Genomic DNA, 116,335 nt, shown 5'->3' on the forward strand with positions numbered 1-116,335 from the left:
ACATAATATTCCTTTTTGTGAAATATATTTGTAAAAAAAATACACAAATTTTTAGAAAAGAGGAAGAAAAGACAGCATCACTATGATTAACATCTTGATCTTTGGTTTCAGACAGATCTGGCTTTAAGTCCTGGCTCTTCCATTTATGAATTGGGTAACCTGGGGCAAGTTACTCAACTTTCGCAAGCTTCTGTGTTCTCATCTGTAAAATGGCGATAATAAATAACACCGACTTTGCGTGACTATTGAGAGGATTAAAAGCAGTAAATTATGTAGAGAGCTTCGCATAGTTCCTGGCACAGAGTAGACATCTAACAAATGGGACCTATTATTTTTGTAATTAATAGGAAAAAATATGAAGAACCGCACTAAAATAATTTATGTGTTTTTCTTCTCTTGTTTCAATTTTGTTACTGTGTAAATAAAAATTACTTTTACTACTTTGAAATTTTTTTCCTAACATTTATAACACAAAACCCTACTTAGATCTTCATAGCCCTTTAAGGTAAGAAATATGTTGATAACTATGTTAATATATTAATAGTAAGAGAGTGCTTTACTTGGGTAAGGTAACAAGGGTGCGAATAGGAGGTCAAAGAAATGTATGAATTCATTAAATGTAGCTTAAGTATCCAGGGCAGATGGTAATTTATACTCCTGAAGGACTTTCACTCCAGCCACACTTAGTCCCTCTAATGACATAATATGTGGAGGCATGGGCTTCTGCAGCAGAAAATAACAGAGTGGCCAATTAGGACTTGGCCTCCTGATCCTTATGAATGGCTCTAAGATATAGGGACAGTGAGAAGGTTTGCAAAAGGACAAGTAATACTTTTGTGAAGTTGGTGGCTCGTTCCATTGCCCCCTGGGAGAACAAAACTTCTGCACAGCTCTGGTTGAATAATTATCGATTGAATGAATATACTGTAATGTGTTTAATCATTTCCCTTGTGGAATAGGTAATTTTCCCCCAACTTTTTTATATTATACATAATAATGCTACAAGCATCTTTGTGTATAGAACTTTTTTCTTCCATTGAAGCATCATGTTGCCCTGATGATGAGTCCAAACCCTGGAGCTTCAAATCTCAACTCTGCCATTAGCCAGCCATGTGATCCTAAGCAAATTTTTTTTAACCTGGGGCATCCTTCAGTTTCCTCATCTCTAAAATGACGAATAATCAAAGTATGTACTTTATATGGCTACTGTGAAGACTAAATGAGTTAATACATATGAAACACTTAGAAACGTCCCTGGCACAAAATAACATTCTAGGTGGTAATAACTACCAATGGTGACATTTTGTCTTGGGATGAATCTGAAGTTGTAAAGGCATTTATATTTTTATGCTCTTAATATTTCATGCTAAGTCACTTTTTAAGAATTCCTGTTATTCCATCGATTTAGGCTGACATAACTTCTTTTTATTTTTCTACAGCCTTTTCATAGTTTTATGATTTTCCTTATACTTTTAAGTTCATTAAATGTGAGATAGTACCTTATTGTTGTTGTTTTTTAATTTAAAAAAAAATTTCTTGGTGTTTATTTTTGAGAGACAGAGAGAGACAGAGCACAAGTAGAAAAGGAGCAGAGAGAGAGGGAGACAGAATCCGAAGCAGGCTCCGGGCTCTGAGCTGTCAGCACAGAGCCTGATGCAGGGCTCGAACTCACGAACCACGAGATCATGACCTAGCCGAAGTTGGTGCTTAACCGACTGAGCCACCCAGGTGCCCCATTACTGAAGGTATTTTTTAAGTTTTCCCTTGTTTGAATACTCCTAGTGTCCTTTTTGCTCTTAGGGATTTGGTGTTATACTTTAGCTTTGACTAAAGACTGACATATTTAAAATGTTATTAGCTTATCTGTCATATTTAGCACAACTCTCTTAGTTTGTTTTCCTCTTTAGCTTCCTTTATTAATTTTCATCTTATAGAGATTTGAAATGTTTCTATAGTCACATAGATCTATCTTCTATTTTTTTCATTTCTGTTTCCTCTCCTATTTTTCTTATTTTCTTACACTTTGACTTGTTAGTGTTTAACTTCCTGGAGTTTTCTCCTAAAAGGTAGAGACTCACTTAGTCATCATTGTATCTATATGCCTAGCCCAGTCCCAGCACAGGGTGAACAACTGAAAAATACTTGTGGAATGTATGAATAAGTGAAGGGGCAAGTTCACAGACCACACAAAACTAGGATTGCTTAATAAGATCACGTTTCCTTCCTCTTGGAGTCCAGAGGGTCCAACCATCTGATGACCAGGTTCTCCAGAATGCCATTGTCCCCAGCCAGTGTCTCTCCCAGGACCGGCACTGATTTCTCCTTCAATTCACCAAGGCACAGTTAAGACAAGAGTAAAACAGTTATCAAAAATGTATTGTAGATTCAGGGACGCAGTAACAGCAACAATACGGTATACGTTACAACCATTTCTAGGATGTATTACTTTCAGAACACCCAGTACGGCAGTGGCCAGCTTACCTCCACCCACAACAGAAAATCTCCAGGCATCTCCACGCACTGGAATACTGGCCCTAACAACCCGTATAGCGGCAATGGGAGTGTGACTGAGTACGTGTTCATCGTTGTATGCATGTGGGTGGGTGTGTACTTGCATATACAGGAAAAAGAGAGACAGAGCCAGAGATATTCACAGAGAGATGTCTCCTCTCAAAATCCATGCCCTGCTTCATATGATGCTTGTGAAGATTCAGTGAGTAAAATAAATTATACAATTGATAGTAGAAACACCCATTCATTCAGAGTATAATCTGGTTCCCATGGCTCACACAAGGCAGTGATAAAGGTCAGCAGTGTGTTTCCCAGATTGGAGTTTTTCCATCTTAAATAACACTATGTGAAAGGCACCAATGGTCCAACCCAAGTGTTACTGTACCAAGTTCAATCTTGCTGATTCCCTTTCACACTTTTTATCTCTAGTATAAAAAGATCAGGCCTACCCAAAGGTCCAGTATCACAGTCTCCTATAAGCAATCAGTTAGCCAAAACACACACACACACACACACACACACACACACACACACACACACGCATGCAAACTAGCTATCTAGCTATCTAGCTATCCAAAAAAAAAAAGTACTTGCAAGGACAGGTCAGCCTAAATCCACATTCTAAGGTGCTATTGTTTGAATATTTGCATTCCTCCCCACCAAAATTCATATTTGAACCTAACATATTTGAATCCTAACACCCAATGTGATGGTATGGAGCAGGTGGGACCTTTGGGAAAGTACATAAATTAAAAGGTGGAGCCCTCATTGAGGTGCCTGGGTGGCTTAGTCAGTTAAGCGTCCGACTTCAGCTCAGGTCATGATCTCACAGTCCATGGGTTCAAGCCCCACATCAGGCTCTGTGCTGACAGCTCAGAGCCTGGAGCCTGTTTCGGATTCCGTGTCTCCCTCTCTCTCTCTTTCCCTGCCACCACCCCCCCCCTCACGCCCATGCTCTGTCTCTGTCTCTCAGAAGTGAAGTAAAAAAAACATTAGATAAAAATTAAAAAAAAAAAAAAAGGTGGAGCCCTCATGAATGGGATTAGTACCTTATAAAAGAGGCTCCAGAGATACTCCTGGGCCTTTCCACCATGTGAATATACAATGGAAAGTCTGCCACCAGGAAGAGGGCCCTCATCAGACAGGCTGACACCCTGATCTTGGACTTCCAACTTCCAAAACTGTAAGAAATAAATTTGTCTTGTTTATAGCTACCTGGTCTGGTGTTTGGTTATAGCAACGTGAACAGCCTAAGACACAGGGACATATTTTTCCCCCTTGGTTTCAAAAGGACATACACCAGTCAATACAAACAATTTATGCTTCAAAATTAAACTTTTCAGCTTACTGGAGACTTCCGTCTCCTCCAAAAGCAACAATCATGTCCTTGTTCTACATTTATGTAATTAAAAGGGTTTATTCTGATGCTTTTCTCAAAACTAAGAAAGTCTTCCCCAAAAATGAATAGATGACTCCATCTCTACAAGAAAAAAACTGGAAACTTTTCAATAATGCCAGCTTTCAAAAATGGTAAAATCCTGCCTCTTGAGGAAGGGATAAAAATGCAGTTTGAGGTGAAGGCCTAAGTTGATTTTTCTTCGTATTAATATCTATTATTCTTATGAGTTCTTAAATCATCTCTTTTCTCCATCATTTGAGAAGACTGGGTTTATGTATTAAGCATATATATAAGCTAGGTTTTCTATTCCTTTTGGTTACCCTTCATTTCATTTATGAACTCATATCATATCATTTCCATTCATTTCCTTTAAAATTCTAATATCTACCAAATATTGTTCCTCCTCATTGTTCTTTTTTTTATAGAGAGAGAAGGTAATATAGTTGACCTTTGACCAATGTAGGGATTAGGGGCATTGAACCCCTGCACAGTTGAAAATCCACATGTCACTTTGGCTTCCCAGAAACTTAACTACTAGTAGTCTACTGTTGACTGGAAGCCTTACCCATAACATAAACACTCAATTAACATGTATTTTGTATGTTGTATGTATTATATACTGTATTCTCACAATAAAGTAAGCTAGAGAAAAGAAAATGTTAAGAAAATCATAAGGAAGAGAAAATACAGTTATAGCACTGTACTGCACTTAATTTTTTTAAGTTTTTACTTAAATTCCACTTAGTTAACATACAGTGTAATATTAGTTTTAGGGGTACAATATATGTACTGTATTGATTTTTAAAAATCCATGTGTAAGTGGACCCACCCAGTTTAAACCTGTGTTGTTCAAGGGTCAACTATATTTGATAATTCTGTTCATTTGTTTTGCCAAAGCAGTTCTGGAGTCATTTTATTGAACTCTCTAAAATATTCTTTAGTTTTTAATGGGAATATGTTAAATTTATATATTTATTTGGGAAGTGCCACCTCTACTATCCACAGTCATGGTATGTCTCTGTATTCATTTGGTTTTTTTAATTCTTTTATTAAAGTTTTTTTTATAATTTATTTTATGTGTCTTACATTTTCCACATTAATATCCATATATTTTATAATTTACTGACATTGTCAATAAGATCTTTTTAGTTACCTTTTCTGGTTGGTTTTTACTGATTTTTAGGAAAGATATGTGTGTTTATAGATTTATCTTGTGTTTTCCCATCTCATTAAATGCGTTAGACATTTCAAACAGTTCTGAGGAGGGTGAGAATGGCTTAATTTGGGTCTTTTATTTCTTCAAATAACATTTCTGTCTATTTCTCCTCCCCCACCCCACCTATATTTAGTTTTCATTTCTTTTGGAGATCCTTCCATAATAAAAATAATTTTGGGGTACCTGGGTAGTTAGTTGGTTAAGCATCTGACTTTGACTCTGCTCATGATCTCATGGTTCGTGAGTTCAAGCCCCACATCAGGCTCTGCACTGACAGTGCGGTGCCTGCCTGGGATTTTCTCTCTCTCTCCCTCTCTCTCTGCCACTCCCCCACTCACCCTCTCTCTGTCTCTCTCTCTCAAAACAAATAAATAAACTTAAAAAAAAAAAACTTTGAGGGGCTCCTGGCTGGCTCAGTTGGGAGAGCAGATGACTCTTGATCTTTGGGTCATGAGTTTGAGTCCCACATTTGGCACAGACATTATCATATATATATATATATCATATATATATGATATATATAGATATACATATATATAGATATCTATATATGATATATATAGATATATATATGATATATATAGATATAGATAGTAGATATAGATAGATATATCTATATAAGATATATAAGATATATATATATCTAATATATATCATATATATATCATATATATCATATATATATATATATCTTATATATATATATCATATATATATCATATATATCATATATATATATATATCTTATATATATATATCATATATATATCATATATATCATATATATATATATATCTTATATATATATATATCATATATATATCTTATATATATATGATATATATATATGATAAAATATATATCTTATATATATGATATATATATGATAAAATAAATTTTTTAACATTATATTGGCAAATACTGAAGATAATTTCTTAAAGGAAAATATTGCTAGATTTGCTCTACATTATAAAATTGACTCAATATTAAATTCTTTTTTTAATGTTTATTTATTTTGAGTGAGAGAGAGAGCATGAGCAGGAGAGGGACAGAGAGAGAGGGAGAGAGAGAGAATCCCAAGCAGGCTCCATGCTGTCAGTGAAAACCGGATGTGGTACTCAGTCTCACAAACCATGAGATCATGACCTGAGCCAAAATCAAGAGTCAGCTGCTTAACCGACTGAGCCACCCAAGGGCCCCAATATAAAATTCTTAATTTTTCCTTTTTTATGTCAAGAAAGAGCAAGCCTACATCTCACTTTTAAGGTGTTTAAGTCTGAATATTGAATTTTATCAAATATCATTTGGGGCTTTTATTGCTGTGACTGTATGGTTTTAATATTGAAATTATTGATATGTGGCTTTTATTTTGATAATTTCCCTTTGATTGAATCATTCATTAATTCAGAGAGAATATCTTTGATTCCCCAGTCTTCAGTAGCCTCCCACCTCTCTGTCACATTTCTCACTGTATTCTCTTCATGGCAGTTACTGCTATCTGGAATTATCTTGTTTATATGTTTATGCATTTATTGTCTGTCCCCTACATGTAGAGCCCTAATTGGCACTGCTGCTTTGAAATCCTGACTGGTCAGACCATCGTGGCCACATTACATTGTCACATACCATGATCTAGCATTACAGTGCCATCTTGGAGCTAATGAAATCCAAAACTGCTTCCTAAATCCTGGCTTTTCCTGCAGACCTATTTGCAAGGCATCTCTGTGCAGAAGTGGCCTTTGACTCAGGAGACAGCACTATGTAGAACTGACAGTTTTCAATTTCTGAGCTAAAGTTCTAAGCTGCTGTTAAGTCTTGCTGCCACTGGACACAGAAAGATCCAGAATTTATATATACACTTTTATTCAGAGATTGTACAAATAAGAAGACATCATCCTTAAATATTTTTAGCAAAATAAAAACCATTTCTAAGCAAATAATAAGATCAAGATATCCGCACTAGATAAGAAGTAACATTTGGATTCCAGCCCAGATATTTTCATTTATTTACCATGTGACCTTGGTCAAGTTATTTATCCTCTTAGATTTCTCCTCTGTAGAATGAGGGAACTGCATTAGATTTATCAATGCCTTCCAGCTGCAATTCGAAATGAATAATTCATTAGAGAAAATTTATAAAATTAATATTAATAAACTACTCTTTTTAAATCTAAGAAGTTAAAATAAACCTTGGTAAACCTTCAGGTACTGCCATCTTACCAGAATATGATGGTAGCTTTGTGGGATTTTTATGCCCAAACATCAAATCATCTCTTCAAATTAAATCACATGAATCAAACGATTTAGAGATATATTTCTGCAGTGGAGAACTCTGTGGTCATCGCCTGGGCCCTAATGCTTATTCTAGAAACTGCTCCTCCCTCTTTTGTCCCCCCTCGCACCGCAGTGCAGTCACAGCAGGGCAGTCCTATTGCAACATGACTCTTCCTTCTGGCCACAGTTAATCACCTGTGGTCCAAGTTGGACACCTCATTCCTAAAGGCCAGGAAGTCCCATTCGCAGGAATTTGGGTCTTAGGGAGGAAAGAAAATGGAGACTTGGTCCCTAATGCTTGAAACCATAAATGTACACCTTGGGGATACCAGGCAGGCATGTTCTCCATGGGAAAGACGGTTTACAGAAACAGGAGGCAAGCAGAGGATCTAATATTTCTGGTCCATAGACAAACTGTATTACTATCCCTAGAGTAGACTGTTTAACTCTTCTTTGAGAAATACCCCAGTGTACTTTCAGTAAGTTATTTTTGCCTTAGCTGGTGAAAATCTGCTTTGTTGCCCCCTACCCTCACCAAAAATCTAAAGTAATACAACTTCTATCCAAATAGATCAGAATCTCTTGTCTTCAGATAATCTCCCTGCCAGGGATGACTACTTCTCTCATAGCCTTGTTCATCTCTGTGACTTCTCTAATACTGCCTTGAGTTATCTGTTCATGCCACTTCTTTTAAATTAAAGGATTCCCATTAGCTTAACTAGCAAAAGATGTACTTTCTGAAGTACAACTAAAATTGACCTGTATGATTTCGAGATATCTTCACCTTGTTTCTTTCACTACTGAGTCCTTCTCCTTCAGATTATGTTGCATAGAGCACTATGGTTTCCTTAAAAGAAAATTCTATAGATGCAGATCAATAGATGGTATTTATATCTGCTATCTATATATTTCTGTTGCACTTGTGAGAAGGGCCTTAACTTCATTTACTTAGATCTTGAGGTGAAAGAAAAAAATAAAAGATGTGTAAGAAATCATTATTGAGGGATGCCTGGGTGGTTCAGTCAGTTAAGTGTCTGACTTTAGCTCAGGTCATGATCTCACCACTCATGGGTTCAAGCCCAGTGTCGGGTTCTGTGCTGACAGCTTAGAGCCTGGAGCCTGCTTCAGATTCTGTATCTCCCTCTCTTTCTCTGCCCCTCCCCCACCCATGCTTACGCACACTCTCTCAAAAATAAATAAACATTAAAAAATTAATAATTATTTGAAGCAAAACAATTCAAGATATACTAGAATCATGGTAAATCATCACAATAGCACTGTGGTGGCATCCTGCCTCCTCAGCAATCCAAATTCCAGTAATACATCCATTTTTAACAGTGTAATTATACACTCCATCTATTGGAACATTCTTCTGAGGAGGAAACACAATTATTTGAGCAGAAATATTACTAACAGGCAGAGAAAAAAGGTTAATGAGGAAATGGGAAAAGTGTTAAGGGATATAAATTAAGGGCTTATCCACAACTATTATTGAAATTTTCCTTTGTTTTGATTTTTTAGACGTATTATCAGCTTACATGGTCTTCATAATAATTCCCTAATGGTTTTCTTTCTAATTGATGTGAATATGCATCCCCTCAGAAAAATCCGATTCCAAGATTAGAAAGCTTTCCTTCTGTTTAGTCCTTAGAGACCATGAGATATGTTTTCCCCCATAGGCAACACACGTCCTGTGAAATGGAAGCAGAGCTTTTATGCCTTAAAATTCATTTATCTGAATGTACAATCATGACCAGCGTAGGCAAAGCAAATCCAAATTACCACTTCCACTTTAAGCCAACAAAACAAGAGATAGCCCTCATTTTAGAATTCTCTAAATGTTCCCCGTCAGGGGCACTAGGAAGAATAACACACGGAATCACAAATGGGTCTTCTGACAAGCTGCCAATCTAGTGACTCTTATAGGAAGAACAACAGTGAACGCCAAGGACGAGACAAAAGTAACAGCTGAGAGACACGGCTGAAAATTGAACTAAACAGCCAGAGAAAGGTCGAGGTGGGAAGAAGCCAGTCCAGCATAGATGTAAGTTTGGAGCACCAAGGGAAAATTTCATAAGGAAATCTTATATTGCTTTAAAATTTATGAATAAAAAGAGCAGAAAGTCTGTGTGGTTTGGTGGAATGCTTAGATATTATAACCCCTGAATTGCTGGTGCAGAAATTAAAAGTTAGAAAACGATTTTCCTATGTTCTGTCTCCACAGAAATGATTTATTCGAACAGATGTGCATATGTATTTAATTTGTAAGTTTTGCTATGACCGTCTATGTTTAAAAACATAAATCTGTCTGTGGCCCCCCCGGGTGGCTCAGTCAGTTAAGCACCCGACTCTTGATTTCAGTTCAGGTCACGATCTCATGGTTCATGGGACGGACTCCCAGGTCGGGCTCTGTGCTGACGGCACAGAGCCTCTTTGGGATTCGCTCCCTCTCTCTGACCCTCCACTGCTTGCTCACTCTCTCAAAATAAACAAATAAACATTTTTTAAAAAACATAAATTTGTCTGGATACAATGTCTTCCTTGTATGAAAGGTGAGGATTCACTTGTAAATTAATTTTGAGAAGAATTTTCATGACATACAAAACATGAAAAATTCATTTGGATTGATTTAATGTAATCCCCGATGGGCTATAATACAATCATAACACTGACTCCTAAGATATCAGTGGAATTAAGCCTAAATTTTATTTTCTTAATATTTAATTCTCAGTTGCTAACCTAGCCTGACTCAAATTACATACACTGAAATACTTCCTTACTCAAAATATTAAAAAAAAAAAAAAATTTTTTAAACATTTACTCATTTTTGAGAGTGAGAGAGACAGAGCATGAGCAAGGGAGGGGCAGAGAGAGAGGGAGACACAGAACTGGAAACAGGCTGCAGGCTCTGAGCTGTCTGCACAGAGCCAGACGCGGGGCTCGATCTCCCGGAGTGCGAGATCATGACCTGAGCCGAAGTCGGACGCTCAACCAACTGAGCCACCTAGGCGCCCCAACCTTACTCAAAATTTAAAATGAAACCATGTCCAGTATCTCATTTAACATTTACTTTTTAAAAGTAGGATCAGATGGGGCACCTGGGTGGCTCAGTTGATTGAGCATCCGACTTCAGCTCAGGTCATGATCTCACAGTATGAGTTCGAGCCCCCTGTCGTGTAGGGTTGTGTGCTGACAGCTCAGAGCCTGGAGCCTGCTTCAGAGTCTGTGTCTCCCTCTCTCTCTGCCCTTTCCCCACTTGCCCTCTGTCTCTCAAAAATAAAAAATAAAAAAAAATTTAAAAATAAAATAAAAGTAGGATCAAACATTCTGAATTAACCTGTTAGACATATTTTTCTCCCTCTTAGGAAATCCCCTAAAAATGGCAGCAAGGGAAACTTTCTAAAAGGTCTATTAAATCCACTGGCACAAAGAGAGCTGGAAAGCCACTACCGCAGGCAAAGAACGTTAACAAATGCGTGAAGATGGAAAGCAGATGAAGAAGTGGAAACCGGCTTAGAAGAACGGAGAAACCTCAAATCTAAGTGCCGAAATACCAAACTGAAGCATGCTGACTCTCCATAGAGCCAAGGAAGAGCTCAAGAATTGGAGGTAGTGAAACAGGCAGAGATGCAGAGTCTGAATGACAACAGGAAAGCCCATTGAAAAGAACGCTGGAATCCTCTCCTGTGAAGCCAGATGACAACTCCTGTCTTACCTTAGAAAAAGGGGGAGGTTTATTCTCTCTAGTAATTGAACTAGAGAGGTCCTAGATTGGGGGGATTCTTTTTATTTATTTGTTTGTTTGTTTATTTATTTAACTGTTTATTTTGAGAAACAGCGAGCACGAGTGGGGGAGGAGCAGAGGACACAGAATCCAAAACAGGCTCCAGGCTCTGAGCTGTCAGCACAGAGCCCAGTGCGGGGCTCTAAACCCACAAACTGCAAGATCATGATCTGAGCCAAAGTTGGAATGTTAACCGACTGAGCCACCCAGGCACCGGTAGACTTGAGGATTCTAGACACAGTAGAGGGCAGGGATGAGGCACCAAAATGAAAATAGATTTCTGAGTTAGGCTTAATGAACAATGCAAGCTCCCACGTCCATCCCTGCAACCCTTCCCAGGGCCTGGAACACCAGAAACCATGCTTATTCTTCCCAGTCAAGACATGAAAAACGTTGTCAACGTACAAGTTGTCTCAGAGCCCCACCACACAATGAAGATGCCCACTTGTCCACAATTTCTCCAGCACAACGAGCTTCCAATTTGCCTTTCAGTGCCTTAGTCTTAAACATGCCTGAATGGTGAGCAAAGTCTCACCAGACATTTGAGGAAAGCTCTGAAGTGAAAAGCTGAAAGGCAGAGAGAAAAATAAACAAAAGGAATCAGGGCGGGTGGGGGTGGGGGGGGGGGAATGCAGGCAGTAGAAGATGATTTCATTTTTAAATTTTGATTAATATCCCTCAAGAGATAAGAGAAGACTAACCCAGAATTTTTCCTACCATGCCCTCCATAAAAGAGCTGGGTTTGAGATCCCTTTAGGTACCACTCTCACTAATTCTGCCACTATTTGCCACTATTTCTGCCTTGTTGGGACTCGACGATCTGCCCAACTCATCTTTATCTTTACTAGAGTAGAACACAATTACTCAAAACATTTATCAAAACAGAGACATTTAAAAAAAAGTTTGCATCCCTCTATTATATGGTTAATAATATTAGTAGAATTAGCATTATTTTCAGTTCACTCGGCAAAGATCATTACCCATTCCAAGCAGTAATAATGATGATGATGGTGATGATGGTGATAGCTGACATGTAGTGAGTGCTTACTTGTGCCAGGCACTGTGACAGACTGTGTACAAGGACAGTCTCTTTTCATCTTCTCCACAGCCCTAGCAGGTGGGTACCTACTATTATTCTCATCATACAGATACAGAAACCAAGGCTTCCAAAGGTCACTCGACATCTTCAAGATGACAAAGGATTTGAAACCACCTATTCCGGGCACTAAGGCTTTGCCTTTAACCTCTATGTGCACTACTTTTTAAAGAAGAAAAAGAAAATCAAAGTTACATCGTGAGGGAAAAAAATAGGGGGGGGGGTTAAATGGTAAACTGGTGATATGTCTCATGTATTCCTCAAAATTTTTACAAGTTGAAGATAAACATAAACCTAGAAATGTTACAGAGGAAGCAGAGCTGTTCTCCTAGGCAAGGCCTGACACGGGCCTCTTCCTTGATATGGTGTTGATAGGTCCAATGTTGGCGGTCCTGACTGCTGTTCTAAGAAAAGGTGTCCAGCAAAATCAGGGGTCACCTGCCAAGACTCTAAACCCAAAGAGAGATCTGCCTCTTGGAAGCAAACTCCCATTAACCAAATGCAGGGAAACCTATGCATTATGAACCAGAATGTCAGTCAATGTCCAAACCTGCCTAGAATGTTTCTTTCTTCATTAGTCAAATTTGTGTGGAAAGCTAGGTTATAACTAGAACGTTGCTTAGTGAGCATGGAAAAAAAAAGCCAAAGAGTTAGATTCTCTTAATACCTAGTTTCACCAAGTGTTAGAAGGTGGAGACGGGGACAGTAAAGTGTCCTGCAGACTGAGAAGGCACTTTGAGCCCAAGAAATGAAGCAAGCCATTCCATACCATTTACAAGGAGTTTTACTCAAGGTAACTTACTGATGAAGTAGGGGAGGGGATTGGGTGGACAACAATCTAGCAGCTACACAGCTATTCTCTGGAAAATTTGGACCTTAATCCACATATTTATAGAGCAAAGGGATGTAGTTATCCAAGATGGCATCATCCACGTGCCAGAGGAGAAGGAGGGGAAGCTACCTCTATGAGCCATCTAAACTTTACACAAGATCAGAACAAACCTTCCTGTATTCTGGTCAAGGCATACATTAACCTCCAAGGAGCTTGGAACATTATAGCCCAGAGGGAGGTCATTGAAAGCACATGAACAAGATGGAGGGCCGAAGTTGGAGACAGCATTGTCAGCACTCCTACACCGACCTAGTCATCCACTCATCCATTAGTCCACTCAATTACGATTTACCGAGTACTTACTTTATGTGAGGACGTGATTGTTCTTAATGCTGAGGATGTGATTGTTGATAAGAGAGACAGAAGGTCCCATTCTAATGAAGTCCACAATTTACTGAAAGAGATGGACAGTCTCAAACAAGTAGAGAATGCAATTTTAGATAGTGATAAGTGCAATGCCTAGAATTTCATGGTAAGAAGATAGAGGTTTAATAGGTTGGTCAAGAAATATCTAACGGGATATTTGGCATCTGAAGAGGTAAGAGAGATTAATTGTCTTAAGTCCTGGGGGACAGCAATCCGGCAGAGAAATCTTCAAGTGTAGAGAGTCGAAGGTAGAGGTGAGCTCAGTATGTTTAAGGGACAGTATAACTGCAGGCAGGTGAGCAAGTAATGGACAGGTGGGAGCTGAGGTCAGAAAGTAGGCAAAGGCTAGCTCATGTAGGGTTTCATAATTATCCTAAGAATTTTATTCTGGGAGTTATTGGAGGCCATTGGGGAGGTTTTCAGAAAAATGACAGAATGCAATTTCTGAGAGATAAGCCTTGGACTGGAGTAAGAGATAAACTTGTACTTTCCTTTGGCAGTGGAGTTAGGCCTAGATGCCAAGCTAGGTATGTGACATGTGACAAGTGACAAAGTTTTAGCTGATAACAAAGGAAAGTGGTATGTGCAATTTTTTAAAGGGTGGGTCATTCACCTCTCCTTATTTTTTCTCCTTCCCAGTGGCTGGGATGTGGTTGTAAATCGCTAAGCTGAAACCTAGGAATTCACACTGAACCGTGAGGAGGGAGCTTATTACTAAGGATGGAAAAGCAGCAAGACGGAAGAGCCTACACCCCTGATCAGATTATTTTGAACCTTCTAGACCAGCTGTGAACTGCCTATATTTACAAGAGAGATAAATTACTATCTTGTTACGAGTTTTCTGTCACTTGCAGCAGAATCTAATCCTAACATGCTTTGTTCTTAGCTTGCTTGAGAGTGCATAATGACTAGAAACTTAGGGCCAAGACACTTACTGGAATCTTCCCAGCAACGCTGATGGAACATACTGAGCACTATTTCTAGTTTATAATAAAGAGGCCATAACTTGGCAGAGTGCTCATTGGGACACCCAAACTCCACTTAGTAAGTGGCCCCGATCTATTCTATTCTGGTGAACCACTTGAAAGACTGTTGTGTCTGTTTGACATAAGATTTGCAAATACAATCTCTCTCCAACCCTAGAAAGACTTTTGAATTTGATAGAATCTCGCTCTCTTTCTTAATGTAGGACTCCACAACTCTTAAAATATTAAAATATATCCAGTTTAAATTTGGAAACATTTTAGGGGCGCCTGGGTGGCTCAGTCGGTTGAGCGTCTGGTCATGATCTCACAGCTTGTTAGTTCAAGCCCCGCGTCAGGCTCTGTGCTGACAGCTTGGAGCCTGGAGCCTGCTTCAGATTCTGTGCCTTTCTCTCTCTCTCTGCCCCAACCCACTCGCATTCTGTCTCTGTCTGTCTCAAAAATAAATAAACATTAAAAAACGTTTTTTTTAATTTGGAAACATTTTGGATCCAATGAAGAAAGATAGGTTGAAGATAAAGGAGAGAGAAGCCTGGAAGGAGGTCAAGCAGAGGGGAGTGGTCTTTGCTAGAAGAAACATCAGGTTGTCTTTTCTCACAGTTCTGTGGAAATTCTTCCACGTTGTTGTGTGTATCAGTAGTTTGTTTCTTTTTATTGCTGAGTAGTATTCTATGGTAACCATTCATCCACTAAAGAACGTATGGGTTGTTTCTAATTTGGGGCTGTTACAAATAAAGCTGCTATCAACATACAGGTTTTGTGTGAAAATAAGTTTTCATTTCTCTGGGATAAATGCTCAAGAGTGCAATTGCTGGATTATATGGTAATTGCATGTTTAGTTTTTTTGTTTGTTTATTTTATTTTATTTTTATTTTATTTTTTATTTTTTAAAATTTAAATCCAAATTAGTTAGCATGTAGTGCAACAATGATTTCAGGAATAGATTCCTTAGTGCCCCTTACCCATTTAGCCAATCCCCCCTCCCACAACCTCTCCAGCAACTCTCAGTTTGTTCTCCATATTTATGAATCTCTTCTATTTTGTCCCCCTCCCTGTTTTTATATTATTTTTGCTTCTCTTCCCTTATGTTAATATGTTCTGTATTTTAAAGTCCTCATATGAGTGAAGTCATATATTTGTCTTTCTCTGACTAATTTCACTTAGCATAATACCCTCCAGTTCCACCCACATAGTTGCAAATGGCAAGATTGCATTCTTTTTGATTGCCGAGTAATACTCCATTGTATATATATACCACCTCTTCTTTATCCATTCATCCATCGATGGACATTTGGGCTCTTTCCTTACATTGGGTGCATATGCCCCTTCGAAAGAGCATACCTGTATCCCTTGGATAAATGCCTAGTAGTGCAATTGCTGGGTCGTAGGGTAGTTCTATTTTTAGTTTTTTGAGGAACCTCCATACTGTTTTCCAGAGTGGCTGCACCAGCTTGAATTCCCACCAAGAATGCAAAAGAGATCCTCTTTCTCCGCATCCTTGACATCTGTTGTTGCCTGAGTTGTTCATGTTAGCCATTCTGACAGGTGTAAGGTGGTATCTCATTGTGGTTTTGATTTGTATTTCCCTGATGATGAGTGATGTGGAGCATTTTTTCATGTGTCGGTTGGCCATCTGGATGTGTTCTCTGGAGAAGCGTCTATTCATGTCTTTTGCCCATTTCTTCACTGGATTATTTGTTTTTTGGGTGTTGAGTTTGATAAATTCTTTATAGATTTTGGATACTAAGCCTTTATCTGATATGTCACTTGCAAATATCTTCTCCTGTCAGTTGCCTTTTAATTTTGCTGATTGTTTCCTTCACTGTGCAGAAGCTTTTTATTTTGATGAGGTCCCAATAGTTCAGTTTTGCTTTTGTTTCCCTTGCCTCCAGAGACGTGTTGAGTAAGAAGTTGCTGCGGCCAAGATCAAAGAGGTTTTTGTCTGCTTTCTCCTCCAGGCTTTTGATGGCTTCCTGTCTTACATTTAGGTCTTTCATCCATTTTGAGTTTATTTTTGTGTATGGTGTAAGAAAGTGGTCCAGGTAAATTCTTCTGTATGTCGCTGTCCAGTTTTCCCAGCACTACTTTCTGAAGAGACTGTCTTTATTCCATTGGATATTCTTTCCTGCTTTGTCAAAGATTAGTTGGTCATACGCTTGTGGGTCCATTTCTGGGTTCTGTATTCTGTGCCATTGATCTGAGTGTCTGTTCTTGTGCCAGTATGCATGTTTAGTTTTTTAAGAAAGTGCCATACTGTTTTCCAGGGTGGCTGTAGTGTTTTATATTCCCAACAGCAATGTGTGAGTGTTTCAGTTTCTTTGAATCCTCACCAGATTTTAGCGTTGTTGCTTTTTTTTTTCTTTTTTCACCAGCCATTCAGATAGGTAGATAGTGATATCTCATCTCTTGTGGCTTAATTTGCATTTGTCTGATGGTTAATGATACTGACTAGTTTTTGAATATTGAATCAGCCTTGCATCCCTGGAATAAACCACACCTGGTCATGGTATACTATTCTTTTCATATGTTGCTTAATTTTATTTGCCAATACTTTGCTAAGAAATTTTGAGGCTATGTTGAGCCTACGTTTGCATCTGTAAGAGATACCGGTTTATAGTTTTCTTTCTTATGCTGTCTGTCTAGTTTTGGTATCAGGGTAACAGTTGCTACATAAAATGAATTGGCATGTGTTCCCATGTCTTTTTTCTTGAAGAGGTTGTGTATAATTTGTATTAATTCCTTAAATGGTTGGTAGAATTCTCCAGTGAAACCATCTGGGCCTGGAGATTTCTTTTTGCACTTTTTAAATTATAAATTCAATGTCCTTAATAGTTATAGGGCTACTCAAATTATCTATTTCATGTTGGGTGAGTTATGGTAATTTGTACTTTTTAAGGAATTTGTGTATTTCATATAAGTTCTCAAATTTATGTGCGCAAAGCTGTTCATAACATCCCCTTGTCATTCTTTTGATATCTGCAGGGTCTGTAGTGATATCCTCTGTTTCATTCCTGAGTTTGATAATTTGTGTCTTTTTTCTTTTTCAATCTTGCTAGAGGTTTATCAATTTTATTGATTTTTTCCCCCCAAGAAGCTTTTTGTTTCATTGATTTTTCTCTAATGTTTTTCTGTTTTCAATTTCAGTGATTTCTGCTCTTATTTTTGTTATTTCCATTTACTTTTAACTTGCTTTTATCATTATATTTGAAGTGAGTTTCTCATAGACAACATACACTTGAGTCGTGTCTTTTGATCCACTTTGCCAGTCAAAATACAATGCTTTAGACCATTTATATTTAATGTAATTATTGATATGTAAAGGCTTTAAGTCTGTCACTGTACTTTTTATTTTTTGTTGTGTTTTTTATTTTTGTTTTTCCTGACTTTCTATGGGTTACTTGCATATTGTTTTGAATTCCATATTGATTTATCTATATAATGTTTTTGAGTGTATCTCTACATAACTTTTTGACTTGTTGCTCTAGGTCTTTAGTTATAGTTATAGTTGTTATAGTTAGTTATATAAATGTAATATACATGTTGCATATATAATATACTTTATGAATGTATAACTTATCCCAGCATACTGGTAGTGTCATTTTACCAGTTCAAGTGAATTGTAGAACCCTTATCCCCCTTTATGTCTCTTTACCTTCTCCATTTAAATACTATAATTGTCTTAAATATTTTTTCTTCATACATTTAGAATCACATTGGACAATGTTGTAATTTTTGTTTCCACCATCAAACGTAATTTAGAAAACTCAAGAGGAGAAGTGAAGCCTATTATATTTACCCATATTTTTGCTTAGCTTATTCTTCCTTCCTTCCCAATGTTCCTATACACTTTCTTTTATAATTTCCTTTATGTTTAGCCATCCTTTTATGAAAAGTCTGCTAGTGACAAAAATCTTTTAGTTTTCCTTCATCTGAAAATGTTATGATTTCCCTTTCATTCCTAAGGATATTTTTTCCAGGTACAGGATTCTGGGTTGATAGTTCCTTCCTTTCAATACTTGTAAAACATAGTGTTATTTCCCTTTGGACTCCGTGATTTCTTATGTGAAATCATTGTCATTCAAATTGCTTTTCCCTTATAGGTAAAATGTCATTTTTTGCTCCCTGTTTTCAAGGTTTATTTCCTTTGTTTTTAGTTTTCAGGAATTGAACAGTGTGTCTTGGCATGGATTTCTTTGGGTTAATCTTTTTTTCAGTTTCATTTGTTTATTTTTTTAATTTTTTTTAATGTTTATTTATTTCTGAGACAGAGAGAGACAGAGCATGAGTGGGGGAGGGGCAGAGAGAGAGGGGGACACAGAATCCGAAGCAGGCTCCAGGTTCTGAGCTATCAGCACAGAGCCCGACGCGGAGCTCGAACTCACAGACTGCGAGATCATGACCTGAGCCGAAGCCGGACACTCAACCAACTGAGCCACCAAGGCGCCCCTGTTTATTTTTTAAAATAACAATTATATTGATTTATAATTCATGTAGTATACAATTTGCCCTTTTAAAATGTACCATAAAGTGGTTTCTAGTATATTCACAGGATTGTACAATCTCTACTATCTAATTTTAAGCCGCTTTTGTCACCCCCAAGAGAAACCCTATATCTACTGCTAGTCACTCTCTATTTTCTCTCCTCTAATCCTTGGAAACCATGAATCTACTTTCTGTCTCTGTCTTTGCCTATTCTGGAGATAGATGGAGATTTATGTACATCTGTATAGATATATCTATGGAGATATATATTTTACATATGAAAGTTATATACCCATATATTTTTGTATATCTCTCTCTCTATATTTTATATATATCTCTATAGAAATATAGACAGATATATAGTGGTGTCACATAAATACAGTCCTACGGTGTGTAGTCTTTTGTAACTGGATCTTTTCACTTGGAATGATGTTTTTGAGGTAGCATGTATTAGCACTTTATTCCTTTTTAATATCAATTAATATTCTGTTATATGGATATAGTATATTTTGTTTATTCATCCATCAGTTAATGGACATTTGAGTTATTTCCACTTTTTGGCTCCCACAAATAATGCTGCTGTGAACATTTGTGCACAAGTTTTGTGTGGACACATGCTTTCATTTCCATTAGGAGTGGAATTGCTGGGTCATATGGTAACACTATGTTTAACTGTTTGAAGAATTGCCAAACTCTTTTCCAAAGCAGCTGCAGCATTTACATCCCCACCAGCAATGCATGAGAGTTCCAATTGCTCCCCATTTTTGTCAATACTTGTTATTATCTGTCCTTCTTACTATAGCTATCTTAGTGGGTATAAAGTGGTATCTCGTTATTTTGATTTGCATTTCCCTAAAGGCTAATTATGTTGAACATCTTTTCTTATGCTTATCAGCCATTTGTACATCTTCTTTAGAGAAATACAGATCCCTTGCCCATTTTTTAATTTGGTTATTCATCTTTTTTATCATTGAGATGTAAGAATTCTTTATTCCAGACACAGGTCTCTTCTCTGATAAGTTCTTTGCAAATATTTTTTCTTAGTCCATGGATAGTCTTTTTACTTTCTTCCTTGATAGTATCCTTTGAAGCACAAACATTTTAAATTTTGATGAAGTCCAACTTATCTACTTTTTTCTTTTGTTGTGTGAGCTTTTGGTGTCATATCTAACAAGTCCTTTCCTACTGAAGGTCATAAAGATTTATTTCCATGTTTCCTTTTAAGAATTTTCTAATTTTAGCACTTATATTTTGAGTTAATTTTTGTATATGATATGAGGTAGAGGTCCAGATTTATTCTTCTGCATTTGGATACTCAGCTGTCCCAGCTCTATTTGTTGAAAACCGTCTTTCCCAGTTTAATTGTTTTGGCACCTTTGTTGAAACTTTGCTCAACTTCTTAGTCTGTGGGTTTATGCCTTTTGTCAAATTTCCGAAGTTTTCAGCTATTATTTCTTTGAGTATTTTTTAATGTCACTCTCTTTCTTTTCTCCTTCCAGGACTCTGAGGACATGAATTTTAAACCATTTGTTAATTCCATGAGACTCCATCCATTCATTTTTTCAATTTACTTTCTCTCTGTTGTTAAAATGGGTAATTTCTATTGCTCTGTCTACAATTTCACTGATTCTTTCCTCTGTCTCCTCTACTGAGAGAGTTGTTGAACTCATCCACTTAGTTTTTTATTTTGATTATTGTATGTTTTAGTTCCGAAATTTCTTTTGGTCCTTCTTTATGTCTTCTATTTCTTTGCTGAGACTTTCTATTTTTTCCCTGTGTTTCAAGTGTTTTTGTAGTTGCTCAAAAGTGTTTTATGTCTGCTTTAAAATCTTTGTCAGACAATTCTAACATCTCTGTCATCTTGGTTTTGAAATCTATTAGTTGTCTTTTGTTTTTTTAAGTTTATTTATTGAGAGAGAGAGAGAGAGAGAGAGAGAGAGAGAGAGGCAGAGAGAGATGGAGAGCGAGGATACCAAACAGGCTCTGGGCTGTCAGCGTGGAGCCAGACCCTGGGCTTGATCTCACGAACCATGAGATCATGATCTGAGCCAAAATCGAGAGTCAGGTACCTAACCGACTGAGCCACCCAGGCACCCCAATTAGTTGTCTTTTTTAATATAGTTTGAGATCTTTCTAGTTCTTGATATGATGAGCAATTTTCAACTGAGACCTAAACATTTGGGGTATCATGTTATAAGACTTTGGATCTTATTTAAATATTCTGTTTTAGCTGGCTTTTTCTGACAAAGCACTGGAAGAGGAAGTAGGGGTGGGCAGCAGCCTCCACCTCAATACTGCCAGGTTGGAGAGTAGTGTAAGTTCCTCCATTGGCCTCCACTGACACCCAAGAAGAAAGTCTCTGTCTCTGTCTCACATTACTGGCCAGCAGGGATGAAAGTCTGGGCTGCCTACTTAGCTTCTCTGACAGCAGAGGATGGGAGGTAGGGTTGGGGCACCTTGTTATATAGTCTGGTGAGGGTGGGAGTCTGGGCTTTCCACTAGGTCTTTGCTGACTTGAGTTGGGGAATGAGGGGAAGGGGGATCCATGATTTTTTTCTGTAGTTTCCACTTTTCCTTAGTTTTAGCAGTTACTGTCTAAATGTTTTTGTTTTTGTTTTTGTTTTATCTCTCATACTGCCTCTTTCCTGGTTCTTCAGCTAAAGAGAGCAGTATTTTGTGGGGGATTTTTTTGGTGTGTCTGAACCATTGGCATTTCCAGGTTACCAGCTCCTTCAGTTTCGAGTCTGGGATGTATGAGGCAAAAACAAAACCCTGGGGAACTAAGTAGCGTGTTGTTCCTTCAGTCCTGAGGGCACCGGCTGGCCTGCCTTCTCTCCATCTTTCAGAGTCTCCTTATGTTTGTTTTGTATGTAATGTTTAGAGTTTTTAGTTGTACCTACTGGGAGGAATAGGGCGAAAGTAGGTCTACTCCATCTTCCCAGAAGTAGAAGTCTAAGTAGACCTTTTCATAAATAGAATCATATTTTAATCACTAGGGGATATTAATAGTTAAAGGAACTTTGAAGTTAATCCTTTTAACTCCCTAATAACTCTCTAATTTATCTTTTTTGTACATTCAAACTATATAGGGGGTTTGCTTCAAAGGAAAATGCCTATAGATTATTTACACATTTCTAACTATTGACTATCACTGTCCTCTTTTGAAATTTGAATTACATTCTTCTAAATATCACTTAAAAAATTTTTTTTTCCCTTGATGTCAGTCTGAAGATGTTTCAATGGAAGGCAATTCCTTAAACTGTCTACTATTAAAGAATATAATGAGAATTCTCACATCTTTCAGAAGTGTAAGGTGGGAACATTACTCAGAAACATTCTGTTTTTTAAGATCACCTGTATCTAAAAGATTATTTTACTTCTTTTACTGTGTTTCTATATGCTCACCAACAATGGCCTATTAAAATATTTAACAATTTTTGGACTTTCAAACTTGTAATTTTTATTCAATCACCGGTCCTCCTTCTCAAACATCTGTTCTTTCATATGTATTAACATCTATTAATAGTATCTTTTATTGCCTTCTAACTATCTGCCAGGCACTCTGCTAATGAGCTCTTAATATACTTTATCTTATTTAATCCTGTTTAAGACAAGGAAGTGAAGCTCAGAAAGACTGAATTGGAAGCATTCAGAAGTGGTGAAGCCAGTATCCGCATACAAGCCCTGTGCCTCCCAGTTTCATGCTTGTTTGACAATGCTACATCCGACAGAGTGAGCATCTTTTCCTTCCGAGGGGAAAGCTTATAGGTAGGTTCCTCAATGTATTTTGTAATTTCTACCATTCTTTGATTTTTATCCTCACCAATTTGTTCACCTAAAAAAAGAATTAATGCAGAAAATTTAAATATAAGGTATCTGTAGTAGGGCTGGGGGTTAAAATCTAAGGCATTTACTGTGTTTAATTTAAGTGTACGTCCTTAAAAAATACGGACAAAGTTTTACTACATGAGCTTTGCTGCTTTGTATTCGGGTCTAAAGAGAAAACACTGCTGGGTAGCTGCTATTTCATGTGCACACTGTGCAAAGGATTAACAGGTAACAGGAAAAGTAAAATAAAATAAGCCATGTTAATAAGCCCTTCTTAATGGTAAGAAGATTTACTGTTTAAAACATGTATTTTTAATCTAACCTAGAACGTAGAGACAAAAAGGCTATACGTGCAAGCAGCTCTTCATTCAATACAGAGCTATTCATACTAAATTTTAATGCACTTTCATTTAAGTTTCATAAAAGTGTGGATATTTAATTTTCTTAGTCTCAATTTCACAACATTTGATGATCAGTATTTTTTTATTTCAAAAGATTTTGGTCAATAAATCCTCTTACATACACTAAATAATACTTCACCTTTTAAAATTAATTTCATTTACTTCCAAGGTATTATTCAGGTGAATTCCTGACTAATTGCTTTGTCAGTAGTTCTTTGCATCTGTCATTATTTGCTAAACTTTTACATTTAAAAAGTATTCCTGTTGTTTTTCCTTAGCAAAGTAAATTGCAGAAACCACACATCCCCTGATTTGCAAGGATCAAGGCTCCCTTGATGTCCCAAAAAAGTCCCATGATGGGACTTTTCAAATGCAGAAATAAGCTCTTTTTGTTATTTGGATAAATATATGTATTCTGGGTAAATTTTCCTGCAGATACACTAAACTACATTTCGGAAGGTTTACATTAAGTTGTTTTCTTAGTAATATACTCCTATCTGGAGGCCTCTTTTGGTGCGTGCTCCTGTATCCAACTGCTATCAAATTAACATTAGAAAATGTTGGAATCCTAATTATGAGTGTCTTAGTTATGTAAAATATTTTTGCTTCGTATGTTCCATTTCCTAATGATAAAAAATAGTCCTTCTAGATTCAAAATTTAAGTGAAATAAATTGTTTTGTAAAATGACTTGTTGCAAATGAAAACTATTAGCAAGTTTGTTACTTGCTTTATCAATGTAAATCAAATAAGCTTTATCAATGTAAATAAAAAAACTTTCTAGTATTGGTACTATAATTTTACCTCCAATAAGCCTGGAAGGCAACAACTGCTACACATTTTCAAAACATAATATATACAGCACTTACAAACAGGACAGTAAAAACTGCTGGCATTTTACACACGTTGATCTTATGAGGAAGGATATTATCAGCAGCATCATCACCATGGGTTATAATGATCATCTAGGTATGCAAATTTAAAATAATAATACATAGGAAATTTATATATAAGAATAATGTGGGGAAAGGAACTGTTATTTATCAGTTCATTACCATTATTATAATTGAATATAAAAACATCTATGTCTCCCATTTTGGATTACGCTCTGTTTAGAAAACAGAAGGCATTTTAATTTCTCATGATGGCTGCTTACAAAGAGGAGGGCTTCTTATTTCTAAAAGGAAGACACTGGTTTTAACATACATCTGGACATGTAAAACTTAATTTTATAAATCCTTTAATTTTGCATAGAAAGCAGTTGACATGCTAGATACAGCATACCTCAAAAGTCAATCATGCAACATTCGCAGGCAGCCCTCTGCCCATATCCATCTACTGAAGTCGTTCCTGTTTTTTACCAGCAACGTTGGAACTGTATTATTGGGGGATATGCGGCATGTTCCGTGTTAAATAGGCTCCCGGGGCAGGGCTGTCACTTTGGAGATTATCCGGAAGTATGGAAGTTCGTCTGGGGTAGGGTCGTCACGCTTAGGAGGCCCTGGACAGCCCCTAAGCGTCCACACTTGCAGGGCCATTTTTGGTCGAGGCCTCACGGCGCAGAGCAGCCGGCTGCAGCGCGGCTTGAGCCACCGCTGGCGCGCGCCGCCGACCGCAGGTCAGCGGACCTAGCAGGCCCAGGCCGCGGTTTTCCCCGCCGCGCCGCCGTTGCCTAGGCGACCGCCGCCGAACGTTCCCGCGGCGGGCCCCGCCCCCCGGCCAATCGGACCAGCGCTCGTCCGAGCCCAGATTCTCTTTGTTCCGCAGCCATTTCAGGCCCCGGACGGGAGGCAGCGCCGCTTCGGCAGAGGGCCCGAGCGCCGGAGGCCTCTGGGATGGTGTGGGACCGGGTAGGTGGCGTGAGGGTGCGCGGCCCCTGACTGGAGGGCGGGAGCGGAGGCAGGCTGTTCCGAAGCTGCCTGAGGGGCCGCGGGGAGAGGCGCCCGACCCGCCGCCCTCCCGGCCGTTTGGAGCCCGGCGGCGGCGGCGGCGCGGTTCTAAGCCCAACAGCTGTCCGGCGGGACGCCGGCGGCGGTCGGGCAGCGCCTCCTCAGGTGTCCGAGGTCGGCCTGGGGGCCAGTAAGAGCGGCGAGGAGGGGAGCGTCTTCTCGCCGGGGAGCTGTTATACCGCGGCGTTTGAGGGCCTTGGCGCCGCAGTCGCTGCGCCAGGACGGCTGCTTCTGCCGGTTCTCGGCGCTTTGGGGCACTGCCTGCCTCTGCCCCGGATGGCCCGTCTTTGTCCCCCGCCCGTTCCCCTTTGCCCGGGTGTCCCAGGCCCGCACACGCCTTCCTCTCCACACTCAGCTCGGGCGGATCGCTTTCTCTGGGCGGTTCTTGCCCCTTGTGGCCTCTTGGCCTCACGACATATTTACATAACTTTAATGTTAGTAACTGCACGGGCTTTGCGTGGGCTTGTGTTTTTTTCACTTCCACCCTTTTGTACTTCTCCCACGAGAACACGCGACAGGGAACAGCTGCCGAGGAGCAGACCAGCTACCGCAATTAAGAAAAGGCTTTCTTCCTTTAAAAATGATCGCCTATTTGTCTACTGATGTAAAAACCAGCTGGATGTGGCAAGGACTGCTTGCTACCTAAATCTAAGTCCGTTTTCTTAATCACTAATTAGTTTGGTCCATCAACAGATTTGGATGTAGAAATTTAAACTTGGCGGGATTCACAAATTGGTTTTGACAGTTGTTTTAAGAAGCTTCATAACAATCCTACCTTGAAACAGTGATGACTTCATTGATGAGTTTATAAATGGTAATTTTTTTAGCCTAAGAAAAGATGTCTATAAAAAAACAAGTTGTATTGTCTCATCGGTATTTGGAAATATAAGGTTGTAAAATGGCTATCCTTGAAAGGCTTATTTTCATTCAGGGTAACAAAAGTTCCTTTTAGATTTTAACTTTACCTTTTGTATCAAAGCTTTCATACTAGAATGGCAAGTAAGTTCCACTTACTGAAGCAGGGAAGTATTCAGTCTTGGGGGAGAAACGATTTTGTTTTCCACTTGTACCCTGCCCTGCACACCTTTCTTCTTGAACAATGACTCCACCAACTTGAAAACTTGCAGCCGCAAAAGGGGAATGTTAGTTTGAAGGTGCAGATTTCTCTTTTACTCCCCAGCATATGCATTCATAAATGCCTAACAGTTTACCAGTCCAGTTTTTACATCACCTGAGTTAATGTTGGCCTAATGAACTACTAGTGCTCCATTTTGTTTTTCCTAAAAGGGCCCCCACCTGGGTCACCCTTGAGGTTACATTTTTGTCCCAGGCATTCAGGGAATTATTAAATTCCTCCCACAGAAATACCTATAAAAATGTTTTAAAGTAATCAAGCTTATTACCAAAATATGTTATGAGCAGGGTAAGATTTTGGAAAAAAATACACATGATTCTCGTAAATATTTCCATTATCAACACTTGATACTGTATTCATTGTTTTTATGACTAGTTTTTCTTTTTTATATAACGTTAAATCCATCACATGAGCTCAGGTTTTCTAAATATTGTAAATGAACTTCACTGAAATGTAAATGTACTGTATTTAGAAGAATTGCTTGCTTTTATCCATGTCGGAATCTGCAAATACTGTTTTTAAAAGAAATTTGACTAATAAAGGAAGGCAAAACAAGTAACAAGTCATGAAATAAATTTATCAAATGTAAACCGCAGAGAGGAACACAGCAGTAAGCGGGAGTTGCGTTTATTGCCTGGAGTATAAATTGTGACTTTTTTCCTGGAGTTGATACTTGAATTTATACTGGTGCCAAAAAGGTCTTTCTCCCAGAAAAACAATTTGGTCTACCAGCAAACGGGTGAGAAAGCTGAAAGAATGAAAGTGATTGATTAACTGATGATTGTTTTCGAAAACAGTGGAGAATAATGCCATCTTCAAAAATCGGGATCAGAGACAAAAAATTCCCCAAATGTTGGGAGTCTTTCTTAATTGGTCCCGTTCAGCCTGTGTCGCGGCGGATATCTGGTGAGTGTTGGCAGGTGAAAGGAGTCTCCTGGGTTGCAGGGTGAACTTTATGATGGAGGACAGGTATAGTGGTAACTGTATAGATTTGTAGTTCTATGGTTGGGTGTTGGTGTAGGAGAGTTTCTAGAAGCCTCTGTTCATTTGGTTGCCTCAGGACCTCCTTACTAGGATTCTTTGAAGTACTGAAAGTGGGTGTAATAACTAAGAATGGTTAAATGAGTCTCAGTGATTAAATGAGATATTGGAACAGGAAATAGGGATGCAGATTTGTCTTGGAATTTTCTGGAGTGGATAGAACCCATACAGGAATGGTAGCTACATCTTGTTCCAAAATGGCACCTGATGGCAGAGCAAATAGTTGAACTCAGAACTAAAAGAATGCCTAGAGCTAAAACAAAGCTGCTAACTGAAGGACCACAAGATTGGAGTTGACATTTGCCTTTTTAATAGTTAAAATTTAAAAGCAAAGCAAATCTTCAAATGTAGCGGTTAGGAACAGGAGCTCTAGAGCCAGACTTCTTGGATTCAAATGTTGGCACCTTCTGATATCATGTGTGGACTTGGGCAAGTTACTTCATTTCACTGTGCCTCAGTTTTTTCATCTCATAATGCTGTGAGGATTAACTGAATTAATTTGGTAAACTCTTAGAACGGGGCCTGATGTGGTAAACACTCCATAAATAATAACTGCTATTATCATCATGATCATTGATATTTTAGAAAATAACCCATCAAATTATAATCACTAATATCTAGACTTTGAGATAATTACTGTAAACCCATTGATATATTTCCTTTCAATATTTTTTCTCAGTTTATTTGATTTTTACATAGTTGAGACTTTACTATATGAATAGCTTTTTTTTTTAATTTTTTTTTTAATGTTTATTTATTTTTGAGACAGAGCATGAACAGGGGAGGGTCAGAGAGAGAGGGAGACACAGAATCTGAAACAGGCTCCAGGCTCTGAGCCGTCAGCACAGAGCCCGACGCGGGGCTCGAACTCACAGAGTGTGAGATCGTGACCTAAGCTGAAGTCGGACGCTTAACCGACTGAGCCACCCAGGTGCCCCATGAATAGCTTTTCATTCTGCTTTTTCACTTAGCAACATTAGCATTTTCTCCTGTTAATTTGTTAGCACTGAAAATTTTTTTTTTATTTAAAATTTTCTTTTTATAAGTTTATTTATTTATTTTCAGATAGGAGTGCACATGAGCGTTGGAGGGACAGAGGAGGAGAGAGAGAATCCCAAGCTGGCTCCTCACTGTCAGTACAGAGTCCGACACGGGGCTCAAACTCATGACCATGAGATCATGACCTGAGCCAAAATCAAGAGCTGAACACACTCAGCCAATTGAGCCACCTAGGTGCCCCTGTGAGCATTTTTTAAAAATGACCTCATAATGTGATTTTCTCATAATTAAACAATGTCCTAGTGGACAGTTAGCAAGTTTCTAATTTTTTTTTTTTGGCAGTCTAAGAAATGTTACAATGAACATCCTTGTACATCAGACAGCTTCTGTGTTTTAGCTTATTTCATTAAGATAGATTCTCCAAAGGTAAAATACTGGGTTGGAGTATATGAATATCCAAAGCTCCCATATTGTTTTTACTTAAGAAAATTTAATGATGGACTTAAAACTGAGGAGCACAGCATTTATTGCCCTTATTGCTTGAGATGGGAAGGAAGAGGGAGTGAAATAACATTTTTTCCATATACTATACCAGGCATTATTTGTAGGTATTTATCATAGTTTTTTACTTTTATATACATGCTGCTCGGTATCATAGTTCTTTGTTACACTTGGGAGTTACCTGTAGATAAGCAAGTACTTTGCCCATGGACTCAGAATGTTCAAGGCTGAATCTGAATCTAGATCTACCTGATTGCAAAGCTCAGATCCTTTAATTGTAAAATTTCATGTAATATACATATTCAGAATCTTATGAATATGTACACATTGAATAAATACAGAACCTTGTGATGAATCTTATTATTCACTGTAACTTAGTGGATCTACACATTATGAAGATAGTAAACTTGAGCTGGAGGTAATGAATGGGTAAATTACAAAGTTAAACCAGAGAGGCCTTAACTATCTGCATATATTTTACAAAAGGAAAAAATATCCTTACCTGAAAGAAATGTAATGAGGTGTACCTGAATGGTTTCTAAAATGAATGCAAAAAGTATTTGTGGTGAAACACTCTTTGTAATGACCTCAACACAGATAGGGGAAGAAAAAACAAATCCATCAAATTTGGGAGATCTGTATAAAAAGTGACAATGGCCTGGGTGACTCAGTCGGTTGAGCGTCTGACTTTGGCTCAGGTCATAATCTCACGGCTTCTGAATTTGAGCCTCATGTTGGGCTCTGGGCTGACAGCTCAGAGCCTGGAGCCTGCTTCACATTCTGTGTGTGTGTGTCTCTCTCTCTCTCTCTCTCTCTCTCTCTCTCTCTCTCTCTGCCCTGCTCACACACACTTTCTCTCTCAAAATAAATAAAACATGAAAAAAAAAAAAGTGACAATGGCCTATTAAACCAAATTGAAAAATAAACTTAGTAAAACCCCTGCCAAACTAAAGTCTTAGTAGAGAAATAACAAAAAAAAATAGTAATAATAAAAGATACTCCAGTTAAGGAGAATAAGACTACAAGCTGTAGGGAATTAATTATATGCTGAAAAGTGAAGGGAAAAAGTTAACTGCATTTTATAGTTGACCGTGAAGGACTCTGAAGCCTTTAATAAAATAATATTCAGCAGAGCCTCTTAATCCTCAGGTATAGAAGTGGCTGTCATAGATAAAATGGTCCATCCCAGAAAGGCCAAGTTTCCATTGCTTTTGTCTTTACTAAGGAAGGGATTAGAGCAGAGAAATACTTCACCAAATCGTGACCGTACTCAATAAATAAACGATTAGGAATAGGTGGTATCCACCAAAACTATAAAGAAACACTTAGAAAATTGATCACTATGCTGTCATTAAAAATAGTATTTTTGAAAAATAATGACATAAAAGTAAAAATAGTTACTTTTAGCTGGAGCATAGGAAAACAGGAAAATGATGAGAAAGATGGCAAATTATGAAGGATTGATTTTGTGTGCCATTTATTCATTTACTAAATTTTTTAGTGCTGGGATTGTCCCTTGTCATTTAGGGATTTACGTGCTACTTGAGAGAGAGATGTGAAGAAAAAAGTGTCACAAAGTGTAGTTACAGCTTTACAGTACAAATCTGTGGCAGTATCTAGCAGGGCTAGTAATAGAGTTCATGCAGGGAATAGGAGCAGCGCTTCAGACACTGTCAGCAACGATAAGGACCTACCGTGTTCTTGAAACTGCAAGCAGTTCAGGGGCCCTAAAAGATACAGAGCAGGAGCCCTTGAACTTTTTCTGTAAAGGACTAGACAGTAAATATTTTCTGCTCTGTGGGCCAAACCACCTCAAACGTAGTGCAAAAACAGTCATAGTATGGAAACTAATGGGTTTGACCAGTAAGACTGGTGGGCCTTAAATGTCTCTAGTAGATAGTAGAGGGATTTGAGGAAGAGATAACCTACTGGGCCTAGCATGAGCCATAGGAAGATTTGAAACAAGGAATTTGTAACATTTGTGTGAATCATTAAGAGCGGAATGAATTAGAAAAAGTTTCTTTCTAAGCACTATAAACCATTAAGAAAAGAGAAGAAGGGGCACCTGGGTGGCTCAGTTGGTTGAGCGTCCGACTTTGGCTCAGGTCATGATCTCGTGATTTGTGAATTCGAACCCGGTGTTGGGTTCTGTGCTGACAGCACGGAACCTGCTTTGGATTCTGTGCCTCCCTCTCTCTGCCCCGCCCCAGTCACTCTCTCTGTCCCTCTCAAAAATAAACAAACATTAAAAAAAAAAAGAGAAGACAACTCCGTTTCTTAACAGCCAAATTCACAAAAGAGGGGCGCCTGGGTGGCTCAGTCTTGGTTAAGCGTCCAACTTCAGCTCAGGTCATGATCTCGCGGTTTGTGAGTTCGAGCCCCGCATCAGGCTCTGTTCTGACAGCTCAGAGCCTGGAGCCTGCTTCGGATTCTGTGTCTCCCTCTGTCTCTCCTCCCTCGCTCATGATCTCTCTCTCTCTCTCAAAAATGAATACACATTAAAAAGATTTTTTTTTTTTATTTTCACAAAAGAGAATCTCAATACAGCTAATGCTCTGCCCCACCAGTAGAGAAGTGCAAAGTAAAATGGCGATATTTTGTTTGCCGTCATACTGGCAAAAGTGAAAAAGTTTTGCTAGTGTGTAGTGACAAGGTTGTAGTGGAAACTCCTACGTTGAGTAAGTCAGTAGAGCCATTTTAATTTTAAAGCAAAAACATTTTGACACAGCAATTTCCATTTCTTAGAGAAGCATGGGAATGAGTGTATCAGGGGTCCTGTGTGTTCGAGAATGTCGGTAGCCACAGAACCTCCAGACTTCCAGCCCACCTTTAATTGCCTGCACTCCAGTTCATAAAAGGGTCTATATATGTCTTTTTAAAAAACAAAACAAAACAAAACACTAAAAATCCCTCCTAACTCTTTATACCCTTCTGTGCCCACTGGAATTTACAGTCCTTCATCTGCAGAGTCCGGTCTCAACCTGTTCTTAAACATTTCCTTCACTTGCTCTTCTGGAAAGCTGACTTTTTGCACTGTGCAGTTGTGGGTGTTGTTTTCTATAGCCCTTCTAATCAGTGTTTCTAGAGGTGGGAAAGATGTCTGCCGTGCAACTCCTTGCTGCTTTCAGACTCTTCTCCCTTCCTCCTCCTCCCTAAAAATCCTCAGATTTATATAATCCATTACCCCTCATGGTGGTTATTAACTGTTGATAGTATAATTGCTATCCGTGACCTCCAGATCATTCCTCTTCATTCTTCAATTATTTTAGCTCCAGGTTCATTGCCCCTCTCTTCAGTGCTGCCTCAGTCTTTATATTGAAATTGAAAAAAATGTACATAACTGATCTTTCCAATATCCTGGCCTCTCATTCCTAGACCTTTCCTCCAGTGCTCGTCTATCCTATCTCAGTCACTCACTCCCGTAGTGACACCCTTCTGCCTTGTCAGTAACTGCAGTCCTTACGTAGTTACAATTTTATGTGTTCTATTTTGTGACCCCACTTTCTGTTTTTGTAGCTCACTCCTTCTGGTTAATATCTCAGCCCCAACCATTTTTTGACCCCAGCGTAATCTCCATTGTATCGATCCTGTTATTGTTTCCCTGCCACTCGTGCTCTTGATATTTTCACTCCCCTTCTTAACCCAGCTGAAATTTCATGGTTAATCTTTTTTAATTTTTTTTTTTTAATTTAGTTTTGAGAGAGTGAGCGCATGCACGTGAGCAGGGGAGGGGCAGAGAGAGAGGAAGACAGAAGAGAGAGCCTGATGCAGGACTCAAACTCACAGAACTGTAAGATCATGACCTGAGCCGAAGTCAGACGTTCAACCAACTGAGCCACCCAGGCACCCACAGTTTATCATTTTAATCACTCCTTTGGATCCACTTCCTTGCTCTTTGCTTGTTTGGTAGAAACACAGGCCTACGTAAAACCAATTCTCTGCTTTGTACCTGCCATTATGCAACTTAGTATAGCTGGAAGAAAACACACAACGATACCTGACCACTTTACTCAAGGGGACCCTTGATGCTGCCTGTTGGTTGCACTGTGTTTTCTTAGTCTGTTCACTCTCCTATTCCCGTATGACTATTTCATATCTTCTCTTTTTCAAACCTTCGAATCTCTTTTCCCATCCTCACTTTTAGCTCATACGTGACCTTGCTTCCTGCTTTGCTAACAAAATAGAAGCAATCAGAAAACTTACACAGACTCCCAGCACCCTGTGTACCTACCAACATCTGTGTCAGTACATGCTGTCTTCCTGCTTATTACTTAGGTTAACTGTTCATGTTCTTGTGTCTGCTTTTGTACTAGATCCCATCCTTGCCCATGTGCTCAAGGACATTAATTCAGCTTCTCTCCTTCCACATCATGTTTTTCCTTTACTGAATTATGTCTATCAGCAAACAGACATGCTATTATTTCTCCCAGTATTTAAAAACAAAAATCTTGATCCACTCCTCACCACCTGTTTCCCCATTTTTGGGGTTTCCTTTGCAGCATTATTCCTTGAAAGAGTTGTCCGTACTTGGTAATTCCAAATTCTTCCCTTTCGTATACTACACCAAACCCACTCCGATCAGGCTTTTGCCTGCCCCATTCCTGCTGAACGGCTCATGTTCTCCATTAACTTCCATGTTATCAAATGCCATATGCCATTGATTCTGTTCATCTTACTTGGTCTATCAGCAGCATTTGACAGGGCTGTTTGTTCCCTTATCCTTGAAACACTTTCTTCTTTGCTTTCCAGTATACCACACACCCCCTGCTTATCTTCTACCTCCTTCCTGGCCCCTTGTAATTCTCCTTTCAGACCTCGTTTGTTGAAGAACCCAGGGCTCAGTCCTTGCTTTTTGTTGTCTTGTTTTTCCTATCACTTCATTAGTAATTTTACTCAGTCTCATGGCTTTAAATACCACGTAAATGCCAGCAACAACCAAACTAATTCTAGTCTCCTGTGTACAGCTGCCTCTTCAACATCTCTACCTAAATGTCTAATGATATACATCAAACTCAGCATTTCCAAACTAAACTCCTAAACATCTCCCCAGTACCTACTCTACACATAGACTTGCCCCATTTCTATCTGTCAGCCACTCCTCCTCCCAGTAGCTCAGGCTGAAATCTTCGAGTTATCCTGGACTTTGCTTTTTCTGTGACTCTTCACATCCATAGTTTCAGGACAACCTGTTTTTTCTATATCATCAAAATATATCCAGAATTTTACAGTGCCTCGTCCTCTCCACTACTATCACCTTGATGCAAGCTACTACTGTCATAAATACTGTTTAAATAGGTTACTCAGGTGTCCCCATTCTACCTTAGTCCTTCCCGGTAGTCTTTTCTTAATACAGTAGCGAGAGCTAGTCTTTTGCAAATTAAGACAGTCCCAGTCACTTCCTTATTCAGAGCACTGCAGTGGCTCTTCTTTTGATTCAGAGAAAATCTAGTCCTTACAGTAGCCCACAAAACTTTTTATAATCTGCCCAAACCACTCCCCTTTGTCCCTTACCTTCTTGACCTTATTTCCTATTACCAGTTTCCCTCTTTGCACACTGGTCTCCTTGCTCTATCAAAAACATATCAGTCATGTTCCTACTTTGGGACTTTTGCTTTAGCTACTGGTTCAGCTATCTGGAATCTGCTTTTCCCAAATATCTGCTTGGCTCACTGGCTTTACTGTCTGGTCTTTGCTCAGATGTTACCTCCTTTGAACACCTTCTTTTTCTTCTTCTTCTTCTTCTTTTTTTTTTTTTTTTTTTTTAATTTTTGAGAGAGAGAACGAGCATGAGCAGGGGAGGGGCAGAGAGAGAGAGGGATAGTGAGAGAACACCGAGCAGGCTCTGTGCTGTTAGCATGGAGCCAGATGTGGGGTTCGAACTCAGGAACGGTGAGATTATGACCTGAGTTGAAACCAAGAGTCAGACACTTAACCAACAGAATCCCCCAGATACCGTTTTTAATATGGTATCCTACCTTCTCCCACCCCTGCCCCTTATCCTGGATTCTTTTATTTTTTGCAAAGCTCATACTACCTTTTACACTGCTATATCAGAGGTCGGCAAGTTAGAGCCCCACTACCCTCTGGCTTGTTTTTGTACAGCCTGTGAGCTAAGAGCAGTTTTTACATTTTAAAGTGTTGTAAAACAAACATAAAGAATCTACAACAGACATGTGCTCTGCAAAACCTAGAATATTTACTATCAGGCCCTTTGCAGGCAAAGTTTAATGGTATAATCTGTTTATTTTCTTTCTCTTCCCATGCAATTGTAAGCTCCAAGAGGGCAAAGGTCTTTGTTTTGTTTATTGCTGTATTTACAGCAGCTAGAACAGTGCTTAGAATACAGTAGGCATTCAGTAAATATCAGTTAAATGAATGAATTGCTTGTAGTGGTACAAAATTATAAATAGGTTAAGTATTCAAGAACTCATACTGCAATTAGTAATGAAGTAGAGTTATATATAATGAGTAGGAAAGCAAAGGCATATTTTAAAAGAATTTTTTAAATTAATTATTTATTTAAGTAATCTCTGTACCCAAAGCAGGGATCATATGCTCTACCAACAGCCAACCAGGCACCCCTGAGTTTTATAAAACAGAAAACATTACTTCTATAAAAACATACGTATTTAGATGCACAAAATAACCGCTCTATAAGCTTATGCATCAGGTGAATATTAGAATACCTCTGGGGAGGAGATCAAGGTTAGGAGAGATACTTGAAGGGAGCTAGAATTTCATTCATATTGTTTCCTTTTTTTGTATACAGTGAGAAGCAGTGACATGTCTATTTTTCATTTAAAGATTTTTTTTTTTTTTTGGAGAGAAAGGGAAAAAGAAAGAAATAGGTACTAACTAAACCAGTAAGAGGAAATAGTAATGCAGTGGAAAGGGAAGAAAATGTTGCCTTTCTTAAATACTGTATTTTGCCAACAATCTGAATTAGAAGGAATGAGCATTATGAATACTGAGGAAAACATGCAAAAGTAAAGACTCTTGGGTAGGGATAAGCATAACATCAGGGAACTGCCAGAAAATCAACATGGAACATAGTGAAAAAGGATCAGAGACTACTAGGAGATTAGTTCAGAGAGAGGCAGGAGCCCAGATTAGTTACAACTATGCAGTTGTGGTAAGGATATGAGGTTTTATTTTAAGTGTGATGAGAAACCATTGGAAAGTTTTGATGGTCAGAAGATGTGATTTAATTGCAGCTTTAACATGGTCATTTTTGCTGCTTTGTCTCAGAGAATGGGCAGTAAGGGAACAAAACAGAAAGGTAGGGAAACCTATTGTAGTAGACCATTCTCTTGTAGAACATGGTGGTTCCCAGACTAGGGACGTGAGAAGTGGTCAGACTCAGAGTGTATTTTAGAATATATTCTGATAGCCCTGGCTGATGATTTGGATGTGGGATGTAAAGGAAATCAAGGATGGTCTCAGTATTTTGGCCTAAACAACTGGATGAACACTTACTATAGGCAAGTGGAGGAGAACTAGGTTTGAGCAGGATGAGGAAAAGAATCAAGAGTTGTGTTTTAGCCAGTGAAGTTTAAGATGCCCATTTCACAAACAAATGAGTATGTCTTATAAAATATTGGATGTTTGAGTCTGGAGTTCAGAGTGCTATTTAATGGCACAGACTGGAGGAGGTTATGTATAGGTAGAGAAAAGAAAGGGATATTTAGGGGTAGGAGAGCCAGCAAAGGAGACTGACAAAGAGTAGCCAGTGATACAAGAAGAAAACCTGGGAGATGTGAGACTGGGAAGGGAAAGAGTGGTTGCCTGTGTTCAGCACTGTGGAGGGATTGTGATAAGGCCAATAAATTGTTGGGTTTGGCAAAAAGGAAATCTCCGTCTCATTGGAGTGGAGTAAAGATGGGGAGATGGTGACTGTACACAACTTTCAAGATGTTTCTGTGAATGGAAGGAAGTGGATCAATGGAGTAGTAGTGGAGGATGAATGGAGTCAAAGCTGCTTTTTTAAGACCTTATTTTAAAATAATTTTAAACTTAGAGGAAAGTTGTGAGAATAATTTAGACAGTTCCCATGTACATACAGCTTACCTGGATTGACCGGTTGTTTACATTTTGCCACATGCTTTCCTCCCACTCCTACACACACATACACAATTATTTTTTTGATCATTTCAGAGTAGGCTTTACACATCTTGCACTTTTACCCCTTAAGTACTTTGATTTGTGGGTCTTAAGAGCTGGGATATTCTCTTCTAAAACCACATAATAGTTATCAAATTCTGGAAATTTAGGGTTTTTACAGTCTATATTACAGTTTTGTTGCTTGTCCCTATAAAATTCTTTATAACATTTTTTCCTCCAGTACAGGATCCAGCCCGTGGTTTTATGTTACATATAATTGTCTTTTTTAAACAGAGTTTTGGGTTTGTTTGTTTTTTTTTTAATGGAACTTGACCGTTTTATCCTCTTAACTACCCCTTGGTTAATTATTCTTTCTATGACTAATAAGTGGCAAGACAGAAGCTCAAAGTCAAGCAGAGGAACGCCAGGGTTTACACTCTTAAGCTCTGTCTTAAAATGCCTCTCAAGTGATGCACAGAAAAATGTGAAATTCCCTGTTTGAAGTGGACAAATAAGTTAAAGATACAGATCAGAGGCAATGATCCTTATATTGAAAGAGTGATTGTAACTTTCTAGATCTGGATTATACTGTTTTAATGGTGGATCAAAGTTTAATATATCACCCCGATGAGCATTAGGACAGAGAGAAAAGCAAGAAAAGTGAAGATATTTAAACTTTGTATGTGAAAGTTATCAGACTTTGGTATAAATTATATGTTTTCAGAGTTCTTGGTGCTAATTGTTCAGAAAGGTAAAATAAAATGCTTGGATTAATTATTTTGTGATAGAGTTCAGTTGGCACTGTCTGGTTATAAACAGTTCTGATCTGTGTTTTAGAAAGAGTTTGTCTAAGATCATAAAATGCTACCTGTCAACCTTTATTAGAAAATATTATGAGACGTAATTTAGGGAAAGAGCATTAAACAGTGAATCATTGAAACCACAGGTGCTCCAGAACAGGAACTAGAATGCTCCATTGGCTTTTTAGTTGAATAATGCTTTTACATAGTTTCTGTTAACAGTTTTAAGGAGATAATGGGTAAAAACTTGTGTGGGATAGAAACCCAAGTTATGGTGAAAATTTTTCTTTGGCATTTTCAATTAAAGATTGTTCTTACTATTGAATGTGATTTCTGTAAGAAGTGACCTAAGCCTGACATGGGAACCCAAGTATTTGCTGAAAGAATCAAATGACATGTAACTTAGTAATCCCACAACTACATTTGAACAGTTGAGTTCAATACAAGTTTCCCTGAAGGCTTGGAGAATTTCAGTAGCAAGTATAAAGGAAAGAAGAAAGTCTGGCTTTTGTATGTGGAATATGACCAGACTGATTGTTTATAATCAACTAAATGTTTCCCTTCTAGAAGCTGAAAGGACCACAGTCTTTAGTTGCTTTATAGGTGAGGAAATGAACGAAATGAGTAGAAGTGATTTGTACAGGGTCGTCCAGCCAGCTCTTCTTTCTGCAGAGAAGAACTGAGACAAACATGTCAGATCTCTACCACTCCTTTTTTTTCCTGATATTATTTTGGCTCTTCATGGCACAGAAGAGTTACAAGACCCATGGTCAGGGGCACCTAGGTGGCTCAGTCAGTTAAGCGTCTGACTTCAGCTGAGGTCATGATCTCACAGTTTGTGGGTTCAAGCCCTGCATCGGGCTCTGTGCTGACAGCTTAAAGCCTGGAGCCTGCTTTGGATTCTGTGTCTCCCTCTCTCTTTACCCCTTTCCTGTTCATGTTCTGTCTCTCTCAAAAATAAATTTTAAAAACGTTAAACAAACAAACAAAAACCATGGTCAGAGACAGTTTGTCCCCAAACACTGGAGTTAACAGTGGTTTTTTGTTAGCTCCAGAAAGGCTTTGGCTGTGATTCAAGTGTCTATCGCCCATCCTTCTCCTGACCTGACACTTTATCCTTCCATAGGTCAAGGATGAAATAGTGGAGAAACTGTAAAGGTTAGGAGGTTTTTCTGGACTCTTACTTCAGCGTAAATAGTAAGCTCAGATTCAAGAGTGTGGTATAGTCGTTTAAGGTCTGAGGTAGGAATTTGATGGGGAAGCTTAAAAGCCAGTAGAGAAATAAAATGCTGAAGCATAAAAAGGAAAAGACTGTAATAAAAATCCTAGCTTTACTTGCCCCTTACATCCTAGTGGGCTAGAGGCTTTTGTGTTGGTGTCAGTATTTGCTGATCAGGGACACAGGAGGCAATTTTTATTTATAAAACAGATTTGGTACAGTCATACTCCCATGAGATTCTAGTAGAGTTTCATTTGCTCAGCAGGCAGGACAAAATTGTGATCTCAGGTAAAAGTATCATTTTCTGAATTGTGGAAATACAAACTCCTGGCCATCTCAAATGTTTTGGGTCATGTTCCTCAAATGCCCCACCACACATTGAATTATTGAACTTAATAACATAAAGAAACCTTAGGAATTTTGTTTTTGTAGTTTCCAGCTATAAAACCCTGCATATATCAGTGGTTAGTAAATGTTGGTTTATTGATTTCATTTCTGGAGTTCCTTTCTTCTAGAATATGCATACTACTCCTGTAAGAATACATAATGAAGAGTTGACTGGAGATTGTGTATTTTATTAACTGTAAATAATAATATGGATTATTTGCTGTATGAAATTTTTTTAATTGTAATATCATTTCATGTGACTTAAAGATTTGGTTTCTGTGTACCTAACCCTACTCCAAGGAAATTATGTAGGAAAAGGTTTTTTTATAATAAATAAATAATTTTTTTTTAAGAATCACTTTGGTGTAGGGGTGCCTGGGTGGGTCAGTCAGTTAAGCGCTTAGTCTGACTCTTGATTTATGAATTCATTTTAATGTTTATTTATTTATTTTGAGAGAGGACATGCACATAGGAAAGGGGGAGAGAAAGAGACTCCCAAGAAGGCTCCACGCTGTCAGCCCAGAACCAGACACTCAGCTCAATCTCACAGACTGAGGTAATGACCTGAGCCAAAATCAAGAGTCAAATGTTTAACTGACTGAGCCACCCAGGCATCCCATGAATTATTTTCTTAAAGAGTAAAATAGTATATGACACAAATGATTGAATAGCAAAGTAAAAAGTACTAGAACTCTAACCTTTATCAGTTTAGTATATGCTCAGTGACAAATTTATTTGTAGAATGTACTTATTTCCGCAGTTAGAATTTTCTTTTTCTTTTAATTAAAAAAATTTTTTTTAACGTTTATTTATTTTTCAGAGAGACTGAGACAGAATGCGAGTGGGTTAGGGGCAGAGAGAGAGGGAGACTCAGAATCCAAAGCAGACTCCAGATACTGAGCTGTCAGCACAGAGCCTGACGCCGGGCTCAAACTCACAAGCTGTGAGATCATGACCTGAGCCGAAGTCGGACGCTCAACCAACTGAGTCAGTCACCCAGGAGCCCCTGCAATTGGAATTTTCCTGTCATACATTAGTAAATTTTGCTTGTAATATTTGTAGTTATGATTAGTGAGGGAATCTATAGAACTTACTGCCACAGAATTTTTAAGAATCATTGTAGAAGAATTATAGACCCTCTTTTCTGAGCTATATTTTAATTTGCTTTTGGCTTTTACATTTTCATGAGATTTTTTTCCTTCTAGTTCAGTATAAGGTTTAATCAAGCTATTCATTGATTTTTTTTTTAAGTGGTATTTCTGGAATTATGTGCCAGTGTTTTGAAAAATTATGAAGTTGATGAGAGGTGATTGGAATTTTTTTTAAGGAGTTTCTAGGTCCAATGTGGGGCTTGAACTCACAACCCTGAGATCAAGTGTTGCATTCTCTACAGAGTAAGCCAGCCAGGCACCCTGAAACTTTTTTTATATTAAGCAAAATTTTGGTATTCTTGTTTTAAATTTTGTAGTAGTCTTACTTTTCTGTATATCTTTTCTTAGTATTTAAACAGTTAAAAAAGTCCTAATATTAATTTATCATAACATAAAAAATTTTCCACACATATAAGATATTTAAACTGTAATCAAATTAATTACAAATGTAGAAATCATAATAATTTCCATTATCTAGGTTAAAGTAAAATTTCCATTTTTTCTCTGAAACTAGGTGTCTGGGGTTATAAAACATCTTTGTTGGTATAATTCTTTTGCTTTGCAGAAGTTGAGTTTTTTTCCATTGATAATAAAGATTTTTTTCTTAATTTCCAATATCCTCTTTATATCATTGTGTCTACTCATTTTAAAGGCATAATCTGGGGGAAAGTTCTGCAAGTACATAAATTTTCTGTAACTAAAATTTAACCCTTTAAGTGCCACAACCTTTAAGCATTTTCACATAAAACTTTCTAAATTATATTTCACACGTTTTTGCCTTTTTAACAAGTAAAAAAGGTGTAATTTAAGCTCTTTGATGATTCTTTTTTTATTATGAATAGCAAGCACTGTATCATAATATGGTAACATTCCCTGGGATCTTTTGCCCTGTCCTATTTATGACTTCCAACACTTACACTTTTGGAGATCATTATTATTTATTTTCATTTTAAAGGTAATTTAACCACAGTAGTGAAATTTTTTTGAATAGAAAGGAAAAAAGGCTTATAATCTTAACCCTCTAATCTGCTGCTAGCTTTTCATTGTTTCCTTCTGGTCTTTTTCATTTAACAATTCTGACTTTATCTTATACATATGTTTTACTTATTTGTTATTGTTCTCTACATACAACTTTTGATTAGTTTCTTTACTTCCTAACCATAAACATTTTCCATGTCATTACAGAAATTAACTTTTTTTTTTAATGTTTATTTATTTTTGAAAGGGAGAGTGTGAGCAGGGGAGGGGCTGAGAGAGAGAGGGACAGAGGTTCCGAAGCAGTGCTCTGTGCTGACAGCAGTGAGCCTGATGTGAGGCGCGAATTCACTAATCGCGAGATCGTGACCTGAGCTGTATAGTTGGATGCTCAACTGACTTGAGCCACCTAGGTACCCCCTGGGATTACTTCTAATTCAACAATAAATATATGGGTAAACATTCAACTGTTCGGTTATTATGCAGTTATTAAAAAGATGACTGGGGCACCTGGGTGACTCAGTCAGTTGAGCGTCCAACTTCAGCTCAGGTCATCATCTTGCTGTTAGGGAGTTCGAGCCACATATCAGGGTCACTGCTGTCAGCACCGCTTTGGATCCTCTGTCCCCCTCTTTCTCTGCCCCTCCCTTGCTCACACATGCTCTCTTTCTCAAACATAAATAAACATTAAAAAATAAAAGAATCCCAGGATTAAATCTTTGGGAAACACTTTTTTTCCTTTATTTAAGATTCTTAGGATATAGTCTAAGAAGTATAATCATGAGGTCAAAGGTTATTAAAATGCACATGGCTCTTGATACAGGTTGCTGAGTTGATTTCCAATAGGTTATATTAGTTTACCTTCAATCTGTTGGAGGTGATTCATATCTTCAGCACCATAGGGTGTTATTGTTATAAAATTATCTTTGTTAATTAGTCTAAAATTTTTACTTCATTACATTTATTGATTATTAATAAGATTCAGTATTTTCCAGGGTTTGTTTATTACATTTTGTGAATTTTCTTTCATGTATTATCTGTTTCTTCTAAAACAGTTTTCCAGATAAATAATTAATATATTACTGTCTTGTTGCATCATCTCACTTTGTATTTCTCTAACATGGGAGGAGCTCCCTTTATATTTGCTCATATAAGACATGTGTTTATCTTCCATACTTGTAAATAGTGGTGCCTCTGGAAATGTTTAAGAGATATTGTAAGTTCTTTGACATGTGGACTGTCTTAGTCTTGGGAAGCCAGTGTTACCTGAAAGCTAACATCATAGTGAGGGTAAATTGCCACTATTCCTACATCTCTCACAGGTAGAAATATGAATGAAACAAATATGAAGCATTTTTTCCCTTGATGACAGCAGAAGCAGTGATTGCCATTGTTCAGAACCAAAATAGTATAATTTGGAATAGGCAAATTATAGGCAAGGGAAGGGTAGAAGTAGATGAATAAGGAATTCTGTGTCTGGAAAGAGGATGTACACCTGAACTGGCAGCTGGCTTTATTGGTTTTCTCTGTTTTCCTACTCAGTTTATTCTCCACCCATTTTGATATATTCATTATACTCAGTATCTCCCAGAGACTTCATGTCAGCTCTCAAATTTACTCTCGTTGTTCAATCTAAGGAAATTGATTTCCACGATAGTCATCAGCTTCACTATACCAACCCTACAGTTCCTAGAGAACTCCTTAAAAAGTTCAGTTCCTTCCACTTAAATACATTTTGGGAATAGTTTGTTATAATATAACATTTAATATATAATCATGTGATTACATCTGTAATATTTAATATTTCTATTATAATTAAGCTCTTTTGGTTCCAAGGAAGAGAAACTCATTCGGATTGTCTTAAGAGAAAGGGAAAGGTTTATTTTAAGTCATTTGTGGAAGTCGAAAACCATCAGAAAACACGACAGCTCCCAGGAGCAGTTACTTCTCACTCTGGTGGACCATGCAATCTTGCTCAGTGCGTCCCTCCTCCTCTGTGTGCTGTCCGTTCTCCTTTCTGCTCACTTAGAATTTCTGCCCCTTTATAATTTTGTCTTGGCATATGGAATCTAATGATGGCCACATCACTGACATTTTAGCTTCTTTGAGCACTAGTAAATGATCCTAGTGCTTTCTGTTCATATTTCTGAGAAAGGAAATCCACTTGATTGAGCTCACCTTTTTATGCCAGGATTCATCATATGGAAGGTCACGTACCCAATCTTGGTTTAATCAGTTGCATTTAGGAAATGCAAAGTGTCAACCTTGCCATTAGACCCAACACTTAGGCTTGGCCATGGACTATCCAGTTCCCTTTAGAGAAAGGGTTTGAGTTTACTGCTAGATACCTATCAGAAAATCGGTGTAGTATGCAAAAATGAAGGAGGAAAAGAACTTCATAATATAGAACTGAATGTTCTGTGTTTTTATTTATTTTATACTTTTTTTTTTTTTTTTTTGAGAAAGAGGGAGCAAGTGAATGAGGGACAGAGAGAGAATCTTATGTGAGAGAGATAGCGGGAGAGAAGCAGGGCTCACCCAAAGTGAGTCTCAAGCTCACCCTATGTGGGACTCAGACTCACGATCTCTGAGATCCTGACTCACGCCAAAGTCAGATGCTTAATGACTGAGCCACCCAGGTGCCCCTGTAACTATGTTTTTAAAAGTTGAAGTTAGGGGCGCCTGGGTGGCTCAGTCGGTTAAGCATCTGAATTCATCTCAGGTCATGATCTCATGGTCCGTGAGTTTGAGCCCCGTGTCAGGCTCTGTGCTGACAGCTCAGAGCCTGGAGCCTGTTTCAGATTCTGTGTCTCCCTCTTTCTCTCTCCTCCCCCACTCATGCTCTGTCTCTCTCTTCTCAAAAATAAATAAACGTTAAAAAAATTTTTTGTTGAAGTTAAATATTTTCCCTTAATTGAGCTGTAATGTTTCTAGGTCTTGATTTCCCCATTTTTGTAAATAAAAGGATTGGATATAATGTTTGCATTCTGAAAATGTTATGATTGCTATTCCCTAAGGACAGTTAAAGTTGATGAATTCCAATTTCATGGGATGAGGGGGATGGATGGTGATTAGGACATGATACTCAGTTGGCCAATAACTCAGTATCTCTGTTTGCAAGAGGACAATAAGCTTTTTAACACAAGATTCACTTTTAAGGGTATATTCTTATAAACCAAACACTTTCTTAGTATGTATAGTAGATTAGCATTATTCTTTGTGTGTCCAGTATGATCTCAGATTCCCTTAGCTTCACACATTTCATTCTAGATTTCTATATTCATTAATTTGTTTATGTCTCAATCTTGGTTGAGTCTCGCTATCACAGTAAGAGAAAAACAGACTTGAACACACAGAATATGTGCGACTGTTTTTTGTGCTAAATTGTTAGTCATATAGTACTATTTGTCATACAACATTTCTTGCTATTTTTTTCCATTTGTGAACTATCTCTGTAGAATTTGTTTTGTGATATTCTTTTCCTCTGTCTTTTCATACTGCGAAGACTACCTTCAGTCAACTACTTAATTTTTGCCCTTATAAAATTTTTACAGATTGATTACATTCATGTCTGATTTAATATTCAACATTTGAGGGGCGCTGGGGTGGCTTAGTCAGTTAAGCGACTGGCTCTTGATACCAGCTTAAGTCATGATCTCACAGTTCGTGAGTTCGAGCCCTGCATCGGGCTCTGCACTCACAATGCAGATCCTGCTTGGGATTCTTCTTCCCTCTCTCCCCCTCCCCTGCTTGCACTCTCTCTGTCTCTCAAAATAAATAATAAACTAGAAAAATATATATTTAGCACTTGATTTCTGATACTTTTATTTCTCCTTCAATATTTCTATTTTGATCTTTACTTCTTTAGACTCTCATTTAAGTGATTCAAGCAGCCCATTTTGTTGCATATTCTTTGATAATACAAAAATAATTTCATCTTTGGCGTGCCTGGCTGCCTCAATTGGTGAAGGATGCAACTCTTGACGTCAGGGTCATAAGTTCAAGCCCCACGTTGGGTGTAGAGATTACTTAAAAATAAAATCTTAAAAAAAATGTCATCTTCATCTTAATGGGTATTTGGTGGTACAAACTGCTGTCAGTAAATCTGTTTTACTGATAATTTTGGTGGGAGGTAAAGTGAGAAGGGAATGAACATTACCTACTATTGCAGCAGTTTCCATTCTCATTTAATCTTCTCTTCAACCCATTTCACAGAAAACTCAACTGTGGCTAAGAAAGTTAAGCTACTTTCCTAAAAAAGACAATGGGGAGGATTGGGATTTCAACCCCTGTGTGTAGGACTCTGGAACCCATGCTTCCTGAACTCTATCTTCCTGCTTACCAACAATAAATAGTGCAGAACAATATTCAGCATAGGAACAAAAATTGTAAAAATTTATCTCCTCTCATAAATTGTTTCTCCTGTCTCTGACTTCTCACACTTGAAATCTGAATGATATGTGCCCCTGTTACATGTGAGAAAGATTTCAATCTTTCAAGCTAATAATAATCAGCCTACCAACCACTTTTCTATTTTATTGGCTAAAGGACTCTGACCTTTTTCCACTTCAGCCCTTGCCAGTGAGCATACTGCTATGTTCCTTTTTCTGTTTACACTAGAAAATGTGAAATATTCAATCCACTCATTACCCCATAACGATCAGGGATCGTTCTAGACATGACTGAGAAATTCCTAGGGCCCTGTCACCTGAGAACTTTAGGAGCAATCTAACCACAATGAAACAATATACTTGTAGTTACCATAATGATCTGTAATGGTTGTCCTAATGTGCTCGCTCTAATTTTTCTAAAATTTATCAGCTTAGATTTCTATCAACTGTGCAGTCAGTGTCTCACTTTATAAACACATAAGGTAGGGGCACTTGGGTGGCTCAGTCATTTGAGCATCTGACTCTTTGACTTTGAGTAGGGGAGGGGGTGAAGGGAGAAAGAGAATCTTAAGCAGGCTCCCACTCTGCTTGGAGCCTAACCCAGGGCTCATTCCCACGACCCTGGAATCATGACTCGAGCCAAAATCAAGAGTAAGATGGTCAACTGACTAAGCCACCCAGGCACCCCGAGCAATGTTATTATTTTTATTTACTTATTTATTTTTTAATTTACATCTAAGTTAGCATATGGTGCAACAGTGATTTCAGGAGTAGATTCTTTAATGCCCCTTACCCATTTAGCCCATCTCTCCTCCCAAAACCCCTTCAGTAACCCTCTGTTCTTCATATTTAAGAGTCTCTTAACCAAGCAATGTTATTTTAAAACAAGCTACTCTAGGGGCGCCTGGGTGGCTCAGTCGGTTGGGCGTCCGACTTCAGCTCAGGTCACGATCTCGCGGTCTGTGAGTTTGAGCCCCGCGTCGGGCTCTGAGCTGATGGCTCAGAGCCTGGAGCCTGCTTCCGATCCTGTGTCTCCCTCTCTCTCTGCCCCTCCCTCATTCATGCTCTGTCTCTCTCTGTCTCAAAAATAAATAAACGTTAAAAAAAATTTTTTTTTAAATAATAAAATAAGACAAGCTACTCTTTTAATTATACTTACATATTTGTGAACCATGAATTAAAGAAACAGTTTAGAGTGGAAGAAACATTGAAATAAGAATAGGAAGGCCTACGTTCCAGACCAAAGTTGTTTTTGGGGGTGGGGGAACAGTGGTAAAACTTATTTCTTACTCTTATTTCTTATTCACTTATTTATTTAAAAAAACTTTTTTTAGGGGCATCTGGGTATCTTAGTCATTTATGTGTCTGACTCTTGGTTTTGGCTCAGGTCATAATCTCACAGTTGTGAGATTGAGCCCCATATCAGGTTCTGCTCTGTGCTGTTAGCACAGATCCTGCTTGGAATTTTCTCTCCCTCTCTGTCTCTCCCCTTTTCACACACTCACTCACTCTCTCTCTCTCAAAATAAATAAACTTAAAAAACATTTTTTTAGCTTTATTGAGATAAAATTGCCATATGACATTGCAGAAATTTAAGATGTACACATGATGATTTATGTATGTAAGATGAAATGATTACCACAGTAAGGTTAGTTAACATATCCATTATCTCATATGGTTGCAATTTATTTTTGTTATTATTATTATTTTGGTGAGAGCTTTTAAGATTTACTCTCTTAATAACTTTCAAATATAATAATACAGTATCGTTAACTGTAATCATTATGGTATACATTACGTCCTGGAACTTGATCAGCTTAGAAGTGGAAGTTTGTATCCTTTGACTATCTTCACTCATTTCCCCTCCCCCCTTTTACTTCTGGTAACCACCAGTTTGCTCTCTGTTTCTGTGAGTTTGGTGGATTTTTTTATTTCTCAATATGTGATACTATTTTTATATATACATATCTATATAGATATATATAGATATATACACACATTTTATGTATGTATATATATATATGTGTGTGTATATATTTATGTATATGTATGTATATATATATGTATATGTATGTATATATATATATAAATATATACACACATTTTATGTGTGTATATATTTATATATATATATACATACACACACACACACACACACACACACACACACACACACACACACAATGTGTATATACAGTTGACCTTTGAGTAGCATGGAGGTTAGTGGTGCTGACCACTGTGCACTCGCAAATCCACGTATAATTTTCGACTCCCTCAAAACTTAGTTATCAATTGCCTGCTGTTGACCAGAAGCCTTACAGATAACATAAAAAGTTGATTCACATATATTTTATATGTTAACATGTGTTACTTTATTCTTACAATAAAGTAAGCTAGAGGAAAGAAAATGTTATTAAGAAAATACACTTACACAGTACTTGCATCAAACAAATTTTTGCATCTAAGTGGACCCATACAGTTCAAACCCAACATGTTGTTCAAGGGTCCAGTATATATCACATTTCCTTTATCCATTTATCTGTTGATGGACACAAATTTATTTCCATGTCTTGACTATTATAAATAATGCTGCAGTGAATACGAAGGCACAGATAACTCTTCGACATAGTGATTTTATTTCCTTCTGATAAATACCCAGAAGTGGAATTGCTAGATTATATGATAGTTCTATTTTTAAGTTTTTGAGGAGCCTCCATCCTGTTTTTCCATTCCCATCAATATGAGTTCCCTTTTCTCCACATCCTTGCCAGCTCTTGTTATCTCTATTCTTTTTGATAATTGCTATCCTAACAGGTTTGAGGTGTTAATGTTATTGTGGTTTTGGTTTGCATTTGTCTGATGATTAGTGATGTTGGGCATCTTTTCAGGTACCTGTTGGCCATCTGAATATCTTCTTTGGAAAACTGTTTATTCAGGTTCTTTGCCCCCTTTTTTTTTTCCAAATTATTTGGGCTCTTTGCTATTGAGATGTAGGAATTTCTTATATATTTTGGATATTAGCTCCTTATCAGATACATGGTTTGCAAAACTTTCTCCCATTCTGTAGGTTGCCTTTTCATTTTGATGATGGTCTCCTTTGCTGTGCAGAAGCTGTTCAGTTTGATGTAATCCCACTGTTTATTTTTGCTTTTGGTGCTTGAGCTTTTGGTGTCATACCCATGAAATCATTGCCAAGACTAATGCCAAGGGGATTTTTCCCTGTTTTTTTTTTTTTTTTTTTAGGAGTTTTTTTTGTTTCAGGTCTTAATGTTCAAGTCTATGTTTAATCCTTTTTGAGTTAATTTTTGAGTGGTGTAAGGTAGGGGTCCACTTTCATTCTTTTGCATGTAAATATCCAGTTTTCCCAACACAAGAGAAGAGACTGTCTTTGCCCCATTGAGTATTCTTGACCACCTTGTCAAATATTACTTGACTGTACATGCATGAGTTTGTTTCTGGGCTCTCTATTCTGTTCCATAAGTCTGTGTGTCCATTTTTATGCCAGTTCCATACTGTTTTGATTGCTGTAGCTTTTTAGTATACTTCGAAATCAGGAAATATGGTAATTTTAGCTTTGTTCTTTCTTAGGATTGCTTTGGCTATTCAAAGTCTTCCGTGATTCCATATAAATTTTAGGATTCATTTTTCTTTTTCTGTAAAAAAAAAATGCCATTAGAATCTTGATAGGGATTACATTATCTCTGGATAACTTTGGGTAGTATAACATTTAAATAATATTAATCCTTCCTACCCATGAACATAGGATATCTTTCCATTTGTTTGTATCTTCTTTAATTTCTTTCATCAGTGTCTTACAGTTTTCTGGTGTACAGATCTTTCACCTCCTTGTTTGAGTTTATTTCCAATTATTTTATTCTTTTTGATGTTGTATATGGGATTATTTCTTCTTTCACATAATTTAGTGTTACTGTATAGAAATGCAACTGGTTTTTGTATGTTCATTTTGTACCCTGCAACTTTACTAAATTAGTTTTTTTATAGAGTCTGTAGGATTTTCTATGTATAAGGTCATGTCATCTGTGAATAGAGACATGTCTGTTTTACTTCTTCCACTCTGATTTGGAGGCCTTTTCTTTTTTGTTGCCTGATTGCTTTGGCTAGGACTTCCAGTACTTCGTTGAATAGGAATGGTGAGAATGGGCACCATTATTTTGTTCCCATTTTAGAGGGAAGGTTGTCAGCCTTTCACCACTGAGTGTGATATTACCTATGGGTTTGTCATACTTGGTCTTTAGTATGTTGAGGTATGTTCCTTATATACTAAATATGTTGAGAATTATCATGAATGGAAATAGAATTTTGTTAAATATTTTCTCCACATCTCTTGAAATCATATGATTTGTATCTTTCATTCTATTAATATGATATATCACATTGATTTGTGTATGTTGAATTGTTCTTGCATCCCAGAGACTAAACCCACTTGATCAAGGTGTATGATTTTTTTAATATGCTGTTGAATTCATTGTGCCAGTGATTTATTGAGAATGTTGCATTTATATTAATGGCCTGTAGTTTTCTTCTAGTGTCCTTATGTGACTTCACTATCAGAGAAATGCCTTATTAAATGAGTTTGGACGTGTTCCCCTCTCTTCAGTTTTTTGTAAGAGTTTGAGAAGAATTGATGTTAATTTTTCTTTAAATGTTTGGTAGAATTCACTAGTGAAACCATCTGGTCCTAAGCTTTTCTTTATTGGGATTTAACTTGATTCAGGCTCCTTATTATTATTGGTCTCTTCAGATTTTCTTTCTTCATGATTCAATTTTGGTAGGTTTTATGTTTCTAAGAATTTATCCATTTCTTCTAGGTTGTCCAATTTGTTGGCGTATAATTGTTCATAGTAGTCTTTTATGATCTGTTGTATTTCTGTAGTATCAGTTGTAATAGCTCCTCTTTGATTTATAATTTATTTGGTTCCTGTCTTTTCTTTCTTGGTCTAGTTAAGGGTTTGTCAATTTTATCTTTCCATAGAATCAACTCTTAGTTTTGTTGATCTTTTCTATTGTTTTCTTAATCTGTATTCCATTTATTTCTACGCTACTCTTTATTATTCTTTCCTTCCTTTTTCTAACTTTGGTCTACTTTGTTCTTCTCTTTGTAGTTCCTTCAAGTGTAAAGTTACGTTGTTTGGTAGATTTCTTTTTTTGAGATATATATTTGCCTATGTCTAAACTTTTAGAACTGCTTTTGCTGCATTTTCTAATGTTTGGTATGTTGGATTTCCCTTTTCATTTGTCTTAAGATATTTTTTATTTCTCTTTTGCTTCTTTGATCCATTGGTTGTTCAGAAGTGTGTTGTTTAATTTCCATGTACTTGTGAATTTTCCATCTTTCTTCCTGTTACTGATTTCTAATTTCACCATTGTGATCAGAAAAGATACCTGATATAATTTCTATTTCAAATTTATTGAAACTGTTTCATTGTCTAACATATGATCTACTGTAGAAAGTGTTATATGTGCTTTTGAGAAGAATATGTATTCTGCCTCTGTTGGATGGAATGTTTGTTAGGTCCATTTGCTTTATAGTGTTGTTCAAGTCCACTGCTTCCTTATTGATTTTCTGTCTGGATGATCTATCCATTGTTGAGAGTGGGATATTACAATCCCCAACTATTATTGTATTGCTGTTTACTTCTCCTTTTAGTTCTGTTAATATTTACATTATATAGGTGCTTTGATAGTGGATGCATAAATATTTACAATTAATGTATAAACTCTTGATTGACTTTTTTATATTACCATAATGAAGTTATTTGTTTAGAGCATTTTTAGTTTAAAATCTGTTGTGTTGGGGTGCCTAGGTGGCTCATTCGGTTAAGCATCCAACTCTTGGTTTTGGCTCAGGTCATGATCCCACGGTTCCAGGAGTTTGAGCCCTGTATCGGGCTCTGCTGATGCCTGCTTGGGATTCTCATTCTCTGCCTCCCTCCCTCTCTTTTTCTCTCTCTCTCAAAATAAAGAAATAAACCTTAAAAAAATAAAAATTAAGAAATAAAATCTATTGTGTCTAAGTACTGCTGCCCTGCTTTATTTTGGTTACCATTTGCTTGAAACACCTTTTTCTATCTCTTCAGTCTCTGTATGTGTGTGTTCTTAAAGCTAAAATAAATCTGTTGTATGCAGCATACTGTTGGATCTTGTTTTTTTAATACATTCTCCCATTTTTTTTGTCTTTTGATTAGAGAATGTAATCCATTTAAAGTAATTACTGATAGGTAAGGACATATTGCTGTCATTTTGATAATTGTTTTTTGACTGGTTTGTAGAGTCTTTGTTTCTTCCTATCTTCTTATGTGAGCTGATGACTTTTTGTAGTAGTATGCTTTAATTCCTTTTTCATAATCTCAGATTTTTCCTCTGTGGTGACCATGAGGCTTACATACAATATCTTATATTTATAACATCCTATTTTAAGCTGATGAAAATGATGTGACCAGAAGTTAAGCATATGGGAAATATTACTGCTATCAGTCTTTTATTTGATTAAAAATAAAAAGTTTAGGGGCACCTGGGTGGCTTAGTCAGTTAAACGTCTAACTTTGGCTCAGGTCATGATCTCACAGTTTTTGAGTTCAAGCCCGTGTTGGGCTCTGCACCAACAGCTCAGAGCCTCGAGGCAGCTTCGGATTCTGTGTCTCCCTCTCTCTCTCTGCCCCTCCCCTGCTTGTGCGCCCTCTCTCTCTCTCAAAAATAATAAACCTTTTTTTTTTTTTAACGTTTATTTATTTTTGAGACAGAGAGAGACAGAGAGAGACAGAGCATGAATGGGGGAGGGTCAGAGAGAGAGGGAGACACAGAATCGGAAGCAGGCTCCCGGCTCTGAGCTGTCAGCACAGAGCCCGACGCGGGGCTCGAACTCACGGACCATGAGATCATGACCTGAGCCGAAGTCGGACGCTTAACCGACCAAGCCACCCAGGCGCCCCCTTTTTTTTTTTTAATAAAAAGTTTAAACCCTCTGGGCCACCTGGCTTGCTCAGTTGGAAGAGTATGCGACTCTTGATCTCAGGATCATGAGCTCGAGCCCCATGTTGGGTGTAGAGATTACTTAATTAAATAAAACTTGAAAGAAAGAAAGAAAAGTTTAAACCCTGAAAAGGAAGGTGCAGTTATCACACTTGCACTGAAGAAAGTAAACACTAATCAAGAGAGTTGTTGAATTTTGGTGATGCTTAAAATAGAGAGGAGAAGAGAAATCTATCCAGGAATTGTGTTAATGGTTAGTCACATACTCTTGAAAGTAGCAGAAAGAGAATAATATGACAGACAGCATGGTTCAGTGCACAGGCTCTGGAGTCAGGTACATCTGGGCTTGGGTCCTGCCTTTGTTCATTGTGACCTCGAACACTTGATTTAAGCCTGTTCTTCTTCTGTAAAATGGAGATGATAATAGTCCCTATTCATGAAATTAAATGAGATCATGCATTTAAGGCACTTAGTAAATAACTGGCATATAGAAGTGCTCCATAAATGATAACAGGGTTGCTGTTATTGCTAGGCACAGTACAGATTTTGAAAATACACAGATTTGGTTTTGAGTGCCTATATCTGCCACATATTGGCCAGGCAAGTACTTAACCTCTCCCAACCTCGGTTAATATAAAATGGAGTTAGTATCTACCTCATAGTGCTGCTGTGCATATTAAATGAGCAGAAGTATATAGGAAGTACCTAGTTGTAGATTGGATTGGGTTTTGGGATCAAGTTTTCCTTATTACCACCTGCTTACTGTGATACTAGACTTTTTTTTTTTAATATTTGTAAACTTTAGCATTTGAGTCAGATGTCTAGTCGTCTTTAAAGGTCTTCTTGAGGGGCGCCTGGGTGGCTCAGTTGTTGGAGCATTCAACTTTGGCTCAGGTCATGATCTCACAGTTCATGGGTTTGAGCCCCGTGTAGGGCTCTGTGCTGACAGCTCAGAGCCTGGAGCCTGCTTCAGAATCTGTGCCTCCCTCCCTCTCTCTCTCTCTGCCCCTCCCCTGCTTGCGCGTGCTCGCTTGCTCATGCGCATGTGCGCGCGCTCTCTCTCTCTCTCTCTCTCTCTCTCTCTCTCTCAAATGTAAATTAACATTTAAAAAAATGAATAAAGGTCTTGAAAGGGCACTCTAAGAATATATTTAAGTTTTCCTTAGTGCCCATTTTCCATTGTCCTTTGTTATTTCTTATTAATCTTTTCAGTTTTTAGATGACAATACTTTGTGCTTGAGGATTATAATTTTAACTTGTTTTTTTTAAAGATTTTTTTCTGGTTTATTTTTAAGAGAGAGAGAGAGAGAGAACACAACCAGGGGAGGGGCAGAGAGATAGACAGAATCTGAAGCAGGCTCCAGGCTCTGAGCTGTCAGCACACAGCCTGACATGGGGCTCAAACTCACTAACCATGAGATTATGACCTGAGCCGAAGTTGGACACTTAATCGACTGAGCCACCAGGTGCCCCAATATAATTTTCCCTTCTTAGCATAATTCTTCAGAGTGGTAAACTAGATCATTCACCCTAATCAATCAATCAAGGATGATTTAAAACCAGCTCAATGCCTTCCACCTTGTAACAGCAGAGGGTCCATAAGCTGTGGTCCCTACCCTTCCATCTGTTTGAGCTCCTTTCTAGTAGCTTGGGCTGAACAGTTGGGTTTTGCTTTCTCCGCTTTTCTTTCTTGAGACTTAATCTCTGATTACTTTATAAATCTCTTAAAGGACTTTCTAGTTTCACTGATAGCTGTAATTTAACAAGCCTGTTGACATTTTGATTCTTTGACATTAAAAGGCTTCATTTTTTAAGTTATTATTAATCGACTGCCTTTAGACTTTGTCTTTTTTCCTTTCATACCTGAGCTTTGATTCAATTTCTCATAAAAGTTTTATTAAGTAACTTTAAAAGAAATAGGAGAATCTTTTTCGCCTTTTGGATTATCTCTGATTTTTTTCTTCCTTGTTCATCCTAGCATCTTTTTGTAAAAAGCCAGTGTAAGAGACATTTTCTTTGGAAGTCTACAAATCTGATTCACATTCAGCAAATAACTTAAGCTGTATTTTGTTTTATTTGTTGGTCAAATGAAGATAATACTTGCCAACTAGTTCCTGTAAAGGGATGTTCTAAAGATTAGATTTAGGATGTTTTGAACTCACGTACTCAGTGCTATTGAAATATCTCATTTTTATTATATGTTCGTAATATACATACTGCTATATTTACTGTTTTATTTATTTTACAATAGTGAAATAGGATTTTTTAAATTTGTTTTGAGTGAGAGAGTGTGGGGGAGAGGGAGAGAGGGAGGGAGAAAGAATCCCAAGCAGTTTCCATGCTGTCATTGTGGAGCTCATCATAGGGTTCGATCCCACGAGCTGTGAGATCATGACCTGAGCCAAAACCAAGAGTCAGATGCCTAACAGACTGATTAACCCAGGTGTCCCAGTGAAATGTGATTTAAAATTTTGTCTTTTACCTCACTACAAAGGTATCAAATACTTGTCATTCTTTTAGAATACAAATGGTTCTATTTATGGTTAGTTTCCTAGTTTACAGAAATTGATGGGTTTTTTTAGAAAGACAGTAATATCAGGTGCTTAGAGACTGGACTCTAGAGCTAGATTAGTTGGGTTTGAATGAGGGATTCATTTATTATGTAAGTAACCTTGGGCAAGTAACTTCTGTGTGCCTCAATTTACTGATCTGCAAAATATAGGTAATATTAATACATGATAAAGTTCTGAGGAATAAATTAGTTGGCATATGTAAGTGCTTAGGGCACTGCCTAGTACTCAAAAACATTAGCTGTTGCTATTATTGACAAAATAATAGATGTATTTATGCCTTTACTATTTAGCCAGATTTTTTGGTAGTATTTTTGGTAGTGAAATATGGCAGACTTTCCCCTAACAAACTGGAACTCCATTTTAAATGCAGATTGGACAGTTAGGTCTTCTGTGGCTCCTGCCCCTTCCAGGCATTTCCCACATAGCAGTCTGATGGGTTTTATACATAAGTTATTTTTGGTCTGAAAATATTATGCTTACTGTGAAAATAAACAATCCTGAACAGCAGAAGATTAACCTCTCCTTCCTCATTTCTACTTCCTAGGAAGAGTAATTATTTTCCATATTTTTATTTGGTTTTGCCATCTATTAATTTATAACCCCCCTCACAAGCTCTCTATTAGCTTCAGGGTGAATTCCAACTCTTACCTTGGTCTATGAGGTCCTCCTAGCCCCTGCCCTCCTCTCATTTTTACTTTTTGGTAATTCCTGTTAGATTCTCAGGTAAAAAGTCACTTCCTCAAGGAGGTTCAGCTTAATGTCCCCACAGCCCCTATACTTTCTCTACCATAGTGCTGTCCGGTGGGGCGAGGGGGAGGGGTCCTAGAATTTGGGAGGTGCTTTTGGTATTTAGTGGGTAGGGCAGAGAGATTTTAGATGTTCATCATTAAGAATTGTCTTAAACCCTGAACGACTTTTGAATGCTCCACTACATAGTCACATAGGGGAAAAAAATACCAGCCTAAAACCTCATATAATTTTACATATGCACGTGGAATTTTTTGCAGGATTTTAATTAAATATTGAGGTTTCTGGGAATAAAACTTTTATTACTGAAGGAAGAGTATACCTTGTTTTGTTTGGAATTGTTCACTATTTGGGGAAATCATGTCAATGTTAGCAACATTTACCACATTCATAGTAATTCATCATGTCGGTGGAAACATCTGGCTACTCAGTAAATATTTTTTTGAATGTAATTGAAATTAGGAGGAAAAAAAGCTCTGAACCAAAGGGGGGTAAAGCGCTTTTCTCTTTCCTGGCAGAATATATTTGTGTTCCTCTCTCTTCCTATTGTACTTTATTCATATGCTGCATTCATAGACCACACATCTGTCTCTCTCACTAAATGAGAGCGTGGGGGAGCAAGAACAATATTTTACTTACTTTTGAATCTTCATTGCTCATTGAGCACATGGTAGTTACTCACCTTAATATTCAGTTGAATTAATGGCAACAGCAATAGTATTTGTTCAACAAATATTTATTGACTCAGACTCTTCTGGGCAAAGAGGGCAAAAACACACTGTCCCTCTTCTCAAGGAACACATGATCTATTGCTAAGACAGCCCTGGAAATAATTATAATATGATAGTTTCTGAAATGGAAATAGCTATAAACTTTGGATCTCTAATGAAAAAAACCACTTAAGTCTTGTTCGGGAGGTCCTAGAATAATATCATGGAAGAGAAATAGTATCCAGTATCAAGCATAGTGCCAAGGAAGACGCTCAGTAGATATTTAGGAATTGAATAGATGAGCATAGCTCTGAAGAATGAGAAGGAGTTTGCCAAATGGCCAAATGTAAAGAGGACGTTCCAGTCAGGAAATCCCTATTCAAAGGCTCAGAGGTATGAGAGGCTCAGTTGGTGTTGGTGGAGCGTAAAGTTTGAGGTTAAGTCATAAGAGATAAAGCTGTCTGTAGAGGTGATGGACCAGATCATGAAACCAGGTCCATTCAAAAGAAGTTAGATTTTATCTTGCAGGCAGTAGAACACCTTTGGTGTGACAATTAAAACTGCTATATTTCAAATCATACCATATGCCGGGCAGGTACATACAGTCCTATCACAGAGTTGATATATTCTCATTTTAGAGTTGACAAACTAAAGCTCAGAGAGATTAATTAACTTGTCCAGGTTTTTACAGCTACTAAATGGAAGAACTAGGATTTAAACTTAGGTTGGTTGAGTCCAGACTTCCCATCTGCTTTTTAAACTATAGTTTACAGCCCCTCCAGCAGAGAAGAAACTCGATTTATTACTACTTTTTTCAACCAGTCTCTTTACCTCGCATGATTCTCAACTCTAGCAAATTCAAAATTTTTTAAAAAATTCTTTTATGTTTATTTAGTTTTTGAGAGAGACAGAGCACGAGTGGTGGAGGGGCAGAGAGAGGGGGAGACACAGAATCGGAAACAGGGTCCAGGCTCTGAGCTGTCAGCACAGAGCCCGACACAGGGCTCGAACTCAAAGACAGAAGACCATGACCTGAGCTGATGTCGGATGCTCAACTGACTGAGCCACCCAGGCACCCTGCAAATTCAAAATTTTTATGTACATTTAAGTTCTTAACAGTTTGGGACTCTCTGGTTTTCTGAAGACCCCAAATAGTATCTTACAGTAACTTAGTATTCTTAGTAACTTTGTATTCTGGTCCATCTTCTGTCTAGCTAGTTCAGATAACTGTCTTGGCTAATGAAATGCCTTTGGTTGGGGGTGGGGGGGGCGGTTTCACCATGGAATGTTGTGGACTAATCAGCATGATTTGCATACTCTAAAAGAGAAACATTTGAAGTATTACTTCCCTTTTTTGAAACAGTTATATCCCAGTCTTCAACATGCAAATACAATAGTAATTACTTCAGGAAAATCCAGTGTTCATCTTGATATTGTTTATTACAGATGTAGTTTACTATTTAAATAAATGATTTCTGCCTCAGAATTCTGGTGTCCTTGGTTAGCTTAAAGTACTTTAGACGTTACCTAAATAACCCTGCGATCCCTCTGGCTACCCTAGCAGAAGACTCTTGCTAATTTTAACGTTTGTTTATTCTTGAGACAGAGAGAGACAGAGCATGAACGGGGGAGGGTCAGAGAGAGGGAGACACAGAATCTGAAACAGGCTCCAGGCTCTGAGCTGTCAGCACAGAGCCCGACGCGGGGCTCGAACTCTTGGACCGTGAGATCATGACCTGAGCCGAAGTCTCATGGACTGTGAGATCATGACCTGAGCTGAAGTCTGCCGCTCAACCGACTGAGCCACCCAGGAGCCCCAGACTCTTGCTAATTTTAATGGCTATTAAAATGTGTAAGTTCTGCAGATACAGGTGGTGATTGTTGCACAACAATGAGAATGTACTTATCGCCATTAAACTGTATATTTAAAATGGTTAAAACACCACATTTTATGTTACATGTTTATTTTACCACAGTAACAAAAATGTGGTATAGAAGTTCAAAATACTTGTTTCCAATAATTTGATTAAGTTGTGAGGGAACAGTTTCTCTTCATTATACCTATCCCATCCTCATGGGTGGATCAAATTAAATGTTTTAAATACTAAACTGTTTGAGAAGAAAAAGAATTCTACTTATTTGGGTGCAGGAATAAAGATGGAAGCATGATAATGATCTTATGGGGGCTCTTATCCTCAGGATGGATGTAATGAAGATGCCTTTCCAACCTGGCTGCTATTGGCCCTGACTTCACTTTATTCAAAAGGGCAGCTAGGGAGTTAAGTAGGCTATCCAAATGTCACTTCCACTGGTGAGATGTGCATGGTTACAGCTCCCATTTATAACTGAAGTCCAAATTTTTAGGTTCCCTCCCTTTAACTTTCCCCTGCCCCCTACCCTAATATTAGTAGCAATTAAGTTTTCACCCATTAGATTCACAAAAATGAAAAGAATGTGCTGGTGGAGATGTGGGAAACATTCGTATTCTTTGTGAGTGTGAATTGCATAACTGTTTTTAGAAAGTAATGTGGTAATAACTGTTAGAAATTTTTAAATGCGCATACTTTTGGCCTAATAATCCCACTGGGGTGCCACTACTGTGTAGAGACATTAATACAAGAATGTTTTTTTGTGTGTTCAAAAAAAAAAAAAAAAAGCATCAGCATCCTGGAAGCCAATCAAGAAGTGGTTGAACAAATTATGATCTATTCATTCTAAATACCTATGTGCATCTATTAAAAAGTGCCTTAAATATATATATATATATATATATATATAGGCCTGGAATGATGGTATATTATGTGTTTAAAAGTTGTAGCATTAATAAAGTGTAGTATGTAGTATGCTTTTAAAACAAAACCAGAATGATGGGAGTGCCTGGGTGGCTCAGTGGGTTAAGCTTCCGACTTCTGCCCACGTCATGATCTCCCAGTCCGTGAGTTCAAGCCCTGCATCCAGCTCTGTGCTGACAGCTCAGAACCTGGAGCCTACTTTGGATTCTGTGTCCCCGTCTCTCTCTGCCCCTCCCCTGCTCTCACTCTGTCTTTCTCTCTCAAAAATAAATAAATGTTAAAAAAAATTAAAAAACAAAACCAGAACTATATGCATGTTTGAGAATACAGAAAGGTGTAGCAGGATTAATATCATACTTAATACTGATTCTGTCGTGGACATAAGCTTGGAGGTAGGATTGAACTAACTTTATGTGTACAACCATATTGTTTGATTTCTTGTCATTTTTGTAATTGTTAACAAGTTTCTGAAGTAAAAAGAAGAGGGAAGGAGAGATTTGTATGATAGAAATTATAATAGGAATTACTTTGGATGACTTGGGATGGGTACAATGGAAACCTTGGTACTGGTAATGATCATAATGTATTTTGATGTGAGCATTGGTTACACAGGCGTCTTCAGTTTGTAAAACTCCCATTTAGTTGTATGCCTATGATTTGTACAGGTTATGTGTATTTGAAAGTGTATTAAAATTGTGGCACAGCAATACAAGGGAGTACTATCATGTTTTTAAAAAATACTTTCAATAAATATTTAATATATGAAGTTGGGCAAGAAACAGCAATCCCATTATAAAATATAAAGTACATATAAGCACACAGAATAAAGACTGGAATAAAAACGTTATAATATTAATAGATATGTTTAGATGATCGTTGTGGGGGGGGGGGAGGTTTGTTTTAAGTAAGAACAGTTTTTTGCATTGGGTCATTTAGGAAGTCCATAGGAGATGGTGAGCAAGCCACATTACAGGATATTAACCAGAAAATAAGGGTGAAGGGGAGAGGAAAGGTTTAAAAAGAAAGGAAAAAAAGGAAGAAGGAAAGAAAAACAGTGCTAACTAGAGACCTACAGTAAGGTCAGGTAATTTTAACCCCTACTAGGGAGGGAGTAATTTCAGTTGTCAACCATCATGTAGTAAAGCCTTATGAAAAATTCAGCATACTCAGTTTGATTTTTACAAATAATTTATGCTTGATACTTTTTTGTTTTTGTCTAAGCATTTAGTTTTAATGAAACTGTGTCACTGATATAATAGTTTCAACTGATTGTAGCAAATGCAACTCTTAGTAGCTTAAGAAACCTATACTCTGCCCAGTCTTTGCTAATTAACTGTGGTAATTTTGCTCAGACCTTTTTGATCCCTAATTGGCACATGGGGTCAAATATACGTCCCCAGGTTGGCTAGAGAATCAAATGAGAAAATGTATGTGAGAACACTTTAATAGAATTAAACACCATCCACTTATAAAATTACGTTACTTCTCTTGTTGTTCCTTCATCCCATCCAAAGCCCTTAGTTGTGAAATGTGGTTATTTGAGATGTAATTTATTTCAGTTAAGAGTTCAAAAGTTTAAGTTTATAAAAGAATGCAGTTTTTTCAATCACGTGCAAATGTAAATGCATTATTTGGTGTTTATCAAGATGTGGGTTGTGATTGCAATACATTTTTAATATTTTAGACTAAATATTAGTGCCAGTTATATCGAGTTGAAATGTAAGCATTTTTATTTTTTCTAAGTATTGTTGAATTGTCGGGGGAATTACCAGGCTTTTCCCTCTATTTCAGTCATTTTCCATTATTCACCATGTTAATTTAAAATAACTAATACCCCATATCAGATCTCTTCAGGTGTTTCTCCGGGGTTTTGATAAGGACTCGACTTCTGATTAGTCCTTAAATCAGTAATAAACTGTACGGAACTCTAGTTAGGTTGGGTTGGAGAAAAATGCGTGGCACTAGGACCCAGGGGGCTCCCGTGAGCGGATCTAGGGGCCAGATTGCAAATTCGCGGTGACTCAGTCTGGTCGGCTCCTTGCGCTCGGCGGCCGCGGCGGCAGCAGCAGCAGCAGCACCAGCAGACGTTGGCGGCCGAGCTGCTAGGATCAGTTCCCCCGGGTTTCGCCGTCCGAGACTTCTTTCGGGGCACCCCAAGCAGGTCCGAGGCGTGTGGGGAGCAGAGGGGTCGTTCTGGCGGGGAAAAGGGGGTTGCTCGGCGCGGGAAGCCCTCGGGCCTGTGCACGGGGAGTAACATTTGCTCCGTCTCTTCCTGTGTCTGGCTTTATTTGCAGCAAACCAAGATGGAGTATGAGTGGAAACCTGACGAGCAAGGGCTTCAGCAAATCCTGCAGCTGCTGAAGGAGTCCCAATCCCCAGACACCACCATCCAGAGAACCGTGCAACAAGTATCCTTTCCGAGGCCTTGCCGACGCCCGCGCAGCTCGCCCCGCGCGGGGCCCGCTCCCGGCGGCCGGGTGGCTCCCGCCGCCCCTCCCCCTCCTCCCGCTCCCCGGATCCCTCCGCCCTCCGTCCGCCTGCCCGCCCGCGGGGAGAGGCCCGTCCGCCGCCGCAGCTCTTGCCCGGCGCCTCGCGCACGCGGCCCTCGAGCCCGGGTCCGGGGTGTTGCCGCGGCCGCCGGCTTCCGGCCCGCGGGAGGCGGGGGCTCCCGGCCGCCGCCCGCGATCGCTACATGTGCGCCCGCCCGGCCGCCACGTCCCCGCCCGCCCACCGCTGACCTGCCCATGGGGCGGAGAGCGGCGCAGGCGGGCGAGGCCCGGGTGCGTTGCAGACCCCGGCCCCCCGGCTCCACACAATGCGCCCCGCGCCGAGGGGGCAGCGGGTCGGGCGAGAGTCCGGGTGGAGTACTCTGCGTGCCAGACGGGACTCGCCGGCCGAGTGTCCGACCAGAAATGGGGTGGAGCTGGCGCGGGGTTTAAACTGCCGCCGCATTGGGCCTGGGGTTTTTTTAGGGCCCTTGCCCTAAAAGTGCTGGAGACCTACAAGTAGGGGGTCCCAGGCCTCACCCCAGGGCTGCTCGTGCTCACACCTGTTGCAGGCTTCCTGGCTCCCGAGTGAAATAGTCTCTGTGGCTCAAAAGGTTGACTGCTCAGGTACCCAGTGTTTAAGGAGTTTGCTGGGGTAGCGGTCATGTTGCTGTGATTTTAGAGACCGAAAAGGTTAAAAGCAGCAGCAAAACCTCTGTTGTGTTTTCTATGGTGTCCTGAACTGTGGACAAATAAATATCGGATCATTGGATCTGATACAGGAGACAAATTTACTCACCCAGTCATAAATAACCTTATCCCTGTTGAGACCAAAGAAGTGAATTCTTTAAACAATTTAAGTGCTTTTTTGCAGAAAATCTCTTGATTTTTATTGTTAGTCAACAGCAAAACTAGAATTTGGTAAGTAAGCCCTTTAGGGCTTAAACATAATACACTTGTAAACATGAAATTACATACAATTCCATGAGAAATTCTGTTAAATAAGTGTCGAAGAAGTACTGCATTGCTGTAACTTAAAACCTTTAATAGAGGAGGAAGCACGTAGCTTCTTGGTTAATATAATACTGCTCATTTAAAACCGAAGGGGATAGTGCCAGTACCAGTGCCAGTACCCAAGGGAAGGGTAGAGTTTTGGGGTGTGTGGGTGCTTGTATCTGAAACCCTGTGGTGGCCCAGTCTTAATTTGTGTTGTTATAGCTGTAGGAATGATAGAAGTTGATATTTATTGAATTAATTACGGATATTGTATGACACAGTTATTTCTTAAGGGAGCCAAAGCCATAACCACCTTGTAATTTTTTTCTGTAGCACTATAGATTCCTGTTTTGGTACTTATTTATTAAATATCTTTTATATGCCTGGAACTGTGCTTGGGCTAACCATCAAATTTATAGTTTATTCTGGGTGCCTGGAGCATAGTATGCCTTCTGCAAAAGAAACAAGTTAAATTTCAGTAAGCGAATAGTATTTAAAAATACGTATTGCTTTATATTTTCTAAGTGCCTAATGATGGATGATCTTGTTCCTTTGTGACCTTAGGAAAGCATTTATTTCATTGTTGTTTTTGTATAGGCCTAATTACCTCTTGCAAGACCATTAATAAAATTTGGATAGAAAGCTCAAGTAAATTTGGATAGATAGCTCAAGTAAATTTTAGCAGGAAATATTTATGAAAAATTACCACATCAGTATGCTAGTCTTTGCCATTGACTAAAGAAAAACCATTGGTTTTTTTCTTGGTCTAAGAAAGTAGACTTTGGAAATTTTGTAGAGAATGCTTTTGCTAGTTAATCTGACCACTACCTATTGAGGGTATTCTAGTATGTAGTAAATAGCTAATACGGTGTACCTAGAGTTTGTATCAGGGATTTAATTTAAAAATAAATTTAGGTCTGCTGAATAAAAACATTTGAATATTACTGTCTAAGAAAACAATTAGTGTTAAAAAAAATTAGAGGTTAAGAGAGCATGAAGAAAGATATAATAGAGTATCATGTCAGTGTTGACTGCCAACAGAATGAAATACCTGCAAATTTATGTCACTAGAAATGTTAGATCTTGGGGAGGGGGCACAATTGTGGAACTGTTGCATTTCAGTAATTTCATACTGACCTTACATAATAAGATTTGATAACAGACTTGTGTGTAAGTGGCATTTTATATTCAGTAGAATGAGTCTAGTAAATGAGTCTAGTAAAAGCATTTTTGATTTCTAAGTTGAAAAGGCATTTTATAAAGTTCTGTCAATGATCTTTAAAGACCTGTTTTCATTTCTTTGCGATGCTTTTCATTTTTGTCATTATTTCTATACGTAAATACCTTTCTGGTTAAGGTTTTTAAAGTTCAAATAAAACATTCTCTTTTGAAATTTTTTTTTTTTGCTATGTTGAGCATATACCCTGTTCAGAACTTGGCTTATGTTGTATTGAATATAATTGATGTAAAGTATTAAGTTTAATGTTTCAGCCATAAAGCACCAAAGAGATTTAACATAACCATTAGTGCATTCTTGGGATAGTGTATTGATGGTTTTAGTAAGAAAATTTTACTTTCTAAGAAAATGCAATGTTTAAAATATCACAAACGGGATTCCTTATTTTAGATCGAAAATGCTTAATTTCTTCCTTCGATACATTGAGAAGTTTCCTTAACTACTGTTTGTTCTAGAAACTGGAACAACTCAATCAATATCCAGATTTTAACAACTACCTGATTTTTGTTCTTACAAAATTAAAATCTGAAGGTAAGTGAGGTTTGTATTGATAAAACTACTTGGAACTGTCTTCAAGATATATGAAAATATACTGAGAGTTAGTAATTTCAAAGGTTTGCGTTTTATAGTAACCACTGGTTTACAGATGTGGAATGGCAGAGAGATTTAAGAGTCCACTCTAAAGTTTAATTTAGATCCTTAATAAACATTCGATTGTTAATCGGGTGTTTTTATCATAAACTCCTTCATATTTTGTGAATGAAAAGAGTATTACAGAGTCTACTTTGGTATTTTGCTTGAATCCTTGTACATGAATGTCATAACAGATGGAATGCAGGATTTACTCATTAACTGAATATATGTGGATTCATAGAAAACAATTCAATGTTCATATAACCAAAATGAAAAATCACTTGTCCTGTCGCCCAGAGAGAATTTATTATTATTCTTGATTAATTAATTCTACAGTCTTATATGGCTATTTACTATTTTAAAATTTAATTAAAATTGGGATCATTCTCTTTATAGACTTTTGTGACTTTTTTAAAACTTCTAACTGTATATATTAAACAATATAATGAAACTTTATTAACTATTCTTTTACAACGATTTTATTTAAAATTTTTTAATGTTTGTTAATTTTTGAGAGAGAGAGTGTGAGCTGGGGAGTGGTAGAGAGGGAGACACAGAATCTGAAGTAGTTTCCAGGCTCTGAGCTGTCAGCACAGAGCCTGACGCGGGTTTCAAACACACCACAAGATCATGACGTAATCCAAAGTTGGACATTTAATTGTGCCACCCAGGCACCCCCAGTCTACAGTAATTTTAAACTTAAATTACTTTTGTGGCAATTCAAAGCATGAAAACTAGTTTTATTTTTAAATGATATGGTCATTTTATTGTATATATGTCAGTGTTTCCCACTAGACTTTATTCATTCATTTCTCAAATACTTATTGAGCACCATTTCATTTCCAGGCTCAGGGGCAATGAAAGTGAACAAAAAAATAAGAATTTCCGCCCTCATGGAACTTACATTGTAGTGAGCTGTTTTTTATCAAGTTACCTGAATATTGAAGATTCTCTTCCTGGAACATTGTCAGACACACAAAAGGCGTGAAAATACTTACTATTAAGCAACTGATTGGCCTCTACTTGAAAGCACTATACCCTGTTCAGTGATTAGTGTTTCAGAAGCCATAGTGCAATTATTTAAAAAACAAACAAACGGAAAAAAAAACAAAACCGGGCACTCGGACTTGGGAAGTCTTAGACTCTGACACTGATCCTGACACTGATTTTACCTGTCTTACTTTTTCCAGCTATATAATGCCCTGTGTTAGACTGCCAGACTGTCTTGTCTATAAGGGTTAGGCATCCAAGGCTCTAGTGGGTAAATTGCCTTCATGTGTAGTAAAATCTCCCTAATCTTAGAGATTTTAATACTTTTATCAGATTTGATATTTTTATACAGTATAGTAATTTTTTTAGATTAATTTTAAATGTTAATTTTAGGGATTTTAATTTATGGTTGAGGGATGTAATGGCAACTTCAAACTTTCTAAATCTGGGTTTTAAGAAACTGAAAATTCCTTCAGCATATCTTGAAATTAAGCAACTAATATTCCTAGTTTGATAAATGTACTTGATGCTTTGCTTCTTAATATAGAAATTTATTTTTCCCACATACTAATTTGTAATCAAGTCAGTGTTACTCATTTTTTAAAGAACTTTATATTTAGGAAATGAATTTTTCTAAACTAATTGTTTTACTTGAAAATTTTAAATTTATTTTCACCGGTTCATCTATTCTCTGTCCTGTCCATGTGCACATCCTAAGTTCCACATATTAAAGATGTTTAAAATATTCTTTCTGAAAGCTTTTTTGAGATGTTAAGAATAAATAAGTATTCTTTTTTTTTTTTATTTTTTTTCAACGTTTTTTATTTATTTTTGGGACAGAGAGAGACAGAGCATGAACGGGGGAGGGGCAGAGAGAGAGGGAGACACAGAATCGGAAACAGGCTCCAGGCTCCGAGCCATCATCAGCCCAGAGCCTGATGCGGGGCTCGAACTCACGGACCGCGAGATCATGACCTGGCTGAAGTCGGACGCTTAACCGACTGCGCCACCCAGGCGCCCCAAGAATAAATAAGTATTCTTAAAAGCAAACAAACAATTCAAATCACGAGCAGTTGGATATAACTGCCTCCAATTTATTAGTCACCATTTTTCACAGGACACGATAGAAGCTTAACATTTGTTTAACAGTTAATATTTCTTGTGCCTTATTTATTTGGGACATGAGCTTGCTATATTCCATTTTCTATTTAAAGAAAAACCTGGCATTGGGATCATCCTATTAGTGAAGGAACGTAAATAACATCTTGAAGTGGAAATGCTTATTTAGTAATCTTTTCACCATTTCTCTTGTGAATTTGTTTACACTGAATCATGGAGGAAAATTTTAGATCTGGAAGAGACCTCAGAGATAAGCTCATCTAATTCCCTCGCTTTACAAATCAACAAATTGAGGCCCAGTAAAGTAAAGCTTTAACTTAAAAAAAAAAAAAAAAAAGAAATGGATAATCAGTGGCTCTTAATGCATTTAGGAGAGAGGATATTTTTTATGTTAATGAAGATAAATATTTTAATATAGAATGCTTTATATTTTTAATTTTAAATCACTTCTACCTTGTGTTGTGGCCTATTAAAACTCATCTTGTATCATTTATTGTAAGAATGATAGTGTGTATTATAAACAAATATGTTATTGGAATTAAAACTATCTGAATTATTAAGGGCTAACAAGACAAAAGGGATTATTGCTTGTAGAAGTTAAATATCTGGCTATTCATTTATTATATGGCAGTTTTAAACTTGCAAGTGAATTTAGAAGTGTTTTTGTTTCATTTTAACTTACTCATTGGAATGGGTTGTAATTGAAACCAGAAAGAAGTTACTAGATAGTGACAAAAGCTTTTAGCCTGTGTTACTGTGATGGCCTGAGTGGGGTTTATGAGCAAAGAAATTTTGCTATCCTTTTGCTTCTCCATATGCTTCACCCTTTAATATTTCAGTGCCAATCAGATGATGGCAGCATGCTACAAACTAGAACAAGCTCGTGGTATTTTACTTTTTTTTTTTTTTAATGTTTATTTATTTACTTTGAGAGAGAAGGAATCCCAAGTAGGCTTCGTGCTGCCAGCACAGACCCGACATGGGGCTTGAACTCAGGAACCCTGAGATCATGACTTGAGCCCAAATCAAAGTCGAACACTTAACCCTAAGCCACCCAGGCGACCCATGGGTATTTTATTTTTTTAAATAACGTGTGTAAAACAGTAGTGCTGTAATAGCATATTCTACTCACCACAACTTCATGTCTTCCAGTCCTTTGAGGAGGGTGATACTGCAGAATGCATCAAGTGTAGACTTAAGCCAGACTCGTGAGGTTCATATTTTGACTTCCTCACTTAATAGCCTTGTGTGACTTTGACAGAGCCCTCAGTTTCTTCATTTGTGCAGTGGGATAATAATTCCTGTCTCATGGGGTTCTGAGGATTAAAAGCACACTATTTGGAATGCACTTAGCAGTGTTTAGTACCAAATAAGCATTCAGAAGATCCTAACTATTGCTAATGTTGGTGGTGATGTCAGTTGGTAAAGCATCAATTACATTCTACTAGTGTTAAATTTCTTCTTAAAAATTTGTTAACACCCAGCTTTGGACTAAACGTTTTAATGTAAATTGTATTTAACTTCTGGAAATTTTAAAATTGTTTTACCCTTTTTTTTTTTTTTTTTAGCTCAGAGTCAAGTGAAAAACATGATATAAATGAACGTCACTTATTTGTATGTGAAGGTGATCCCATATTTTTTGTCGACTTAATTTTTTTAATAGATATTTTTAGTCACTAATACTTTGAGATCTGTAATTTGATGTTTATATCAGGTCCCAATAAAACTTGTGTGCAGTGGCCCTGTGTAAACTAAATTAACTTTTTAAGTCAGTGGTTCTCAACCAGGTGCAGTTTGGTCCTCCCTTGCCACCCACCCCACCCCAGCAACATTCCAGACATTATCTGGAAACATTTTTGTTACAACTTGGAAGGGTAATACTGGCATCTATGGTCAGGGGTACTGCTCAACGTCATAGGATGCACAGGACAGCACCCGATAAAGAATTATCTCAGCCACAATGTCCATGCCAAGGTTGAAAAACCCTGAACTACAAATCATGGAGCTAGTCTTTTGATAATTATTTATGATACTTTTTTCCTGGTTATAGCAAAATTATTGGAACGTTGCAATCAATTTTTGAGTAGGAGTATTTTAAAAGTTAGCGTCCTTGATACATTTTGAAATGAAAACTACTTTGAAACTCAATAATATTTTATTACAGATGAACCCACAAGATCATTGAGTGGTCTCATTTTGAAGAATAACGTGAAAGCACATTTTCAGAACTTTCCAAATGGTGTAACAGACTTTATTAAGAGTGAATGTTTAAACAATATTGGTGACTCCTCTCCTCTGATTAGAGCCACTGTAGGTAAGTTATAGTGTTACAGTACTGCTTATTCTGTTTGTAACTGGGTTGTTTTTTGAGATGATAGGCTGGTTTTTTTCAGCTTTATTTTTTATTTTTTTAAATTTTCTTTTTAAATGTTTATTTTTGAGAGAGCGAGAGAGCATGTGAGCAGGGGAGGGGCAGGGAGAGAGGGAGACACTGAATCTGCAGCAGACTCCAGGCTCCGAGCTGTCAGCACAGAGCCTGACACGGTACTCGAACCCACGAACCGAGAGATCATGACCTGAGCTGAAGTCGGACACTCAACTGACTGAGCCACCCAGGTGTCCCGAGATGATAGACTATTTCTGTAGGAATTTTTGTTACCCATTTCATGTTGAATTGTGAGGGAGGGGGGGAATTTTTCATTGCCACTTCTAAATGCTTTGGAAGTAATATTATTTATTACAGTAAAATCCCTTATTTAGTGAGACCATACTCACTGGTGGTTGGTTTAATCAAAGTGGGTTAAAATGGGGCATTAACAAATGGTGTTAATGTAGGATCACTGCCTTTTGTTTGCGTTCCTTGTTACCTGGCTTCCTTGTGTAATGCATGGAAGCTTTCTTTACACAGAAAGGAAATTTTATTAAAACAACATAAGAATGGGACCTTAAATCTTATTATGTTCTACCCTTGTTTTTAATATTTGCTTTGTCTAATTACAGCAGTTTTTTTAGTCTTTTCAGTGTTCAGCTTGAGTGAAAGAACGACTATCCGTTTATTGAATTAAGATGTTTAATTTTTTAATTATAGCTGGTGTAAATAGGTTTGGGAGTGAACACAACTGACTATTGGTAACATCAATTCGTGGAAGCAGAACTAGGCAGGTGGACTCTAGAGGGGCCTAGTAATGGGCAGTGTTCAGTATGCTATGGGGCTTAAGCAGCTCAATTTTACAAGGACCTAGAAATAGAAAGCTTCTGTTAATCTAGCAGGTTGGTTGAATGGAAGTTGGTTACTGAGAACTTCATAATGATTCAGTCATTTTCATTAAAAGTTCTCTACTTTTGTATTTTTTGTCTCATGGGTTTGAAAAGTGCCCAGTTTATCTTTTACTTAAAATAACCAAAGGCTCTGTGGCTTCTCTCAAAATATTAACGTCTTAATTATGCACATTATGCACACTGATTTTACATGGGATGGGTAGAGGTCATTTCTGTTTTGAGAAAAGGGAATCCCTAGTTTATTCTGATGGACCCTCCTATGCCTTTCCAGTGCTCTGCCAGCTCTTGACACTGGTAAAAAGAATGGTGAGTGTATGCCAGACTTTAAAAATGTTTTAAATCTTCACAGTACATATTAGGAATCTTGCCAAGGAAGTTTATTTGAAAAGACTACATTGCACTGACTGTGATAATTCTTTAAGCAAATATAAAATTATTTCTCTTGTTTAAGAACATATGGTTGGTTTATAATTTTATTATTTTAGTGACTGTCATTTGTGTTTAAACAATGTGGGAACGTTTCTGTAGAATGAATTCATAGAAGTGGCATTACTGGGTCAAAGTGTGGTGTTTAAGCATTTAAAATTTTAATAGGTATTGCTAACTATACAAATTTTCACTCCCACCTTTGCTATATACACTGAGAATTACAATTTTTCACTTTTTGCTGGGATGCTAGGCATTAGAAGATTTTTTGGGAGAGGTTGAAATTATATGGGCCAGTTAAATTTGAATTTGTTCGTCTTTGACCATTTAATGCTTTTCTAGTAGAAGTAACAAATGTCAGCAATCTGTTAGTGCCAAATTGTAGGCTGGCATTTAATTTTTATTACTGCTTGTTTTAAGACATGGTTGGCTTTATTGAGGCAGATCCAGAGCTTTCTCTCTCCCTCACTTCTTACATATTTTAACTTCAGGAAAGAATAAATGGCAAGAAGGAACAGCTCTACTATTGGCCTTGCTCCTTCTTGATTTTACTAGAATATTTTAAAGGTTATGTCTGAAAATGGTATCAATACATTGATGACCTTACCATATAATTTAGAATTTTTTTAGTGCAGAGTACATATTGACCAACAACTTTACATTTTTTAGCTCTTTGCCATTGAGAGCAACATTCTCAAAACTAACAGTGGAAAATTGAAAGACTGTTTATACGCCCAAACTGTAGAATTTGCTACGGTAATGATCATTGAGTACTTCCTGTATTTATTATGTGCCAGGCATTTTGTTTGCATATCTCACTTCTCAAAGTAACAAGAGAACACTTTTTTTTTCTTCACTTTTACAAATTAGTACTTTGAAGTTTGGAGTACTTGTAATTCACCTACTGTCAGTGTTTATACAGATCTTATGGTACTAAAAGATCTAAATCATCAAACATCCTGTATTATCTTATGTTAAATTTGCTAGGGCAGAGGAAAACACTAACACAAAACTTACTGCATTATTACCGTGTATAACAAAACTTTTGTGTTACGTATTTGTATATTTGCAAGTTCATTATCACAACTGATCTATACAACACAGTTGAAACAGTCTAGTCAGGGTGACATGATCAGTCAGCATGTGCCCCTCAGCCTTCAAGATGCAAGATCACTTTGACAGTGATTCAGTTCCGTAAGTGGGAACTGTTGGAGCAGTGTGTGGGTCTTCCACACCAGAGGGATTATTGGGCACAGGATTGTTTTCACTTGATGGCTCATCTGCTTTCACTCTCCCCACCATGGTCTGTGGCTGAGATCCTAGCTTAAGTCAGAGAGCAGATTGTAACTTTCTTAATGTATTTTTGTTTGAAAGTAACAGACTCCTACTCATCACCCAGTGATTAAGCACATTTTGGTATATTTCTTTCTACTCTTCTGTAAAAGAGGAACACTTTTGACCCTTGAAGAACACAGATTTGAACTGCATGCGTCTGCTTTTAGGCTAAATTTCTTTTTTCAATATATACAATAGAGTATTCTAAATGTGTTTTCATTATGATTTTCATAGCATTTTTTTTTCTGTAGCTTACTTGTAAAAACAGTACAATACATGTAATACACAAAATATATATTAGTCAGCTGTTTATGTTATCACTGAGGATTCCGGTTAGCAGTAGGCTATTAGTTAAGTTTTGGGGAGTCAGCAGTTATATGTGGATTTTCGACTGAGGGGATCCAGTGCCCCTAACCCCCCGCATTGTTCAAGGGTTAACTATAATTTTTTTTTTTTTTAAGGAAGAAGCAAAATTGTTTTTATTCAAAAAACATTATTAACTACATAGAAAGTCCTAAGGAATCTAGGAAAAAGAATCTAAAACCAATATGTGAATTTAACTAGATTACAGATTCCAAAAATCAATAATCAGTTGTATTTCTGTATATGTACTGGCAAAAAAAAAAAAAAAAATCAAGCCTTGCTTTCTTATCTCTTAATGGTATTATATCATGGGCAGAGATTCTTAATTTTAATGTAGCCCAGTTCACCAATCTTTGTGGGTTAACTTTAATTTTAATGAGGGGAACTACTGGTATTGTTAGAAAAGGGCAGCAGTAGTTGCCCTTTTTGTAGTACAAAAAGAGTAGTCTTTTTGTGCAGATAATTGTTAAAATACAAAAGAGGGCAAAGTGTTGGAAAATAAGATTAGAAACATCTGATTTGTGCTGTGGTTTTTCTACAGGTATGCTGTTGTGGAAAGGGGGGTTCTGGGTGAACGTTATTATTTACCTGGTGTGGAGGTCCTGGGCTGATTTGAGGCGTTTAAGTGAAAGTGTGTGCATGTGTGCATTCACATGGCGGTATCTGACATAATGCAGTCAGATTTCCTAAATGTGTATGTTTTCTTTCAAGGTATTTTGATTACAACCATAGCCTCCAAGGGAGAATTGCAGAATTGGCCTGACCTCTTACCAAAACTCTGTAGCCTGTTGGATTCTGAAGATTACAACACTTGTGAGGTAAAGAAATTTGCTTCTTACATACTTTTTCTTCTCTGTTTTTCTCATCTAGTTGTGTATTTGTAACCTTTGAGAAAAATAATTCTATGAAACACAGAACTTCAAAACTTAGAAGCTTCAAGTTACCCTTTTGCTTTACATTAGTGACCATTTATCTTACTGTTTTCTATAACGACTATTAAGTTATAAAGGTTCTTTACTATAATTCCTATAAGAAAGTGCAATTGTTTAATCTGTGTAGTAGTTTTCAAAGATAGATTTAAATTTACCAAATTTACCAACCATGATTACTTTCTTGCTTTCTCTAGATTGTTTCTGTGCCTCTTATGACATGTCCACAGTATATGTAATCTAGTTTTTATCATGTAGTAATTAAAATCTCGTTTGCCACTCACTGATCAAATTAACAGCAACCTTTCCATATGGGAAAGGGAGTCTGTGTGGATTTCTCATTTTATGTATCTCTTTTATTAGCTGGCTTCCCATTTGTGTAGAAATCTGTTTTGAATGGGAACCATTTTAGGTGTTTTGCTTCTTCAAAGGCAGGGACTCCTCTCCCTCTCAAGAAAGCAAGCCTTGCTCGTGGACAGGACAAGCACTGAAATAACCTAACAAAATCAGGTGGCCTTTTGACTTGGCAGTTTGTCGCCTGATCTGAAAGAGGAAAAGGAGGGACTGGAGAGAGAGGGAGTAAGCAGAGGGGTCTTTAAAGTCACACTTTTCCCTCCCTAAAAACAAAAAAGACGTACTTTCCCATATGTACATTTTCCAGTAATGCCTTGGAAATACACTGGTAAGATTACAGAAGAACTGAAATAGTAATTGTATTCAGCCATTAAGTAAGAGTTAATTAAAATTTAGATCATGGTTTGGTATAGTGGTAACAACACGAAAGGGGATCAAAATTTTAGAAAGCACTTACCAAGAATAAAAAAATTAAAACTACAGTAATCATGAAATTATGGAGCTTCTATAGAAGTCATATTTTAAATATTTATTTTGAGAGAGGGGGAGAGGACGTGAGCGGGGGAAGGGGCAGAGAGGAGATCCCGAGCTGGCTCTCCGCTGATAGTGCGGGGCTTGAACCCACAAACTTGAGATCACAACCTGAGCAGAAACCAGGAGTTGGACACTTAACCGACTGAGCCACCTAGGCACTCCCATAAGTCACATTTTAAAGAGAAAGTATTCTTCTATTAATTGTACGAGGAAAGTAAGTACCAGGTTTCTGCTCCTGATGGAATTACAAGCAGTAAATGAGATGTTCGAGGTGGTTAGTAGGTTGCATGTTGTCTACTGGCAGGAGCTCTAGGTTAACCCCTTTGGTATAAAATGGATGTAGGGAAATAGTTGCTAATTTGAATTTTTTGCCCGTTTACCAAGTTTTGTCACCATTACCCAATGAATGATTTTACATATAAGTAATTTTTAAAAGACATTAAGACTTCTTTTTGACTTAAAATTGAAAAGAATATTTCAGGAGAAGTGAGCTTTTTCAGTTAGATAATATTTATTATAGTCCCTCCCAACCAGAATATCCTTTAATTTTAAGTCATTAAATGCTAGGATAAAAATGTACTATTATGTTTAAGCTAAGATTTTAGATACTTCAATGGTAAAATGATTTCTGTATTAAAATTGATGACTAAATTTATAGGTTTTATGAGAGCTGAAAACATTCATACAAATTAGTCAATATTCCTCAGTTTGCTTTTAAAATGGCTTCATTTATGGGGCACCTGGGTGGCTCAGTTGGTTAAGCGTTCGATTTCGGCTTAAGTCATCATCTTATGGTCTTTGGGTTCAAGCCCTCTGTCAGGCTCTGTGCTGACAGCTCAGAGCCTAGAGCCTGCTTCGAATTCTGTGTCTCCCTCTTTCTCTGCCCCGCACCCCCTCCCTCCACTTGTGCTCTGTCTCTATCTCAAAAATAAACATTAAAAATAAAATGGCGTCACTTTTAATTAATTGTAATAATTTAAATATCTTTCACAGGGAGCATTTGGCGCCCTTCAGAAGATCTGTGAAGATTCTGCTGAGATTTTAGATAGTGATGTTTTAGATCGTCCTCTCAACATCATGATCCCCAAGTTTTTGCAGTTCTTCAAGCACAGTAGTCCAAAAATAAGGTATCTGTGTAGCCAGTATCAAATTAATTTGTAAACTCTAAGCCTGACCACTCTCATTTTCCATTACCTAATATTTTTGTGATTGGCAGAAGATGCTGATATTCCACAAAGGTGAACTTCAATTGTTGAAATGTACTCCTTTCATAGCAAAACACATGAAATGTGAACTTTATCTGATGAAATTTTCATCCAATACGATAGTTCTCTACCTTCTAGATGGTATGCTTCAAAGATCCTTTGTGTAAGGCTGAAAGTCATTGTGTTTTGGGGATGTTGTCATGTTGTTTTTGTTTTAATTTATGAATCTTGCCAAGTCATTTGCAGCTTTGTGGTAAAAATTGCTCCAATACGACATCTGAATTATTTAGTAATTTCAGTTTAAGCGTTTTACATCTAATTTAAAACACTTTGAGCGTGAAGGTAGAAGAATTTTTGAGTACACTCAGATCAGTAGGGCCAATTGGCCACAAGTTAACCTTGGCCTGCTTTGTTTTCCTGTTATATCCCTAGTTCCTTGAGCAGTGCCTAGCATATAGTTGTTGAAATATTATTTTGGAATATTAGCCTTTGAGTAACTTGATTATCATCACTTGTCCTGTTGAGCTATAATTGTCATGATGCTTTCACACTTTTGAGGTGTGTGAGACTCCTGTAACTTCACCAAAAGTTCCCCAGGCTGCTCTACTCATTTTTTTGTGTTTTTTGTATTTTTCTTTTTGCTTTCTGCATTTACTTCTTTTGTCTTTTGCTTATCATTAGTATGGAAAGGTCAGTGCTTTTCTGATTGTCAGTTGCTCTGATTTTTATTGTTTCCCATTGTCAGTGCTTCATGCTTTTAGGTAGAATGATCAAACACCATATTACTATTTAAAGTAGAAATTGTGCAGGATCCCAGAGGCAAGGATATCCAGCTGCATGAACTTTATGCATAGGCTGTAACTGTTTAGATGTTCATTGGAGTTTATTCCAAGATTCCAAGCTGTATTCTGAAGGATTCTCATTTCAACAATGTGACCAGAGGGTAATCAGGAATCTTTTTCTTGCTTAAATTCTTTATTTCTTTTTCCTTTATCTCGATCTAATTTTAATTACTTTTCATCTTAAGTCGTACTTAATACAGTGTTCTCACAGTGGAAACTTAATAGATGCTTAATTTATGGTAGTGTCATGCAAACAAATAATGACATTTTACTCTTCCTGACATAGTTAACTAGAGTTCATGTTCCCTAGGAAGTCTTCTCCTCTTAATCTTTCAACTAAGGTGATGAAAAAAGGTATAGTTTTTTGCATATTTTTCTTTACTCCTAAGAAAGTCACTTTTTTTTGTGACCCAATTCTTAACAAGTGAAAGAAAAACAGAAAAATCCAAAAAGCATATTCCTGGCAATTGGCATACCATTACTAGATATAACTGTGTTTTGTAATGTTAATACATTTTTGTGGGTGGACATTTGTTTAAAACTTGACTAGGTGGACTTCAGGAATATAGAAATGTTTCTGTTTAGTGACTCTTCATTACTACCCATTTGAGATTCTGTTGTACATACCATTAAATTTTTTTCTTCATTTTAACATGTATTTGGGTAAACGTATTTGCTATGTATTTTAGCAGTGCATTAAGCTTCATCTTTATATTTTATTCTATATTATTGTTTAACACCTTATTTATACAGTTTAACTGATATTTTTTATATGCTATTAAAAGTGGTTTTCCATCTCAAAATAACTGCTGAACTTTGAGAATATAGAATGAGGCAAAGGATTATAGTTTTATCCATTACAGCATTAAGCAATTGAAAAATCAGAGCCACTTGATTTTTATAAATCCTACCAGAAATACACAAAATTGGGTTATCATTCTTAGCTCATGACCTTCTCATCTTCGCCCACTTGTATTTAGTCTTTAGTTACATATTAGTTATTTTTAATAATAAGCACTCAAACCTACCACCCAGAATGAAAGCTAAGGTCTTGACAGCAACCTACATCTAATCCTGACTTGACCCTTCCCTTGGATTGTTAAAAAACAATTATTGAAAATATATATGATATGTAAAAAAATGTATATATATATCTGTATGTGTTTTTAACTTTATAAATAGTATTTTACTGAACTTAATTTTTGGTGACTTTTTAAATTTAATATTTTGCTAGGATTCGTCCATATTTTGTCATTATAGCTCATTTGTTTTGACAACTATATAGTACCTCATACGAGGTTTACACAATTTATTCATGATCTTCCCCTTGAACCCCCCCTTAGCCTTTGGGTGGCTTCCAGGTACTTGCTAGTGTGGATAGTGCTGTTGAAAACATTTGCTTGTCTCCTTTTGTCTATTTGCAAGAGTTTCTAGGAAGATGTAAAGTCTTTTGGGGAGGAATTTCTAAGACACTGGGTACATAACAAGGAAAGAACCCCAAACTGTTTTCCAGGGCGTTTGCATCAATTCATACTTTCTATTAACAAAGGAAAAGTTTCTCTGGGTGCATATATTCTGCATTTAGTATTGTCATGTATTTTAATTTTTGCCAAATAGAAAATTGTGTTTCATTATGAGCTTGATGGTTATTTCTGTGTCATTGGTTATGTTGAATATCTTGTCATAGGTTTATTGGGTATCTGGTACCTTCTTCTGTCGCCTTTTTCTCTTGGGTTATCAGAAGAAGAGGCAGACAGAAAAAAAACTATAGTTTCATGATAAGTACTGTGGAAAAATGAGAGTAAGGGCTTAGAGGTATTTTACATAGAAGTTTCACTGTACAGGTAACATTTGTGTAGAGACTCTGAACAAAGTAAAGTAACGCATCTTTGAAAGGTCAAGGGGAAAGACATTTAAGACAGGGAACAAGTATAAAGGTCCTAGAGTTAGGAACAAGCCTTTTACACTGACCAAAAAAGAAAACTTTGCATCATACTAGGATACGTAGGGAGTAACCACACTGTAGTGGAATGTCTAGGCCAATAGTCAGCAAACTGTGACCCATGGGGCCAAATTCAGCCCATAACATATGAATTAAGAATGATTTTATACTTAAAAAGGTTATGTTTGGGGGTGGGGGTGAATGTGCCACAGAGGTTTTATGTGACCCACAAATCTTAAAATATTACCATTTGATCTTTGGTAGAAAATACAGACTGTGTTTTATTGGAGAAATCTGAACAAGGGTATAATGTGATCTTATTGGAGTAATCCTCATAGGAAATCATGGCTTGGACTAGGGAAGAAGTGAAGGTGGTTAAGAAGTGATTGGATTATGGGTATATTTTTACAGGTAGTGCCATTAGGAGTTGCTATGGCATTGAGTTGACTACGTCTTTAGTTTTAAAGGAATATGTACCCATTATATATATCCATTATGCCTCTGCCCACCATCCCACTGTTCAGAGGTATCCACTATTAAAAATATGCACATGTCCTTTTTGAGTCTCACCACTTTCAGAGAAGTACTAATGTAATGTTCTGCACCCTGCGTTTTTCACTTAAGATTCATACTCGTGTGTGCCATATATATATATATATAAATACATACATTTATGGCTCTACATACACCATAATTTTTTTTACGGAGGAGTATTTAAGTTCTTGTCAATCTTCTGTAAATAGAAAATGCTGCAGTGAGCATGTGTTAAATGTTAAATTTTGTTTCTAGGTCTCACGCTGTTGCATGTGTCAATCAGTTTATCATCAGTAGGACTCAAGCTCTGATGTTGCACATTGATTCTTTTATTGAGGTAAGATTGTCTCTCTCCCCTTCCCCCCACCCCCATTTGCTTTTGGGGAAGTTAGAAAATGTTAAATTATTTGATAGTATTAAACTTGGATACAGTGTAGACTTTGTGATTTTTGTTAACTAAAAATAAAAGCACTTTTCCTCATTACTGATTTTTTTTTTTAACGATACAAACATTGATTATGGAATTTGGGTGTTTAATATCTTGAGTATTTTGTTTGTCAAATTTTATCAAATTTTTTGTTTGAATATACTATTCAAATTCCAAATGTAAATTAAGTCTCCCAGCTATTTTGCAGTATTTGAAACATGAAACATTGCTGAGTTTGAATCATCTTAACTTGATAAAGAATCTGAAGGCATAGACTAAAAGGACGGTGCTTCATTTTCCATTGGTTTCCATTGTAAAATTAGAGGTGTCATGGAAAAAATTGACTCTTAAATCTCGTCAAGTATTTCTAAAGGCCCTTTTACCTTTTCGATAAAAGCAGAAAGGCAACAACAGCATTATTTTCTGGCCATGAACCCTAAGCAACAGGATTTTTTCAGAACTGTTACCACTTGATCACCACAGTTGTAAACAAGTTGTTAAAGTTCCTTAAGCATTTCACTTTTATTTTCATTAAATCAGAGTTTAATAGTTCATTCCTTTCCAGCTATTAAAAATTTTAGAGGCCATCCTGCTAGAATTTTTGTTGGGAAATTATAAGAAAGGAAGGGAAAATGGTGTCATCTTTTCCCTCATCACTTAAATTGACAAGCTTTTTTCTGAACATATCTTACCAGTAGACTATGAGTAGTAGCCATAAGGATCCTCTAGCCATTTAAAAGTTGAAACTAAAACACGAGTCTTAAGTGGATATTGCCGAGTCCTACTGTGAATTAGGCATTGTGCTTGGTGCTAGGGATACATAAATAAATGTTATGCCTCAAGGTGTTTTCAGTCTGGTTTGGTGTAGAAGGTAGTGGATTATCTCAAAGTCTGGCGTCAGCCTGCCTGGGTTCAAATCTCAGCTCCACAGCTGCTAACTTTGGGCACATTATTTAACATGTTTTCCATTACCTTCTCTGTAAAATGAGGCTAATAATTTACCTTGTTGGATTGTTAAAAAGATACTTGCTATAACTAAATTGGAACAGAGCCTGCTATTCCAGAGCTATTTCATAGCTTAAAACAGGAACAGGGATAGATACACCAATATCTTATACAGAAATATAATTTAGAATAAAAGATACTAAATTCCCTCAGAAAACAAAGATTCCACAGGACCATACTCAGCAAGTGGAGCAAGAACATCCCAACATTTTAAAATCTTTTCCATTAGTGTTCCATTACCATTTTAACAGTTCTTTCCTACTTGATAATCCTACAAGATTCAACTAGTTCTCCATCCTACGAGAGCAGTCAACATCCATAGGAAGCACCTGACACATAGTAGGCCCTCGATAACCATTTGCTAAATGAAGAAATAGATCATTTATTTCTTGAATTATTGTTTTTATCAGGGGCAGGTGTTACAACGTCTGCTGAGTCTGACAATATTGACTGAAAAGTGTATTGGTTACTATTATGTGGCTAAGACCTATCTTGGCAAAGCTAAATTCTCATACTTAAGACAACATTAAATTTAACGAAGAATGTGTATTGAACCTATAAGCAATGCTGTCAGAGTATTCTCTGTGTAAAATATATATCTATCTGATGAAAAGAGGAACTGTAGAGGTTTCAAAGCATCCGATGCAGAGGCAGGACTTGGGGAAATCGAAGATCGAAGTTTTTAAAGTTCTACATCAGTAGTTCACATACTGTCACTTTTGATATTTGAACTTCTCCATTGTTTTATCCGTTGTAATAAGATTTCAAGTTCATCTGTTTGGAGATGTTTCTCTAGTTTTTGGTTTTGGTTTTGTTTCTTTTTTGTTTTTTGGCTTTTTGTTTTTAAAGATTGTGGGACATCGAAGTTTTCTTAATGTTTATTTATTTTGAGTAGGGGGGTGGTGGCACAGCATGAGTGGAGGAGGGGCAGAGAGAGAGAATTCCAGACAGGTTCCACACCACCAGCACAGAGCCCGATGTGGGGCTCAAACTCAGAAAACCATGAGATGATGGCCTGAGTCAAGATCAAGAGTGGGATGCTTGAATCGACTAAGCCATCCAGGCGCCCCCACATTAAATTTTTTTAAATAATCTTTTTATTATAATTCATGTGTATGTGTAGATAAAGTAAAATTCAGGAATGAGATGGGGGAGGGTTACTGTTTCTACTTCTTATATCTCCACTTTGTAACCTTTACAAAACACAGCTTATTGGTATAAGGAAATGAATCTGGACTTAAAATTCCATGAAAACCAAATTCAGATGCCCCCTGGGTAGCAAGTTATATAACTTCTAAACTTCTTTATCTGTAAAATTGTATAACAACATCTTAGAGAAGACTAAATGAAATAGTCTGTTGTTTATTCAGGCTTTTTGCCCCCTCACCTTGGTGACAAACCTGTTTGGGAAAACATAATCTTGATTGCTACTTTTACTATTTTTTCAGTAGTTGGCTTGGAGAACAATAAGTAGTTTGGGGTTAAGTTGTTGGAAACTCAGCATACATTTCCCAGTTATTGATACTTTTAGAGAATTTGTACCTGTTACTACCCTAAGAATTGGGATTGGTAGAAATAATCTCTTGACAGACCGTAATTTTGAAGGAAAATTAAATTGTATTTTGAAGATTATCTTCTTCTGGGTGAGGGAGATGAATGCCCCATGTCCTAATGACATGGTTTTATTCTCACAAACTAAAATTACCTTAAAACATACCCAATCAGTGGTACCTGGGTGGCTCAGTCAGTTGAGTGGCCAACTTTGGTTCAGGTCATGACCTCATGGTTCATGGGTTTGAGTGTGGGCCCGTGTCATGCTTAGCGCTGACAGCGAGGAAACTGCTTCAAATTCTGTCGCCCCCTCTCTCTGCCCCTCCCCTGCTCATGTTCATTCTCTCTCTCTCTCTCTCTCTCTTTCTCTCTCAAAGATAAACATAAAAAAAACAAAACCCACAACCAATCATACTGTCTCCAAAAGAATGGCTTTAGGTCATTTACCAAAGTCATGGGTTTTGACAATTATCATCCTACATTTAATTAATTGTCTTATAACCTAATATTTCAGGCCAGTTAATTCCATCTTTATTTGTACCTTCTTAGAGTTTCTTTAAATGTTACCAACTTACAGATGACTGGTTATTATGTATAAACCTTTCTAATACATTGAAATGCTTAACAAGAGAAAAATTTCTCATGCAATAGAACCTCTTTGCATTGGCTGGTGATGAAGAACCAGAGGTACGGAAAAATGTGTGCCGGGCACTTGTGATGTTGCTTGAAGTTCGAATGGATCGCCTGCTTCCTCACATGCATAATATAGTTGAGGTAATACAAACAACTTAAAGACACTCTCCTCATTTTTTCCCCCAAGAAAATCCTTGAGATAAAAATGCATAATGTCAAATTTATTTAACAATTTATTTAACACATTTGTTGGGGATGAATAATGAAACCAGTTATGGCCTTAAAATTATAAGTTATCTTTATGGTGACTTTTCTCTCATGAGATTTAAGATGTGTATAGAGAGGGAAAAGTATTTTAAGGAATAGATGGCTTTTAACCAGAATAACTAACAAATGTTTAAATTATTTGTGTTTATCAGATATGGGTTAGACTAAGTGATCACTAAAACTGTGGTACATTAAGTAGCACATTCTTGTGTCATTGGAGTTTGGAATTACAGTGTTTGTTTTCCACCCATTACTGGTAAAATTATTCTGATCCACTTGTGATTTATGGTAACAGTGAAATTTCTGAGAAGACATAATCGCTATAGTGTTTTTTTTTTTAAGACTTTCAATCCCTATGCAATTAAAATAATTTTACTAGGAAATTCTGAGTATGTTGATCATAGATTAGCCATATTTAAAGGAAGTAGTACATAGCACCAAGGTAAAATTATTATTAGAACAAAATAACTTGTTTGGGCAGTACTCAGTACTGCTAGTGTCAAACTCTAGCACCTAGTTTTCATATTATTGGATATAGTTGTGTGTGAGTAGTATATAGCTTGGCAAGTGTGTGAGAATGTTATTTAGATCCTTTGTATGGTAGAGAGAGAGAAAATCTTTTTTTTAAAGGGTGGGGTCTAAGACCTGTTAGGAAAAGGCTAGCATTGATAGTGCACAGCCAGTCCTTTTCTGAAGTGTATGGAAGGGTCGTTGTAGAAATAAAGGTATGTAGCAGCACTAAATGGGAATAAGGTACATTTTCTCTGATGAACTTAACTCTCTCTGAAGTGCTTAGAAGAATCAGGTGGAGTTAGTTGAAAGTTTAGTGAAAGCTGGAGCTAACCAGAAAGTTAAAGACCTTTATTTTATCATTTGCTAGGGCCATGTCATAGCTGGGAAGCCAGCGTAGAACCGTAGAGTTCTACGATTCTTCAGCGATACTGAGCTTGGTAGTAGGACATAGTATGGAATGTAGTAGGGGTTGGCCTATCACATCTTTTGCGTTGCCATGTTTAGCCCTGTGAGATGTTGCAGTCAGGGAGAGAGTGTGTATAAAAGCTTCATCCATCATTTGATGCCATTTCCACGCCCATATACATTGGGAAATGCTATGAGTGCCTTTGATTATATTTATTTTGTTTTTGCATATTTTAAAAGATTTTTTAAAAGATTTAAAAGATTTTTTAAAAAGAGGGGGAGACACAAAATTTGGATACATTTTATGATCAGATGTTCCTACAATTAAGAATGAATTTGGCTTGGCATGTTCAAAGGACATGATAAACCTATTCTCTCGGAAACTATAAATTATAGTAGCACTAAGAAATGTCACTAGTTCTTTCCAAATTAAAAAAAAAATTAACTTTTGTAATTGTATAATATGTATATGTCACTTTATATTCGTGAAAATACAAAAGACAGCTTGAGTTGTTACGTTATAAAAAGATTCTTCCTTTTAAAGAAAGGTATAATGGACTTTCTTATTTTGATGTTTCTAAGAAAACAGTGTTTGTTAAATACATTTCATAAACCAAAATACACCTGTACAGAAGCAGATAGGCCAGACATGCTTAGGACACTTTTCATTAAGCAACATTCTATACCAGTGGTTCTTCAGTTTGGCTGCATTTTAGAATTGACTCAGAAACTTTTAAAAACCCAAAGCCTAGGTTGAGAATCACTAGTTCAAGGCCACAGCAGAGGATGACCATTAGCTTGCTGGAAAAAGGTTTATTTTAATTGTGTGATTTAAACTGATTAATACTAATGCTTTGTTTGTAGTACATGCTCCAGAGGACGCAAGATCAAGATGAAAATGTGGCTTTGGAAGCCTGTGAATTCTGGCTCACTTTGGCTGAGCAACCGATATGCAAAGATGTACTCGTAAGGCATCTTCCTAAGTAAGTGTTCATTCTGCTGAATGCTACCTTGTTCTTATATTTAACAGTGAGTCCTCGTTTTTGCATTTTTAGATTGCATTCTTCTGCCGTTAGGGAATGAAATTCTAAATGAGTTAGACTTAATTTTACTTGGTATAACTGTCGATTATAACTAAAGAGATTTTTCAAGAAGCGGTTTTTGGGGTTGTTTTTTTGTTTTAATTACATGTGAGTGGTTTATTCTAAATCATAATCTTAATTGGGGATAATTTGTGGCACGTTTCTTTCTTTCCTTTTTTTCTTTTTTTTTTTCCCTTTAATCCCGTTAATTTGACTGGACTTGGGTGGGGTTTTCTCCCCAAAAGGAATTTTCCGGTAGTTGTGATGTTATCAGGTTTTTGGTTAGCCTATTATTAAGCCTATTTCTAACTCTGAATGCTGTTATATCAGGTTGTTTTTTTAATCTTTTTTCCACTTTTATTGAGACATAATTGACCTAAAACATTGTATTAATTTTGCTACATAATGATTTGATACATAATGATTTGATACATGTGTTAAGGTCAATTACTTTTAAAAATAATGCTTGGGGCGCCTGGGTGGCTCAGTCAGTTGAGCGTCTGACTTCAGCTCAGGTCATGATCTCACGGTTTGAGGTTTGAGTCCTGCGTCAGGCTCTGTGCTGAAAGCTCAGAGCCTGGAGCCTGCTTCAGATTCTGTCTCTCCCTCTCTCTGACCCTTATCCACTCATGCTGTCTCTCTTCAAAAATAAATTTAGAAAACATTGAAAAAAAAATTTTTTTTGAATAAAAAAAATAAAAGTAGTGTTTAACTTTCTTTTGAAAAAATTTTTGTGTATGTTAGTGCCATATGCCAAATAACATTTATTCAGAATGTTTGGGGAGAATTAAATTTGATACTATGTAAAAGCACTTCACATGGCATCTAGCTCTCTTCAGTACTTAAAATTTTGATTATACTGTTTTGTGGTTTGCTGTTTTCAGTTGTATATTGTGCAGTTTCCTCTTCTCAGTTTTTAAGCTTTGAATACTATTCCATCATGGTGTGCATACTGTTTTACATTCGACCCTTCTATTGTTGAATATTTACATTTGCCTTTTTTTTTTAATGTTTTATTTATTTGTTTTGAGAGAGAGTACAAGCAAGAGAGGGGCAGAAAGGGAGAGAGAGAAAGCATCTCCTGCAGGCTTCATGCTGTCAGCTCTAACTCCAGAACCATGAGATCATGACCTGAGCCGAGATCAAGAGTTAGATGCTTAACCAACTGAGCCACCGAGGCACCCCTGCCCTTTTTTAAAAATTATAAGTAATCCTGGAGTCAGCATCTTTTCTTTGTCCATAAGTGGTTATCTCTTTCAGGTAGAATTCTTACAAGTGATGTTTACCAAAGTCAGAGGATCGTAAATACTCTACAAATTATTCTGTAGTGAAGTTACACCAATTTATAAGCCACCACCAGCATCCCATCCTGTCAACCTTCTGCTGGCCATTACCATTTCTGTAATCTTAGTCATCTGGATGAGCAAAACAAAACCACTTGTTTTAGTATGTTATGGTATCGGTGGGTTAACTTTTTTTTTCCAGATATTTATGTTACTTGGATGTTCTCATTTTCATGTCTGTCGCATTCTTTTTCTTTTTCCACCAAGAAAGCAGCAGTTGTACCTATATTTTATTCTAGTCAGTCTGGAGTTTATTAGGGAGTAAAGTGCAAGGTGGTGTGCTAAATGGATTTTCCTCCTTTAGGAAATCCAGATAATTAACTTTTTTTTCTCCTTAACTTGTGATGCCACTTTTATGATGTGCTTAGTTCTTACTGTAGGACCATATAATTCAAAAAGTCATGTAAACGGGTGCCTCAGTCAGTTAAGCATCTGATTGTTGATTTCAGCTCAGGTCATCATCTCACAGTTGGTGGGTTGAAGCCCCACATCAGGCTACCTGCTGACAGTGCAGAGCCTGCTTGGAATTCTCTCTCTGTCCCTCCCCAGCTCTCTCTCTCCCTCAAAAATAAATAAAACTTTTTTTTTTTAGTGTTATATAAGCAGACATTAATTCATACAAAGACTGAAGAAATTCTATCATGAAAACCCAAGCTATAACATTAGGAAGTATTGTTAATAAGCAATTACAACTTCATGCTCCAACTTGGTTATTACACTAATAAAACCTAAACATCCTTAAAGCAAGGAAGAACTTGGTATCAGGCTAAAAGAGCAGAACTTAATCTTTTTTTCTATGCTAATTGTTGCAGACCTTAAATAACCTAAGGCAGCCATAACTGGGTTTGATACATATATCTTCCCAACCATTGCTTTGGGAACCATATTTATATAAAACAAGGCTACTTTTATTTTTCATCGTAAAAATGCATTTTGAGGACTGGAGAATAACCACACTGATCTGATGCTGAAATAGGAAACATAATAAAAGCACTAGTTTTTCCTAGCACTGTTCATCAGCCCCATGTTTATTATGAGCAAAAAATGTTTGCTTAGGAGTAAAAATTGTATATGTAATGAGAACTGTGTTGTTATGAACTCATATAGAAAGCACCAGAGTGTCGAGGGATGACAGTAAATTCTTTTATGTGTTTCTGGGCTTTGTAAAATCTGTTCCTTTTTTTTTTTTTTTTTTTTCTTTTTTCTTTTGTTTTAACCAATATTAATCTCTTTTGATTACTGAATATTTGATGATATATTTTCTTATCTGGCAGAGCAATTCATTTTTTTTTTAATGTTTATTTTGAGAGTGAGTGCGTGCATGTGTGAGTGAGCCGGGGGGGGGGGGGGGGCACAGAGAGACAAGGAGAGAGAACCCCAAGCAGGCTCCACACTGTCAGTGCAGAGCCCAACATAGGGCTTGAACTCAAACTGTGAGATCATGACCTGAGCTAAAATCACCAGTGGAATGCTTAACTGACTGAGGCATCCAGGTGCCCCTCATTTCATTTTTTATTCCCAGTTATTTTGGCTTTTCCCCCACCTTTATTCTTCTACATTAATATTAGTACCTCCTGGCACTGTTCAGATTAATCTATGTAAAGCAAGTAATGCTGAGTACATATTTAAGGACTCAGTAAACATTCATTGTTGGTATTGACGTCGTTGCCTTTCCGTGATACTGCATTAAAAATTCTCTCTTGGGGCACCTGGGTGGCTCAGTTGGTTAAGCGTCCAACTTCAGCTCAGGTCATGATCTCACAGTCCGTGAGTTCGAGCCCTGCGTCGGGCTCTGTGCTGACAGCTCAGAGCCTGGAGCCTGCTTCAGATTCTGTGTCTCCCTCTCTCCCTGCCCCTCCCCTGCTCTGTCTCTCTCTGTCTCAAAAATGTGACCAAAAATGGTCACAGTTAATGTCCATATCTCACTTTCCAATTTGATTGCTTACCCAGCTTTATCAGTCCCTTATTGCCTGCATATCTTTTCATTCTGTCTTTCTCTGGCACAGACATCATGATTCACAAATCAACTATATTGACCATAAACTTCTAGCTACCCTGCATCTCCCCTGCTCTGGATTAATAAACTGTCTTTGCTTCCTGTCAAATGCTTTTGGGAAGTCACACCACCAGGATTGATGGTTGTAGAAATGCATGGTTTTCGATGTCAAGTAGCCCCTTCACACTGCCAGTTTTTCTTATTCCAGGTCACTTTTTATCTTCCATTCAGTAGAGCAGCCATTCAAACCTTTATCACTCTTCTGAATTCTCTTCATTCATTCTGAGCACTTCTGCTTTATAGGAAAAACAAGTGACCCTTCATCTTGCCCCAAAACTTAAAGATATATTTTCACGTGAGTGGTCTTGGACAGCATAATTTTTTCTTCAGGTACCTCGTTCCATCGAATATATACTTTTCTCTGTTTGAACTTTCTTTCTCTTCTTTCTCCGTAACTTGAATTTTTTCCGTCTTAAAAATGATTCAGAAGAACAGATGAGGCTCACTGTCCTTACTTCTTTACCTCACCTCATGTTATTTCACAGTCTGCCATCTGTCTCCCCACTTCCCCCAAATTATTGACAGAAATGACTTAATTGTTGGTGATCCAAATGGATCTGTCTCTGCAAAATGCCTGTAGCTTATAAAATAGGGTTTTATTTGTTATAAATTTTATATAACTGTGTTATATTAGCTGTAATGTTAAATTGATATTAATCTGTATTTTAGAATTTGAAAGGATTTAAACATGAAAGTGTGGCTGGCCCGTATTTTTTCTACCTGTCTAGGAAGTTTTGAATCTTACTGCTTTCTTTTCCCTATTATTATTCCTTTAGTTAATGAGGGCTTACAAAATTATCTCGTTGATGGTAGAGTTGTACCCAAAATTAGTTGTGCACATGTTTATTTAATTGGTGTCAGATGATGTAACTCTTTGAAGTAAGGCCTCTACAAAGGCCTAAGACATTATTGTAGAGAGTGAGAATTTCTTAGATCTGTTGTAGGGAAACAAAATTATTTTTGGAGTCACGCCAAACTGGTTTTGAATTCTGACTCTCCCATTACTTAAAATTAATGACGTTGTGGAAATAATGTAACATCTCTGAGCGTTAGCTGACTCATCTGTAAAAAGATCATAATATCTTTTTCACTAGATTATAAAGAAAGTGCTTACTAATAAGTCCCACAGCTGGTAGTCATGAGTATGAGTTTCTTTTGGCTATTCACACTTCCCAAGCCACCCAGAACTATTAAAGGTAGAATTCAGAAGCAGAGAACTGTGGACTTTTTTAATGTTTCCAAAGTGTTCCCATAACCTTTTATCCTCAGTAGACTCTTAAGTGTGTAATGGGCCACTGAGAAAGGAAATCATCAAAGCTTAAGAAACCTATCAAAGCTTAAAATTCTCATAGCTACAAAGGAACTGTAGTGTTTTGACCTTTTTATTATGTTTTTTGATAATTTTTTGACTATTCTTACATACCTGGGATTCCATATTTACAAACATCTTGGTTCTGATTTAATAAGTACATTAATACTTTAGATTGGATATGATATCCTGATTAAACTATTTTCTTATAGGAAATTTGGGTTAATTTCTTAAATTAAAATTTCCTAACTTTTTTATCAAAGGCTATGATCTTCTTGATAGAGCTCTTTTTTTTTTTAAGTTTATTTATTTTTAATGTTTACTTTTGAGAGAGACAGAGAGTGAGAGCAGGGGGTGGGGCAGAGAGAGAGGGAGACACAAAATCCAAAGCAGGCTCCAGGATCTGAGCTGCCAGCACAGAGCCCAACCGCGGGGCTTTTGAACTCATGAACCATGAGATCGTGACCCGAGCCGAAGTTGAACACAACCGGCTGAGCCACACAAGTGCCCCTAAGTTTTTTTTTACTTTGAGAGAGACCATATGTGCACAAATGGGGGAGGGCTGGGGTGAAGGGAGGGGAGGGGGAAGAATGCCAAGCAGGCTCTGTGCTGTCAGTGCAGAGCCCCATTCAGGGCTCCAAGTCATGAACCATAAGATCATGACCTGAGCCAAAACCAACAGTCAGACACTTATCGCACTGAGCCTACCTCATGTCTTTTTTTCTTTTTTTTGCATTATTTCTTTTGGATAACTTACTTTAGACTTAGTATGTTTAACATTCTGAACATTATCCTCTCTTTTATTAAAAGAAGTACAAATAATGTAGGCTCATTGTGAAAATGTCACACTATGTAGAAATAAATGATTAATTTTATCCCTTTTTAGTCTGTTCAGCTTCTTCTCCAAAGATACCATTTTCTTGTATATCTTTCCTAGATAGTCTCTTTATACAAGTAATTACATAGTTAATCTCATTACTTTTAACTTAAATGGCAACTCAAATGCTATATGTGTTTTTACATGTTTTTGTTTCATTTTAACTATACTGTAATTTATTTTGGTGTCTCGTTCTTTTTCTAACCACTATTGATAAGCTACCTTATCCTAAGATTCCATCCAACAGATCCCATGCATGAGTATGTAAAAGGCCTGGGATATAAATGAGGAATACTTGTCATTTGAAAAGGGCAGACATCACAGAATATGCCCTAAGACAGTACTGGCAGGGATGGTTGGCTCTTCGGTATTACTAGTATACAAAAGGTCATTAAGGTTGCTTAAAAATTCTTAGGAAATCTTTAGTTCTTTGTTTCATGAATTTCTCTCTTTATAGATTGATTCCTGTGTTAGTGAATGGCATGAAGTACTCAGATATAGATATTATCCTTCTTAAGGTAAGGAAACTTTTCTGATAAATAGGGAAGCTTTTTTCTTTTGACTTAGAGAATCTTTGAAGTTGACTGATAGAACATTTATTTAAAATAGACCCTGTGTAAATCTATTTCCTATTACGTATAATGTGCTGCAAAGTGCAGAGAAGCAAACGATGAGTTTGAGTGATAACATAGGCTAACTTCATTGGAACCAGATGGTGACACTAGTAGAGAAATTTCCTCTTGATTCAAATTATTTGTAGCTTATTTTAAGCTATATTGAATATGATCTCAGTCTTATTCAGGTACTCTAGATTATACCAGTTGATGGGAGGCAATACTATAATGAGATTAAAAGTGCCTGATACCTGACATGTGTTACATGATAGTTCCTTCTCCCCTTAACACAGAACTGTTTTCTGCACAGAGGAGAATGGTTCTTAACAAAGAGGTGTACTTCCAAACCATGTGCATGGCACCATCTCTCCTTATTCTGATTCTTTTATGCATGTACATGTTATTAGCTTATAATGCTGTTTGAGTATTATCAAAATTTTTCTTAAAACAGGGTGATGTTGAAGAAGATGAAACAATTCCTGATAGTGAACAAGATATAAGGCCACGTTTTCATCGATCGAGGACAGTGGCTCAGCAGCACGACGAAGATGGAATTGAAGAGGAAGACGATGATGACGATGAAATTGATGATGACGATACAATTTCTGACTGGAATCTAAGTAAGTCAGAGGGAAGAATACAGTTGCCTGCTTTGATAGCAACTTCATTGAGAAATCATACACATAATTGTACAGTGCCCTCATTAAAGGGTACAATTTAGTCGTTTTCGTATATTCAGAGTTATGGAACCATCACCCCAGTAAATTTTGGAATGATTTCGTCACCCTAAAAATAACCCCATTCTTATTAGAGGTCGCTCCCCATATTTCTTCCAGTCCCCCAGCCCAAAGCAACTACCAGTCTCTATTCTGTCTCTCTGGAATTGCCTATTTTGGACATTTCCTATAAATGGAATCATACAATATGTGGTCCTTCATGACTGCCTTCTTTCACTTAGGATGTTTTCAATATTTGTTTGTGTTATGGTGTGTATCAGTATTTCATTTCTTTTTAATTTTTTTTTTAATGTTTATTTTTGAGAGAGGGAGAGACAGAATACGAGTGGGGGAGGGGCATCGAGAGAGATGGAGACACAGAATCTGAAGCAGACTTCAGGCTCTGCGCTGTCAGCACAGAGCCCGACACGGGGCTTGAACTCACAAACCGTGAGATCATGACCCAAGCCGAAGTCGGACGCTCAACGGACTGAGCCACCCATGCGCCCCACTTCATTTCTTTTTAATGTGGAAAAATAATTCATTGTGTGGATATGCCACATGTTATTTATCCATTCATCACTTGATGGACATTTTGTTCTCCCTTTTGGCTATTGTGAGTAATGATGCTAAGAATGTTAATGTAAAGTTTGTGTGTGGACATATGTTTTCACTTGTGGATATAGACAGAAGTGTGATTACTGGGTCATATGGTATATCTTTGTGTTTAAGCTTTTGAGGAACTACAAGGCTGTTTTCCACAGTGGCGCCATCATTTACTTTCTTACCAGCATTATCTTACGGTTGTGGTTTCTGCATATGCTTGCCAGCATTTGTTGTCACTTATTTTATAGCTATCCTAGTAGATGTGATTATGCTTCTTAGAGACTTCTTACCTCAAACTGCCATTTTTCAAAAGGCCGTACATTTTGTTTGACATTATAAGATAGGAACATTGGCCGCAAGGTTTTCCTCTTTTCTTGATATAAACTTATTTTTCATGATAATTTGCCTGTTGATTATCAAGGATAACGCTAAAATAATATAAATTGTTTTCTCATTCTCAAAGTTACAAATGAAGTTTTTAAAACTCTTGTTTATTTTCAAACTTAATTGCAAATCGAAATCATCTATTGAGCCAACATTCCGCCCCACACACTAATGAAATGAGGAATCTAGACACCTGTGTTTTGTTTTTGTTTCTGTGCTGGTCCTTAAAGTTTCATGCTCTAGTTCAAGGTTTCTCAACCTCCACATTGTTGACATTTTGCCACATGGTTCTTTGCTGTGGTGGCTGTTGTGTACATTGTAGAACGTGGAGCAGCACCCACCCCCCCCCCCACACACACAGTTGTCATGACCACCAGTGTCTCCAGACATTGCCCATTGTCCCCTGGGAAACAAAATTATGCCTAGTTAAGAACCACGGCTATAATTCAGAGTGTTGGGATTTCTAATAACTGATGAAACAGTTAAAGCCATGAATTATCAGACTGAACTGTGTAATTCATTTGGTTAAATAATGCTAATTCCTCTGTTGCCCATTTAGTTTTCTGTTCCTTAGAGTGCCCAATGTGCCCAGCACTAGGCCAAGGACTTGGCATGTGTATCCCATTTAATCTTACAACAGCCTTAGGTTGGTAAGGAAACTGCAAAAAGAGAAACTTGCCCAAAGTTGGTTAACATAGCTAGTACTAATGGCATATTTAATCTTGGGCTCCAAATCTCCCACAAGAGAACACAAGGTCTTCACTGCTGCCACAAATTATAGTAGCCCCCTGTAATCCACGAGGGGATATGTGCCAAGACCCCCAGTGGGTGCCTGAAACTCACAGATAGTACCAGACCCTCTAAGTACTATTTTGTGTGTGTGTGTGCGCATGTACATACATACATACCTATGATAAAGTTGAATGTATAAATCAGGCATCATAAGAGATTAACAATCATAATAGTAAAATAGAACAGTTATATTGGGTGCCTGGGTGCCTGGGTGCCTTAGTCGTTGAAGCTTGTGACTTCAGCTCAGGTCATGACCTTGTGGTTTGTGAATTTGAGCCCCATGTCGGGCTCTGTGCTGACCAGGTTAGAGACTGAAACCTGCTTCAGATTCTGTGTCTCCCTCTCTCTGCAACCCCCTGCTTGGCGTCGGTCTCTCTCTCTCAAAAGTAAATAAACATTAAAAAAATTTTTTAAAAAGAGGATCATCTGCATTTAGACTGCACTTAACCAAGGGTAACAAATCATGAAGTACAAAAAACTGCACAGTGAGGTGCTACTCTACCTCCTCCCAATATATCCCTGTAGGCTGGGAGCAGGATGGATTCAGATTATAATGTAGATAACATTACAAAAGTAATAATGTTCATTGAGTTGGGGGAAAGGAACTACTTCCCCTTCACATCCCACCCATTTTTATATCTTTCCAGAAGTTTTTCTGTGTACCTGTGGAAAAAACATGTATACCTTTTCCTGGAGAAGAGGTTGACTTTACAGCAGTGAAATGAAATTGATTTTGTGTACTTTCTTGGTTCTTTTCCATTTATTGTATAACTCATTCTATATCAGTATATAAAGATTTCATTCTCTTTCATGGTAATTTAATACTCATTGGTATGGTTCTGCCATACAGTATAACTAAGACTCTTACTGTTATGTAAGGTGTTACTTGTAGCCAGTTTAACAGCCTTTTTTAAAAAAGGATTTTACTATTGTTTAACAGTTTGTGATCAACTATTTAGTATGCCTAATCACATTGGAAAAGAAATTTTATACTTAATTTTTGTTACCATTTTGTTTTCTTAATTATTGCATTAAATGAAATCTGGATTGATATATAGTTCCTTGGCTAATAGTTCTTTGTCTGGAGAGAGTGCTTTCCAGCATATTTTATGCTTCATGCACTGGTGATTTGTTCAGATTTATTTGCTTAACCTCCCGCTAAGTCATTATGTATTTGATTCTGAATGATCTAGCCCTAAGAATGTTAAGTAGAAGTAATAAATGTACACATTTTGCTGCAGGTTAGTTTGCTCATTCTTGGTTATAAAAAAGTATTTTTTGTTTATAGAGATAGACTGTGTCCTATTTAATTAAATTCTTTGAAATGGTAGATGTATGAATAAAGTGTCATGCATGTAACCAACAGTCATGATAATAAGAGTTAATGATAATAGAGTTTAATATAAAATTTTTGAATTAAATATTTCTTTAGGAAAATGTTCTGCTGCTGCCCTAGATGTTCTTGCAAATGTGTATCGTGATGAGCTTTTGCCACATATTTTGCCCCTTTTGAAAGAATTACTTTTTCATCATGAATGGGTTGTTAAAGAATCCGGCATCTTGGTTTTAGGAGCAATTGCTGAAGGTAAGTCTAAGTCAGAACTGAACTGTGAAGTCCTTACAGGCACTAATGCAGATGGCCCACTTTAAAGAGTGTTACCCTATAAGCAGACTCTTCAGTCTGGAATTCACATACTCTCTTGTGTTCCTGATGTGAAATAGACAATACTATGATCTACATTAACTTAAAAAAGATATTTGAATTCAGAAGCCATCTTAGGATAAGTTTTACCTTTAACAGTGAACTATTCTTTAACAGCCATCGGCTTATCTCTAACAACACCCAGATAGTTCACAAATGCTTCTGTTACAGTAAAGGGAACAGAATGAGAGGACTAATGTCAGAAGCATCCCCATTGCTAGAAAAATCATGTTCTCCGTAGGTAAGTGTAAGAAACATGGTAGGAGAGTCTCCTCATTCTCTACGAAGCGTTATTATGTCCTAGCTGTAAGCCTGTATATACAAGAAATTGAAGTATTTTACAGGCACTTCTGAAAGCTGTAATTTGTGTAGCAGAAGTAAAATGAACTTTCCTAACCCTACTAGAAGATACTTAGGAGCAGTTAGCTCTCATTCCTTTTTTTTTTTTTTTCCTTAATTTTAAACAGATTATTATAGTATATTTATTGTAATGGAGATAATCTGAGTGTTTTTGATGGATGCTTGTATGATTTTAGTATTCATTTGAAATAATTGTAACCGAATGTTAGCACTTTCTGCAAGATTTGTTACTTTTTATTCCAGGTTGCATGCAAGGCATGATTCCATACTTGCCTGAGCTCATTCCTCACCTTATTCAGTGCCTCTCTGATAAAAAGGCTCTTGTGCGTTCAATAACGTGCTGGACTCTTAGCCGCTATGCACATTGGGTAGTCAGCCAGCCCCCCGATACGTACCTGAAGCCATTAATGACAGAATTGCTAAAGCGAATCCTGGACAGCAACAAGAGAGTACAAGAAGCTGCCTGCAGGTGGGACAAATCCATAACAGTGTTCATTGTGGGGCATTCGAGTGGGTGTTTCAGTGAGAAATTAATTTTTAACTCCATGATGGAATGTTAGTATTAAACCATTAGTGGAGCTTTTGTCATCTATAGGTTTTACGTGGTGGTTTTTCAAATTCAAATGTAAAGCAACTAGACCTCATTCTTTGCTGGTTCTTCAACTCATTCTTTTTTTCTCAGTGGCTTTGATAACAGTAGAATTCTCTTTTACCCTGATTCTCACAGACACCTGGAGTGGTGACGTTGGGAGTCTTGCTTTTGAAGGAATAACAAAAGTTTGGGTAGATTCACATCATTACTTTAAAGGTCAACAACTCCATAGAAAGTCCCACAGTGCAGTCACGTATCATCTCTCACTTAGTGAATCTACCCCAGTAGCTACTCTGTTGGTCATGTTTGGAGCTGTGTTTTTATATCACATGAGCAGTTAGGTTCATTACTATAAATATTCCAGTTTTCTGGGACAAACCTTTGTGTTCTAAAAAGGCCTGACATATTTATAGGTCCTAACTTTTTAATTAGAATTTCTTTACTGTTGACTTTGTTTATAAGAAGAAACAGTTGTTGAAAAAGTGTGAATTTAAGTAGAGTTGGACTTTACCAGATGTGAAGCAGAAATACCTGGGAGATACCTCTAATTCGTAATAAGATGAAAGAAAGTTGAACCAAAGGGAGTTGGATGATGAATAGCACTCTTTTTCTTTTTCTTTTTTTTGAAGTGAGGGGAGGATACAAATTATATTTGCTTTCCTACAGACATAATCTGTATTTTTTTTAAACTTTCTGCTAGTTGTTAAGCATATATTAAATGCGGTTTACATTCCCTGCCATCTTTAAACTTAGAGGCTAGTACAGAATACTAAATAACTATATAATCATAATTCCTGGCAAGTGCTGTAAAGGAAATACATAAACAGTTTATAATTTAAGATGGGGCTTTCACTAACAAATGGTTTAAGCCTGTCATTTTAGGAAATCCCTGAGTGGGTAGAATAGAAGCTAATACAAACTTTAATTTTAGAAGTGAAGAGCCAGGTATACTTTAAGAGTCCAGACAAATTTAGGTCTAAATTGAGGTAACTACTCAGACTCTGGAGTTTTTTCCTTTCTTGTACATTTGTGTTAATAGATAAGCCATACATACGGTAAATTTGTAGTAATAAACGCACTATGCATTCTGACGTATAATGTAGAACTTAGACCAACATTTTTAAGAATTGTGGAGGAAAAGTTGGCAAAAATAACCCACATATTTAAAATGTACAGTGGTATGACTTGATAAAAATATACATTATGGAACAGTAACCAAGATCAAGATAATTAGCACATCTCTCACCTCACGTAGTTGACAAAGACTTTGTCTTTTTCTGTGTGGTGAGAAGGGTTAAGATCTATGCTCAGCAACTTTCAAGTGTACAACACTGTAGTATTAATTATAGTCACCATGCTATATATTAGGTGCTCAGAATTTATTCTTGTAATTGCAAATTTGTGCCCTTTGACCACCTGCATCATCCCATTTCCCCTCTCCTGCTAAGAGAAACATTTAAGAGGTCATGACGCTATGTTCCAATACATCTCAAACTAACTTGTTAAAAATGTCATTTTGTGACTCAGTATGTAATCTGAAGGGTAAGGTGCAAGTTCGTTTAACATTTTTAATTCTGATTCCATTCATCTGGACCGGTCACTAGAATTTAAGCTCCCTGAAAATGGGGACATTGTTTTCTTCATTGTTCATTGCTGCATTCCCAGCACTAAGTGACTAAATAATAAATACCAGATAAATTTGTTGAATGTCTGAATATAAGAACCAACGATAGTTTTAGATTTTACCATTGTAGTGAAGCAGATGCACATAGGTGACAGCCTCTTTGAAGGAAAGGATAAGAAATGGGGGAGAAACAATAAAAATAAGCCTCTGTTTTGGTGAGATAAGGAGATAGGCATTTAAAGTGTAAATAGATACTGTATAAACTATAGAGGTAGCTTCCTATCTCTATTATAACCTATTCCTTTTCTACAACAGCAGTAATCTCTCTCTCTTTTTTTAACTGTAGTGCCTTTGCTACCCTAGAAGAGGAGGCTTGTACGGAACTTGTTCCTTACCTTGCTTATATACTTGATACCTTGGTCTTCGCGTTTAGTAAATACCAGCATAAGAACTTGCTCATTCTTTATGATGCCATAGGAACTTTAGCAGATTCAGTAGGACATCATTTAAACAAACCAGTGAGTATCTGTTCTTAACTGTTAAGAAAAAAAATTCTAGCATAGTTAAAATCAGTAGGTTAACATGTATGTGGAAATGAAAATGTTTGGGGAGATGTGAACACTTAGTTACTTTAAGAATGTATATCTTTAAAAGGCAGCAAGTATTTTTACTTTTTAGATGGTATTAATAAATATGTTCTTGGTGTGGAAGTTATATCAGTATATCACATGAATGCACCAACACGTTTTAGAAAAGGGATGGGATCCCTGGGTGGCTCAGTCGGTTAAGCGTCTGACTCTGGCTCAAGTCCTGATCTCACAGGTCATGAGTTCAAGCCTTACATCAGGCTCCGTGCTGACAGCGCAGAGCCTGCTTGGGATTCTCTCTCTGCCCTTCACCTGCTCTCTTTCTCGGTCTCTCAAAATAAATAAATAAACTTTATTCATTTAAGTAAATGAAAATTTTTTTATAAAATAGAAAAGGGATAAAGGATTTCAACTTTTAATTCCAAGTATTTTTCTATCCACCACTTCATAAACATTGTAGCTTTAGAGTACCATATCTAAATGTCTGTGTTTTCTTGCTGGAACTTACAGGTATGGGGAATATATACTAAGGTAAAACAACGAGAAATTGGATAAGTTAAAAATGCTAAATAGCAGTATAGAAGAGGAGGTATGTTTGGCTAAGAATCCAAACTCTTGTTTCTAGTAGTGTTAAGAAGAAGGTGATGGAATTGGATTTGTTTAAATAGGATTAAAATAATAGAATTTCATTATAGCTCAAAATTCCCAGCAGAAGAATAGATTACATCTTTATGATTGCTATATAAGAAGTCTTGAGAAATTGTCTGTGTTTATAAGTTATACTTAAAACGGTGCAAGACACTTGGTTCATGGGTTTGCTTTGATGTTGGTTTTGCTTTGTGTGCTGGGGCGTGGGGAGTGTTTCTCTGAATGTCTTAGAGCCTTTAGAATCTGTGCCTCTTGTTTACATGATTACTGTTGTTTATTTATTATTTAGCTGTTTATGGATTCTAACGTTTAAAAAAGACACGTAAATGACTGTCGATCTTTTTCTACAAATGCCCCTATAAGTTTACCTATCATTTATAACATGCTGTACAACAAGAGCCATATTACATGTTGCAAGTTCCAGAACTAAAAAAATTCAGAATAAAATTTACAGGAATTATCCCTTATTTTGATCAAAGGATTTTTCTGTAGTGGTGTGTTTGTATGCATTTTATTTCAAGAAGGATAGAAGATGACTTAAGAATAGAGTAAGATTATATAAATTAAAAGATAAGGCCAAAAGTAAAAATTTTAAAGGTGCTAAGAGGAACAGACTCAATCTTACAAGGCATTCTGTAATGATTTTACACAATTACTCTAAGTGGATTTTAATTTTCATAGACCCAAATTGGACTTATTTACATATGATAGTGGAGCTTTGTGTGTTTTTCATCATTATAAATAGGAATATATTCAGATGCTAATGCCTCCACTGATCCAGAAATGGAACATGTTAAAGGATGAAGATAAAGATCTCTTCCCTTTACTAGAGGTATGCTAAGCTGGCAACCATTACTCTAATAGTAGTGTTTCAGCAAAAACAACGTGTCTAAATATGAAGTGTTGAGTGTGCATGATAAGTAAAATGTTACTATGTTTGCATTCTGAACCATTTCTGTTAAAATGCTGAGTAAGTATGTAACTGCTCTTACTTTAATTATGTTACAACCATACTAAGAAATACTGTTAAATTGGGGCGCCTGGGTGGCGCAGTCGGTTAAGCGTCCGACTTCAGCCAGGTCACGATCTCGCGGTCCGTGAGTTCGAGCCCCGCGTCAGGCTCTGGGCTGATGGCTCGGAGCCTGGAGCCTGTTTCCGATTCTGTGTCTCCCTCTCTCTCTGCCCCTCCCCCGTTCATGCTCTGTCTCTCTCTGTCCCAAAAATAAATAAAAAACGTTGAAAAAAAATTAAAAAAAAAAAAAAAGAAATACTGTTAAATAGAAAAAGCGTAATGGATCATATATATATATATATATATATATATATATATATATATATATATATATGTCATGTGAATTTAGCTACATTTCTTTGTATGGATACAGAGCTATACCGTGATAATTAATATAGTTCAAATTATTTTATGTTAATGTATTGTATATACACACATACTCAGACTTACGTGAAGTAGCATTGGGACTTGGTGCTAGTAGGAGGGACTTTACTTCATACCCTTTCTGACCAGCTTGAGGTTTGATATTTATTTATTGATTGGTTGATGGGTGGGGAGGGGGGCTTCCCCTTACCAGCAGCAAACTTAAAGCCATGGCTGGCATCCAAAGGAGAGGTTTGAAAAGATAACCTGCTATTATAGAATAGTAGAGCAGGCTAATAAATGGCCAGAATTATACCGAGTACACTCCTAAAGCATTTGTTATAATTTTATGGTACCCAGAAATTTACTTCTGTACTTTATTCTTTCTAGTGCCTATCTTCAGTTGCCACAGCCCTGCAGTCTGGTTTCCTTCCATACTGTGAACCTGTGTACCAGCGTTGTGTGAACCTCGTACAGAAGACTCTTGCACAAGCCATGGTATTTTTAAAAAATACTTATATCTGCCCTCCGGGCATCATAAACATTTTTCTATGGATAGGCATAATGCATACACATTTTTTTCATGTAATTGATTCAAAGTAAGTCTTTTAAAACTTTGTCTAATTTCAGCTGAACAATGCTCAACCAGATCAGTATGAGGCTCCAGATAAAGATTTTATGATAGTGGCTCTTGATTTACTCAGTGGCCTGGCTGAAGGACTTGGAGGCAACATTGAACAGCTGGTAGCCCGAAGTAACATTCTAACACTAATGTATCAGTGCATGCAGGTGAGACTCGTTAAATTAAAATTAATTAAGACATGATTCTCTGTGTTACATTGGGGTTAATACCTTCTTATTCCTTGTAGGATAAAATGCCAGAAGTTCGACAGAGTTCCTTCGCCCTCTTAGGTGACCTGACGAAAGCTTGCTTTCAGCATGTTAAGCCTTGTATAGGTATGAATATTTTCTACTGCTGTGATGTGATTTTTAACAATAGTTTTACATAAGCTACGTTTTTGTATTAAACTGAAATGTCATGGAATCCCAACATTTATAAACATGCATTTTACTGGTAAAAGGTGCTCTGAGTGAAGCAGGTGGGATGGGAACCCCCTTGCTCCTTTGAATTCATCATCAACTACAGCAGCTCATTAGGCACTTGTGTGACTGGAGAAAAGCTGGAAAAATATTTAGTATAAAGGACATGCCACCTGTGAAGCCTTGGGACTGTATGCCAGTTTATGGATAATTTTTGAATAGCCTCTTTTTGGATTAGAGGTAACCAAAAATAATAACAATCAGGTTTTCTCATGATAAAACAGTGTACTTTCTCGGATATCCTAGGGAACTTTTCAAACAGTTTACATCAAAAGTAAATAATGATTTGTTTTTATTTTAGTAGGATAGCATTTGTTTTAGCCTTTTGTGATGATAATAAAGGATTCCTTAAATAACATCAACTATGATTTGACTATCAAAATCATGGATTAAATGGGTTTTGGGTTTTCTTCCATATCTGTATCCCAATGTTTTGAATAATTCTTACTTATGATACACTTTTTTGGGGTTTTTTGGCATTCCCCCCCCCCCAGTTTTATTGAGATATAATTGACGTATAACATTGTATAACTTTCAGGTGTACGACATAATGATTTGAAATAGGTATATATTGCAAAATCACAGTACGTTTAGTTAACATCCATCGCCTTAATATAGTTAAAGATTTTTTTTTCTTACTGAGAACTCTTAAGATCTGCTATCTTACAATTGGAAGTTTGTAGCCTTTAACCAGCTTCGTCCAATTCCCAATTGTGCTTTTGAATAACAACTATATTTCTGAACTTTGAATAATATTCTGTATTAAACCCTCAAGTTTAAGCCTAATTACTCTAAATGAAAGTGTAATCAATTCTTGTTTTATGGAAAGCTTGTTCTACAGATATTTACCACCGATTTAGTTTTTATGAATTTAAACTTGTATGAAGGGTTTCATTTCTTTTTTTTTTTTAAGAGTATATAGATGTGTATCTTCTTCAGGAGGTACACCATGTCTAGTTATCTTTCTTTCTCTCTCTCCCTCTCTCTGTGTTATCAGCTATGATTGTTTTCTAGGTTAGGGTTTCTCAAGCAGGGCAATTTTGACACCCCCGACCCTCCCAAACATTTGGTAGTGTCTGGAGACATTTTGTTTACCACTGAGGGTGTGTTACTGATATCTAATAGGTAGAGGCAAATGATGTTGATAAACATCATACAATGCATGATACAGTGCCCTGCCCCTCACCAGCCCCTCACCCCTGCCACGACCCCTCCCACCCCTTGCCCCACAGCAGAATGATCTGGACCAAATGATTGGTATTACTGAGATTTAGAAACCCTGTCTCAAATCCACGAATTTATTGGGGGTTTTAAAAAAGGATGTTACTCTAATTCATTTAATAGTGAGAATACGTACATAGAGTCCTTTTTCATACCGGTATATTTATTACCGAGAGATACAAACCTTATAGGGGAGGCAGGATAATTACTTGATTCTTTCTCTTTGTTTACCAGTTTTCAAAATAATGAATTGATTCCCAGCATCTTCCACAGGTATCTATATTGTGTTTCAGAGTTTAGTTTTTGTTTGTGTTTGGTTCTTTTTTGAGTGTCAGTATGAATTCATGATGCTCAAATTGTCCTACCACTGGCAGTGGGAGCTTAATCAGATGGGCTCCTTAGTCCTTCCTGGTATGACAAAATAGTCCAGGCTTGTTTTGTACATTTCCTGCCTTTACCCTGCAATGAGATGTTTCTCTGATAGCCTTTATTCCTTTCAGTGGAAAATATTTAGAGACTATAATCTGAGCACTAAGGTAAAAGTTACTTTAAAAGCCAAAATCATTGATGTAAAAAAAAAAAAAAAATTTGTGTGTGTGAAAAAATGAGCTTTGAAGAAAGCTGTATCAAGTTTTCCTCATTTTTAATTTGATTTTTCTGTCTCATGATGAGAGGTTTCTTGACCAACTCTTTTAATAATATCTCAAATAGACCAAAACTTCTGTTTCCTCTTCTACTTCATAGAAAGTTCAATGCCCCTTTCACTTTCTTAAAATAAATACTCTCCGTACCTTTTAGAAATTATTTCTTGCCTAGATTTCAGTTTCCACCTAGTAGATTTCCTTTAAAGCACAGTACACTACTGTTGAGAAGTTTACTACATAGTTGTTAAAAAATTTTTTTTCTAGCTGATTTCATGCCTATATTGGGAACCAACCTAAATCCAGAGTTCATTTCAGTCTGCAATAATGCCACATGGGCAATTGGAGAAATCTCCATTCAAATGGGTAAGATCTTTTTCCCCTTTAAAAGCACTGTATAAATTGTTAGATGCCTTAGTATATTTAGAATTGCTTTTTCTTTATAATTTAAATGAATTTTATATACATATATTTATTATTAACTTGTGTCACAGTGAATAGAGGGAGCAAAGTATTTTCCATTGATATTTTAACATTCAAATTTTTCTTTTTTGTTTTCTCTTTTGGGGATGATTTAGGTATAGAGATGCAGCCTTATATTCCTATGGTGTTGCACCAGCTTGTAGAAATCATTAACAGACCCAACACACCAAAGACGTTGTTAGAGAATACAGGTACCATATGACTGAACTGTTATGGTGAAGAGAAAATTATTTGCCTTTAAGGTTAAGATGCGTAGAGAAACCAAAGCAAAGCTAGCTTTAGAAACCCAGCTTATTAGTAAGAACTATTTTAGATTCTCCGTAATGATACGTACTGTTTTAACTGTATTCCATAACCAGTTTTCAGAGACTTTGAAAAACACTTCTTTCCTATTCTGTGTGTTTAATACTCCCTAAAATGGACCCCAGCTAAAATAACTACTGAACAGTATGAATTTTAATTTTACATTAATTCAGAGAGTAACTGGCAGCTGGGAAGTAATTTTTCTTTTTAATCTATAAAAGTGTGGCCAAAAATATCCTTCACTGTAGTAGTGGCTAACTGGTTAACAATGGCATGTGTATTTTGTATTTTATTGTATACTTTCCTTCAAATTGAGAACTTAGGCAGTACCTTGTAGGATTTTTATTCAGGAGGCTTGTTTCTCTTTTGCATTGATAGAGAGCATGTTGATACTAAAGAGTACCTTCCATACTATAGAACACATTTCTGGGTGATTTTTTTTTCCCACCCTCCCTAATTTTTGCTAATAGTGATAAAAGGTGTAAATTTTATTTTCAATCAGGCACATCCTTTTCTTTTATATACCTAAGATAATTTGAATAAATATAGCCAGTGAGGGTTTTACCGAAATACTGGACAAAGATTAAAATAAGGTTTTCTAAATAAGGAAATTTGTTTTCAAAGGCATTTTAACTTTATATGTTTTAATTATAGAAAGCTTATATTTTAATGTGATGAAAATTGATATGTTTATTGGTATGGAAGGAAATCTTTCAATTATGAAACAGTTATATAGCTGTTTGGCTGTATGGGTACTGTTTATTTTATAAAGCGAATTAGATTTTTCTTGCTGTAAAGTACAAAAATGTATGTATTAGGATGGTTATGAAATCTTGTCGGGTTTTTATCTTTAGAATGCAGTACCTATACATGACATTCAGATTTGGAACACTTACCATTATAAAATTACTGTTGAACCTGAAGAAACTTCCTATTTATTTTTAAATGTGAATGCATAACAGCAAATAAATGTTGAATGTAATGTATATTAAAGTTTCTTGTGGGATATCAGCTTGTGAATTTGTTACAGCTCCATTTACAAATTGGCTTTATTATAAGTTTATGTTCTAAGTATGATTCTACTCTAAGTAAACCAAAAAGTAGTTGATTATGCTCATCAAGTTGATAGCTTAAATTGATAAGAGATTCAGTGGATTCATTTTATCACAAATGGCTGCAGAAAATGTTTCCATTATTCCTTATCCAAAGGGCAGGGGCTAATTATTAAAACCACTGTCAATGACTGAGGTCAATAGATTTTAGCAACTTAATTACCATTTTCTTAATATTTCATAAAGCCAATTCCTTAGTGTATGCCGTTATTTGCTCTTTTTCCAATTAGTATATCCTACACTGAACTTTCTCAATGGACCATCATCTGCTTTATCGCATGTTTCATTGGATCGTTCATACTTGCCTGTTTAATGAGAATGTTGCATAGTTTGTGTCTTTTGAACATAGGTTTTCTTTCTCTTGCTTCATTATGAATCTGCTGGATTTTAGTATTATCTGTGTAGTTTGCTTCAAGTAATCCTTAAACATTTTTCTTTACCCCCCCCCACCCTTTTTTTATGAAAGGTTAACCTGTAAGTTTTTGAGAGAACACCATTAAAGCACCTTATGGTTTGTTTTCTGTTTGTATTTTTTTTCCCGTTGTGTATAAATGTATTTATATGTATGTACCTTTGAATTGCAGAATGCAGTTCTGAGTTGCACTTCTTTTAGCTCTTTGTAAGTTTAAGGACTTCCTGAATTTTGATGGTGAATATGTTTGAGTAATTCCCACTTCGAAATTTTTTTTTTAAGTAAAATATTAGCATGTAATCAGTATGATGTCTTATCTATTTTGTGCTATTGCCTTTTATAGCAAAGACAGATTATTTGTTTACTCCTTTTGTCCACATATCACCTCATTACAGTGGACTATAAATTTCCTTCCTGTCAAATATGGTTTGAAAATAGTGGGCTATTATCTGAGCTGTTACCATTATCACCATCAGAGGTTTATTGGAATGGGATTTGACACAACACAGCAGTTTTCCAATTCCTTCATTTAGTGCATTACTGCAAAACCTAAAATTTGACCATTGATTTGAAATTAGGCAATATGGCAATTTGCTATCAGTCCACTGGTTTTAGAAATCTTAACAGACAAAAAAAATCTACCTAAATTGGAATTAAGTTCCTCGATTTTCAAAGATTGGAAATCACTTATTTAAAAAGACATAGAGAAGTAAAGAAATTTTAACTGTTTTAACTTCTGAGAACTGTGTTTGAGTGAACAATTCAGAAATGTAATCTTTCACATTTACTAATATTTCTTGGGGGAAGAACATAGATTTCATTATTAAATTCTGAAATTTCAACTGGCCTTGAATGGAGAATCTCTAAATCCATCTATTTAATCGCTCATCTTTTTATTAACAGAATGTCTTCACACTTGATTGAGCGAGAAAAGCAATTCATCCTGGTTTTTGGTGTTCTCTCAATCTTTAAAGTTTTTTTTAATTCCTTTCGTTTTCCTTTTTCCAAGAGTATGCCATATATGTTGCTGCCCCTTATTTTAGGGGGTGGTAATAAACAGCACTGGTGAAATCTTATGTTTATTATCATACACAAATTCTGTTGGTTTCTGTTTCTGAGTTATTTGTTGTTTTTTCTTTATTTTTTCTCCTTCCCCCTCATTTGCTCATGTCTTGGTTGGCGTTTGGTGGTGTATAACCGTGATTGCGTTACCTTAGCAATAACAATTGGTCGTCTTGGTTACGTTTGTCCTCAAGAGGTGGCCCCCATGCTACAGCAGTTTATAAGACCCTGGTGTGTATTATTCAATCTTTTTTTTTTAATTCATTTTTCTTCACTCTTTCTTTCTCTTTCTATCTCACTTTTAGATATATTTTCAGTTGGTTACAAAAATCACAATCCTTAATCATTGCCAACCATGTGACTAATCTTGTCCTATCAGGTTTGTGAGGTTTTTCAGTAGCATCGTCATGTATATTTATTTTTATGTTGTGGCTAACGACTAATTGATGCATGGGATAAGATTGTCACATGCTTGCTGTGTTAAAAAGCTTGATTATACATGAAAAGCATTTAAATATCCACCAGTAAAATAAAGATGCATGCAAATTCTATAAATTTAGGTTTTTGCATTGTTTCTTTTTTAGAATTAATTTGAAAACTTGGATTGCATTAAGAAATACATGTTTAAATTACGTTATGTATAAAAATCTTATTTGCTTGTTAATGTTAAAGATAAACATCTACACCATAAGTTGTATAATAATAGTTTATATTGTGGCAGTATATCCTATGTTCTTCTTTCGATTGATAATCTTTCAATTCAAGTCATTTTTAGTAGTGTTTAATGGAATACAAGTCATAATACAGTTTTAAAAATTAATAATTTACCCTTGGCTCACCCTCCTTAATAGTTAAACGGGAGATTAAAAACCAACTGTCCATTTTATAGATGCAATCTATTAATAAGAAAATGTGAATTTCGAGGTTTCCACTATACTGAGATTAGATGGGCCCAACATGCAGGAAGTATGAGAAACTTAAACTTTATGAAAATTCTTTGAATATAAACATTATACTGTGCTGCTTATTCCATTAAATACTGTCCATTAGTATTGTGATTGAACCTGCTTTTTACTTAAATGCTAAACTCAATTCTATAATTTAATAGGTGCACTTCTCTGAGAAACATAAGGGACAATGAGGAAAAGGATTCAGCATTTCGTGGGATTTGTACCATGATCAGTGTGAATCCCAGTGGAGTAATCCAAGTAAGATGTTCATAAAGATTTTTTAACTTTTAATATTCTGAGTAATGAAACTTTTTAAAGGGTCACCTGTTTTAAAGCTTTAAATCATGAAAACATACCAAATATTGCATATATTTTCAAAGGTACTAAAAACTATGTTTTTAAAAAGATGTGTTATTTCTTAATATCTTGAAATGGTAATGCTTGTTTGTGATTTCCTAAATCTTTTTTTATGAAATAAATAGATTGAGGTAATAAAGTCAGATTCTTGTCTCAAATTAAGCCAAAGCATCTTTCATCTACGTCCACTTTGTACGTGCCTCCTATCATTGAATATCAGTTTGTTGAGTTTGCAGATACCTACCCTAACAGTGACCCAAATAGCTTAGGTTACTCTTTGTTAAGAGTAGGTTACTCTTTCTGTTATTTAGAATTAAACTTAGAAATTCAGTAGTGAACAAAAGAGAATAGTGAATTAGCCATTAAAACTGCTTTAACTTGGAGAGCTTATGATTTATTCATCGTTATTTTGTTTCTTATCTTAGTTTTATATAATATCTAGATATTTTTAGCATTTAAAAAAATTATTTGGCAAAAGTATAAGATATGAGTCTGATAACCTCTGGACCCAAGTGTCAATTTGCAAGACACAAAACAGGAATGTGTTGATTGACACCACGTGTATGAAATTAACAAAATGCAGGCTGTAGAATTCTAGGTTAAGTATCCCAGGTTCCTCAACAGATGAATTGTAAGGAAAAGTATGGGAGGGGTTTTCAAGAAAATACCCTTTCATTTCCAAGAGATAACATGCTTTGAACATCTTTTAATTAACACTTTTTGATATTTCCTGTCTTGTGTTAATGACTGTTGTTTGTTAGTTCAAGTTTAGAAACATTATGTGAATTACAAGTTTATAAGATTCAAATTGATATAGGTGATCAGCATTGAAAAGTTAGAAATGGAAAAAATCTTTTGACTAATTTCTCATTCATAAAACAATAACCTAGTATTAAAATAAGCCTGTACTATTTTTGGAAATGGTCCCTACTTACAAAATAACCTCCTGGCATTAAGTTTCTGGTTGTTTTTTTGTTTTTTGGGGTTTTTCCTCTCAATACCAAAGAACTTTATGTCATCTTTAATGTGTTTAGAGTTATATGATGTATACTACATTACAAAGAAACATTTTCCCATCAGAATTTTGTTGTTTTTGTTTGGTTTTGAATTCACATTTTAAGACCTTAAAACTAACACATATGTATGTGGTCATGAAATCACTGCCAGCTTAAGAGCTGGTAGAAATCTCTGCTTTTTACATTCTTCACTTATATGTGGTTAAAAGAAAATATCTTAAGGTCTGTTTTTTATGTTTAAATTTTTAACAACAGAGTGATATTTGGAAGACAGGGAATCATAATTCTAATAAACCAGATCCTCAGGCACATAGAATTTTATTTGCTTAAATATGTGTTTTATGTACATATTTCAGTCGGTAAATTTTGAAATTTAAGAAAGTGCCCTGAATTAAATAGCAGAATTTTAAATAGTTGACATCAGAACATAAGCAATATCTTAAATGCTATATATTGAACTGCTGTTGAAGTCTGCTAGTCAAGATTGACAAATACTTAAATGAAACATTTAAAGCCTATTGTCACCTTGTTTTCATAGTGAGAATAACCCAATTATCTTTCAAATAATAGAGCATTGGATATTCTTTTTTGCTTGGGTTGGGTTAGGTTGGATTGGGTATTATAACTTGATATATAATTAGTTTTTCTTCTAACTTTTGGTCATTTTGTTTTAAGTTTCGACCTGAAGTTTAGATCTGTTAATTCCTATACTCCCAAGCTTATTTGGCTTCTACTTAGCTAGCTTTAAATTATTTCTAGGCCAGTCAGAACTGTAAGATTATCGAATTTATGTATTTCCCTTTTTTTTTTTCCTCCAGTTTATTTATTTATTTTGAGAGAGAGAGAGAGAGAGAGAGAGAGAGAGAGAGAGAGAGAATCCTAAGCAGGCTGCACACTGTCCATGCAGAGCCTAGTGTAGGACTCAATCACATGAACCATGAGGTTATGACCTGAACCTAAATCGAGTCGGATGCTTAACTGACTGAGCCACCCAGGCACCCCAATTTATATATTTAATTCATTGAATGAAGGTTTTTAAAACTGGTGTTCATTTAATATTTTCAGTCCATTGTTGATGCTCATTAGACTGGGGTTTTGGAATAGGAAATCTAATACAAAGGGGCATTACATTCCAATATAAACTGAATGAGTAGAGGTTTCTCGATGGTGGAATAATAGGGATACCCATTAAGTAATCCTTTATAATTCCTTATCATAAAAAAACTTGAGGTAGGATTTGGTTGTGATAGGTACGTTTTGCTGTGTTTGACAAATAGCAATCTAAGATGTGTTTCCTGCTTGTTACAGGATTTTATATTTTTTTGTGATGCTGTTGCATCATGGATTAACCCAAAAGATGATCTGAGAGACATGTTCTGTAAGGTAAGGTAACTAAAAAGTTTTTATGGTAGATATCTTGGGACTGTTACAATCCTGGTTGGAAAGTTTAAATTAGTTTTATATTTCATATGAAACTTGGACTCTTTGAATCCGTATTGATTGGTAGACCATATAACCTTTGGTCTTGGCAAAAAAGTTGGCTTGATCTTTTCTTAAGGTATAGCAATGACTCAATAGAGTACACACTTCAAAAATATTTTCTGAAGCAATACCACTGATTTCATGTGGTCCCACTATCCCACCTGTACAAAACAGCATATATGTTCAAAGATGACTGGCTGAGATTTGAAGCATAAACTGTTGAACAAAGTAATTTTAAGTGTTTTACACAGGGATTAAATCTGTATAGTTGTTCTGGTAGTGTCCCTCTGGATTAACTCCAGTCAGTACTCAACCATTAACAAAATAAGAAATACAGTGTTACACATTTGAATCACCTATTACTGAAATTAGTGAACTGTGGTTGCAGATGTGAACCCAAAAATTTATATATTTTCAATTTGAAAAAACTTAATGTGCCATAGGAATTTTATCCCTTGATTGAGTTCTGTACTTTCTTATATTAGGTCAGAGTTTATTTAGTATATATCTCTTACTAGGTCACTTGCTGAATTCTATCTAAACTTTCCAAAGCCAAGTTTAGCACATATTATGTGGTGCTTTTATTTTTTATTATTTTTTTAATGTTTATTTGAGAGACAGAGACAGCGGGAATGGGGAAGGGGCAGAGAGAGAGAGAGAGAGAGAGAGACAATCTGAAGCAGGCTCCAGGCTGTGAGCTGTCAGCACAGAGCCCAACACGGGGCTCAAACTCAGAAACTGTCAGATCATGACCTGAGCTGAAGTTGGGTGCTTAACCTACTGAGCCACCCAGGTGCCCCTTTTATGAGGTGCTTTTAGACAGGATACACCAACAAAGTTTGAGAATCACTGCTTTAAAATGGATAAAATTTTTAAAAAAGATTGGAGTTTTTCTCTTGTTAGTGATAAATTAATGATTTTTTTTTCACTTTTTGCAGATCCTTCATGGATTTAAAAATCAAGTTGGGGATGAAAATTGGAGGCGTTTCTCTGACCAGTTTCCGCTTCCCTTAAAAGAGCGTCTTGCAGCTTTTTATGGTGTTTAATCTCATACACTTAAGCTGCAGTCCCATAATTAGGGGTAAGTTGTAAGAAGTTTTGAGTTTTTCAGGGTGAAGAAACTTAGGTCTGCAATCTAAACCTACTGAGTGAAATTAAAGCTATATGTTTTTCTACAGAGGTTGAGTAAAACATTCTTAAGCTATATTAGACTTGAAATTTAAAATCCTTAAGGCTAGAGAATTTTTTTTTTAACTGACAAGCAAGGGTTAACAAAATGCATCATTTTACTTTCAGTCCTGAGTAGAAGGAAATCTAAGTTGGTATGCTAGTTAGACTACTCGACATAGTAATCCTTCTTAAATTTTTTGCCCTGTAAGAATTCTCCCCACATTCACTTTGGCACAGGGTAGAAATGATTTTGAAGTATGAATTTATCGTCTGTGATATATGAAGGACTTCTGTGGTTGTGAGCTTCAGGGAAAAGCCCACTAGAATTGGAACTAGTATAGGGCTCGGTAGATAGGAATATTTAATATTCATTTTTCAAGGTTGTATTTTACGGAGCACCTGCCATGTGACCAGCACTGTTTTAAAATGGACAATGGAAGAGTGTATTTCGCTTTGGGGTGGTAGAGGGGTAAGTCCATTTGGACTCTTGTTCCTCGAGTTTTTCTTAACTTATGTAGAACTAATAATCCTGATCTCTTAGCTTCAGTTCCATCATTGAGTTATTTTGAAGATTAAATAGTAAACTATATGTGATGCCAGAACTTAGTGTATATTGCTTAACACACTAAGTTGGCTCAGTAAATGTTAGGAATATGGACCAGTACAGGGAACGAGAATACCCTTCTTTAGGTGTTGAACATGAACTGAGACATATTTGACTGGAGGGCCAAGGAATATACTCACTGGTGTCCAGAAGATGTCCACCAACTTCAGTCACCTTTTCTGTTGGGAGTTTTTGTCGACTTGCTTGTTTACTTTGAACTAGATTTTAAACCTGGAAAGATTTCAGCTTCCAAGTTGTCAAAGCTGCAGGGCAGTAGAAATGGACTTGTAGTCTCTGGAATATCTCAGAGCCCTGTATGCATCTTATCCCCCTGTAGTTTTGAGTCCTTGGGGCTATTTTGTGGCTTTAGCATTTTGGAAAAGTGCGTAATTCACTTTATGTTAAATCGTGAAAATGTAATAGATGAGAATGATTCTTAACATCAAGGGTTGAAAAATAGAACAGTGAGCTGAATCTTTAGCAAAGACTTTTCAGATTTAATATCTTCTGTGATCTCTGTCCTGTCACCAATTAGGAATTAACTGAGTTGATTTACTCTAAGACAATATATGACGAAAGTATTCGTTTTCTAATTAGAGATAAAAGTGGATCAGTATCTTTATTCCTGCCTTTTTTATAATGTTCCCTTTTTTCAGAGGCAGAGAAAAGGTGTTGCATGTACTTCTCCACAGATGGGCTAATCACACCCTGAATTTACATCAGTCTTCATAATAAATGTCCAGTGTTTGGTACGAGTGGTTAGTAGATTTTTGTTGTGAAGACCACTGTCAGGCACTGGTTACAATCTCCTAGGAATCTGTTTTATTTCTCAATGTGCTTATTGTTAAAACTGCTAGTGTCTTTAATAGGAAAATCAAGAGGTCTGAGAACATAGGAAATGACTGAGCAGGATAGGGCCTGAAGAATTATTAATAAGGAACATCAAGGAGGCAGGTGTTAAAACTTACTTTTTGGTATTTGCTGAATGTAGTAACCTTAGTACAGTTCAAACACCATTAGGGCCTCCTAAGCTAAAACATCAGACAACCAAAAATAAGTAGTTCAAACACCATTAGGGCCTCCTAAGCCAAAACATCAGACAACCAAAAATAAGTAATTCTTTATTTTTTCCTGGATTGGATGTTCATGTGCATAACATTGGGCATAGTGGCCCCAAAAAAAGATCATGTATTCATTCTCACTGAGGAAAGAATTATTTTAAAGCAATTGTTATTTGACTTTGAAGAAGGTAAGGCAACTTGTTACATGTGGAATAACCGATTCCCATTGGGGCCCATTGTGCAAAGGGTGTTAAAGAATTAGATTGATAGCATCCTACAAGATGGCCATCTAAATTTCATCTGTATGAGGTGTTCCACACCTCTCTGCATGTCTTCAGCTTGGTGTCACTCCTCATACCTGATGCAGATGACAGTTGAAAGCCATAGGAGAAGGCAGCGACATGGGTTATCATGGACTACTGGCATGATCTTAGACAATTTATCCTGTTTGTCATTTTCTGTAGTTAGAAGTAGCGCTCTCACTTGATTAGTTATGTGTTTCACTGGCTTTAAGAGAAACAGTTGCTAAAATATAAAATTGTTTTCTTTTCTTATAGGTCCTTCAGTCTTGGAGACTATGAGGGAGCCTCTGCACCCAGGGAAAATGTTACCCTTTACAGGGGGGAAGGGTAAACCAGTAGGGAATACAGTACAATCCCAACCCTACTGGGAGGGGCGGGAGGGAGGTGTTGCCGTCACTGTATTAAGTCGATGTTGGGAAACGTTTTAACATCTGGAGCCTTTGTGGGTGGAAATCTGTCTCCAATTACAACTCCGCACTGGATGTGAAGAAGCAAAAACAAAAAACAAAACAAAACAAAAAAACAAAACAAAACCTATTCAGTCTACTCACAAAACAGTACATCCTGGAATATTATGGGGAATTGTACCAAAACAAGAACCACATAAATGATGCATAGGGATAAGAAAGAGGAAAAATTCTATAGCGCACAATAAAGGAAACCTAAGAATGGGGTTACAAACAGTAAAGAAGCTTTTTTTTTTTCTTAATTTAAAGATTTTTATAAATTTTCCCACATGATGGGGCCTTGTTTTTGCATGCTGATGAAGAACTACACAAATGAAGCTAATAGAATTAAAATCAGCTTGCCTACCCATAGTAGAAGCAGGTTCTTGGAAGTTACAATTTAAGGTACCCCAGAAAAGTTGGAAATAAAACCAAGCAAATTTAAACAATGAAGCACCCTGTGAAATGCCAAATGAGTCACTCCTTTTACCTTTGTGGGATGGGCAGGGAGGGAGGAATAAATGGGGTTGGGCATATCAAACTAAAGATTGACATCTTGATTTTGCATTAAAACATTAATGTAGTGGATATAATTTGATGGTTGTACTTCATTAGATTTAATTTCTAGGCCAAGACGTTCTTTTTAAAGTGCAGTTTAAGGTTCAGGCATGCATTCTGGCTCATAGTGATTGAAAGTACTTTAAATTAGTGGGGAAGTAGCATGCTTGCATCACATAGAGTGAGATTGGTATTCATTTACCTCTGGTGCGCCAGTGTGTGTTGCAGTTTACCAATTCAATATAGCCCTGCATTTAAAATTCCTTTTTAAGATTTGTGGATTTTTTATTTTTATTAAGAATATAGATATAAAGTACTGTAGTTTACAGCTAGGCCTTGAAATATCTTTTTAGGATCTCGTTAGGAGTAAGATTGATATTGTATTGTGTGTAACCTGCACAATGTGGAAAGCTGATATACCTGTGCAAAATCTTTGCCTCCGTGCTGTCAGTGTGATGTGCTTTCTGCATGGTTATATACTACTAGTGATTTTATCAAAACTTCTAAAACATAAAATACATGGTAAAAGATCTGTAAGAGGCTGCATAAATGTTAGTTGGCACATAAAGACAATTGTAGAAGTTGAAGACATGATTGCTATATCTCAATGTTTATTCCCACTCAACATATTGCCTTCTAAGCTTTCTTTTTTTGTTCAAAGCATGATCTTAAAGATGTTTAAGTTAATGGATGTAATGCAGGGTTCCTACACTGTATTGGCGCATGTTGGTGGCCCTCTGTGCCCTAGACAGATGCACACAGGGTGCAAGTAAAAAGCTACAGAGTGAAAGTTGGTTTGGATCCTCTTCATTTCATTTGTTTAGCTTTTCTGTTATTTTTCTCTACTTACATGTATTCCTGTGAATAAATCCTTGTTAAGTTAACCCTTTACTTTTCCTTCCATGTGTATTTTCTTATATACTGTGAATGTGAAAACCTAACTGGTACACTTGATCTTGTGTCCATATGAAAGTGCAAGTCTTTATTAATTTGGATTGCCTGAACAGTGTATCCCATGATGATGAAGGAAAATGGAGAGATTTTTCTTTTTAACTCTGCTGGTCAGAGATGAAGCCACACCTTTCCATTTTTCAATGCTGCATATTTAATCTGCAACAAAAATGTTAAGCCATAACAACCTTTTTATATTTTAGTTTGTCACCTTTGCATTGCAGAATAAATCCTGAATAACCATTTTTATAAGCAGTTGCTCCTCTTTGCATGGTTCTGTTCTTCTAAAGGTGTTGAATGATACAGCCATTGCACTGAAGTTTGAGCTGTATGCGTGTGAATTTAAAAATACCGTTTCAAACAACTTCAAATGCATGGTAGCATGCAGAAAGGTTTTTGTTACTGTGTGTGTGTGTGTGTGTGCGTGTGTGTGTGCGTGTGTGTGTGTGTATATGTGTGTATTTTTTTAAACATGTTCTTTCACCTTTTTCCCTCTACTTTGGCTTTGCAAATTTCAGTCTGTAGAGCCCAAAATTAAGTCCTATTTTACAAATGTCCAGTTTGTTTTTTTGGTTTTTTTTTTAATTATAAAGTTGGATCCAAAGGGTATGTAGCATTTTGCTTTCTAGTATCTTGCTTCATTGGGAGCTCCAATTTTGCTTCAGTCTTCAAAACCTGATTAGTATAGCCATTTTATCCTTAAATCCTAGTGACACTCTGTAGTTTGTCAAATACTTCTTA

At 36.8% G+C, this 116,335-nt stretch overlaps 1 protein-coding gene across 4 annotated transcripts; it reads left to right on the top strand.

Annotated features, from left to right (window-relative positions):
* Positions 1 to 24,988: 24,988 nt before the first annotated feature.
* Positions 24,989 to 115,846, top strand: TNPO1 (transportin 1). 4 transcript variants are annotated; one of them, XM_007079853.3, is made up of 25 exons: positions 24,989 to 25,080; positions 61,985 to 62,098; positions 64,865 to 64,940; positions 69,316 to 69,465; positions 73,266 to 73,372; positions 75,365 to 75,498; positions 79,150 to 79,231; positions 82,529 to 82,651; positions 84,560 to 84,678; positions 90,820 to 90,880; positions 91,428 to 91,596; positions 94,907 to 95,059; positions 95,780 to 96,005; positions 98,099 to 98,270; positions 99,733 to 99,819; positions 100,753 to 100,860; positions 100,993 to 101,151; positions 101,232 to 101,319; positions 103,593 to 103,691; positions 103,904 to 103,999; positions 106,853 to 106,928; positions 107,806 to 107,905; positions 110,329 to 110,403; positions 111,441 to 111,583; positions 113,895 to 115,846. In XM_007079853.3, the coding sequence occupies exons 1-24, from the start codon at positions 25,066 to 25,068 to the stop codon at positions 111,546 to 111,548; spliced, it is 2,697 nt and encodes an 898-aa protein (XP_007079915.1). In that variant the 5' UTR covers positions 24,989 to 25,065; the 3' UTR covers positions 111,549 to 111,583; positions 113,895 to 115,846. The 4 variants fall into 4 exon arrangements, with proteins under 4 accessions (XP_007079915.1, XP_042844101.1, XP_042844092.1 ...); XM_042988158.1 differs by lacking the exon at positions 24,989 to 25,080 and adding an exon at positions 39,852 to 39,917; XM_007079854.3 differs by lacking the exon at positions 24,989 to 25,080 and adding an exon at positions 61,726 to 61,851.
* Positions 115,847 to 116,335: the final 489 nt, after the last annotated feature.

The sequence above is a fragment of the Panthera tigris genome, chromosome A1 (assembly GCF_018350195.1).
Source record: "Panthera tigris isolate Pti1 chromosome A1, P.tigris_Pti1_mat1.1, whole genome shotgun sequence".
Classification (NCBI taxonomy): Eukaryota; Metazoa; Chordata; class Mammalia; order Carnivora; family Felidae; genus Panthera; species Panthera tigris.

What these genes read in the sequence shown, in the direction of transcription:
- TNPO1 (XM_007079853.3), top strand. An exon ending in ATCTCTTCCCTTTACTAGAG is followed by an intron (nt 99,820 to 100,752) that starts GTATGCTAAGCT and finishes TATTCTTTCTAG; the next exon opens with TGCCTATCTTCAGTTGCCAC. An exon ending in GACGTTGTTAGAGAATACAG is followed by an intron (nt 104,000 to 106,852) that starts GTACCATATGAC and finishes GCGTTACCTTAG; the next exon opens with CAATAACAATTGGTCGTCTT.